At 35.5% G+C, this 115,413-nt stretch overlaps 22 protein-coding genes across 22 annotated transcripts; 9 read left to right on the top strand and 13 right to left on the bottom strand.

The window, feature by feature from the left end:
• Positions 1–15,373: 15,373 nt before the first annotated feature.
• Positions 15,374–16,635, top strand: MRS44_007050 (uncharacterized protein; the record flags this gene model as incomplete). Its single annotated transcript, XM_065621978.1, has 6 exons — positions 15,374–15,606; positions 15,651–15,743; positions 15,794–15,835; positions 15,897–15,998; positions 16,047–16,293; positions 16,357–16,635. 6 exons carry the CDS (start codon positions 15,374–15,376, stop codon positions 16,633–16,635), a joined length of 996 nt encoding a protein of 331 aa, XP_065478050.1.
• Positions 16,636–19,350: 2,715 nt separating this feature from the next.
• On the bottom strand, positions 19,351–20,037 carry MRS44_007049 (uncharacterized protein; the record flags this gene model as incomplete). Its single annotated transcript, XM_046283754.1, has 1 exon — positions 19,351–20,037. One exon carries the CDS (start codon positions 20,035–20,037, stop codon positions 19,351–19,353), a length of 687 nt encoding a protein of 228 aa, XP_046139309.1.
• Positions 20,038–20,474: 437 nt separating this feature from the next.
• On the bottom strand, positions 20,475–21,689 carry MRS44_007048 (uncharacterized protein; the record flags this gene model as incomplete). Its single annotated transcript, XM_046279250.2, has 4 exons — positions 20,475–20,779; positions 20,830–20,961; positions 21,009–21,377; positions 21,437–21,689. 4 exons carry the CDS (start codon positions 21,687–21,689, stop codon positions 20,475–20,477), a joined length of 1,059 nt encoding a protein of 352 aa, XP_046139310.1.
• A 7,731-nt stretch (positions 21,690–29,420) lies between these two features.
• On the top strand, positions 29,421–33,138 carry MRS44_007047 (uncharacterized protein; the record flags this gene model as incomplete). The annotated part of the gene is made up of 4 exons (XM_065621977.1): positions 29,421–29,615; positions 29,672–29,947; positions 31,256–32,089; positions 32,143–33,138. 4 exons carry the CDS (start codon positions 29,421–29,423, stop codon positions 33,136–33,138), a joined length of 2,301 nt encoding a protein of 766 aa, XP_065478049.1.
• An 18,370-nt stretch (positions 33,139–51,508) lies between these two features.
• On the bottom strand, positions 51,509–53,471 carry MRS44_007046 (uncharacterized protein; the record flags this gene model as incomplete). The annotated part of the gene is made up of 6 exons (XM_065621976.1): positions 51,509–51,751; positions 51,795–52,474; positions 52,513–52,704; positions 52,755–52,827; positions 52,906–53,196; positions 53,256–53,471. 6 exons carry the CDS (start codon positions 53,469–53,471, stop codon positions 51,509–51,511), a joined length of 1,695 nt encoding a protein of 564 aa, XP_065478048.1.
• A 14,558-nt stretch (positions 53,472–68,029) lies between these two features.
• On the top strand, positions 68,030–68,596 carry MRS44_007045 (uncharacterized protein; the record flags this gene model as incomplete). The annotated part of the gene is made up of 1 exon (XM_065621975.1): positions 68,030–68,596. The coding sequence occupies one exon, from the start codon at positions 68,030–68,032 to the stop codon at positions 68,594–68,596; it is 567 nt and encodes a 188-aa protein (XP_065478047.1).
• A 124-nt stretch (positions 68,597–68,720) lies between these two features.
• MRS44_007044 (uncharacterized protein) lies at positions 68,721–70,222 on the bottom strand (the record flags this gene model as incomplete). Its single annotated transcript, XM_065621974.1, has 6 exons — positions 68,721–69,041; positions 69,105–69,230; positions 69,281–69,561; positions 69,612–69,934; positions 69,983–70,023; positions 70,073–70,222. The coding sequence occupies 6 exons, from the start codon at positions 70,220–70,222 to the stop codon at positions 68,721–68,723; spliced, it is 1,242 nt and encodes a 413-aa protein (XP_065478046.1).
• A 759-nt stretch (positions 70,223–70,981) lies between these two features.
• MRS44_007043 (uncharacterized protein) lies at positions 70,982–73,448 on the bottom strand (the record flags this gene model as incomplete). Its single annotated transcript, XM_065621973.1, has 5 exons — positions 70,982–71,713; positions 72,062–72,301; positions 72,350–72,625; positions 72,721–73,018; positions 73,171–73,448. The coding sequence occupies 5 exons, from the start codon at positions 73,446–73,448 to the stop codon at positions 70,982–70,984; spliced, it is 1,824 nt and encodes a 607-aa protein (XP_065478045.1).
• A 1,791-nt stretch (positions 73,449–75,239) lies between these two features.
• MRS44_007042 (uncharacterized protein) lies at positions 75,240–76,204 on the bottom strand (the record flags this gene model as incomplete). Its single annotated transcript, XM_046273305.2, has 3 exons — positions 75,240–75,556; positions 75,608–76,070; positions 76,133–76,204. 3 exons carry the CDS (start codon positions 76,202–76,204, stop codon positions 75,240–75,242), a joined length of 852 nt encoding a protein of 283 aa, XP_046139315.2.
• A 1,773-nt stretch (positions 76,205–77,977) lies between these two features.
• MRS44_007041 (uncharacterized protein) lies at positions 77,978–78,812 on the bottom strand (the record flags this gene model as incomplete). Its single annotated transcript, XM_046273306.1, has 2 exons — positions 77,978–78,473; positions 78,526–78,812. 2 exons carry the CDS (start codon positions 78,810–78,812, stop codon positions 77,978–77,980), a joined length of 783 nt encoding a protein of 260 aa, XP_046139316.1.
• A 4,623-nt stretch (positions 78,813–83,435) lies between these two features.
• Positions 83,436–84,373, top strand: MRS44_007040 (uncharacterized protein; the record flags this gene model as incomplete). The annotated part of the gene is made up of 2 exons (XM_046284728.2): positions 83,436–84,007; positions 84,064–84,373. 2 exons carry the CDS (start codon positions 83,436–83,438, stop codon positions 84,371–84,373), a joined length of 882 nt encoding a protein of 293 aa, XP_046139317.2.
• Positions 84,374–86,065: 1,692 nt separating this feature from the next.
• On the bottom strand, positions 86,066–87,061 carry MRS44_007039 (uncharacterized protein; the record flags this gene model as incomplete). Its single annotated transcript, XM_046279251.2, has 1 exon — positions 86,066–87,061. The coding sequence occupies one exon, from the start codon at positions 87,059–87,061 to the stop codon at positions 86,066–86,068; it is 996 nt and encodes a 331-aa protein (XP_046139318.2).
• Positions 87,062–87,658: 597 nt separating this feature from the next.
• On the top strand, positions 87,659–89,308 carry MRS44_007038 (uncharacterized protein; the record flags this gene model as incomplete). Its single annotated transcript, XM_065621972.1, has 2 exons — positions 87,659–87,985; positions 88,130–89,308. 2 exons carry the CDS (start codon positions 87,659–87,661, stop codon positions 89,306–89,308), a joined length of 1,506 nt encoding a protein of 501 aa, XP_065478044.1.
• Positions 89,309–89,473: 165 nt separating this feature from the next.
• On the bottom strand, positions 89,474–89,923 carry MRS44_007037 (uncharacterized protein; the record flags this gene model as incomplete). Its single annotated transcript, XM_046280460.2, has 1 exon — positions 89,474–89,923. One exon carries the CDS (start codon positions 89,921–89,923, stop codon positions 89,474–89,476), a length of 450 nt encoding a protein of 149 aa, XP_046139320.2.
• Positions 89,924–90,758: 835 nt separating this feature from the next.
• Positions 90,759–91,833, bottom strand: MRS44_007036 (uncharacterized protein; the record flags this gene model as incomplete). Its single annotated transcript, XM_065621971.1, has 4 exons — positions 90,759–91,099; positions 91,215–91,425; positions 91,490–91,642; positions 91,699–91,833. The coding sequence occupies 4 exons, from the start codon at positions 91,831–91,833 to the stop codon at positions 90,759–90,761; spliced, it is 840 nt and encodes a 279-aa protein (XP_065478043.1).
• Positions 91,834–92,549: 716 nt separating this feature from the next.
• MRS44_007035 (uncharacterized protein) lies at positions 92,550–93,592 on the bottom strand (the record flags this gene model as incomplete). Its single annotated transcript, XM_046279252.2, has 4 exons — positions 92,550–92,854; positions 92,908–93,202; positions 93,276–93,350; positions 93,404–93,592. 4 exons carry the CDS (start codon positions 93,590–93,592, stop codon positions 92,550–92,552), a joined length of 864 nt encoding a protein of 287 aa, XP_046139322.1.
• A 306-nt stretch (positions 93,593–93,898) lies between these two features.
• Positions 93,899–95,947, top strand: MRS44_007034 (uncharacterized protein; the record flags this gene model as incomplete). Its single annotated transcript, XM_065621970.1, has 4 exons — positions 93,899–94,127; positions 94,187–94,266; positions 94,338–94,780; positions 94,825–95,947. The coding sequence occupies 4 exons, from the start codon at positions 93,899–93,901 to the stop codon at positions 95,945–95,947; spliced, it is 1,875 nt and encodes a 624-aa protein (XP_065478042.1).
• A 2,970-nt stretch (positions 95,948–98,917) lies between these two features.
• Positions 98,918–100,102, bottom strand: MRS44_007033 (uncharacterized protein; the record flags this gene model as incomplete). The annotated part of the gene is made up of 3 exons (XM_065621969.1): positions 98,918–99,400; positions 99,465–100,048; positions 100,090–100,102. The coding sequence occupies 3 exons, from the start codon at positions 100,100–100,102 to the stop codon at positions 98,918–98,920; spliced, it is 1,080 nt and encodes a 359-aa protein (XP_065478041.1).
• Positions 100,103–101,474: 1,372 nt separating this feature from the next.
• MRS44_007032 (uncharacterized protein) lies at positions 101,475–103,622 on the top strand (the record flags this gene model as incomplete). The annotated part of the gene is made up of 6 exons (XM_065621968.1): positions 101,475–101,663; positions 101,825–101,971; positions 102,119–102,387; positions 102,440–103,133; positions 103,197–103,379; positions 103,449–103,622. 6 exons carry the CDS (start codon positions 101,475–101,477, stop codon positions 103,620–103,622), a joined length of 1,656 nt encoding a protein of 551 aa, XP_065478040.1.
• A 552-nt stretch (positions 103,623–104,174) lies between these two features.
• Positions 104,175–106,822, top strand: MRS44_007031 (uncharacterized protein; the record flags this gene model as incomplete). The annotated part of the gene is made up of 4 exons (XM_065621967.1): positions 104,175–104,392; positions 104,492–105,266; positions 105,337–105,537; positions 105,584–106,822. The coding sequence occupies 4 exons, from the start codon at positions 104,175–104,177 to the stop codon at positions 106,820–106,822; spliced, it is 2,433 nt and encodes an 810-aa protein (XP_065478039.1).
• Positions 106,823–108,121: 1,299 nt separating this feature from the next.
• On the bottom strand, positions 108,122–110,242 carry MRS44_007030 (uncharacterized protein; the record flags this gene model as incomplete). The annotated part of the gene is made up of 1 exon (XM_046274440.2): positions 108,122–110,242. The coding sequence occupies one exon, from the start codon at positions 110,240–110,242 to the stop codon at positions 108,122–108,124; it is 2,121 nt and encodes a 706-aa protein (XP_046139327.1).
• Positions 110,243–111,519: 1,277 nt separating this feature from the next.
• MRS44_007029 (uncharacterized protein) lies at positions 111,520–113,319 on the top strand (the record flags this gene model as incomplete). Its single annotated transcript, XM_065621966.1, has 4 exons — positions 111,520–112,442; positions 112,495–112,597; positions 113,034–113,175; positions 113,225–113,319. The coding sequence occupies 4 exons, from the start codon at positions 111,520–111,522 to the stop codon at positions 113,317–113,319; spliced, it is 1,263 nt and encodes a 420-aa protein (XP_065478038.1).
• Between the last annotated feature and the right edge of the window lie 2,094 nt (positions 113,320–115,413).

Raw genomic sequence — 115,413 nt, 5'->3', positions numbered from 1 at the left:
ACTGTGAGCCCATTTACTCTTCTTTTAGAGCCCAGCTCAATATGACTTGGGGGATGGATAGTTGGAATATGATCCGGAATGCTCTGCAACCCAATGTCCTTCAATCGTTCGGTGGCAGAAGCTGCGAAGTCTGCAAGTCGGTCGTTTGAGATATCGTAGAAGCCGGATAGTCTGGCTGCCCTGGCTTCCGAGAGTCACCACCAGAGACGTGTTGGCATTAAAGTTGAAAACTTACCTTCCAAGGCCGCATACAACCCCCATGCATGCCCTCCTATATGCTCCTGAAGCCCATTGATGATCTTGTTCAAGATTTTGGACCTCTTTTCCTTTGACTTCGCCTTCCGCTCAAGCTCCGAATCGCCAGTTGATGAGTATGCTGGATCCAGGCATCATTCCACAATCCGAGTGTTCTCCGAAAGAATGGCATTTCTCCAAGCGTCCCTTCTCCCTTCATCCTCACTCTGGCGGCTTCGATCTACTTGTCTCTCGAAAATTGTCCTCAAGCGTCCATAATCCTTATCTCGAGACTGACGGTACTCAATAAGCTCTGCAAAGGGGTTGTGAGGTGCAATGCTTTGTATCGTTGTTGCCCCGGGTTTCTGGAGCTGTGAGATGCGCGCCTTAACCTCCGATAAGAAGAACTCGAGGCAAGTCGCTTCACTGGCTGACTCCTATAGTTTTCGGAGCCTCTCCTTGTTCGCAGGGCTGCCGATGGCCAACTTCTTGACTTTGCGATGGACTTCTCTCGCCTCTTGAAGTCTTTCACTAACACCACATCGTTTCCTTTTTTCTTTGGATCGACTGGGTTCGGGATCAAGCTACGAATTTCTTTGAGCTGACTCTCAGCCTGTTGTAAATCGCACTCATCCAAAGCTTTGAGAGCGTTGACCTCTCTCGACTGCCAAGACTGATGTCCTGATAGAGCTGGGAAGCGCTTGCGTCTATAATAATTAATAAATCTCATGTACTGCTTAAAGTGCGATGCGGGCCTTACTCAAGTTTCAACCATCCGCCCTCTCCAAAGGTTGCATGATGAAGATCATTTAGAAAATGGTTGACTTTGTCCTCCTCTAGACTATTTGGACAGCAAGGAACTGATCTAACACGACTGAGGCAGAAAGAGTCTTGGTAACTTTCGAGCTTGAATCTTGCCCACTCTTAGTGATTTGTGAATTGAATACTAAGAATGAATTCGGTTTCCCCTAATAATGAAAATGATACTGGCACATCTGCAGAGATTCTCTGGATATCCATGGCGGCTTTAGGGAAGAAACCTGAGTTGGTATTGCCACACAAAACGAGAACCAGTTACCAGTTGCGATTCGCCTCAAATTAACCAACACATGACAGGGTATCCCTGGAACCAGAACTCACATCTCTGATTCCAGGGGTGTCCGCGTTGGTTGACTGGCGAAAGTGGATCTGATCATAGAGGCGGCAACTATTACCCCGACTCTCATGGTCCCATGCCACTAACGGGACAGCTTCGTTCTCGGCTATACTACGTAGTACGGCCAAGCGTCCTTCCACTGCAAGCCACATCGGTTAACCTGACGCTGCGACTTATTCGCCTTGCAGATACCACCCATATGGATATACATCAGGTCACCCATGCCCCGGTCGCTCAGCTAACCTATGCTCCACTTTTATTCTACTTTTAAGGGTTTAGCTAACCTATGCTCCACTAAAAGTATAGCCCCTTATTAGTCTAGAAGAATAAAGCATAAGTTAACTTAACTACTTTAGATTTTATACTTATAATTTATTTTTTTTTTTTTTAATTATAAAAGGTTTATTACCTTTATAATTAATATATAAACTTATTTTATTTATTTTTATAATTATATTATAATTTATATATTAATTATTTTTGAATTTTTCTTTTATTTATTAATTATTTATATAGTAATTATTATTTATTTATATATAAATTTTTATTATATCTTATCTTAAGGCTTTAATTTTTATTAATTATTTTATTTATTAAAAGTATTTTATTAATTTTAATAATAAATATTAACTTAATAATATTTTATTTAATTATAATATAAATTTAATTTATAAATTATTTATATATAAACCTTAATATTATTATTTAAAAGATTAATAAAATTATTATCCCCTAAGGTAAAATATTTTATTATATATTTAAATTAAATAATAAAAAAAGTCTTTATAAAAATATAAATTTAGCCTTTTTTATATATTAATTATATATTAATTTATTTTTAAAATTATATTATATTTCTTTAAAACTTAAAGATTTATATTAAAAAAGCTTATAAATTTATTATTATTATTATTTAAAATAGTAATAATAATACTTTTAATTTAATTATAATTAAAAATAAATTTATATATTATTTATATATAAATATTAATATAATATTAGCTTTTTATAATAATTATTTTATTATTTATATATAAATTATATATTTATTTATCTTTAGGTTTTTAATTTTAAAAAATTAAAAAAATATTATTTATATTATAAAAAAACTTAATATTTTTATATATTTTTATAATAATATTATTTAATAAAAAAAAGATATAAATAAGATTTATATATTATTAATATATAAATTAATTTTTTCTTAGCCTTAAGGTAAAAAAATATAAAAAAAATATAGACTTAAATATAATATTAAAGAGCTATATAGTTCTTATAAGTAATATAATACTAAGAGTAAATATTTATACCTTAATTTATTTTATTTATTATTAATTTATAAATAAAATATCCTCTTATTAAATCTATTAATTAATATATAATTTAATCTTAATATATTAAGTATTATATTTAATATTTTATTATTAAAAATAATAATAAGACTAAAAATAAAAAAAATATAGAAAATAAAAAGGCTATAAAGGAATAATTTATATATAATTTATATATAAACCTTTATATTTATTATAAAACCCTAAATAATATAATAAATATTCCTTATATAAGATTTAATAGTAATAAAGCTAATAAGATTAAAAAAGATTAAATTAAGGTTTATAGTATTTATAAATAACTAAGTTATTATAAATAAAATAAATATCTTTATTATAACTCTTATAATAAGTCTTATAAGCTTAATTAATTAATTTATTATTTATATATAAATAAATATACTTATATTATTATTAATTATTATATTAAAAATAGCCTTATATTAAGTTATTAATATAGCCTAGGCTTATATTATAATATATTATTATATTTTATTATATTACTTAATTAATATTAAATTATTAGTTATTAAGAAAATAAGTATTTATAAATAATTTATATATAAATTATATTTATATAAAGATTACTTTTAGTAAGGTTATATATTTCTTACTAATTTAATATAATACCTTATAAAGTTACTTAATATAATTAATATAAAGGTAATAATTATAATAATCGTATATATATTCCCAAGGGATAAACTAATCGTACTAGGTTTATATTAATAGTAGAAAATATTACGTTATCTTAAACGGGATATAAGTCACGTCTAGTAATATACTTAAAGGTATTAAGTATAACTAAGTTATATTAATAGCTAAGGTAGCTATTATATAAGAAAGTATAATAAGTATATTCTATATACTTAGGGATTTTACTATAATTACTTATTCTAAGAGGTTAATTAGAGTAATTATATAAGTAATTATAGGTAATTATAAAGGGATTACCGTGATTATTTAGCTCCTAGGGGTAATCACGCCTTAATTAATAGGTAATAATAGGTCCCCTATTAGTCACGTAATAAGTATTTTATTAGGTTATAATATAATATCTCCCCTCTGTTAGGTCTTATCCTTAAGGCCTATAAGGTTAATCGCCTAACTTTTTCTTAGTTTATTAAAACTTCTTTCCTTAAATATTCCGGCGATACTAATAGTATACCGAAAGTAAAATCCTAATTAGCTATATGCTATTATTATCTTTTTAAACTAATTAAGGAAATAGGTTTTAAAGTTATGCCTTATTTAAGTTATGCCTAGAAGTATTTATAATATAAGATACTTAAGGGCATATCTTATTATTTAGAGTATATCTATTAAGGTCGCGCTTATAATGGCTTAGGAGTATTAATTTCCGCGGGTAAATATAATTTTTAGATTAGTATTTTTATTCTTTTCTTATTAATCTATTTAATAGCGTCCCGCCTTATAGCTAAGAAATACTATCTTAAGCTTAAGGAGAAGAAAGCCGAGGAGGAGTTAATTGCTTTATAGCAATAGGTAAATAAGCGGCTTTCTCGCCTAATATATTTATATCGCTAAAAGAAATAAATTTATAAGCGAGGCATAGTAATAATATATCGGGGTTTAAACTTATTAGATAAGTTAGACGAGGCCGAAAGGGTAGAATTAGAGGCTATAGTGGCTACGTAGCTCATCGGTGCTATAGATACTATTAACTAGAATGCTATCTTTATTCCTTCTTCTAATATTATTAATAGAATTCCTTTAGGAGGCGCTATATACTAGTGAGGTATTTTAGTAGTTCTTATATATTCTCTAAGTCTAGATAGTTTTTTTATTTAATAAAATATATTATTTTATTATTAATCTTATCTATATTAAGGATACTTTCTATAATATACTCTTCTGGTCTATTAACTTCTATCTCGGGCTTATTACTAATTTTAACTTAAATAGTATTTTCTACTAATTTAAGTAATAAAATATAGAAGATTAGGTAAAGCTTAACCTTAGGTAATAAATTTAGTTTATAATTATATTTTAAGATTTTTTATTTAATTTTATAAGGTCTAATATACTTATAGTCTAGTTTTTTATTTTAATATTTTATTTTAATATTTTTTATAGCGAGGTAAATTATATCTCCCTCTAAGAAGATTAGTCCTTTAATTCTTTTCTTATTAATATAGCTTATTATCTTATTCTTAATAAATTTGAGTTTTATTCTTATTTCCTTATATAGATTCTTTAGTTAATTATTAATAAGAATTACCTTAGGGTTAATAATAGTATCTTATATTTAGCGGTATATATCTAATATAAATCTAAAGTTAGCATAGGCTAATATAATCTTTATGCTTTTATTTATAGCTATATTATAGACTAGCTATACGGCTAATAGCTTTTTAACCTAATTAGTCTATTTATAGTTAATATAGTATTAAAGGTATTATTTTAGTATTTAATTTATGCATTTAATTTACCTATTTATCTCCTTATAGTATATAGTAGAGAGTTTATAGTTAATCCCTAAGTATCCTATAAGACTTTGCTAGAATTTAGATATAAATAATAATCCTTAATCTATAATAATCTCTAGTAATAAGCTATATATCTTAGCGACGTAAAAGTAAAAAAGGTAAGTAAATTTTTCTATTATTATTAATTCTCTATAAGGTATAAAATAAGAAAATTTTATAAGTCTATCTATAATAATAAGAATACTATTATAAAAGTTTCTAATAGCTAGTTCTTTTAATAGGGGTAATTTAATAATAAAATCTATAGTAATAGAGTCCTATAGTTATTATATAACTAAGAGTAATTATAGTTTCCCGTAAGGTTTATAGCATTATGCCTTAGTTTTTATATAGAGGTCGTATTAATTAATAATTATTGCAATAATTTTCTTTATTCTAGGAAAAATAAATATTATTTTAACTTATTCTAGGGTTTTATTAATTCCTTAGTATCTATATAGCTAATAACTATATATCTCGCGTATAAGTCTATATTATAATTCTTCTGGGACTTATTATTTATTTATTTTTTTAGTATCTAGGAGTTACTTATTATATTCTAGGATTTATTCTAAGAGTAGATTACCTTATTCTACTATATAAGTAGCTCTATTAGTCTAATATAGTATTTTAGTGACTCTAGACTATTTATAGAGTCCTAATCTCTTTTATTATTCCTAAATCTATTAGTTAATCTATTCATAGCATTTCTTATAATAAAATATATATCCTTATATTTTATATAAGAGTTTATAGTTATTATAGTATTATTATATAACTTAGGTTATTTCTTCTAAGCTCTTATAATATATAGCTTAGTAATAGTAATAATTAAAGATATTTTAAAATACCTTATTAAAGATAAAGAGTTTTCCTTTATAGGTCTATAATTTATCTTCCCTTTATTAATATCCCTATATATAATTAATAAAGTCTATAACTTATTATTTATATCTCTTAATAAGTGCGAGGTACTCTAGTAAGGGTATTAATTTTTATATTTACCTAATAAACTTCTATTTAAGGTATCTCTCTAGGGTAAAGTATAAAAGTTACTCTTTAGCTTTAATTTTCCTAGTATCTAGGTTAGGTTATTAGCTAATAGCATTAGCTCGGCTATTCTCTATTCCCTTAATATAAATAATAATATAATTAAATTCTAAGAGGTATTTAATATATTATAATTATTATCCGCTAAGTTCTTAAGTTTTAGCGAAGTAAGTAATATTCTTATAATCTATATATACCTTAATCTAGTATTTACTTCTAAGAAGATAATATTAAAATTCCTTAAAGGTATTAATAATTATAAGAAATTCTTTATTATAAATAAGGTAATTAAGTTCTACTCTATATAGCTTATAGGAGTAAAATATAATTAAATATAAAAATCCTTTATTATCTTATTAGCTAATCTAAGCTCTTAGCGCAAAGTCTAATATATCTATTTCGAGTTTTATTAATCGGGATAGGTTAAATATCTTAAGTATTAGTTTACTTAGGATAAGCTTCTTAATTATATAGAAAGCTTCTTATGCCTTATTCTTAAATATAAATATCTTATCTTTCTTTATAAGTTTAATTAATAATATTATGATTTTCTTAAATTATTTAAGGAATCTATAGTAATAGTTAGTAAAACTAAGGAAGGCTTATATTTCCTTAATATTAGTTAATTCCTTTTAGTCCTTAACTACTGCGACCTTCTTAAGGTTTATATATATCTTATTATAGAAGATAATATATCTAAGAAATTCTACCTCTAAGGCATAAAACTTACTTTTCTCGGGTTTTATTAATAAGTTAGCGTCTTATAGTATTTATAATACCTTATAGATATATTCTATATATTTTTTTTTATTTTAAAGAAGATAAAGATATTATCTAGGTAATATATAATAAATATATCTAGATATTCTTATAATATATTATTAATTATTTATTAGAATATAATAAGTATATTAATAAGTCTAAAAGGTATAATAAGGTACTTAAATAATCTATACTTAATATAAAAAGCGGTTTTCTATTTATATCTTTTTTTAATTTAAACGAGGTTATAAGCTCCTTTGAGGTTAAGCGCTATAAAATACTTTATTCTAAAAAGTTAATCCTTTAACTTACTAATAAGGGGCAGTGATATATAATCCTTAACTATAATAATATTAAGTATTTTAAAGTTAATATAAAGGTAGAGCTTTTTATTTTTTTTTAAGATAAATATAATAAGGTATCTAATAAATAACTTACTTTCCCTAATATATCCCTTCTATAATATTTCTTTAATATATTCTTTTAATACTAGTAATTATACTGCGTTAAATAAGTAGAGTTTATTAAAGCTAGGTTACTTCTTATTAATAAATTTAATTTCTAAATTATAGTATATATATAATAATAGACTTATTTTAAGTTCTTCTATAAAGAGTTTCTTATAAATATAATACTTTAATAATATATTCTTAAGTTATTCTTCCTCTAGTATTTTCTTAATTTACTTAAGGTCCTTTTCTAATTATTAGAATTATTATATAATGCATATAATTATTCGCTAATTTTATTATTTTTATTTATTATAATATTTATATTATATCCCTTTAGGTAAAGAGATATTTTATATTTACCTTTACCTAATTTCTCTAGTGTCTTTAATAGAAGTTTAAGATCTTATATTATCTTCTAAGTTATTATTTATTATAGAGAGTACTTTATCTTTAAAAGAAAGTACTTAGTTAATCCTCTAGTTAAAATATAAGTTAAATTAGCGTAACTATAGGTACCTAAGTATTAGGTTATAGCCTTCTATAGGTATAATATTAAATAAGATTCCTTAGTTTTTTCTTTTAATAAAAACTTTAAGGTAATTAATCTCGCTATTAATAACTCTATTATTATAATTAAATTATTTCCCTTTAAGGTTAATTATTATATAAGGTTCTACCTTATACCTCTATAATAGCTTAAGCTTATTTACTATCCTTAGGTTAAATAGATTCTACTTAGCTCTATTATTTACTAAAGCGCGTAGCTATTCTCCTTTGACTTATACCGGTATTTCTAGATATCTTCGCACTAATCCTCCTTTAGTAATATATAGGGCCTTTTATAGTATTATAAGCTATTCTTCTGCTTATAGCCCTTTTATAGGTAGGTTTATTAGTTTTTTAATAATATATAGCTAATATAGTTATACTTATATTTACTATTATTATATGCTTTATAGTTATATATATTATCTTAGCTATATAGCTAGTCTTAGTATTATTATTTTTATTCTTGTCTTAGGTTTTTTTTATCTTTTAACTAGGCGATTAATTTTTATTCTTCTAGTACTTCTTTCTAGCTAACTTACTTTTATTAATCTTTTACCTTATAAATAGTCTATTTACGTTTTTAAATCACTTAGTATAAGTCTTTATAGTATTATATATATATAACGCTAATAGTATTATACTAATAAAATACTTAATAGCCTTTTATTTTATATTATATATAAGGTTTATTATTTAATTAAGCTAGTAAAGTAATAAGAAAGTAATCTTATTCTTACTTTTCTCTCTTATATTCTTTATATTAGTAATATTAATAAGACACCTAGGAGATACTAGGGTATTCCTTATATATTAGGTATATCCTTATATTATCTTATAGGTTAAATAGTACTTCTTGGTATTATAGGTTTTTAGCTAATTCCTTATAGTAGGCTTAGATGTAAATTTCTTATATGTCCGCTATATCTATATACTCTCGCGCGGTCTAGATATATCTTTCTCATAGGTTATTTTAATACCTATTATTATTTTTATTATATAGCTAGGGGTAATTCTCTTCCTTTTATAGCTCTTTATTGCTCTTCCTTACTTTTCGTTATTATATATATAATTTATATAACTCCCTCTATAATTTCTTTATCTTATATTTAAACCTAGTTTAATAGATATCTTCGCTACTTACTTAAGTAAGCTAATCTATTTATTAGGGTTTTTTATTATCGCGGGCTTATTCCTATTATTTATAAGTTTTATTATATTCTTATAACGCCTTGATCTAATATTATAGGCATAAGTTATAATTATATTATATAAGGTTATCTTACTAATAATCTCTATAGTATATAATAAATAATAGCAAGGAATATTTATTATATCTTATAACCTATTTTTTATAATAAAAGCCTTTTATAGTAGCTTCCTTATAGTCTACTTACTCGGTTAATATTAGGGGTATCTATTATTTCTATCTTACTAGTATTACTTCTTTCTTTTATTTAAGCTTCTAGGTAACCGCGATAATAACCTTTCTATTATTTATTATATATAGCATAAGGTTCCCTTATTTTATTAATTCTAGAAGTAATTACTACTATATATCCTAGGTTTCTTTTAGTTACTTCCTAATGCGTCTTACCTAACTATAAGATACTCTTATATCTAGTATTTATTTATATTTATCTTAACTTCTTCTAGGCATATTATATCTACTTTGCGATATTATAATAAGCTTAGTTAATTAAGTCGCGGTTTAGGGTTCCTTATCTTCTTATTAAGCTTAATAAGCCGCATTAATATATTTCTTTCCTTCCGGGAGGGATTATTATTAGTTAGGTTAATAGCATCTTTCCTTAATATCTTATTATTTTTTATAGTAAACCTTCTTGATATAATTTATCTTATAATAGTAATAATATTTAAGGCCGCGATAGTCTTATTTACCTTTCTATATGGCTCTAAGTATTATAGGGCTAGCTTTAGTACTATAAGAGGTATTACTATTTCTCTTCTTACCTTAGTTAGCATTAAACCATAGGTTATTAGCTTTATTATTACTAAACTTAGGGTTTTAGAGTTTCTTCTAAGAGAATTATTAGTTATTAATTTTAATTACCCTATTAATATACTTAATAAGGTTATTAGGTTATTCTTCTTTATAGAGTTTTAACTATACTTTTTTCTTAAGTCTATTAAAAAAAGGGATATTAGGGGTTCCTAATTCTAATTAAGCTTTAAAGCTAATTAAAGGTATTTTATTTTATACTCCGAGGCAGATTAAGTCTATTAGAGTGCCTTAATTTCCCTTTTAGCTTATACTTTTTCATTAATAGTTCTAAAGGCTTATTAGAGTATTACCTCGAAGGCTCTATAGTCTAAGTAGAAGTAACAGGTACGAGGCGAATATTAGCTAGCTAGGGCTATAAGGTATTCCTTTATAATGGGTTTAAATTATATAGCAGCGTAATTCTTAAGTCTTCCTATAGTATACTAAACCTTACTAATAGGTAAGGTAAATTATATTAGGTAATATATTATAAATGCCCTTAGCTAAGTAAGGAATATTAGTAGCTTATAGGTGGTTTTATTAAAGGGTTCTAGGGGGTTTAATTTTAGGATTTCTCTTATATCTCTTCTATTTATAGCGGTAGCTACTATATTACTAATATTCTAGATATTATCTAAGTATTCTATGTTCTAGGCACACTAGGTTTTACCTATTCTTTTAATAAGTTTATATATAATATCTATTTCGGCGCTTATAGCGGTAATCTAAGCTTAAAGTTATTTATTTTCTTCTTTATCTAAGTTATCCCTGTCTTTTATCTCCTTATTAGTTAGAGCGGCTTAAGCGGGTACGGTAGGTAAGTAATTAATAGGTAGGACTTACTAGTAGTTATTCGCGGGAGTTACCTAAGTAACTATTGCGTTTAATATTATTTAAAGTAATATAAGTAATTTACTAAATAAGAGCTATTAATATATAATAATTATATATATATTCCTAAGGGATAAACTAGTTATACTAGGTTTATATTAGTAATAAAAAATATTATATTATCTTAAACGGGATATAAGTTATATCTAGTAATATACTTAAAGGTATTAAATATAACTAAGTTATATTAATAGCTAAAGTAGCTATTATATAAGAAAGTATAATAAATATATTTTATATACTTAGGGATTTTATTATAATTACTTATTCTAAGAGGTTAATTAAAGTAATTATATAAGTAATTATAGGTAATTATAAAGGGATTATTATAATTATTTGGCTCCTAGGGGTAATTACGCCTTAATTAGTAGGTAATAGTAGGTCCCTTATTAGTTATATAATAAGTGTTTTATTAGGTTGTGATAATAATAGCTATCTTAATTTAATATTATAAATAAATATATCTTATTTAGGCTAATAATAATAATAAGTTATTTCTTATATTTAACTTAATAAATAATTTAAAAATAAGCTATAAGGTAAGAAAGAGTTTATATATAATTTATAAATAAACTTATTTATTTTTAATATTATATAAACTTAGTAATATATACTCTATAAGCTAATATCCTTTAAGGATAATATATATTATTATATTAAGTTTTTTTTATACTCTTAGTTATTAATCTTATTATAAATTATATTTAAGGAATTAATTTATAAATAATTAATATATAAATATATTTATTAATACCTCACTAAAAATATATTAAATAAAGCTATATATACTTATTAACTTAGATTTCTTAAGGGAGATATTATAAATTAACTTTATTAAAAGGTATTAATTAAGTCCTAAAAAGTAATTATTTATATATAAATAATATATAAATAACTTATTATATATATAACCTTAATCCTAATTTATAATAATACCTTAGATCTTTTTATTATATATATATTATTATTATTATTAATAAAAAGCTTCTTATAAAGGTATTTAAAAATTATTAAAAATATAAATATATAAGTAATAATAAACTATAAGTTTATAATAACCTATAAAATAAAAATATTTAAGATAATAAATTAATATATTAATTATATATTAATAATATATATATTTATTTTATTTTAATTATTATATTAACCCTAAATAACCTTATAATTAATTTTATTTATAATATACTTAAAATTTATATTTAATTAAAAAGAATTAAAATTTAGGTCTTAGAAAATCTAAACTTATTTCTTATAAAATATAATAATTAAAAGGTTAATATTATTATTATAAAAGATATAAATATATTATAATAATTTAAGAATTAATAAATTAATTTAAATTATAATTAAGTATTTAAAGTAAGTTAATTAATATATTATTAATATATAAAGGGGATATATTAAGGGTTATTAGGGCTTAATTTAGGCTATCTAGGGTTACTTAAAGCTTTTAAAGGATATTATTAAGAGGCTATAAGAGAAATAAAGGTAAATATAAATATAAGCTATAAGATAATATAATAAAATAAGATATAATAAGATTAATTAAAATAAATACCTTAAAGATAATATTATAGCTTATTATAATAATTTAATTAATAAAGATATTATAATAAATATATCTTAATATAAAAGGTTAATATATGATTTATATATTAATTATATATTATTAATAAATAAATAAACTAATTATAGGTTTATTTTTTATAAATATTTTAATTAATAATATAATAAACTTTTAGCCTCTTAAGGGCTTTTATAAATAATAAAGCTATAAGAGGGCTTATAATTTAATAAATAACTTTTATTAAAAATAAAAATTAAAATAAAAAAATAATAAATTAATACTTATTATAAACTTAGTAATATTAATAAAAGATTAAATATTATATACCTTTTATAAATTATTAAGTATTAATAAATTATTTATATATAAATAAATATATATTATTATACTTAGATAATCTTTTTTTTATTATTAGCTTATATATTAGATATAATTAATAGGTACAGGCATAAAAGGCCTTATAATTAATAAAAATAGCCTAAGCTTAGTTATATTATATTAATTTATATATAAATAATATATAAAAAAAAATATACCTTTAAGTCTTTTTTATAATATTAAAGGTTTATTTCTTATCTCTTATTTTTATATATATATCTTAATATAATTTAATAACTTAATTATATAAATAATTATAAAGCTTAAAAACTAATAAATTATAAACCTTAACCTTAATATATTAATATTTATAAACCTATATAATAGCTAAAATAAAAAGGGCTAAAAAAGAAATATAAAGTAAATAAATTTACTTAGTATTATATTAAATCTAATTAATAAATTATTAATATATAATTAATATATAATTAATATATATATATATTTATCTCTTTAATATTTTTTTTTTTACTTTATAATTAAGCTTATTATTAAAATAATATAAGTAATACCCTTTTATATTATATAAGACTAATTTAAAATTATAAATTATTCTTAGACTTTATTTTACTTAAAATAGGGATTAAAGTATCTTAGTTAATATCTTAATAATTTTAATAATAAAGGCTCTATGCCTAAAGCCTAAGGTCTTAATAGGCTTAAATTAATAAGGTTTATTTATATAATTATTAATAGCTTTAATGACGCGCTAAAACTAGCTCTATTTATATTAAATAAGTTATATCTTAACTAGCTAAAGAGATTAAAATCTAACCCCTTCATATAATAGCTCTTCCCTCTAATATTAACCTTCTAATTATTCTTATAATTCTTAACCACTTAAAGAGGCTAAAATCACTTTTATTATCCTCGTTAGAAAAGGTTTAATTATAACTAATAATAATTAACTAGTTAATTAATCTATAACTAGCTAACTAATTAATAATATATTAATAATAAGATTATAATAACTACTTTCTATAGAGACCTTTAACTAAATAATTAAAGTAATATAGCTAATACCTATTAGTATAACTTCTAATATAACTAAGATAACCTTACTAAGGTAATCTATAAGCTTTATAAAGGCGCTAAAAGTACTTATAATAAGCTATAAAAAATAATATTAAATAAAGCCCTTTAAAGCATTAAATTAAGCATAAAGCTTAACTAATTAATATAAGTTAAACTTATAATCTTTAATTATAATATTTTTTTTTCTTAGCCTCTTTTTACTTAGTTATAATATTAATAAAAAGTTTAATTTTATTAAAAAAGAGCTTTCCTTATTAAAAGCTCTTAAAAAGAAGCTAAAAAAAAAGGAAAATCTTATTAATAGAGATATTATATTCCTTAAGGACTTATAAGATAATAACTAATATAAAGTATAGCTTATAACTCTTATTATTAATATTAATACCTTTCGCAACGCTAAATAAGAAAATTAAAAAAGTCTTATAGCTAGCTAGGATCTAACCATATAGCTATAGGCGTAATTATATTAGGAAATAGAGGTTATCAGCATTATAGGTTTACTTAGAGGGATTAGTTCCTAGAGTTAGCATTAGAGTTCTATAAACCTAAAAAGTATTAGCGTTAGACTTAGCGGTAGATAGAGGTCTATAGGTTTAATTAATTAAACCTATCTAGTTAAATATATAATATATATATCTTAGCTTATATAAATATATAAATAATAATAATTTTAATAGTAATTTTAATAATAATTAAAATTATTAATATATATATAATTATTATAATTATTATTACTTTTAATTTTACCTTATAATATCTTAATTATATTAAATTTAATAATATTAATATAAGAGGATTTTTATTAATATTAATTAGCTTAATCTATAAGGTAATTAATATATATATAATTTATATATTAATTTTTTCTTTTATTAAAATCTCTTTTTAATAATTTATATTATCTTATAAGCTTATATTTAAGACTTAATTAATCTAAGTAATATTATTATTATTTATTAAAAGAGCTAAATTATTTTAATTAATAAGAGGTCCTTTAAGGCTTATAATAATAAGATTTATTAATATATAAATTATATATAAACTAAAAGAAAATAAATAAATTAAAGTTAATTAATATTACCTTTTCACTTAAGATAATAAAGATATTTAAATTACTTATACTTTACTTTTTTAGCTACCTTAATTAATAAGAGCTCTTTAAGGTATAAATAGCCTAAATTACTTTTAGCCCTATTTTTACTTTATAAAAATAGAGCATAGGTAACCTAAGGACTAGGGGCATGGGTTAGCTCGTGTATACCTATACTACCCATAATACCCACTACCCTAGCGCCAAAATTGAGACATCGCCCAAGTGGGCTCAACGCGTTGGAAATTACCCCAACTTGCCTCACTCTTGCGGATCTCTTGCGTGGGCTTCCGCAGCAAAGTGGTATATTTGGCGAAGCCCAGATTTTCTGAAAAATATGCAATTCTCCTGCAAGCCTTCCGGCGAGTCACATCTCTACAAGCCATGCATCCTGATGGCAATCTCACGCTCGACCGAGCCCAAACTCAGAGCGCTGCTCTGCCAATAGACCCTTCGACTCCGGTAACGTGGCTCGCGGCTCGGACTGCCGCTATAAGCACACATCAGGAGGGGCAGAGAAGCAGTGATAACTCTCGCGACTTGTCAGTCTTGTCATGCAGCACCGCATTGACGTCTATATCCCCCGACGGTCGTGCATTCAGTGAAAATTTTGACGAGTGAGTGGTATAAGTCTGTGGTGGCCCAATCTAACATCCACAAGTTCCTTTTCTACGACGACCTTGGATCTAAGCGCGTATAATTATGTCGACATTTTTGGGCATGGATTCTTCAGTGGAAAATTTGGGCCTAGTTGGTACGCTTCTGAACTCAAGGTGCACCTGCGGCTGTTAACACATGGGGAAGTAATGCTATTAGTCGTGCAGCTGAGCAAGCTGAATGTACCTTGTACGCTGCTCCCAAATCAAACTCCGAAAATCCCCAAATATATTTCTGATTTCAATACCAGACATCGACTACGTCTAGGCCTTTTCAACGGTCAATACTTTACCTGCTCTCAGACCCCGCACAAAATATTTGACATCGGTACTGGATTCGGAACCTGGGCACGGTATGATGGCTCTACCTAGCTCAGCTTGGATTTGCTGACACAGCTTAGGGATGTTTGCCAGAATTACCCGTCGATTGAAGTGATCGGGACCGATATCGCACCAATTCAACCTGAATGGATCCCCCCAAATTGTAGTTTCGAAATGGAAGACGCAAATCAAGCCTGGACTCAAGATATATCGTCCTTTGATCTAGTCAACAACCAGGGGTGCATAGGAGAAATCGTCAATTGGGAGCGTTTCTGCGCCGAAGCATACGACCGCTTGAGGTTTGGTGGGCGCGCGGACATTAGCGATGTGTGTTTTCAGTAGACCGACGAGAATAAGGGGCTACTGGGAAAAGATTCTGCTTGGAATCAGGTGACCGATATGATTCGGGAATTGGGCGATACTCTGGGCCGGCCCTTCTCGGGCGACGTTCTCAGAGGGGTGATGGTAGCCACTGGCTTCGAGCATATTGAAGTGGCCCAGCACACTATCAAAGTAGAAGACTACTTCGATTTGATATGGTACCGTCTCCATTCTGCCCTACTAATTTTGCAAAACTTCAGGCATGCCAGTCCTGAGGATGTGGTCACGGAGATGAGGCATCTACGAGCTCGCCTCTACTCGGAGTCGGCCGGGGTTCGCACTGAATAGTGAGCATTGTTCTCTGAAAATGAGTCTGTTCTAATAAGATGAAGCATAAGAGTACAGGGGACGAAGCCATGCTCCTTGAGGGAATTACGCTACTGCAGCAAGATGGATGTGCTGAATGGGAGAGGAATCTCTAAAGCACGGTTCTTGCGGCACCTACTCGCGCAGAGCTGGTTTGATGATGCAATACTACAACACTGCATGCCTGTCCTGAGCGATAAGCAACTACGGGTCTGGACCAAACTGTTGAAACTCTATATTGAGGTCAGAGTACGTTATATTATTTATCTGTGGACTACTGAGCAATGAAGAGTAATGACTCGACTCAAGCGGCTCTGTCTAAGGGGGTCCTTACCAATACGAGATTTCTCGGAAGTAATTCGACTGCAACGGCTTTGGCGAGTTTGCAAGAGTATTGTTGGCCATGCATTTGCTAGTTGGGTGTTCGAAATTCTTGATAAGTCTTCCCTTAGTTCGACAAGACCTATTGAGTCTATACTAGTGTTGGGAGTTCCTTTCGCAGCTCTGATCAAGAAACTGAGGGTTGGATATCGCCGTTCATATCCATGTTCATGTTCATATTCATATTTATATCTGTGAGAATGCCTTCTTTGAACATCCTCCCCTTCGTTCACTTTCATGTGTAGGGGTCTATGTTTTCAGACGAGGACCTACTTCGTACTCGCAGCACTGGGTTACATCCAAGACCTGCTCTGGTCACCCATAAGTCGTGTCTTGTCTTAGTCGGGGCGTCATTCGTAGCATTAGAAGACGTGACTGACACCTCCGTGAAGCATTCAATCCGGAAGTCGGATTCCATCAACGAAATCCTGAGGAGTTTGATGCTCAACGTTTCTTCGACGGTCTCCACGGCCGCCTTAGTTCTAGAATCTGCAGCGCACTCTAGGCTTTCGCGACTGATCCCTTCAGTATGGCTCGTAGTTACGTATGTATTATTAGCGCCAGTGACTTTGGAGGCACAAGTTCGGAAGTCTGCCAGGGATGGCACTATGCATTATTTGATATATCTTAACACCATGCAATCAAGCTGACCAGCAGGCAGAGAGGCATCCACATTAGTGGTGGATAAAAGCGGAGTCAAAGTAATCTTGGATTGGGCTCTTCCATCTATTAACATATAAAGAGTCCATGTTAACTCATTGCTTGCCCTGTCCTTTCACTTAAATCTCCTTCATCCTGGCTTGTAAAACAAGATCACCACGCCGGCGTTGATTTGCAAATCTGGTAAGCGAAACACCTCAGCCACTGCTCCCTACATGAGAGAGACTGATTGAAATGATAGACTCGCCAACCTGGAACACCATGGCACAACTATTATGGAATCACGCAATGTCCATTCCACTGAGTCTAGATCTGCTTGGCGACAAATCCATTATTTTACTCACGCCTATAATTCCGAACCTTATACCTGATACTTCCCCCAGTGCTTCTCCCCATGTATCTCAGGACCCCTTTCGGTCTCTAGTACGTGCTGTCGCAGGCAAACATGGCGTTGTGCAGCATATCTGTGAAGACATCGAGTGTAGTAAATTCCAAATGCATTTTAACTTGTGTTGTAGTATAAAGCAAACTCAAAGTTGCGATGCAAAGAGAAGGTATTGCCATTTATTGACTCATTGATGAGGAGTCATGACGAACTTCCGACAAACGACAAGGATTATTAATCCCAACTTCATTATGTAAGCTTACAGAAGAAACAATTGCCTGGATCCTATCTTTACGGGTCAGTAACGAAGCTATAAAGGTCGCGGTGAGTGGAAGATTATTTGGTTAAAAAGAAACAGCTGGCTTTTCCCTTCTTACTCCGATATCATTGCTTATTGCGGTTGATGCAACTCAATCTAAGCTTTCCGGTGGTCTTAGCCCCGCTCGCTCGATTGTTCTCAAGTTTGCATCATACCTCAACGTTATAAAAAAAGGATACAATGCGCGGTTCGGGGTTATGCTGGCGTTCTTATTCATGTTTAACTTACGATGCTCTTGATTGAATGGTTTTTTTGAAACTTACGAGTGCCTCAAATTTTAAGCACCTTAACTTACGAGCGGAACTGTCTCTGGGGAACAGAGTGGTTTAAGCTTATTGGCTCGTGCACATAAATCCTTCGTGTTTCAGCCAGTTCCCTGAAAAATAAATACATAAGGTATCTTGAGCCTCTCATCGGTGAGCCAGCAAGCGTTGAAATAGAATACTCAAAAGTTATATCGCCATCCAGTGCCAGCAAAGATGACGAAGCGAAAGGTCTCACGCAGCGGAAATGGTTCCATGCCAAACCACTCACCGCACCATCCACCACTCGCTGACAACTTTGGTAGTACGGACGAAGGAAAAGACGCGTTGGTTTCGGTGTGGGATATGAATAGCTACTACGCGTTCAACAGAGTCGTTACCTAGTATCATATGCCATACCTTTTGCTGCTACCTGCGCGTGTATATGCGTTGGATGGCTCGCACACCAGCGAATTGTAAATTCTGCAATACTTGATGGGACGAAGGATCTGAGTCTGAGAAAGGTAGATTAGAGATAAATGGTACAGAAACCATGCATAACTATGCAACAAAAAAAAGTTCCACAGGCTATGTCCACCTTCATGCCGTATGACTCATATAACGGTACAAATATCTCCATTCAATTCGAAACTGAAGACCGTTGAAGATCCTCAAATAACATTCATCTTCTCGAGTTTTGACCGGGGCATTCAAAATGCTGGGTTGACGCCATCATGGTTAGGGTTCTCGAGATGGCCCCTTAGAAGCCCACCAGGCCAGCTTCCAAGCGGATGCTTCTGCGTATTGGGCCACGTCAGTCGGTCGACCTTTTGAGGGTCAACGGCCTGGTTTACTACTGCGTCCGCTAAACACCGTTCTACTTCAAGGCGAGGCAGATTTTCTTCCAGTTCCCTGCGATAGCCGTCTACATCTAATTGTTTGGCGAGGTCCCACGAAAAATCGGAGCTGGTTGCGACGCGTAAAAGCCGCGTAAATGGGTCGATTCGCTCAGCTATTCCAGGGCTGGTATGTAACGCGATAGCAACCCACACCTGATGGCCTCTTTCGGGCGTCCCTCCATGCGAGATCAAGTGGGCTTTGGCTGCGTCGGCTCCCTCAACCTCGAACCGTTGGCTACCGTTGTACAAATCGCTACTTCCCAGGTCGTGACATATCGCCGCGACAAATAGTGCAGATTCTTCGGTTTTTCCGGCGTATGGGGTGCCTTCTTTCTTGGAAAGGTATTTGGCGATGAGAAAGACTCTCAGACTGTGATTTAGAACCGGCTCCGAAAGAGCTTTGTGAGCGAGAGCCAGGGCGGATAAGCTGGTCTCATCCTGTGGGATCAGGTTGGTCACGAACTCTGACAACGTTGGAAGATTGAGCTCTTGAGACATGGCTCGAGCGACGTTGAAACTGAGAGCTGAATTTGGACTCTGATAATGAAAGAAATAAGAAGAGGTGGACAGTTGAGTGAGTTTAAATAAAAAGAATGAGTCAAACTGTTGATTTGTAATTGCTCCACCACCTACGTTATCACCACCTTCTCGAGTCAAATTGTTGATTTGTAATTGCTCCACCACCTAACGTTATCACCACCTTCTCCACCCACGCCTACCTTACTTGTCTAGGCTCACTGTCGTAAAAAAAATGCGCCAGCTCATCGTGAACTGCCTGGGGTTCTTTTTTGGAAGCTGGGGTGATTCTTGTCACAAGGATGGCGTTGAATTCTCTTGTACAAAATCGGTGCTGGCTCGACAAAGCCATTTCCTGATTGAAAGAATATCAATTAACTGTGGCAGCTCTTACGGTTACTGAGGACCATCGTTGGGCGCTACTCCGAAGCCCGAAGCTGCTCTACAAGCTCCAAGATAGTCTGCTCCAAGGACACCCATCCTGGCTCTCCCAACTCCCGTAGCAATTGCTCAGCCCGAGCGCGGGGCTGGATCTCATTCGGGTCGTCACCGCTAGAGAAGTTATCTGCAAACTTTCGGTTCGGCTCAGCCTTCCGGAAAATATCCAGTATGGTGTCCCAACTGAAGCGTCCGGCGAAGGCGAATATTCTCTCATCTTTAACATCCGCGAAGAGGGCGGCAGCAACATGAAGCCTTGCACTGTCTTGAACGTTGACGAAATATTCTTATGCCTGTTAGCTCTGAGTACATTGAAGATTGATGGGCGTAACTCACGTGGAGCCAGAGTGCCGAGCCCTCTTAGCTGTGCTTCATCCCCTTTCCAAAGTGCGACAGGCATGCCCGAAGTACTAGGATATCCTTGCTCAATAGGATTGAGGCTCTTGCCGAAGTTTGTGTTTGGGAGCACTTGATACTGTTAGCACCATACCTGTCTGCAAACGTGAATAGCGTACCGGTGTTAACGACAAGATCCGGGCGTTTCTGCTGATTCTCTTTGTGAAACTTCCAGACCTCTTGTTCTGCCTGTGTCTTGCTTGCGGCATAGACTGGACTCGACCGCTCAGGCCCGTACGGGGGGTCGGCCCAAGCCTGTTTAATCGAGTCCTCATTCCATGTTTCTTCAGTGACGACAATACCAGGAGTGTCGCGTTTTGAAATCACTACGGATGTTGATGAGGATGTGAAAACGAAACGCTTCACCCCAGGCTCAGTATAAGTAGCTTTCAGCGCATTGACTGCGCCGGCAATTGCGACAGGAATGACGTTGTGAGGGTTCGAATCAAATGTCATGGGTGAGGCTGTGTGAATAACGGCGGACACTCCTTTACTCGACGAGAAGATTGGTCAGCGGTAGCGACACGATGGCAGTGAGAATCCGCACCTTTTACAGCCTCGTCGAATGCTCCTTCGGCCATCATTTCAGGCACCGCGACGAGTTCGAAGTTCTCTTTGCCATACTTCTCATCAAACAGCTTTGCAAGCCAGGCGCTCTTCTTCGGGTCCCGAACCGTGCCGCGCACTTTGTAGCCGTAGTGAAGAAATTGGTCTACAATGTTGGACGCTATCAATCCGCTGGCACCAGTCACAAGCACGATTGATCCCTTGGGGATTGATGGGTTGTCCAGGGGGGCCATTTTGTTTTGTCGTGGGTTACTCAGAGGGAAAACTAAGATGCGGAGGGGAATCTGAATGGCAGTGTGCCAGGAGGGCGGCACTCTTATATACAAGTTACGTTTGATTTTGGTGTCGGGCTATGGACTCGCGCCATTTGCGCATGAGACGTTTTCAGGGTTGCAATCCACTCCACTAAATCCACGCGTGGATCCACTCAGTGGATCCACGATCCATTCCACGAGGCTGGTCGGCTAGTGGATTATTATAATTAAAAAACACCCCGAATAGGTCCCAGTTAGGGTTAAAAGTTATATATCTTTAGGCTATTTATACTATGAGCCCCTAATATTTTAGAAGCCTATTAATAAACTTATAATTTTTATATCTTAGACTTACTTAAACCTAGGTTTAAGTATTTATATGCCCCCTCCCTCCTTAAACCTCTAAGCCTTTATTTCTTTTCCTCTTTTTAATTTATTTTCCTTAACTCTTATCTATATTTCTTTAGCTACTTCTTAATAATATCTAATTATTAACTAATAGCCTAAAAGTCTCTTATCTCTATTTTCCTTTCTTTTACTTAATTATATTCCTTACCTTTTATACTATAATCCTCTTATTTAATATAATAATTTAAGCCCTTATCTCTTTTTACTTATTACTTTTTATTTTTTTTAAAAATTTTATATCTTATATTAAATAAATAATAATAAATAATAATAAATACTAAATCTTAATAATCCCGTATTAAGTAATATTATATTAATATTATTAATTATTTACCTCTTAAATCTAATCTTAATTCTTAGCCCTCTAAATAACTAAAAAATACCCTTATTTATTCTTCTTATAAACCCTATTTATTTACCTCTCTTTGTTTACTTTTTATCCTTAATAATACCTTATTATTACTATCTAAGCCTATTAAGTTATTAAAGCCTTCTTTACTATCTTTTACTAAGGTAAATTTCTTAAGGAAATAAATACAGCCTTATTGCCTAACTAGAAGGCTAGTAATGATTTAAGCTAAAATACTATCTAGGGTAATAGGCATAAACTAATAGTGGTGCAAGGGGGGCACGCAGGGGTAGGTCTAAGACACAAATAAGGAGGCTAAAGTACTAGTCTTAAATTACTACTTTATAGTATAGCTAATTAAGATAAGGGAAAGGGGACTTTAAGGTTAAGGAAAAAAGTAAAGAAAAAAAGAAATAAAATAAAATACATCTCTAGAGGCTAAATAAATCTTTCGCGACTAAGTAAATAAATAAGCTTAATTTTAATTAGTATTATTATATATATCTATAATATATACCTACTTATAATATATATATAAGTAATAATATAAATAATAATAATAAAGTAAATTCTAATAATTACTATTTATTTAAAAAAGCTTTTTTAATAAAAATAACTACTTATTATAATAATTTAAGCGCGTTTAATAAACTTACTTAATAATAATAAATTAAAGTATTACTAAGGAGATATAAAAGAGTTTATTAATTATTATAATATATAATAATTATATAAGTCCCAAGGGGGATAAACTAGTTATATTAGTTTATATAAATAAAAGAGATATTAATATTATTTTAAATAAGATATAAGTTATATTTAATAATATACTTAAAGGTATTAAGTATAATTAAGTTATATTAATAGCTAAGGTAATTAATATATAAGAAAATATAATAAATATATTTTATATACTAAGTAAGTTACTAAGGCCTAAATAAATAAATTATAATTACTTATTATTTTATATATATAAAAGTAAGTTACTTATTATTATTATTAATTAATAAGTATTATAAAGTTATATATAGTATATATAATAATTATATAAGTTCTAATAAGTTAGGACTTAGGCGAGCCTATTAGTTATATACTTAATTATATAATTACTTAATTAAAAGAGGCATCTTCTACCATAGCTCTTAGCTAGTTATCCTTTTTATCTTTATCTTTTAATTTACCTCTTTTTTAACTACTTATTAAATAGCCCTTATAGCCTTAATTAGCTATAAGTAATTTATATATTATATTATTATTCCTCTATAATTAAAATAATACCCCTATATAAGATAAATCTCTAATTAATTAAATAAGAAATAACTTAGGCTAATTAAAAATACCCTCCTTATTTTAGCTAATTAAAGAGGCACTTCTAAGCTACCTTAATAAGCTATAGAAAATCTTATAATAAAAATATAAGCTAAGTAAATATTTTAATAAATTAAAAAACTTGTTCTAAGTAAATTAATACTTAAGATATATAATTTATCTTAATTAATTAAACTTAAAATAAATACCTTAGACTTTACCCGAGGCGCTTAGATTAAATAATAAGATAATAAAGGACTTTTATATTTAATTATATTTTACTCTTATAAGCTATATAAAGTAAAATTTAATTATTTTATTTATAATATAAAATTCCTTATAATTATTAATACTTTTAAGAAATTTAAATATTACCTCCTTAAGAGTAAATATTAGGCTAAGGTATATATAAACTATAAGAATATCTTATATTTTACTAAAATATAATAACTTAGTAGATAATAATTATAATATATTAAGTACCTCTTAGAATTTAATTATATTATTATTTATATAAAAAGATTAGAGAATAATAAGGCTAATATTATTAGCTAATAACTTAACCCAGATATAAGGAAGATAAGAACTAAGGAATAATTATTATATTATATATTAAAAGGATATCTAGGATATCTAGGATATCTAGGATAAAGAATTATTATATAAATCTCTAAGGTAATATCTCTATTAAAACACTTTATATTTATTAAATGAAATAAATAACTAGTTATAGACTTTACTAAGTATATATTAGGATATTAAGAAAAAACTAATAAAATATAAACCTATTAGGAAAAAGTCTTTATCCTTAATAAAGTATTTTCACTTATTTTTAATTATTATTATTATTAGGTTATATATTATAATAACCTAGAAGAAATAATATAAGTTATAAAATAATATTATAATAATAATAATCTTAAAAGTAAGATCTAAGGAGAAATATATTAATATAAGAAATACTATAAAATAACTTAATTAGCGAGAAAAAATATTAAAGCTATCTATATAATAAAAAAGGGTAATTTACTATTATAATAAATCTAGGAATATAATAAATAACTCTTATATAAGTAAAAAATTAATAAATAATAAGTCTTAGATAAATTATAATAAGACTATATATATAAAATCTATAGTTATTAATTATATAAATATTAAGAAATTAGTAAAACCTTAATATAAGTTAAGATAATATATATACTTTTTAATATAAAAAACATTATTTTAATAATTATTTAATAATATAATTTATATATAAAAACTAAGGCATAATATTATAAACCTTATAAGAAGCTATAATTATTCCTAGTTCTATAATAATTATAAGACTTAATTATTATTTACTTTAAAATTTTAATAAAGCCTTATAAGATACTTAGGGATTAATTATAAACTCTTTATTATATATTATAAAGAGATAAATAAATAAATAAATATATAAATTAAATATTAAATAATACCTTTAATATTATATTAATTATAAATAGATTAATTAAATTAAAAAGCTATTAGCTATATAATTAGCTTATAATATAGCTATAAATAAAAATATAAAGATTATATTAATTTATATTAATTTTAGATTTATATTAGATATATATTAATAAATATATATTATTATTATTAACCTTCAAGTAATCTTTATTAGTAATTAATTAAAAAAACTATATAAAGAAATAAAAATAAAACTTAAGTTTATTAAAAATAAGATAATAAATTATATTAATAAAAAAAGAATTAAAGGATTAATCTTCGCGGAGGGAGATATAATTTTACTTATAATAAAAAATATTAAAATAAATAATAAAATAAAAATCTTAATTATAAATATATTAAATATTATAAAATTAAATAAAAAATCTTAAAATATAATTATAAATTAAATTTACCCCCTAAGGTTAAGCTTTATTTAATTTTTTATAATATATATAATAAGTAAGTATTATAGTTATGCAAGTATTATACCGCATTGTATAATATTAAATTACTAAATCTTAAGTTTCTAAAAACTGTTATAAAATAGATATAAGCTTTAAAAAAGTATTTTTATAAATCTAGCTTCTAATAAAATCTAATTATAATTTTTATAGATTTTTAAAAAAATGCCTTAATATAGTAATAGCTATTTATATAGTATAAATATACTTATTTTATACTCCTTATAAAGAGTTACCCTAGAGCTTTTAAAAAATTATATATAAGTTTATATTATATAATAAGATAAACTTATAAATTTTAGGTATTTTAAGATTAATTTAAAATCTAGAGAATTATTTTAAATACCTAATTTAATATATAAAGCCAGGTATAACACTTACCTAACTATAACACTTACTTATTATATATATTATCTTATTACTTAAATTAATAAATATTATTATTATTAAAACTAATAATATATTAAAAGCTAAAATTAATAAATTAAAGAAATATATTATAAAAGCTATTCTTAATATAAATAAAATTAATAAAAAAATAATATATTTTATTTAATAAAAAAATTACTTAGATTTAAAAAATACCTAAAAACCCTTAAAATACCTTATTAATATATAATACCTTTTAAAAGACTTATATTAATAATATTAACAAAATATATAAACTTAAGGCTAATAGCGCTTTAATTAATAATATTTATAATACTTATAAATTATATAGTAATTATAGCCTCTAACTTTACTTTCTTAGTTTCCTTTAATTTATCTAGGGAATAAAGGCTATAAATTACTATCTTAATATCCTTAGTATATAATTAGCGCTTTTAGCGATAAAGTTAAATTAAATAAGCTAAAACCTTATTTATCTTTACTTAAGCCTCTTAGGCCTCTTACTATAAATATAAAAAGTCCTCCTTAATATACTCTTCCTTAGAGTTTAAATAATTAGACTCTTAGTAAATATAATTTACTAAGGAAAAATATTAATAAATAAAAAACCCTATAAAAAAATATATAAATAAGTATTAGAAATATTTATTAATATATTATAAGAAAAGCTATAATAAATATATTCTCTATAGTAATTTAATTTCTTAAGTAAAGCTATTTAATAAAGACTATAAGAATAATAAATAAGATATAATTTTAAATCTAAAATAATTAATAATATTACTTAATTTAATAATAATTAATTATTTCTTAAGAAAAATAATTAAATATATTAATAAAAGATTTTTATAAGTTTAAGATTAATATATATATATAAAATAATTAAGGTTATAGATATAGCTTTAAAAATAAGATTAATAAAAGAGAGATATTATATTATAGCCTAGAAGACCTCTAGGCTATATAATAGGGAGGACTTATATTACTTAACTAATTATATATAAATTAAAATAAATTATACTTTATAACTTATAATCCTCTTTAAGCTAATATAAAAGATTATAATAGCTTAGACCCTATAGGTTATAATTTATTATAATTTATTATATTATATATAATATATAAAATATACTTATTATATTTTCTTATATAATAATTACCTTAGCTATTTATATAACTTAGTTATATTTAATACCTTTAAGTATATTTCTAGATATAACTTATATCTTATTTAAGATAATATTAATATCTCCTTTATTAATATAAACTAATATAATTAGTTTATTCCCCTTAGGACTTATATAATTATTATACTAGTTATATTAAAGCCTTAAGCTTTAATCTTATTATATAATAGATTACTATTTCGCCTTTATTAAGCTATTATATTATATACCTACTTTGTTATAGTTAATTAAATTACTTAGAAATATAATAGCCTTATATTATTTCTTATAATTATTTTCATAAGCTAAGAGTATATTTATTAAAAAAGAAAAAAACAATCTTTATAAAAGCCTAAGGCTAAGCTAATATATTACTTTTTAATAATAAAGCTATTAAAGTTATCTTAATTCTAATAATTACTATTACTTATAATAATAAGATAAATTATATTAATTAAAATAATTAATTAAGGTTATATTATATATATAATTACCCCTTATACTAGGCCCCTTAGTAATCTCTTTATTAAACCTTCTTTCTTAATATAATACTTATTAATAGCTATCTTAGTTATTATAATAGGCTATAGCTAAATTAAGAGAGATATATAAATCATAAGGAGTAGCTAGAATATATTTATAATAATTTATTTAATGCCTATGGCTAAGAAAGTTACGCAAAGAAGCTTTACTAGTTAGAGATAAGTATAACTTAAAAAAACCTAAATTATAGCATAAATATACTAATCGCCAGGTCAATCATATCAACCGAAAGGCAAAATCAGACTGCCTAGCTTGTAAGGGCCTTCGGCAAGGGCAGTCAAGGGCAAAAAGCTTAAAAAGAGACCCTCTCGGAGAGGTCAGCGGCAATAAGAGAAGACATTAAGGGCGAGGCGGGCAGATTGTGTACGTGTGCAAGTTATGCGATGCTGCGATTTATAACAACTAAATTGCTGTGACTTCTATTATTATATACTTTAGGCAAAGAATTATATACCCTTGATCTGGCGTATTTTAATTCGACTGAACCCCTCGTCGTGACCTGTGCGAAGGTCCTTGCGCACTGAAGAGATAGGAAATGATTTACTAGCTGTCGAGATACTGATAAACCCACAAACGGACGAATTGCGCGACTGTAAGAGGCGCAAAACCTATTCATGCTACTGAATATAAGCGCGGCGTCCCGAAGAGAGTATCTCATTCGAGTCGCTGGCGAGATTGTAACCAGAATTGATAACCGTTCAACCCTGAATACACAAGTTGGCTCAACCTGAGCCACGATGCTGCCCCTTCTGAAGCCACCATCTCAGAACGGGGATTCATTCGAACCCCTGCTAGAGCTAATCAGTCACAGATCCACCAACGATAAACTCAATTCCTTAGCCCGTCTTGTTAACGCTTATCTACGTGGGTGGCCTTGAAAGGGCGAGAAACAACGTATCCTGTGATGCTGATTGGCTGACGCAACGCCCAAACCCTGCAACTTGGCTGTACCAAGTCGACGAGAAACGATGTTGAAAGCCTCATAAGGGCGTCGTAAATTTACAATTAGTTTCGGGTGTCGGCATCACGTTACAGCGAACCAATACGATCCCAGCAGCCGCAGCGTGGCTAGCGCCATGGCGTCTCCGTGCCTCCACTGATTTCACAATGATTTCACCGATCGGACTGGCCAGAATAGAAATATCTGTCTTCTGGCTTCATTCTTGGCAAAACTTATCCATCATTTCCACAAGCAATACAGGACACTTTGTTCAGCAGCGGGACCTATTCCAGCTCGAAGCAGATACGCTGTGAACATGGGTATAATCCACCATCATTCATATGGCAAACACAAAATATGCCCCGACCCCTCTTTGAATGAAGGTACAGAAGATCCACTTATCACGACGCGAAGTTTGCTAATAACAAGCAGATGCCCCGAACGATCTCGTTGGGGGCATGACTTTCTATCACCTGAATATTATCATCTCTGGAACATGCGCTGCATTTACTATCGCCGTTATGATGGTCTTCAAACAACTTCATGCGACACATCTTTCAAACCCCTCAGAGCAGGTCAAGTAGGTAGCTTTTAAGAGGGGTTTTGGAAATCGATCGCTAATCAGAATTTGCTTCCAGGATTATGCGCATTAGTACCCTCATCACTATGTATTCTCTTATATCATTCCTTTCAGTCTGCTTCCCTACAGCGGAGGTGTACATCGATCCGTGGTTGAGCCTCGTTGAAGGTCTCGCCTTCTGTTCGTTCTTCCTGCTCCTGTGCGACTACGTCTGCCCCAACATCGATCAACGCGAAGTCTTTTTTGCGACGAAGAAGACAAGTGGAGTAAAATGGTTCAGGGTATGATGGCTGGAAGTATCTTTGCATCTCGAGGCATGCTAATACTATATAATCAGATTCGCTGGTTCATGGTCTTCCAAATGCCGATCGTTGCACTTATTGTGTCAATCGCAACTGATGTTACTGCGGCTGTCGGGATCTATTGCCGATGGAGCTTCATGCCTGAGTTTGCCAAGTTTTGGCTACGCTTGATTCAGATAATCTCCTTGGTCACCGCCGTGCTGTCTATTCTGCAGTTTTACCACTTCCTGAAAACGGACCTTACACAGCGCCGACCTCTTCTGAAGTTAATAGCCTTTAAGATCATCGTCTTCTTAAATTTTGTACAAGGAGTAAGTCTGCTTGCCCTTGCCAGCTTGTCCTAAAAAAGAGAAACCGTTGCGCTGACTGCCCTCTTTTAGATACTATTCTGGGTCCTTACGGATATTGGGGCACTGAAAGAGACAGCCACGCTGACCTTTGCAGATCTCCATATCGGGATTCCTAACTTACTTGTCTGTATAGAGATGGTTCCTCTGTCGCTATTCTTTTTATGGGTATATTCCTGGCGCGTTTATGTCAACAAGAATAGTCACGGAAGCTGTATAACTATGGACCGACCCGGCCAGCGCTCGAGACTATACCAGGGAGGTCCACTCGGTGTTCATGCCTGGCTTACTATGATCAAACCCTCCGGCATTATTGAATCTATCTTGGTTGTGCCTGGACGGAGTGGTCCACTAACGGAATCTCATGGCGAGGATGACGGAGTTGATAACCAGCCCCTCAATCCCAGCAGATAGCGGTTATCAACCGAGAGTCCAGGGCCCAGTTATGGACCCTAGCACAGGACACTCTGCTGCAGCGCTCCGAACAAAACAAAACACTACCAAACCAAATCAGTACAAAACAAAGCAAAATTGAAGCTATTCAAAATAATACTAGCCTACCGTTTTGTATTGGTAATTTTGGTATATTTTGGTAAAATCCCCCCTGTCAGTCGGCCGTATGGTAAGTGCTTCCGAAGGCCCAAAAGTCCACTTTTCCAGTCAAAATTTTGCACATGGGCCCATCGCCAACATCGTCAAGATGGCTAATCCCAAAGATCCATTTTTCGACGATTCCTCGTCGGTATCGAGCCTGGCGCCTAGCCAGTCAGTCTTCCGGGGCTCTCACAAACATTCCGCACGCCGGTGGTGGCGCCTTTTCAGTTCTTCGCCGAGCTCGCAGCGCAAAGAACCATGTCAGACAACTAGCTCCATAGGGATCATTGATGGCACAAGTCAATTGATGAGAATTATCTAAAGAACTAAGGAAATTGAATATCCATGTGTTCAGGCACAGCTATTTAAGCTCATGTCGTTAGGATTGAAATCTTTGATGCGACAAACCAACTTGATGATGTCGACGAAGCAAACCTCCCAAGTGCAGTATGCGATATGCCGAAGATCCTAATTAACAGCAAGCCCTATATTCGGGCGGAGTGGGTGGATAAAAGGTCTCCGATCGCATTGTACGGCTCACGCTTCGTGAAGCTCGATCGCGAACACTGAAACCGTGGCGAATACTGGCTCTGTGATCTCTGTGATGAGCAGGGTATCACAACGATTTTTTCCCTGCCCAGAGGTACGACTTCTGGACCGCTGGACCACTTGCGGCAGCAACACAGACTTCTTCGCTCTCGTACCTCTTCTGTAGAGGGAAGCGATTCGACTGACTCTGAAGCGAATCCGCGCCCACAGAAGAGTCAGAGGACTCTACAGGAGAGCCTGCAGAAGGCTGTTATGAGTAAATCGACGGGGCAGACTTTCCGAGATACACTGTTAGGCTGGATATCGAAGGCGAATATTCTCTTTTCTAGAATCGAAAACCCGCTTTTTCGCCAGCTTCTCTGCTTGTTAAATAAGAATCTTGTTCAGGAGCTTCTGCCTCTATGCGGAAATACTATCAAATTGTGGCTCAACGCCGAGGTCGAATCACAGAAAGGGCTCCTGAGAATAGAGCTCGCCGTCTCCCCTTTCAAGAAGCATCTCTCTTTCGATCTCTGGACCTCCCCGAATCAATACGCGCTCCTCAGTATCGCCGTTCACTTCGTCAGCGCCTCGCAACAGCTTCAATCTCGCTTCCTAGCCCTCAACCGCGTACTCGGCAGTCCCGGTAGTAAGAATCTCGGTCCAGTTTTACAGAGCATAATCGAAGATTTCGCGACCTCCGAGACTCTCGGCTACTTGACTGCTGATAACGCAGACTCGTGCGACGCCGCAGTTACGGAGCTCTTTTGCGGCCTTTCAGGTGCAGAATCTGCCACCGACGAAATCGCAGAGCTTAACGCTCAACGCAGGATTCGCTGTGTTAATCACCAAATAAACCTCGTTGCAACCGGATTCTTCGGAGGCTCGAAGAAGGAGGCGCTCAAGAAGCTTGATCCTCACTCAGAGGAGTATAAATCTTTGCTAGAAGAGATCAAATTCCTTGAAGACTGGCGTCAATCGTCAGTAATTCAAAGGTTACACAACCTGATGAGCTGGATCAGAGAAGATCTCCGTAGCGGAGAGAGCGGTTTCTCGACCTTACCTACGGAAAGCTTACGGAGGAGGAGCTCCTTGAATTCGGCCAGGTCCTCTGGAACCTTCGCGACCTTGGCGGGTTGATGATAAAGCAGGATAACGATACGAGATGGGACTCTTTCCTCGCCTCTGTAGAGAGAGCGATGAAGTTAAAAGATCCGATCAAGGTTTTCCAGAGGAGGGCGCTTCAAGAGAGGGACGCCAATCGCCGCCTCCCTGCGGAATACGCATTGCATGACAACTGGTCTTTCCTCGCGATCGTGATTGAAATACTCACGCCCTGTCAACGGCTCACGAAGCTATTCGAAAGCAGGGCGCCTCATTTCGCGGAAGTAGCAGCTTCGTTATACTATCTCCTCGACCACTTTCGCGAGAAGAAAAAGGTCTACGCCGACGGGCTGGTCAATCAAGAAATAACCGGCCCTGAATATGCCGGCCGCTCCATGTTCATCGGTGACGATGTTCCAGCTCTGCGACCGACTACACCGCTGGAATCTCAATCGCAGCGGCCGCAGCGCGAAAGACGACTCCCGGAGCGATACGGAGGTTGCGCCATGAAGTTACCTGGCACGATCCGAGCCACCATTATGTGCGAATCTGGCGAATCTGGCAAATCCGGCGATTACGAAGATCTTACTTTCTCTGACGATAAGAACCTTCACGCTTTGCGTGCCAGTCTTTCAGTAGCGTTCTTTAAAATTGAGAAATACATTGCTACTCTCGACCACTCGCCTGCCTACCGGGCAGCGATGATCCTACACCCTGGCCTCAAGAAGCGATGGATTGAGAAGAACCTTGATGAAGAACATGCTCAACACGTGTTTTCCACCTTCACGAAGTTCTTCGATGACCAATACAACAAGCTTGACCTTCAAGATAACCAGCCGGTTGATCAGGCCCAGACATGTTACCTCATCGATGACGACTTCTACGGTAAGCCTGAGGACTTAACACAGAAGGATGAGCGTACTTCCTAATTCTCGGGGCCGTTGTTACCTGTGAAAGACCCGTTAGAGTGGTGGCGGCAGCACCAGGATTCGTTGCCACGGTTCGCAAAAATGGCCTTCGATATACTGTCAATTCCGGCCACTTCGTGTGAGTGCGAGAGAACGTTCAGCCATTGCAAATTAGCGGTATCAACGCAGAGACACAGTCTGAAAGATTTGACAATCGAGAAGCTCATATGCCTCAAGTTTTAACTGGGAAATGGGGCAATTTGAAGCACGTGTGTTACTTACAGATCCAATGATTGTTGGCTGTCTCCCGACTTACTAAGCCTTTGATACCATATTGGTAACTGTTGATAAGTCAGGCTTATCCTTAAACCTATGTGTATTGCTTATATTATTATTCTTAAGGGAATCTCCTTTTGCCCTTTTAGGCTATAATATAGCCTTCCTAATTAGGCCTAATATGCTAATAATCTAGAGATTACTTAGCCTAATATTAAAGGCATATAATTACCCTTAGAGCTATTATATAGGGCCTAATTTAATATGCCTCTTTAATATAAAGGCATTGCCCTAATATTATTAATATTATCTTAAAATAGCTTTTTTTATTAAGATAACCTTTAATTAAAGCTTAGATATTTTTATATATTTTCTTAGGTCTTTATATTACTTAAGTATATATAAAATTACTTTTATTTCTTTTATATTTATAATAGCTTATTTATTTTAATTCTTATTAAAGGCTTAAAATATTTAAGCCTAAGTAATTTTAATATTATAGGTATTAATTTCTAATTAAATAGAATTTTATTTTCTTTAAATATTAATATTATTTTTTAATATATTTCTTTTTATAATATATATTATTAAGTTAATTTATTTCTTTTATAACCTTAATTATATTTTTATTAAATTATTTAAGCTTATTAAGATTTTATTTTATTATATATAATTATTAATAAATTAAAAACTTATATTTATTATAATTATAATTATAAGAAATATAATATAATAAATACTTTTAATTCTTTTTATTTTTATTAACTTTTTATAAATACCCTTAGAATTTCTAAGTATAATTTAAGCTTATTAAATTATTATAAAAGGCTTTTAATAATAATATAATAACTTAAATAATAATTAATTTTACTATTAAATTAAGTAAGTAATTATTACTTTAATTAATTATAGTTTTACTTAAAATTTAATTCTTAAGTACTTAATTAAATTAACTTTAAATACTTTTATTAAGATTACCTTAAAAAATAATACTTTAAGAGCTAATTTTTTCTTAATAATTATTTTTTTTTTTTATAATTAATATATATCTTTTTTTCTTTATTAAGTCTTTATAATTAACTTATATATCTTATAAATAAATACTAAGCTTTCTTTTTTTAAGGTTTAATCTTATATAATAATTATTATATTTTTATATATTATTAATAATTCTTTTATTTATACTTTTAAAGAGATTATTTTATAGCTTAATAATTATAAAAATACCTCTTATCTTAGGGAAATTAATATTAATAAGCTAGCTCTAAGTATTAATATTAAATTTTTATAGCTTTTATTTTCTTATTATAATAACTTAGCCTTTAATTATATTATTTTATATATTAAGAAGTTATTTATTTATAATACTTATAAGTAAATTACTTTAAGCTTAGCTCTTAGGGGCTATCTCTCTTAGTAATAATACCTTATTAATAATAATAAGAATTCCTTAAGTAATAATTTATTTAATAATAACTAAGTATATTTTTATATATTTATTTAATTTTCTTTATAATTATTATATTTTTTTTTCTCTTAGTATAAGCTTATTAATTTTATAAGCTTATAATAATTATATATATTCCTAAGGGATAAACTAGTTATACTAGTTTATATTAGTAGTAAAAAATATTATATTATCTTAAATAGGATATAAGTTATATCTAGTAATATACTTAAAGGTATTAAGTATAACTAAGTTATATTAATAGCTTAGGTAGCTATTATATAAGAAAGTATAATAAGTATATTTTATATACTTAGGGATTTTCTTATAATTACTTATTCTAAGAGGTTAATTAAAGTAATTATATAAGTAATTATAAGTAATTATAAAGTAATTACTATAATTATTTAGCTCCTAGGGGTAATCGCGCTATAATTATTAAGTAATAATAAATCTCTTATTAATTATATAATAAGTATTTTATTAAGTTATAATATAATATCTCCCCTCTATTAGGTCTTATCTTTAAGGCCTATAAAGTTAATTACTTAATTTTTTTTAGTTTATTAAGACTTTTTTTCTTAAATATTCTAATAATATTAATAATATATTAAAAATAAAATCTTAATTAACTATATATTATTATTATCTTTTTAAACTAATTAAGGAAATAGGTTTTAAAGTTATACCTTATTTAAACTATGCCTAGAAATATCTATAATATAAAATACTTAAGGGCATATCTTATTATTTAAAGTATATCTATTAAGGTCATGCTTATAATAGCTTAGGAGTATTAATTTTCGCAAGTAAGTATAATTTTAGCTTAATATCTCTTTTCTCTTATTAATCTATTTAATAATATCTCGCCTTATAGCTAAGAAATATTATCTTAAGCTTAAAGAGGAAAAGGCTAAGAAAGAATTAATTGCCTTATAGTAATAAGTAAATAAGTAGCTTTCTCGCCTAATATATTTATATTATTAAAAGAAATAGATTTATAAGTAAGGCATAGTAATAATATATTAGGGTCTAAACTTATTAAATAAGTTAAATAAGGCTAAGTAAGTAAAATTAAAGGTTATAATAGCTATATAGCTTATTAGTGCTATAGATATTATTAATTAAAATGCTATTTTTATTTCTTTTTTTAATATTATTAATAAAAATCCTTTAAGAGGTATTATATATTAATAAGGTATTTTAGTAATTCTTATATATTCTCTAAGTCTAAATAGTTTTTTTATTTAATAAAATATATTATTTTATTATTAATTTTATTTATATTAAGGATATTTTTTATAATATATTCTTTTAATTTATTAACTTTTATTTTAGGCTTATTATTAATTTTTACTTAAATAATATTTTCTATTAATTTAAGTAATAAAATATAAAAGATTAAATAAAGCTTAACTTTAAGTAATAAGTCTAATTTATAATTATATTTTAAGATTTTTTATTTAATTTTATAGGGTTTAATATACTTATAGTCTAATTTTTTATTTTAATATTTTATTTTAATATTTTTTATAGTAAGGTAAATTATATCTCTCTCTAAGAAGATTAATCTCTTAATTCTTTTTTTATTAATATAGCTTATTATTTTATTTCTAATAAACTTAAGTTTTATTTTTATTTCTTTATATAGATTCTTTAGTTAGTTACTAATAAGGATTACCTTAGGGTTAATAATAATATCTTATATTTAATAATATATATCTAATATAAATTTAAAGTTAATATAAGCTAATATAATTTTTATATTTTTATTTATAGCTATATTATAAGCTAGCTATATAACTAATAGCTTTTTAACTTAGTTAATTTATTTATAATTAATATAATATTAAAAGTATTATTTTAGTATTTAGTTTATATATTTTATTTATTTATTTATCGCCTTATAATATATAATAAAGAGCTTATAATTAATTCTTAGGTATCTTATAAGGCTTTATTAGAATTTTAAGGTAAATAATAGTCCTTAATTTATAATAATTTTAAGTAATATATTATATATCTTAATAATATAAAAGTAAAAAAGATAAATAAATTCTTTTATTATTATTAATTCTCTATAGGGTATAAAATAAGAGAATTTTATAAGTCTATTTATAATAATAAGAATATTATTATAGAAGTTTCTAGTAATTAATTCTTTTAATAGCGGTAATTTAGTAATAAAGTCTATAGTAATAGAGTCTTATAGTTATTATATAACTAAGAGTAATTATAATTTTCTATAAGGTTTATAGCATTATATCTTAGTTTTTATATAAAAGTTATATTAATTAATAATAATTAAAATAGTTTTCTTTATATTAAGAAAAGTAAATATTATTTTAATTTATTTTAAGGTTTTATTATTTCCTTAATATTTATATAGCTAATAACTATATATCTTATATATAAGTGTATATTATAGTTTATCTAGGACTTATTATTTATTTATTTTTTTAGTATTTAAGAATTACTTATTATATTTTAAGATTTATTCTAGGAATAAATTACCTTATTTTATTATATAAGTAGCTCTATTAGTTTAATATAGTATTTTAATAACTCTAGATTATTTATAAAGTCTTAATTTCTTTTATTATTCTTAAATTTATTAATTAATTTATTTATAATATTTCTTATAATAACATATATATCCTTATACTTTATATAAGAGTTTATAATTATTATAATATTATTATATAACTTAGGTTATTTCTTTTATACTTTTATAATATATAGCTTAGTAATAATAATAATTAAAAATATTTTAAAATACTTTATTAAGGATAAAAAATTTCTTTTTATAAGTTTAAAGTTTATCCTTTTATTATTAATAGCCTTATATATAATTAATAAAGTCTATAATTTATTACTTATATTTCTTAATAAGTATAAAGTATTTTAATAAGGGTATTAATTTTCTTATTTACTTAATAAACTTTTATTTAAAGTATTCTTCTAATATAAAGTATAATAATTATTTCTTAGCTTTAATCTTTTTAATATCTAGGTTAAGTTATTAACTAATAGTATTAGCTTAATTATTTTTTATTCCTTTAATATAAATAATAATATAATTAAATTCTAAAAAGTACTTAGTATATTATAATTATTATCTGCTAAGTTCTTAGGCTTTTATAAAATAAGTAATATTCTTATAATTTATATAAACCTTAATTTAATAAGTACTCCTAAGGAGGTAATATTAGAATTTTTTAAAGGTATTAATAATTATAAGGAATTTTTTATTATAAATAAGGTAATTAAGTTTTATTTTATATAGCTTATAGAAGTAAAATATAATTAAGTATAAAAGTCTTTTATTATCTTATTATTTAATCTAAGCTCTTAGCATAAAATCTAATATATTTATTTTAAGTTTTATTAATTAAGATAGGTTAAATATCTTAAGTATTAATTTACTTAAGATAAGTTTCTTAATTATATAAAAGGCTTCTTATATTTTATTCTTAAATATAAATATCTTATCTTTCTTTATAAGATTTATTAATAATATTATAATCTTCTTAAATTATTTAAGGAATTTATAATAATAATTAGTAAAACTAAGAAAGGCTTATATTTCCTTAATATTAGTTAATTCTTTTTAATTCTTAATTACTAAGACCTTCTTAGGGTTTATATATATCTTATTATAAGAGATAATATATCTAAGAAATTTTACCTCTAAGGTATAAAACTTATTTTTCTTAGGTTTTACTAATAAGTTAATATCTTATAGTATTTATAGTACCTTATAGATATATTTTATATATTTTTCTTTTATTTTAAAGAAAATAAAAATATTATTTAAGTAATATGTAATAAATATATCTAAATATTCTTATAGTATATTATTAATTATTTATTAAAATATAATAAATATATTAATAAGTCTAAAAGGTATAATAAGGTACTTAAATAGTTTATATTTAATATAAAAAGTAGTTTTTTATTTATATTCTTTTTTAATTTAAATAAAGTTATAAGCTCCTTTAAAGTTAAATATAATAAAATATTTTATTTTAAAAAATTAATCCTTTAACTTATTAATAAAAGGCAATAATATATAATCCTTAATTATAATAATATTAAGTATTTTAAAGTTAATATAAAGATAGAGTTTTTTATTTTTTTTTAAGATAAATATAATAAGGTATCTAATAAATAACTTACTTTCCCTAATATATTTTTTTTATAATATTTCTTTAATATATTCCTTTAATATTAGTAATTATATTATATTAAGTAAATAGAGTTTATTAACGCTAGGTTATTTCTTATTAATAAATTTAATTTCTAAATTATAATAAGTATATAATAATAGACTTATCTTAAGTTTTTTCGCGAAAAGTTTCTTATAAATATAGTATTTTAATAATATATTTTTAAGGCATTTTTCTTTAAGTATTTTCTTAATTTACTTAAGGTTTTTTTTTAATTACTAGAATTATTATATAATATATATAATTATTTACTAATATTATTACTTTTATTTATTATAATATTTATATTATATCTCTTTAAGTAAAGAGATATCTTATATTTACCTATACTTAATTTTTCTAGTATTTTTAATAGAAATTTAAGATCTTATATTATCTTCTAAGTTATTATTCTTTATAGAAAATACCTTATTATTAAAAGAGAGTATTTAGTTAGTCCTCTAGTTAAAATATAAGTTAAATTAATATAACTATAGGTACTTAAGTACTAGGTTATAGCCTTCTATAAATATAATATTAAATAAGATTCCTTAGTTTTTCCCTTTAATAAAAACTTTAAGGTAATTAATCTCGCTATTAATAACTCTATTATTATAATTAAATTACTTCCCTTTAAGATTAATTATAATATAGGGTTTTACTTTATACCTCTATAATAGCTTAAGCTTATTTACTATCCTTAGGTTAAATAGGTTTTACTTAGCTCTATTATCTACTAAAGCGCATAGCTATTTTCCTTCAATTTATATTAATATTTTAAAATATCTTTATATTAATCCTCTTTTAGTAATATATAAGGCCTTTTATAATATTATAAGCTATTTTTTTACTTATAGCCCTTTTATAAATAGGCCTATTAGTTTTTTAATAATATATAGCTAATATAGTTATACTTATATTTATTATTATTATATACTTTATAGTTATATATATTATCTTAGCTATATAGCTAGTCTTAGTATTATTATTTTTATTTTTGCCCTTAGTTTATTTTATCTTTTAACTAGGTTATTAGTTCTTATTCTTTTAATATTTCTTTTTAATTAATTTATTTTTATTAATCTTTTACCTTATAAATAATTTATTTATATTCTTAGATAGCTTAATATAAGTCTTTATAGTATTATATATATATAATATTAATAGTATTATATATATATAATATTAATAGTATTATATTAATAAAATACTTAGTAGCCTTTTATTTTATATTATATATAGGGTTTATTATTTAATTAAGCTAATAAAGTAATAAAAAAGTAATTTTATTTTTATTTTTTTTCTTTATATTTTTTATATTAATAGTATTAATAAGATATCTAAGAGATATTAAGATATTTCTTATATATTAGGTATATCCTTATATTATCTTATAAGTTAAATAATGCTTCTTAATATTATAGGTTTTTAGCTAGTTTCTTATAATAGGCTTAAATATAAATTTCTTATATATTTATTATATTTATATATTCTCGCGTGGTTTAAATATATCTTTTTCATAGGTTATTTTAATACTTATTATTATTATATTATATAGCTAAGGGTAATACTCTTTCTTTTATAGCTCTTTATTACTTTTTTTTACTTTTTATTATTAAGTATATAATTTATATAGCTCCTTTTATAATTTCTTTATCTTATATTTAAACTTAATTTAATTAATATTAATATTACTTATTTTAATAAGTTAATTTATTTATTAGGGCTTTTTATTATTATATATTTATTCCTTTTATTTATAGGTTTTATTATATTCTCTTAATACTTTAATTTAATATTATAGATATAAGTTATAATTATACTATATAAGGTTATCTTATTAATAATCCCTATAATATATAATACATAATAATAAGGATTATTTATTATATCTTATAACTTATTTCTTATACTTAAACTCTTTTATAATAACTTCCTTATAGTTTACTTACTTAGCTAATATTAAGGGCATTTATTATTTTTATCTTAGGGTTACTTTTTTATTTTATTTAAGCTTCTTAGTATTTATAATAATAACCTTCTTATTATTTATTATATATAGCATAGGGTCCCCTTATTTTATTAGTTTTAAGAGTAATTATTATTATATATCTTAGGTTTCTTTTAATTACTTTTTATTATATCTTACTTAATTATAAGTTATTTCTTTATTTAGTTTTTATTTATATTTATTTTAATTCCTTCTAAGTATATTATATCTATTTTATAATATTATAATAAGCTTAATTAATTAAGTCGCGGTTTAGGGTTTCTTATCTTCTTATTAGGCTTATTAGGCTATATTAATATATTTCTTACCTTCTAGGAGGGATTATTATTAATTAGGTTAATAATATCTTTCCTTAATATCTTATTATTTCTTATAGTAAACCTTCTTAATATAATTTATCTTATAGTAATAATAATATTTAAGGCTATAATAGTCTTATTTGCCCTTTTATATAGCTCTAAGTACTATAAGGCTAGCTTTAATATTATAAGAAGTATTATTATTTCTTTTTTTACCTTAGTTAATATTAAATCATAGGTTATTAATCTTATTATTACTAAACTTAAGGTTTTATAGTTTTTTCTATAAGAATTATTAATTATTAATCTTAATTACTTAGCTAATATAATTAATTAGGTTATTAAGTTAATCTTTCTTATATAATTCCACTTAGATTTTTTTTTTAAGATTATTAAAGAAAAATAATATTAAAGGTTTTTAATCTTAATTAAGCTTTAAGGCGAGTTAAAGGTATTTAGTTTTATATTTAGAGGCTAAGTAGGTTTATTAGAGTGCCTTAATCTCTCTTTTAGCTTATACTTTTTTATTAATTATTTTAAATACTTACTAAAATATAGACTTAAAGATCTTAAAGCTTAAATAAAAGTTAATAATCCTAGGTAAGAGTTTAATAAAGGGGGTAATAAGGTATTTCTTTATAATAGGTTTAAATTAGGCTATAGCATACTTAATAAATTACCCCGCGGTATATTAAACCTTACTAGACGCTAAGTTAAATTATATTAAGTAGTAAGTTATAAAAGTATATAGCTATATAAGAAATATAAGTAGCTTATAAGTAGTTTTATTAAATTTCTCCGGGGGGTTTAACTTTAGGATTTCTCTTATATCCTTACCTCTTATAATAATAATTACTATATTATTAACTTCCTAGATATTATTTATATATTAGGTATTTTATGCCCTTTATATCTTATTTATTCTTTTAATAAGGTTATAAAATCTATTTATCTTAGTGCTTATAGTAATAATCTAAGCCTAAAGCTACTTAATTTTTTTATTATTAAAGCTATTTATATTATTTATATTTTTATCTTAGTTAGCTAAGATAAGTATAAGTAAATAATTAATAAGTAAGACTTACTAGTAGTTATTAATAAGAGTTACTTAGGTAGCTATTATATTTAATATTATTTAAGGTAATATAAGTAATCTATTAAATAAGAGCTATTAATATATAATAATTATATATATTCCTAAGGGATAAACTAATTATATTAATTTATATTAATAATAGAGAATAGTATATTATCTTAAATAAGATATAAATTATATCTAGTAATATACTTAAAGGTATTAAGTATAACTAAGTTATATTAATAGCTTAGGTAGTTATTATATAAAAAAATATAATAAATATATTTTATATACTTAGGGATTTTCTTATAATTACTTATTTTAAGAGGTTAATTAGAGTAATTATATAAGTAATTATAAGTAATTATAAAGTAATTACTATAATTATTTAGCTCTTAGGGGTGATCGCGCTATAATTAGTAGGTAATAGTAGATCCCCTATTAGTTATGTGATGAGTATTTTATTAGGTCGTAATAAAGCTTTTAGTCTTATTAAGAGAAAAATTAATAACCTCTTAGCCCTTTTTAATTATATAAATTGACTTTAATTAATTAAATAAGTCTTTATTATTATTAATAAGAATTAACTTTATATTTTTTATATAATATATTTATAATATATTTTATACCTTTTATTTATTTACTTAATACTTCTTTTCTTAATAACTTAGTTCTTATAGCCTCTTTTAAGCTTTAATTTATTTATTTTTATTAAAGGTATATAATTATATATTATTCTTATTAAGGCCTTTAGGGCTAATAGCTTAATAATCTAGCTTTTTATTTCTCTATTTAGGCTTTAATTTAAGGACTTTAATAAAAGTATTATATAACTATATATATATATTTTTTTTATTAATTAAATACCTCTTAGTTTTCTTTTTATTATAACCTTATTAAGATATATTCTAGGCCTAATTAGGTATAAGATTATTTAAATTTATTTAATAAAAAACTTTTATTAAGTTAATAATAATAAGCTTATCTAAGAGAATATATTTTATTTCATTTTTTTTTTTTTTAATTTTATACCTTAGCTAGTAATTATATATATCTATATAATAAAGCTTTATATATAATTAAATTAGCTCTATCTTAATAAGATATATAATTTATTAATTATTATATTAAATAATAACCCTTATTAATATTATTACTAGGCCTTATTAAGTAATTAACCTTATAAGATTACCTCTAAGAGAGGATAATAAATAGCTTATAAAAATACCTTCTATAATAACTTATAAGAGGGCAAAGAGCTTTATCTTAGTAATAAATATAATAATTATATTTATTTATTTACCTTTTAGGTAATTATTCCTCTAAATAGCTTTATAATAAATACTTAAGAGCTCTTTTAGTCTTTTATATTATTAATAAAGCTTATATTAATAGCTATAAAGATTATATTTTTCTTAGACCCTTAGTTTATATTAAACCTAAGGGTATAATTTTTAATTTAAAGTAAATATTATAAGACTTAATTAATAGTCTTAGAATATTAAGGACCTAGGTTTTAATTAAACCTTATAAGCTTATTTATAATAAAACTAATATCTAATTAAGTTATTATTATAATATATATAATTATATTTATTTTTTTTAAAGTATAAATAAATATTTCTTAGAGATATTAATTTATTATAAAAGAGGAGTTTTTTTTATATTATTAAAATAATTATATTAAATTAAAATAAAATATTAAAAGGAAAATAATATATCTTCTTAATATAAATAGCTTAAGAGAGCTATAATTAATAGCTTTCTTAGTCTTATATAACTTTTATCCCTAGGAATTAATAAAAAGGGTTTTTTCTCTTAAGGTAATATAATTTTTATAATTTCTTTATTAATATTATTATATTCTTTTATTTATACTTTAAAAAATAAAAGATATAATTATCTATATAAAAAAATAAGATAATATTATTAATTATTTAATAATAATTCTTACTTAATATATTTTTTATATTATTATTTAAGGGCTCTTTCTTAAAGTAATATTATTATAATAAGGGGGATTTCTTTAACTTTTATATAACTTCTTAAAGCTTTAATATTTTACCTAGCTTTTAATATCTCCTTAATATCTTTATAAAAATATCTTTATTAAATAAGATATATATAAAAATCTTAATTATATTATATTATAATATCTTATAATTAAAGTAATTAAAAATAATTACTAAGGTTTTAAATAATATACCTATAAGTATAGCTATATATATATCTTAGTTATTTCTTATTTATTAATTTCTTTAAATTATAAAATATATTTTAATTTTAAGAAATATATTATATTTATTTAATTTATAAATATATACCTAGTAATACCTTAAGACTTTATAACTTTTTATTATTAGCCTTAAGATATTTATTTATAAATTTAATTACTTATAGCTTTAAAGATATACCTTTTTAGCCTTATAAATAATATCTTAATATAAATAACTTTTTATATTTATATATAAGCTAAGAAATTATTTTAATAGCTTTTAATATATATTAATATTAAGTTATTTTTTATTAATAAATATAAGGCTTTTTATATTATTCTTAGAGGCTTTTTATATATATATACTTATAAAAATATATTATATTTTTTCTTAATAATAATATATTAAGATTAACTAGGCCTTTAAGTATTTTTTAATAGATATTCTTATAATATTTTAAAAATTAAAGTATCCCTAAGAGAAATATAATATTAAAGAGAAAGTTTATATATATTTTATTAAGAATACTTTTACCTTTTTTATATATATCTTTTTTAGTATATCTCTTTATATCTAAGCTAATAGCCTAGGTATATATAAATATTATTAATAAGGAATTAAATAATATAAAAAAGACTTTAAATTTAGCTAATATATATTTTTTTAATTTAAGAAGTCTTTTTTTATATAGTTTTTTTATTAATTTTAGAGAGGTATCTTAAGGCGCTTTTCTCTTTTTATTATATTTTAATTTATTAACTTTATTTAGTTTTTTACTTAGGGCTTATATAACTTATTAGCTTAATATCTTTTATTTTATTATAAGCTCTTAGATTTATCTTTAAATTACCTTAAGGTTTTTTTTAAAGAAATTATTTCTTAAAGAGTTAATTTAATTATTAAGAAATTATTTTTTATAAAATATAATATCTTAAGTTATAATTATTTCTCTATAAAATAAGTTATTTAAGATATAATTAATAAGGAATTTTATTTATCCCTAAGGAGTATATTTTTATAAATAATTTTATTATAATTAAATATTAATTATAAAGATATATATCTTATAGCTAAATATTTATAGTTATAAGAGATTTAATTTTAATATATTCTTAAAGTATTATTAAAAATAAAGGATTTTATAAAGTAATTTCTTTTATTAAATTAAAAATATATAATTATATAAATATATTATTACTTTTATTATTTTTAGCTAGAAATACTCTAAGAACTTAGCTTTTATTTTTATTATTTTATTTTTTTAAATAATAATTATTTTAATCTTTTTAGCTTTATTATTTTATATTTAAATATTTAATATAAAAGGCTTATAATATATTATCTCTCTTAGAAATAAGTTATTACTTAAAGGTATATTTTTATAATTTTATTATTATACTTAAAGACTTTTATTACTAAGAAATATTAAACCTTTAAGAGCTTTAAGAATTCTTTTATTATTAAGAAAATAATACTTATATAATAATTAATAATATAATAATCCTATAAATAACTTAAGGCTTTATTTATAAAGATTTAAATAAAAGTATAATTATTATAACTTTAAGTTATTAAATAAAAATCTATAATAATATATTTCCTTAGTTTTATTTTTTTTATTAATTCTTTAAGGGCTTTTTAACTTATTTATTAAGCTTTAGCTATATTATATATATTATAATTAATTATAATAATTTTCTCTAGGCCCTAAAAGTTATTTAGCCTTAATTTAATACCCCTTAAGGTAATTATAAGGTATTAAAAAATATCTAGTCCTAAGTGCCCTAGGTATTAATATTATATAAAAAAGTCTCTCTTAAGTAATCTTTATATTATATAAGTTATATATTTATATCTTACCTTAAAAAAGAAAATTATTACTTTATTAGTTATAAATATAGCCTAATTACGCTAATTTTATTAAGTTATTTCTTAATACTTTAAGACTTATTATTTATCGATTTTTTTTATTTCTATAAAAAAGCTAATATTTATTTTCTTAAGTAATTCTTACTTAATCTTATATCTTATTAAAAGCTTTTTTTTTTAGCTTAATAAAAAAGATAAGGTTTATAATAAGATTAATATATAAGATAATATCTTAGAGCTTTAGCCTTTTTATTAAGCTATTAGCCCCTCTTAGGGTAATAATAATATCTTTATAGTTATTTATTAGTATTTAATTTATTTTTAATTAAAAGAAATCCCTTAATAAAGTAACTTATAAGTTCTTAAGCTATAAGGTATTTCTAAAAATATATAATATAGCCTTAGAATTAAGTAATATATTATCTCTTAAAGAGTAATATTTAATAATTAATAAGATTACCTCTTAATTATAAGAGCTAATAAGTTATAATTAAATTAACCTTTTTAATTTAATTTTTTATATTTAATTAATTAAGTTATTAATATTAAAAAATATCTTTTTTTATTATTTTTTCTTAAAATATATTTAATTTATATCTATTATATCTTTTCTTAGAGAATATATTATAATAATTAATTAAGAGATATAAGTAATTATATATTAAGTATATTAGGTATATATTTTTATTTTTAATATCTTAGGCTTTTTTTTATTTTCTTAAAATTCCCTTAAGGTAATTTTTTTTAATTCTTTTTCTTTATATTCTTATATAATTTACTAAATATTATTATTATCTAATTTAATAAGTTATTTTAATTATTAAGGCTTATTATTATAGTTTATACTTATTATTTACAAATCTTATTATATATTTATAATAATTTAAATTAATATTATAAATATAAGTTATAATTATATTATATAAGGTTATTTTACTAGTAATCCCTTTAAGATATATTAAAATATATATAAGTTAATATAATATTATATCTTATAACTTAGTTTTATAATTAAAGCCTTTTATTATAGCTTCTTTAAAGTCTATTTATATAATTAATATTAAGAGTAATTATTATTTTTATTTATATATATAGTTATTTCTTTTTATTATTATAATACTAAGATTATTATTATTATTAGTTTTATAATTTATTTATTATTATATCTAAGGATTATAATTATTATTCTTAGATTTTATTTTACTTAAAATAGGGATTAAAGTATCTTAATTAATATCTTAATTATTTTATTAATAAAGGCTTTATACCTAAAGCCTAAGGTCTTAATAGGCTTAAATTAATAAGGTTTATTTATATAATTATTAATAGCTTTAAAAATACGCTAAAATTAGCTCTATTTATAATAAATAGGTTATATTTTACTTAGCTAAAGAAATTAAAATCCCCTTTATATAATAGCTCTCCCCTTTAATATTAACCTTTTAATTATTCTTATAATTCTTAATTACTTAAAGAGGCTAAAATTACTTTTATTATCTTTATTAAAAGAGGTTTAATTATAACTAATAGTAATTAATTAACTAATTAATATTATATTAATACTAAGATTATAATAATTATTTTTTATAAAGACTTTTAATTAAATAATTAAAGTAATATAGCTAATACTTATTAATATAATTTTTAATATAATTAAAATAAGCTTACTAAGGTAATTTATAAGCTTTATAAAGGTAATAAAAATATTTATAATAAGTTATAAAAAATAATATTAAATAAAGTCTTTTAAAGTATTAAGTTAAATATAAAGCTTAGTTAATTAATATAAATTAAACTTATAATCTTTAATTATAATATTCTTTTTTTAAATTCTTTTTTATTTAATTATAATATTAATAAAAGATTTAATTTTATTAAAAAAAAGCTTTTTTTATTTATTAAAAAAAAGCTTTTTTTATTTAAAGCTTTTAAAAAAGAATTAAAAAAAAAAATCTTATTAGTAAAGATATTATATTCCTTAATGACTTATAAGATAATAATTAATATAAACTATAACTTATAATCTTTATTATTAATATTAATACTTTTTATAATATTAAATAAATAAATTAAAAAAGTCTTATAATTAGCTAAGATTTAATTATATAGCTATAAGTATAATTATATTTAGAAATAAAAGTTATTAATATTATAAGTTTACTTAAAGGGATTAATTCTTAAAGTTAATATTAGAGTTTTATAAACTTAAAAAGTATTAGCGCTAAACTTAATAGTAAATAAAGGTTTATAAGTTTAATTAATTAAATTTATTTAATTAAATATATAATATATATATATTAGCTTATATAAATATATAAATAATAATAATTTTAATAGTAATTTTAATAATAAGTATTATAATTATATATTATTATAAAATAATTATAGCTTTTTTTATTTAATTTAGCTTTAATAAGGGTTTTTATTTATATATATTAATAAGATATAAGTAATAGGCTTTTAAGAGTTAAATAAGTTTATAGAGTTATTTCTTTATTAAGTAAATAACTTAATAATATATTTTAATTTTTCTTAGTTAAATTCTTATTTTATTATATTTTTAGTATATTACCCTAAGTATCTTAATAATATAAATAGCTATCTAAGAATTATTATCTTAGTTAATTTAAGTTTTCTTATCTTTAAGAAGTTATAAAGGGTTTCTTAGCTTATAATATCTTTCTTAAATATCCTTAGTTTTTTATAATATTTATATATTTTATATCTTTTCTTATAATAATAATAATATTAAATACTATAAGGGTTTTATTAAATAGCTCTTAATTTTATAAGGCCTAGCCTTATATTATATAAGGTCTCTTTTTATAATAATTATTATTCTTTATAATTGTCTTATTATTAATAATATTAATTTAAAAAATAAAAATAAAAATATATTTATCTTAACTTATTTTATTTTAATAGCTTCTTTTTATATATTTTATATTATTATTTATTAATCTTAATAATTATAGCGATATAATTATTAAGCTTATTAAGCTTATTAGCCTTATAGAGTTTATTTTTAACTTTAGGCCTTAATCTTTTATAAATAAATTTTATAAAAAACTTATCTTTAAATTTTATCTTAAAAGGAAATTATTTAAACTAAGTTATATAAGTAATATATAATTTATTCTAAGTAAATTTAAATAATTATATAATAGCTTATTATTTTTTATTAATAAGTTTAAATATATTCTTAATTATAATTTTAAAGTTTTTTTAATTCAAAAAATTATTAATAATATCTTAATTTAAATTAGCTTTTTTATTTAATAAAATATCTCTTATAATAAATTTAGTTATATTATAAGAATACTTTTTAAATATTATCTTATAAATAAAGCTTATATCTTATTATTAAAGAATTTATATAAAAAAAAAAATATTTCTTATAATAAATAAAAAATAATATCCTTAATATATATATTAAAACATATTAATTTAAGGGGTTTAAGAGCTTTATTAATATCCCTAGTAGGTATAACTAATAAAAGTATTACTTATTATAATAGTTATTAATTAACCTAAGCTTAGAGCTAATTTATAAGAGCTTATAGTTATTAAATCTTAGTAATTATCTTAATAATACTTAATAATATATTATAAGCTAATAATTAATTAATAAAAATAGTATTTAATATATTAATAATAATATAATATTATTTAAGGTAATATAAATAATTCTCTAAATAAAACGTATTAATATATAGTAATTATATAAGTCCTAAGAGAATAAACTAATTATATTAATTTATATTTAATAAAAGGAATATAAATATTACTTTTAATATAATATAAATTATATTTAATAATATACTTAAGGTATTAAATATAACTAAGTTATATTAATAGCTAAGGTAACTTTTATATAAGAAAGTATTAATAAATAGGTTTTATATACTTAGGCTATAATACTTAATTATTATTTTTAATATATTAATTAATATAATTATATAACTAATTATAATAATTAGAGAGGTAATTATTATAATTACTCTTAATATATAAGTAATTATATCCTAGTTAGTAAGAACTTATAAGGCTTGTTTAAAATATATAATATATATTTTATTAAGTTATAATATCTAAGACCTTAAACTAAGTTATTTTAAAAATATTAATTTCTTTTTATTTAATTAATAATAAAACTATTAAGGTTAATCTTTTTTATTATATTAGTTTTATTTATATTATAATAATCTTTTATTTAATTTCCTTAATAAGTAATATTATTAAAAGTATAAAAAAGGCCTTAATTAATTTAATAAAAGCGCTATAATATTAATTAAAGTTAATTTTTTTACTTTTAAGTATTTGTATATTTAAAAAATATATTAAAAAACCTTTAAGCTAATATTCTCTAATATTATCTTTAAAGCTATTATATATAGCTACTTTATTAATAAAGTCTTTAACTTATAAATAAGAAATAAAATAGGTTAAGTTATATTAAATAAGAATTTAATCCTATGGCTTTTTCTTACTATAATATAAGCTTTTAGTAGGCCTTATTATATTTTTTTTATAGATTATTGCTATAAATTTATCCCTTAAAGGTAAAATATAGTATTTTATATATATTAGCGGCCTTATGTATTAAAATGCTATTTATATATATCTATAATATATCTTATATATTCTATTTAGTTTATTTAGGTATAGTAAAAATAATATAAAAGTTAGCTTAGTAATAGCTTTAATATTAATTAAGAAATCGTGGTTTAAAGATATAGTTTAATAGTATTATAAGGTGGAAAATAGGTGGTCAGTTATGGGGGGTTAGACGTTAGGGCAGCATTTTTAGAATCGTTATGTCTATCCTAAAACGACAAAGTGTAACACCCTAGTTTGCATTCAGCTTATAGGATAATATCAATAAATTAACTAGAATATCTTAGCCCTACTTCGTCTTACCAATGCGTCAAGCAACAAATATAGCGATCAACTCCCCTAGCTTTCGTTTCCCTGCATTTGCAGTGTTTTAGATAACCGCACGCACAATGCGCTTGGGTAGAGAAGCCCACGTCTTCTCCTCCTCAGGCTCCTCCTCTTCAAGCAAAACAATTCCGGTGTGAAGATCCATCTCACTGGCCCTGACATACAACTTCCAGTCACGAGAGTAAACCTTCCAACCAAGGTACAGGGCGAGAATGACGGGACCGGCGAGGAAGGACATGAAGAAGGCCTCAGCGGTTGGTGGGGAGCCATCAGGAGCCTTAACCTTCTTGTTAGTACAGTTTAAAATTAGTCCAATGATTGAGACTTACAAAAAGGGCAGAGTAGAAGGTGGCGATAAGAGCAAGAACGTTCAGACCAAGGCCGATGTAACTGCCCACCACACCGAACGGAGACTTATAGGGGACAAGCCCCAAGTTGATGCCCTGGGCCTTGAAACCAGCGCGCATACGGGCGTGGGCAAGGCAAATGCTGCCCCACACGAAAAGGAATGCGAGACCGGAAAGGGCGAGAAGCCAGTCAAAGATTTGACCACCTTTTGGAGACTCGCCGACGTAGGCCAAGAGACCAAAAGCAAGTTGAATGATCACGCACCAGAGAGGGCGGCCCTTGCTATCAATATAGTTCAGGAATTTAGGGGCATGACCGCGAGTCGCCATAGCCTGCATCGTTCGAGTGGACCCGAAAGTGCACGAGTTGGCAACAGACAAGACGGATATAGTGATAACGGCGTTGAAGATAGACGGAAGGACCTTGATGCTGGCATCCTGAATAGCCAAGACGAAAGGCGAAGCCTTTGTATCAGCACCAGATGCACCGAGAAGACGCTCATCATCCCTTCGGAGAATGATACCGACGATGAAGAGGTTGATAACGTAGAAGAGGGCGATACGCCAGAAGACCTGCTTAGAAGCAGTGGGAATAGACTTCCGGGGGTTAGCAGACTCAGCAGCAGCGAGACCAACCATCTCAGTACCGCCGAAGGCGAAAGCTATGTAATAAGTTAGCCAGAGAGAAAAATACGCAAACAGGATGGGAAGAACTCGCCCGCAACAACGAAGACGGCGCAGAACCCTTTGAAATTAGTAAAGGCACCAGGGTCGTACCAGTACTTGGTGCCAAGGTAACCCTGATCGCCGACACCACCGCAGTTGATGATGATACCGAGGATGATGAAACCCAGGCAAGCGCAGATCTTGATAATAGAAAGAACAAACTCGACTACGACTGATTAGTGTCAGGTTCACGAGAGGCTGAATAGCAATGCTTACCTTCGCCATAGCCACGGACACCGAAGACTTGCACAATGGTGAGAGCCACAAGGAAGACAGTGACCCACACGGCCTGTTGATTGTATGTTAGATCTCAGGTCTTGTTGCTGGGGCAGTGAAGGAGCCAAGATTGAAGCCAAGGGAGACGAACCATATGGATATCAGTGCGCCAAAACTCAATCGTTTTTGATGCCGCGATCAGCTCAAAGGGAAGAACGGTGAGCCAGGATAGAGCGTACTCCCAACCGCAGGCGAAGCCCCAAGATTGATCAACAAAGCGGACAATGTAAGTGTAGAAGGCACCATTGACGGGATACAGAACGGCCATTTCCGCCAGAGCCATATTGGTGATCAGCAACATGATGCCGATGATGAGATCTGTGATATTATGTTCGTCAATTATCGTCTTGAAATCGAGCGTAATGGGAAGAATTCTTACAGCCTATAATGGTCAGCTTTTGTTTTCTTGAATTCCAAATAATCAAATTGCTCACCAATGACCAGAGACGCAGGACCACCTTTGTGAAGAGCACTACCAGAGCCGACAAAGAGACCAGCACCGATAGCACCACCGATGGCAATCATCTGCATGTGTCGACTGCGCAGGTCACGCTTGAGGTGACCCTCCGGATGGGTGGTGCCCTCTTCCTCATCGTGAGACTGCGGTTTAACCGTGGTTTGGTTCTCGAGATCCTTTGTGGGAGACGGTAAAGACATGGTGGACGAGCTTTTGTTAGCCTGAGGGCGTCCGATTCAAGGCGGGGGAAGAGGAGAGACTGTTAAGAATGATCTCTCGATGATCTTCCAGAAAAAGGGAGGCACAGTATGGCAGGGATGCGCGATGTCTTTATACTACGTAGGATTCAAGCACACCACCGCGCTAGACAAGCTTTAGACAAGCTTTCCTGGGCGCTAACGGTGTGGTTCCTCGCCCGTCGGGGCTCCTTTTAAATGAGGATACATACCCGGTATCCCGGTCAGGGTCGAGGCTGGTCTCGACCAATGCACCGGGTAGTGGGAGCTAGCATCCCGATAGTTTGGGGTCGGCCCCTTGGGAGACGTCACTCATCGAAGGTGCATGGGATAAACAAATCAGAAAGGCTTTGCTCCGCTGCTATGTTTTTGGCACTATCGGTGAGGAGGCTAGTGTAATTCAAAGCTGCTTTCCCTCCCTCCTGTTCTTGTCGACGTCAGAAGACTTTCTGTAAGACCACCTGACGCAAGACTGGTGTGATTGAAGCTAGTTTACTTGTGCCAATCATGACGATGGAACAAGATGTTGGCTACAGCCTGACCATCACACGGAGGGCATCAGACCGTCTGCTATGAATGACCTCTTTTTGTACAGCGGCGATGCCCTATCTCGGGACAGGGATTGCTCGCTTGACCTCCCTGGCTTGCCCAAGGACATCTGATTGGCGCCGTTCCTCCGCCCCGTGCCATACCGTTCCACAACGGGGAATATCCCAGAGTATCTTGGCGCCGGATTTCAGCGACCCAAACATGTTTGGTTAAAGCAGTAAAGCCAACGGAGTGGAACAGGGGTTATCAAACACCCACTACCGGTAGATAAGCTTTCCAGTCTGAACTCCGCAGGTCGCAATGTTTACAGCTATTGAAAATGATAACCAAACCCTAGCTTTTGCCTTTATTTGCTACGCGTTGAAACGGCAAAGTATTTAATTCTAGTCGTTGGCCTTTTTTTTTTCTGCCTTGATATGGGAATGCTGGCAGCAAATTACGTCCTATCCAAACGTGAGAGAAAGGCAAAAGGCTAAAATGATCCCACAACCTCCGCAACTCGCCTACTTGATTAGGAAGGTGCGATAGCGAATGCAGATAAGCTCTGTGCCGAACTTCCGGTATCACTCCTCAAGTCCGTATCCGTATAATGGATCAAAACGGGCCCCGTTTCGGGTTTTGGACCAATCATCGCCTTTACATTTCTGCCCTAGGTATTACATGAGAGGCAAACCGGTCGCGCTTTGCGCAAAGGAGCCTTCCAACAAACCAGCTACGAGGGTACCGGGCTGCCTCGTAGAAAACCCCATATAAATCAAACTGGCGCTAAAATGACAGGGGGGTAAACCGGTGGCCACGGCAGCGGGGTAAACTCGTAGGTAGGAAAACCCATAAAAGACCTAAAATATAGATATTTAGGTAGACAACTATAAAGACATTAGAATATTATCGGTTATCAGGATGAAAGAACCAGAATTATAGTATGACAATCGGGTTGAAATTTGTATTGAGTTGGATGGGATGCAGTTAAGAGTGGGGCCACCCGTGATAGCGATATGCCAGACAATTGGTTCTGCAGGGATCATTAGTGGCACCAGTCGATTGATAAGAATTATCTAAAGAACAAAAGAACTCGAACAGCCATGTGTTCGGGCATAGCTATTTAAGTTCACGTCGTTAGGATTACCTATGCGACAGGCCAGATATGAAACCGGATAACGGCAAGACAAGGCGAAGGATACGGGATTACTTTGATCCGGGTACATAACATTCGTCGTCTAGGCATCGAAATCAGATGAGTCCTGGCATACACACGGGGATCCAAGGCAACGAAGATACAGATCGAGCAGCCAAGGAGCAGTGTGTCCATCATTTAAGTTACTTAGCTTAGCTTCGCAAGCAGACTTGGTATGGCTGCCGCTTGTGCAATGTCGTGATTTGTAATTATTAGATTAGGCCTTATAGAATAGCTCTAAGGGTAGTTACGTGCCTTTAATAGCGGGCTAAGTAATCTCTAAATAATAAGCTAACTAGGCTTAATTAAGAAGGATATATTATATCTTAAAAAGAAGAAAAGAAATTCTTATAAAAATAATAATATAAGTAATATATATATAAGTTTAAAAATAAGCTTAAATAATTAAAAATTAAGAGTTTAATATATTAATTAATTATTATTAATTAATTATTATTAATTAAAAAATTAAATTAAAAAATACTTATTAATTACTTTTTAAGTAATAATAATAAATATAAATATAAAATTAGCCTTTAATATTAATTAAGTTACTTAATTTAATATTTGTAAAATAAAAATAAAAAACTAAGATTTATAAATTTATATTAATCTTTTAATTAAAAATAAGCTTAGCTATTTATTAAATATTTTTATAAAATTAAATATATAAAATATAAATTAAAAAGACTTAAAAATTAATATAATAATTATTAAGAGTTATTATTAAAATTACTATTAAAATTACTATTATTTATATATTTTAATAATAAAGAAATAATAATATAATATATAAACCACTTATAGCTAATTAAGGCTATAAGGGCTACTTAATAAGTAATTAAAAAAAGGTAAATTAAAAGGTTAAGATAAGAAAAATACCTAGCTAAGAGCTATAGCAAAAGATACCTCTTTTAATTAAGTAGTTATATAATTAAGCATATAACTAATAGGCTCGCCTAAGCCCTAACTTATACCTCTCCCTATAGCCGCTACTTACCCTTAAGCGCTAAGGGCTATAGAAAAATAAAAAAAGCGGGCTTAGAGCCTTCTAATTAGCCTAATTAGCTTACTAAATAACCTAAAAAATAACCCCCCCACCCCACGGGGGTTAAAAAATCATAGCCCTAGAAAGCTAATTATAAATAGCCTTAAAGCTTAATCTTAAAGTTAGTCTTAAAGGCCTAAAAGGTAAGTTATAATATAACTTAATAGCTTAGCTATATATATAAAACCCTAGGCTAATTAATTAATTAGTTTATTAAGTAACCTAGCTAAATAAAGCTCTTAAAGCTTTAAAAAACCTAGCTTTTACCTCTCTTATTATTAGCCTTATAACTATCTAGCTTATAAGGTTATAGCTTAGCTTAAAAGCTTAGCTATATATATAAATTACCTAGCTAGCTAATTAATTAATTAATTAATTAATTTAACTAGCTAGAGCTCTTAAAGCTTTAAAAATATTACTTTATCTCTCTTATTATTAACCTTTAAAGCCTATTTAGCTTATAAGGTTATAGCTAAGCTTAGAAATTTAGCTATATACTTAATTTACTAGGCTAATTAATTAATTAATCTATTAAGTAATCTAACTAAGTAAAGCTCTTAAACCCCTTAAAAGTAGCTACTTTTACCTCCCTAGCTATTAGCCTTCTCATAAGGTTATAGCTTAGCTCAGAGGTTTAGTTATATACCTAATTTACTAGGCTATTTAATTAATTAATCTATTAAGTAACTTAATTAGCTAGGCTCTTAAGGCTCTTAAGGCTTTAAAAAATATAACTTTACCTCCCTTATTATTAGTCTTTAATATATACTTAGCTTATAAGGTTATAGCTTAGCTTAGAAGCTTACTAATATATATAAATCCCTTAGCTAATTAATTAATTTATCTAATTATTAACCGAGCTAACTAAGGCTCTTAAAGCTTTTAAAAAATATAATTTTACTTTTTTTATTATTAGCCTTTAAAGCCTTTAGCTTATAAGGTTATAGCTTAGCTTAAAAGCTTAATAATATATATAATTTACCTAATTAGCTAATTAATTAATTTATTAATTAATCTCTTTAAAGTTATTTTATTTCTCTTATTATTAGCCTTTAAAGTCTATTTAGCTTATAAGGTTATAGCTAGGCTTAGAAGCTTATAGCTAGGCTCTCTCTTATATATATATTAATTATAGCTCTTAAAGCTACTTAAAAGAGGCAATTTAGCTAAAAAAGAAAATTACTTATAGCTTTAGATATTTACTAAAGGTAATTAAATTAAAGAAAAAAAAAAAAAGCTTTAAAAAAATAAAAAAAAGTAAATTACTAGCTAGCTATAAAGATTAGCTATAGCAGCAATTTCCTAGCTAGCTAATTAATTAAGCTAGTAATAGCTAGAAGCTCTTTTATCTTTAATAAGTTAGTCTTTATAGCTTTTTATTATAATAAAGGAAAAAGGTCTTAGTATAGCTCTAAGGGTTAATTTTAATAATAATTTCTTAGTTAATTTATTAATTAAGTTATTAAGTAACTTTAATAACTAAGCTTCTTTATAAGCCTAATTAACTAAGGTACCTTTAGCCTTTATACTAATTAGTATTATTTACTATAGCTCTCTTTTTAAGCTACCTAGCTAGCCTTAGCTTTAAAGATAAATTATAATAATAATTTCTTAGTTATTTAATCTCTTAACCTATTAATTAATTATAAGGCAAGGGCTTTTATAGCTACCTTTAATAAAAGGTTTAAAGCTTAGCTATAAAGTTAGTTATTAAAGTTAATTATTAAAGTTAGTTATAATTAACTTACTTACTAAAGGAAAAAAAAGACTAATAAGCTAAAGTTATAGCTTAGCTATAAGGGTTAATTTTAACTATAATTCCCCTAATTAATTAATTAATTAAGCTAAAAAGTAACCTAATAGCTTTTATAGAGGCTAGCTATAAGAAAAGATAATTTATTGCGGTACTTATAGCTATAGAAAGAAGAAAGGTTAGCTATAGCTATTAAAGTTATTAAAAAGGAAGAAGCTAATTAGCTAATAAAAGCTTTAGCTAAGTTAAAAGTAGCTTTTATTTATAGCTATTATTAAGGAAGTTAGGCCTTATAGTAAAGGTAATAGCTTAAGCTTATTAATTAGCTATAATAGCTTTTTCTTAGCTAATTAATTAATTAATTTATTAATTAATTAATAATAAAAAAGGCTTTTTTAAGGTATTAGCTATAGCTAAAAGAAAAAAGTTAAAAAAAGAAGGAATTTATAACCTAATAAAAGGGGCTATTAAGTAAGAAAGAAAAAGCTATTAAAGAAGAAGCTAATTATTATAATAAGGCTCTAGATAAGAAGGTTACTTTATAGCCTTAAAGGTTAATTTTAATTATAAGTCTCTTAGCTAATTAAGTAATTAATTTATTAAGTAACTTCTTAATAAAAATACTTATAAGGCTATAATTAAAGAAGCCTAAAGATTAAAGGTTAAAGGTCTTATCGCAAGGTAAGGTCTAATAATAAAAGAAAGTTTAATATAATAAGTTTACTTATAGCTACCGCGAGAAGTTATAATATAATTACCTTAATTAATTATATAGCTAATTTAGCTAGCTAATTAAGGCATTAATTTATTAAATAATTATAAAGCTTAGGGCTTTTATACTAATTAATATAACTAATAGTAAGAGCTTTAATTAAGGGAGGGAAATTATATAGGTTTATAGCTTATTAGGGTAGCTTAGAAGTGCCTTTCTAATTAGCTAAAATAAGGAGGCTATTTTTAATTAGGCTAGGTTATTTCTTATTTAACTAATTAGAGATTTATTTTATATAAGAGTATTATTTTAATAATAGAGGAATAATAATATAATATATAGATTATTTATAGCTAATTAAGGCTATAAGGGCTACTTAATAAGTAATTAAAAAGAGGTAAATTAGAAGGTTAAGATAAAATAGATACTTAGCTAAGAGCTATAGTAAAAGATACCTCTTTTAATTAAGTAATTATATAATTAAGTATATAACTAATAGGCTCGCCTGAGCCCTAACTTAATATTTATATAAGCTAAGATATATATATTATATATATAACTAAATAGGGTTAATTAATTAAACCTATAAACCTTTATTTACTACTAAGGTTTATAAAACTCTAATATTAATACTAAGAATTAATCTTTTTAAATAAACCTATAATACTAATAACTTTTATTTCTTAATATAATTATACTTATAGCTATATAGCTAAATCCTAGTTGGCTATAAGACTTTTTAATCTTTTTATTTAATATTATAAAAGATATTAATATTAATAATAAGAGTTATAAGTTATACTTTATATTAGTTATTATCTTAAAAGTCCTTAAGGAATATAATATCTTTATTAATAAGATCTTTCTTTTTTTTTATCTTTTTTTTTAAAGCCTTTAATAAAAAAAGCTTTTCTTTAATAAAATTAAACCTTTTATTAATATTATAACTAAGTAAAAAGAGATTAAGAAAAAAATATTATAATTAAAGATTATATATTTAATTTATATTAATTAATTAAGCTTTATATTTAATTAAAAACTTTAAAGGGCTTTATTTAATATGATTTTTTATAGCTTATTATAAGTATTTTTAATACCCTTATAAAGCTTATAAATCGCCTTAATAAGATTATTTTAATTATATTAATAGTTATATTAATAGGTATTAGCTATATTATTTTAATTATTTAATTAAAGGTCTTTATAAAAAATAATTATTATAATATTATTATTAATATATTATTAATTAATTAGCTAATTATAAATTAATTAATTAATTAATTATTATTAATTATAATTAAATCTTTTTTAATAAAAATAATATAAATATAATATTTTATTATTTTAGCTTTTCTAAGTAATTAAGAATTATAAAAATAATTAAAAGATTAATATTAAAACAGAGTCTTATTATATAAAGGGCTTAGATTTTAAACTCTTTAATTAATTAAGATATAACCTCTTTATTATAAATAGAGCTAATTTTAATATATTATTAAAGCTATTAATAAGTAAATAGATAAATCTTATTATTTTAAGCCTATTAAGACCTTAGGCTTTAAATATAAAGCTTTTATTATTAAAATTATTAAGATAGTACCTAAGATATTTTAATTTTTTTTTTATATAAAATAAAGTCTAAGAATAATATTAAAATATAAAGTTAATAATATTATTTATTTACTTAAAGGGATTAATTATTATAATTAATATTAAAGTTTTATAAACTTAAAAAATATTAGTATTAGACTTATTAATAAATAAAAGTTTATAAGTTTAATTAATTAAACTTATTTAATTAAATATATATTATATATATCTAAGCTTATATAAATATATAAATAATAGTAATTTTAATAATAATTTTAATAATAATATAATATAATTATAAATTAAAGTTATTATTTAAGGTTAAGCTTTATTTATTTTTTTATATTTTATTACTTAAATTAATATATTATATAATTTAAGTAAAAATAATAAGATTAATATAAAAATAAATAAATTTAAAATATATATTATAAAAATTATTTTTAATATAAATAAAATTAGTAATAAAATAATATATTTTATTAAATAGAAAAATTACTTTAACTTAAGAAATATATAAAAATAATTAAAATATCTTATTAATATATAATACCTTTTAAAGAATTTATATTAATAATATTAAAAAAACAATTATATTATTAATAAAACTTAAATCTAAGATATTAATATATATTTTAATTTAAGTTTTTTTATAAGTAAGGACTTTTATTATTTTAATTACTTAAGCTTATATAAAGAAATTACACTCTTATATATTATTTTTATTTTTTATAATATTAATTACTACTTATACTTATAAGATAATATTAACTAAGAAAATAACCTATTTAAATATTATTATACCTTTTATAAAGCCTCTTAATAAAAAATAAATAGCTCTTTAATAATAATTTCTTATTTATTTAAATAATAAGCCTCTTTAATAATATAAAATATTAATATTATTTATAAAAGTATTAAAAAAATATAAATTATATATAAGAATTTAAAAAAATACTTATTATATTATAATTTAATTAAGTCTTAATTATATATTTTATATTATCTTATAATACTTATTAATTAATAATAATATTTAATATCTTATTTTTAAATATATAAGTTAATATATATTATTTATTATAAAAATAATAAGTAATTATAATTTATTTATTTAAGTCTAAGTAATTTACTTAATATACTTAATAAGTAAGATAATTAGATAAATAAGATAATTAAAAATCTCTTAACTTATATTATTATTATTTAATTAATTAATTCTTAATTACTTAATATATTAAAAAGAAATAAAGAGGCTAAAATTCTTCTTGCCCTTTAGGCTTATTAAAATACCTTAAACTTAAGTCTCTAGCGAGCTATAAGAATCTATAAAGTTAATTATAATACTCTCTTTAACTATAATTAAGGCATTTAAGCCTAAGCTAATATTATTCTTAAATTATATAAGCTATTTAATTTAAAAAAGAGATCTTTTTTTATTTTATTTTTAACTTAGATTTATAAGGATTTCCCCCTTAGCTTTATAATATAAAAAAAATAATTTATTAATTACTTATTAATTATAATATATTACTAATTAGTATATATTAAGCCTTAAATTTTATTAAGTAATATTTAGACCTTAAGATATATTTTTTTTAAAAATATAATTATTAAAGAGCTAAATATAAAGATTTAATTATTATTTATAATTAATTTTAACTTATAGTAAATATAATTATAAAATATAATATTTAATTAAATAATATTTATAACTTTAATAAGATTAGCTTTCTTATAGGTATAATTATAAATAAAATAATTATTATAAACTTAAAAAGGTATTTAAAGCTAAAATTAATATAGCCTAGAAACTAAGAATAAATTATAATTATTTAAGTAATTAATATAAAAGGCTAAGTAATTTAATTATTTATTATTAATATAAGTTAATATTACTTTATTAATTAATACTAAGAAACTAACCTCTTAAGTAATTAAATTATTATAATAACTTAAAATAGCTAAATTAATAATAAGATTAATCTCTAATAGCTTAAATATTTTAATTAATATATAATTAATTAATTAATTAATTTTTATTATTTTTTAATTCTTAATAGCTATAAAAGTTATTAATTAATTAACTTTAAAAGATATTATAAGAAAAATAAAATTATTTAATTTTATATATTACCTTATTTCTTTTATTTATTTTAGCCCCTTAATATTAAGTACTTTATGCTTTTAAAGAAAGCTTATAATTAAGAAATAAAGTATTTAATTAAATATTTTATAACCTATATTTTAAAAACTAAGTTTTTTTTAGCCTTTTATATAATATATAAGGCTATTATAATAAAAAGAAATATTAAGGGGGCTTTTAAAAGAATTAGCCTTATTCCCTTTAACCTAGAAGCTATAATCTTAAAGCTTAATATATAGCTATAAACTTTAATGCCTATTAAGAAGGGCATTAAATTATTTACTCCTTAGGTCTTAAGGACCTTAAAGATTATATTTAAGGCTAGATCTTAGTTTAAATACCTTAAAAGATAAATTAAAAGGTATTATAATAATTCCCTAGAGTTAATTAGAGAGGCTATAAAGTCTCTTATAAAGGTAATAAAGAGAAATATATATAAAATTATATTATTAAGGGCTAAGGTTAAAGACCTTTAAGAGGTAAATAAAATACTAAGTTAATACTAAAGGGCAAAAAGGATAAGATTATAAAAAAGAGAAGTAATAATAATAAAGAAAAGAAGGTTAATAATTAATTAAATAGATATAAATATATAGGTAATAATAGAATTATTAAGGAGTAATAATTAAGGAAGGTTAATATAACTAGGCATTTAGCGCTATAGTATTTATAATAAGCCTAGGTATAATATAAAGACTTATTAAGTAATAATTAAGATATCTAGAGAAAAATATAATAAGTAGTTTTAATTAATTAAATAATTAATAATATTTTTATTATAATTTTTATCTTAAGAGCTAGGATTTTTAATTATTTTATTTATTTAATTATTTTACTTATTAAGTATATTAATATATAAAATATATATATTATATTTTCTTATATATTAATTACCTAAGTTATTAATATAACTAAGTTATATTTAATACTTTTAAGTATATTATTAACTATAACTTATAATATATTTAAAATAATATTAATATTTCTTTTATAAATATAAATTAATATAATTTATTTATTTCCTCTTTAAACTTATATAATTATTATAATATTTAAGATAGCCTTAGTTTTAATAAAATACTATTTATATATAGCTATTATTATATTATAAATACTTTTAATTATAAGTTAAAAGATTTAAATTAATAATTAAATTACTTTATATATTTATTTTTCTTAATAAATATTAATTTAAGACCTTAAAAGCTTATTATATTTTTATTTTAAGTATTTATTATTATAATACTTATTATATATTATAATTTCTTTTATTTTAAAAATTATAAAATTCTTAATACTTTATTTTAATCTTAATATAATAAATACTTATTATAATATTTTATAAAATTATAAAAATATAAATATAAATTTCTCTAAATTATATTTATTATTTTTTAAAAATATAATTTTAATTAAGTTTTTATTTTTTTATTTTTTTTTATTTTTTATAAACTCTTAAAATTATATAATTAAGATAATAATAGCTTTATAATTATTAAAAATTTTAAATAAATATATAATTATATAATTTAAAAAAAAGAATTTATATATAAAATAAAAACTTTTATATATTTTATTTTATTAAAGTTTTTATTTTAAGAAATTAAAATATTAATAAAAACCTTAAAAGAATTATTATTTATTATTTAATATTCTTAAGTTATTTTATTAATATAAGCTTTTAATTAATTAAAATTTTAATTAAATTTAAAATTTATATTTTAAATCTTTTTTAATTTTTTTAATAATTTCTTTTATATTTAAAAATAATTTATTATAATATTAATCTTAGTTTATTTAATTTCATTTAACTTATATTATTAAAAATTCAAAAAATCTTTTTATAATTCTTTTTATATTTTTATTAACCTTTTATAAAGACTTAATATAAAATATATAATTAAATATTTTTATTTAAAAAATATATTAAATAATATAAGCTTTATAAGGTTTTAAATTATAAATTCTTTTTTTACTTAAAAATAAATTATTTATATATTAATAAGTTTTTAATTTAATTTTATTTTTATAAAGTCTTTTAATATTAATATATATTTTAACTTTTTATTTTTATAATACTTTTAGTTTTTTAAATTATTTTATATATAATTAAATTTATTTTATAAATTCTTTAATATCCTTAAAAGTATTTTTTATAATAATAATAAGGTTATTATTATTTAGCTTAATTATAAGTATTAATTTATAAAAGCGCTTTAAGAAGCCCTTTAATATAAGGTTTTTAACCTTAGAGAATATAATTAAAACTCTTTAATTTTAAGGAGCTTTTTTATTATTTTATTTCTAAGAATATATATATATAAACCCTTTAAAATTAATATAAAATATAAATATAATATAATAACTTAATAAAAAAAATAATATATTATATAATAAGATTAAAGCTTAAGGCTTTAATATAGCTAGCCTTTAATAAAAAGAAAGTAATTCCCTTATAATGCATAATAGTTATAGGACTAATCACATAGGACTAGGCTATTATATTATACTAATATAGGCTTTAAGATATAAGTTATAGCCTAGTTAGGTATTCTTTTATAGTAGATTTAGCACTAGCCCGGTATAAAACATAGTCCTATTAGTATTAAGCATTTAAAGAGAAAGAAATTAATATCTTAAAGAGGGAGAGGCGGCGGTGGCCGCTGCCGCCGAGGAGGAAAAAGAAAAAAAGCTAGGGCTAATATAGCTTTCTAGGCGCTAAATATTACCCTAGTGGCCCTCGCCTATAGACTTTATAGCTATGCTAGTATCTTTTCTAGGTATAGTATATTTTATATTTTTTAATTTAAGTTTAACTAGGCTAAGTATATATATATAATCTATAATATTATTATCTCTTAGTAAATCTTCTTTATATCTTATAAGATAAGGCCTTAAGTTAAGTTACTTAGACTACTAAGGGCTAAGATTATCTTAGTTATCTTTTATTATATTTAATCTATATAGCTTTTATTATAGCGCTAAGTCTATAATAAGACCTAGGAATTTATAAGTTAGCTTTACTAAGATCTTATCCTAGGCTATTTATAATACTTATTAAGTATATATTCGTATATAAGCCTTAGTAAAATATATTTATGAAAATTTATAAAGTAAAAAAACTAATATATAAGTTTTTACTTATTACTAAATTATTTAAAGTACTTATTATAGCTTATTATATATTTTTATAATTATATCTCTTATATTAGGATTACTTTATTATTAATAAAACCTAATAGCTATAATATTATTTACTAAGTTATAGTTTTTTATTAAGTTTATATTATAATAAATATAAAAAATTAATAAGAGTAATAAGCCTTATATAATTTCTATATATACTTTATATAACTTAGGTTTAAACCTATTAATAAAGATCTTAGTATATTAATCTTATAAGAGGCTTAATATCTACTTAGCTATCTTTTTATTAATCTTTCTCTTTTATAGGTTATATAAGAGCTACTAATATAATATATTATTAAAGGTACCTAAGATATTAAGTAAGAATAAGCTAATTCCTTACCTTTAACCTCTATTTTATACTTTATAAATCTTATTTATAATATAATATATAGTATACTTAGTAGATCTTAACTTCTTACCTCCTATATAAGTCAAAGGTAATAAGTTAATATCTCTACTATATAGCTTAGGCGGTATACTATTATAGCATCTATAATCTTACCTATAGTATTTAATAGCCTAATTAGCTAGTAAGAACCCGGGATAGTATAGTTATCTTTTCCTTACTCCCTTAGCATAACTATTATTAATTCCCTAAGATAGTAGCCGAGATTAAGGCTCTAATTAAAGATTGCCGATAAGTGAGGCTTGATCTATGTCGCTGCTAGCTGCAGCGCTCTGTTTGGGATGCCATCGGGGGTGCTTGTGACTATGCCGACAGTAACAAGACAAAGGAATTCCAGCGGTATGCAGTAGCAACGGCAGCGTCCTGCGCAAAAGCGTTTCTGGATGAGTGGGCACCTTCGGTCAGAGAATGGATATGACGACGTGGGGAGTTTGGACCCCGGAGGAGTCGCTGGCAAGTCTTTTTGGGAGGTTGCATAGATCAGAGGACTATATCCACTAGATGAACGCTCCATGAATGACACCAATTCTATTTCAGATTGTATAACACGCCGTTGCATAGATAGTCGATACAGTTCATCAAACATTGGTGAATCCTCCACTTTACATTAAACAAGGCCTAATAAAGATGCCGAGCAAGTAAGAAGTAACGTCTTAGACCAGAAACCCGAAATATCTCCTTTGCTTCACCTCTTTGTGTTTGCAAACAGAGGCTACAAATGTGCTTTTGTCAAGATCAGGTCGCTCATTCAAGAGTGTCACACGGATCGGGGTTATCTGAGCCGGATAGAGACTATCCGAAGGATGAAACACATAGAAGTCTCAGCTCTGGCAGCAGACTTTACCTAAAATATGCTGACACCCTCGCCGATAGTGGGGAGGGTGTAATGCAGTCCGAAGGATATATCTCTATGACATGATATTTCATGCTAATAACTCTGACTGTGCGCTGGCGCTCCACGGAGCAGTGCGTACATAACCGTGACCTTTTTTCGCCCTCTCTGTGTACTATGGCGACGTTATTAAGAAAAATAGGTTAGAATAGTAGCCGGTTAAGTTGCTATTGCTTGCGCCGGTCCTGGGCGCGGACTTTTATTAAAACACCTGCTAATCTGTTAGAACTTATAGAGCCTTAAGCGTAAATAATATGATGGAACGTTGCTGCCATCAGGTAGCTTCTCATAATGGAGAGATGCCCGTTTAAATAGGGTATCGATTATTAACCTGTCTAATATCTTGACCCTGGAGACCGCAATATAGCTGAGCCCTGTCGGGAAGTCCCGCTCAGATAGATCTGTCACCATCTTGTCCACTGAGATGCTCTGTGACTTATGAACCGTAATGGCATATGATGCTATAAGTGGGAACTGCTTTCGTGTATACGCGGATGTCCTAAGAAAGCAGTCTCGCTTGACGGGGAGTATGGGTATTACCTCGCGCCTATCATCCGTGGTTAAATATGATGGCCCGGTATACGTATCCATCACCATCATAATGACAGATGGGGCTTGTTCGTAATCGGCGGGAGCTGGAAGAAGTCACCAACGAGGATGATGCTTATGCCGCTAAAGAATTCGGCTGCTCTGGCAGGAAAGACTTGGCGGAGGCGTTTGTCGATCCATGAAAGCTGACGTAGACCTAGTATACTTTTCTCATTACTCACAAGATACCTAACGTCCCGTAGCTTCTTCTGAATAGTGTTAGCATCTGCTGAGGATAGGTCTGTAAAAGCCCTATCCATAGGTAGCCGGAGGAGAGAGTATAATGTTGTCCCCATTATTTGGTTGATTGTAACACCCGTGGGTGTAGCTCTCCAGATTGGACTGGGCCGGTTACTAGCGAGCCTCTGACGATGCGAAGACAGGACTTTGATCAGATAGGACTTGCCTGTCCCGCCACCACCGTCAACATGGAGTAGAATCTGCTCCTCGCTGCCGCATTGGAAGTGTCCAATGAATGTATCGTATACTATCCGCTGCTCTGACTCATAACGATCCAACTCTGGCGTTCACGTGTGAGTACGATGTGTGGATCGCAAGCAGCTATCAGGAGGAGGTTGACGTTGACGTAGCGGTCAAGTTCATTTCTATTCGCTCTGGCGAAGCTGTCAGCGAGGCCATCGCTATCAAGACGCTGGCGAAACCCAACGGCACGACAGAGGTAATTCGGGACCAGCGCGTCAAGACATCCGGAGATCTGAGCTGGGAGAAGCAGGATCCATTCATCATCCACGCGATAGTTGCTGTCGACGGACAGGTTGTGGCGACTGACACGGATTGGCCGCGGCCCTTCGGGTACCTAGACTTTTCTAATCGCAATGTCCGGGTCGAACTCTCCCCAGCCAAAGATCAGGCCACGGTGTCGGCGGATCTTCCTGTCAAAAGCTTCATGTTGGAAGAGTGGGAGGGCTTGAATCTGAGTGATAATGGAGTGGATCTAATTCCAGGGGAGAAGCATGTCATTACAATCAGTGGAGATTCTGCGAAGACTGAAGATCTGAGATGGACATACGTTGGTGCGTAAGACGGTCGAACAAGCATTATGTAGTATCATAGAACATGATTAACAGTTGGCCTATATTCGGAACGATTGTTGTCACAGGCGTGATATTAAGTCTACTATTATACAACCTCTATACAACTCGAGTCTACTGAGATCCTCGCGTAGCCTGACTTGGGTTAGCTGAAGCCCCCCCGCCATCATGTCCCTGGTCTCCCGGCTGCCTTGGAGCTCCATCGAACTGGTCCGTGTCAAGAGTCGACAATGAGTTACTCCGCACTTCGATCTGCTGCGAAGTCTTTGAATTTAAACCCGTTCTGCTATGGAACCCGTAGTTGTTGGATCCTAATTCTATCTCCTCAATCTCCTCATCTGGTTTGTGGAATATTAAATTGCGCCAGTGAGCTAGAGATGACTCGTTGACGCCGTAAATGACAGCATCGATGAAACCCTGAAGGACGATGCATGCCTATGTTGCGAATGTTAACAATCACAAGCACTTTGGATATTGTGAAGAGTCTTAGTGTCTCACCTTATCGACTGTCTGTAGAGCAAAGGGAGCAGGAACACCACGTGTCGACTGGTAAATTCGAATAGCTGTTGGCAATGACCAAACAAGCATGTACGCCAGAGGATATAGGAGCATACGCCGTGCAAGCTGGCATCAAATTAGTAACGTCTTGAAAATGGGTCACAACCATCACGTACATTTTTCATCTTGTTGCTCATCTCTTCTGACTTGGCAAGATTCGACAACGGCTGTCGATTCGCCGAAGGCCCAGGCTGTTCTTGAGGCTGTTGAATCCCTTCTGTATTGCGTTGCCTCGATACACCATCTGATGAGAAGTATCTCAACGACAGCATGCGCCTGTGTGCACGATGAAGCATGTAGTAAAGGTGGCTATACATGAACAGTATCGCAACGATGATCGCCCACCGCGGAATAAAGTTAACTAGCAGGCGAATCTCGTCGGATGTGAACCAGCACCCTACTCAATGATCAGTAAGTGTTGATGGAAATGTCGGAGTGAGTGCGTACAGGCACCAATGTTGCCATAGCCCGCTGTTCCCAGCCCTATGCCCGCCCAGGAGACAGACAAGACCCATGGCAGAGCTGCGAGTATCAGGCGGTTATCCTGTACCCAGGACGAGGGTGTCTTGTAGCCTGCGAGAATGAAGTAGGTGCAGAGGGATATTAACAATACCCAGTAGTCGGTCTGGACGACAAATACCTGGGTCATGAACCCATTGAAGGAGCACAGGGCGGCCTGCTCTGGCGCAGCAATATCTCTCCCAGCGATGTTTGAAGTGGTGGACAAGACAAAGTTGGCAGCCATCAGAAAGTCGCTAAGCGCTAATCCACTACCTATTGTTACTATCTCATCGTGCAGAGGCGGGCAGTCAACTCACAGGATAAGCTGGTGACGAAATGATCTTAGACTTTGGAAGCACTGAGGACCGGGTCAGCATGACGTGCGTAAGCATGACGGGCCATCGTACGAAGAAACTGAGTATCATCCACCCTGCGCCAAGCAAAGACAGTAACGACACGGCGAGTATCGCAACATTCTGAGTCCATGCTTGGCTCCTATCCGTCGGCACAGCCAGCGCTGTACGCCGATCAACATTGGCGAATACCGGTATGGCCATGGTCAACGAGAGGCATCAGATAGCTTTCGCCACGGCCTCTGACGCAACAGGACATTGCCTGGATATTTGAACTCTGGCAAAACGCCACATTTTCCCTGCCCATACCTCGTTATCAGTCGAGCCTCGACGCCTCCTGGCTATTGGACCAGTCGCAAAGCGGCTCAAGGGTACGCGTCCGAGTTATCGATTTACGAGCGCAGGCCCAAAACACCTGCGGCTTGGGAAAGGGCACCGCGGGTGAAAGATTACAAGGCCGCTCGTCACATAGAAAAGTGTGTGTGTAGACAGGCCCTGTTTTCTTTCACCCGCTTGACGGGGGTGATTTTCATCCAGCTTACGCCCGCTTCTTATCTCCTGGGCCTTGAGCCAGGAGAATGTTAATCTTGAAACTAGCCTCACCTAGCAAAGTCGGCCGACAGGGACATGCTGATTTCGGGACTTGGCGCCCCCACCTTCAAACTTAGACTTCCGCGGGAAAAGCTGAAAAAAGAAAAAAAAAAGGCGAGATTCAGGATAACGTGTTTTTTTGCTGCCGCAGGACCGGGGCAGGATGGCGCGGCGTGGCTCCCACGACACGAAGATAACTTTGCCATACGGCCGACCAAAAGATCAGAGTCCAGGCCCTATCCTATCACAATCGATGGCACAGTGGGTAGCAAGGCACCAAGGCTACTGGAAACCCCTGCCAAGCTAGATGAGGCGGCCGAGAAACCGGAGAAGAGAAAACGTGTTGTGGGGAAATCGGATCTAACTAACAGGCTACTCCCCGTCATCCAAGTGATAAACCTCCAGCTCCGCTATCATCGTCCCTGCCGGGATGGTGACGCTGATAGGGAAACCGCCGTAGTCCGGATCGCTGTTCGGCATCACAGCACATGCGCCACTCCTCGTCTCGTCGCCGTTGAGCGCCCTCAACGTGCGCAGCTCTCCTTTACTGCACCCCTCCGGTGTCTTTTCGAAATGCAGGATCCCAGTCAGCGTTGCATTTCTCCTCAGCGCGCGGGCCATGACCGAGAACCCGCAGCCGATCAGGAGGAATTTGCCACCCGATTGATGAATCACAATGCCTTCTGCCGGACCAGGTTTGCCAAAGACGTACACTCGTTGAATAGTAAATTCATAATCCCCAAAGTGGTGCACGATTGGCTTGGCCGTGTCGGGTCCAGAGTCGGGGACTTTATTAAAGAAAAATCCCTTCATGGAACCGGGTTGTGTTTGAGCTTGGAGAATGATATTAGACACTGAAGACAAGACGCCATATGACTTTGTGAAGGCGCTGTCGACCGGATCGACCGGATTAACTCTAAAAGGGGACGTCCCCAGGGCAGCGTAGGATCCAATGGTAACCCACGCCCTTTGAGCTCTGTAAGCATTACGTCGCTGTTTAGGGATGAAAAGGGGCTGGTTGCGGTGCTGATATTTGGAGCACGTGGTGGCGTAGTTGGTGAGATAGATGTCCGGGGAAATGAAATCGAGGCTAGTCGCAAACCGCTGCCAGATGTCGAGCACGTTGTGTCAAGCTCCGGAGACCTTCACTTGCTGTTGGAGGAAACCTGTCAAGATTAGGCAAGGATGACGATCATCGTGAACAAGGTCACGATCAATGTGAACGACCTCAACTAACATCAGGCAGCAGCCTGCTGCCTATAAGATCAACAGATTGAACACAAGTATAAGAGGCCAACCTTAGTCGCTCCTTAGATATGGGGGGTGAATAAGACAATCGACACATTGATCTTTTATTTCAATGTCTGCATTTGTGTATCGGTGCTAGGTTGACACGTTGCTTGTCGCGCCACTAGATGGATAGTCGTCTGGATGGCCTCCACCGCCAGCTACAGTGGGAAAGTCGTTGCCTGCGTCGTCGCCCACGTAGTTCATCCAGACATTTGTGAAGAGCGGCAGAGGATACTCTTTTTTTCCTGCCTTCGCGACGCGATTGATGAATCGCGCGTAGTGATACACCATAAATATCTCATCGGTTCTCGGGCCTTTCCCAAAGACCGTTTCCCAATTGCCGCGGGAGCTGTGAGCAGTGCCGTTGGGTTTGATGTGGGGTCTGAAAGAAGGGATATTCGCCTTGAGGTCGGCGTGCAAGTTTTCCTATTCTTCGGTAAGAAAGCTGACCAAGTCCTCTGGCACGGGTTCGGCGAATACCGCCTCGGCCAACGCATTTCCATCTCGAGAGTCGCCCAACAGTCCCACTTCATTCTCTACCTGGACCATAAGAACAGTAGGATGTTTCTCGTCGATTTCCTTGATGTGAGCCATCAGTGCGCCAAACGCCCTAGCATCCGCCTCCACAGCGTTGGAATGGAAGATGGACAAGACGTCGGCGGCCTGACTGACGCCACCCGCCTTTCGGAGCTTGGCTCGAGGAAATCGAGTCGGGTTAGTCTTTACCTACGACGGCGCGTAAGTGGACATGCCTGAGATGGATGAGTAGTCTTTCCACCTATACCAGACCCCGAGACCTACCGTTTTTGAAAGAACCAAACCACAAAAAAAATGAGATGAAGCCCGTGACTTCGAGCCCCCAAAATAATCTTGTCAAGTTCGCTGAAATCTAAATGGCCTTCCCTACGCTCGACCGTTTCCCAAGTGACGGCACCGAGGATTGTGTTGTAATTCCCATCCACCAGTTTCTGCCATACTGAATCCATATACTCTGCAGATGACAGCGATGAATTCTGCAGTTCGCCTCCCAGCATTAGAAATGGCCGACCATTCACAATGAGCTGCTTAGAGCATTGTGTTTCTGCCAAGTGGGCATACATGGCTATATGAATATTCACACTGATTTTCTTATATTCATATTATATTCAACTTGTCTAGCAAAATACATATTCATACAACATATTCATGCATAACTATCCAGATAATCACGCACATACATCACACTCTCAGTGTGCCAACGCGGCAACTAATCGTTTCTCATCGTTTCCTACCAGCTCTCAACAGTCTCGGCAAATAGAATATCCACAAAAGAGGATGCAGGGCCTATAGATCCCGTACGCGCCGCAATGTCAATGGATAGCTGTACTTTTGAGCCCGCGTGCCTGTTGGGTCCGATATGGCCCATTGACTGTAGTTCGATCCCTGCTGCAGGCGATGTTTTCGAGTTGGTTGGTTCGATCGTGACGGTGTCGGAGCCGTCAGATCTAGGGTCTGTCTCTCCCCTGGAATTTCCTTCCTCAACATCAATTGTGATTTCTTGAAACACCATGATGCCCCCGTATGATGGCGTCGCCTGAGCCTTATCTTCCCGTGCTGCCGGATATGTGCCCGAACTCTCTACTGAGTCCATCGACCTTGTCCGGTTGATATTATCAGACGGGCAAAGGCTAATCGCCGAGCATGGCTTATCCGGGCCACAGGTGAAGTCGTCCTGGCCCGTGGACGTAGCCTTTGTTGTGGCTAAGGTTGCTGCTCGGAGAGATTGCCTATGGAGGTGATGAAGATGGTTATGTTTGGCATGACTATGAGCATAACCTAGGATAAGCGAGGAGTAGAGAAGGAAAGAGTAGAATATAAGTAGGTTTAAGAGTGATAGGCGCTGATAGCCTAGAGAATTAGTTATAGTATGTATTATTCTCGGGCCTGAGAGGTAAAGAGCGAGCGACATAGAGAACGGCAGATAGTTTAAGAAATGCCATAAGCTATTAGTTAAGGACTTAGGGTTTCGAGAGTATTAAGAAGGGATATGCCTCGCAACTTCATAGTACCACCGGGGGACTTATTGCCGCCGACGGAAGTAAGGGCCCTATGATAGTTATTATGACCTAACTTGGCCAAGTAGAGCCCCGTCTATTAGTTATGACTCGAGCGATTACTATTGGTTTTACCCTTATCCTACTAAGTCGATATATAACTTACGCCGCTAGAATTTTTTCCTTGGCTGTATATATTACTGCCCCAGAGCGGATACTAGGAAATTACTTAGGGCTTATTTATCACGTAAGAATTAAACTATGCTAGAGGGTATACATATATGCCGCCTCCTCTGTTATTTAGCATAGCATTATTCTAAAGGCTCTATATAATAAGGCCTGCCCTTAACCGGATAATAGGGAAATAGATAGTCCTCGGTGGGAAGTATTCCGCCTCGTGTCACTTATAATAAAAATAGCCATAGTTAATTAATTTTTTTAGTCTAATAGTATCTAGATAGACTATTAACCTCTTTTAAAATATTATAGTCATATTTAAATAAGTTAATAAGTAATTGATTATTTATTTCTTTTATATTATAAAGCGAGGGGAAAAATCCTTGCGAATTTATATTAAGAATAAAATAAATAAGGATCTGTTCCTCTAGATCTAATAATTTATATAAATTAGGGATAAGATTATATTAAGATTAAATACTATTTTAGCAGCGATATAAGGTATAATAATTAACTTAGTAGAGCCTTATAGTTAGTTAGAGCTTTAAACTTAAGTTATTTTAAAGAGCCTAAAGTATAAGATGTAATTTAGCCTTATAATTACTAGATAATATATTAGATAGTTATAAATTAATTAATTAAATATAGAAGATAGAGGTTTAGGGATTTTTAGTATATTTATTTATTTAGTATACTTGCTATATATATATATTAAATTAAAATAATTATATTACTTTTATTAAATAATTTTATTTTTATTAATAGAGAAGTAACCTATTATAACTAAACTTATATAATAGATAAAATAAATAAATAAAAGCTAAGAAGCTATTATATAAAGAGAAGATAAATATATAAATATAATAAATAATAATAAATAGTATTATGTAATTTTAGAGTAGTAAAAGTAATAAATTTAATAAGAGTTAAATAATAAAAATATAATATATTTTATATTTTAAGTTTTTTAATTTTATTAGCGCTTTATAAGAAATATAATGCGTTTCTAGAGGGGGAATTTAAGGCAGAAATGCTAGATAGTAATTAGTTAGAAAGGGGAAACGCAATGCATTTCTAGCATATATTCTTAAGTAGGGTTAGCTAACCCCCGATTATAATATATGGTAGGGTTAATATAATAAGAAACTTGAGGCGACTAGTGCAATAAACAAAGCAAAGGTACCGTCAAGCCGTAGTCTCTTCGCAGCATTGGGATTCACACTTCCCTCGGTGACATTAATAGCCCGCAAACACAACAAAGAAGCAACCGGCATCTCGTCCGGAGTTCTCCACTCCGTGGGATCACGGCGACCCCAGTTGACTATAACAGTCCAGATACCACGCACTGCATTATCATAAGCCTCGTCCTCATCTACTCCCAGGCCGGTAGGGCCGGGGCGTACGGCTATCAGTGGCTTGCCATCAAGCAAGCTGAGGTTTGCGCCCACTATTACTATGCATCAGTCTCCGTGAAATTGATCAAGGGTTGGAAACTCACATGAAAAGCCGTACGTGCTGGCGTCGTCACTAAAGTAGTCCTCACATTGTTCAGGAATATCGGGTAAAAGCCCGCACCCATTATTGTCCGTACTATTCCAAAAATATATATTTCCCTCTCTGTCTAGAGCTTCGATGCAATCGTCGGAGAGAAATGAACTGCAAGAGCCGTCGTCATCCTGGCCGTCATCGATAGCGTCGTCATCCAGCGCCTTGGGTGTCCAGAAGGCGACGCACACCTGCCAGTCGGACTCGTTAGAACGGCGGCTATTGTTTATCACAGGCAGTTTCATATCTTCAGGTGCCGTGATACTGATGCTAGTTCCTGGGTAGTTGTGGTCTTCGTCTCCGGTGACGTTGGCGGCCACTGCAATAGTTGCTTTCCAGCCACCCACCGTCTCCTTGGGCGGGAAGGGCCCCGAGACATTATAGGTGTCAAAAGTGTAGGTGCCGGTAGCATTGGGCTTTTTGAAGTAAGACTCCCACTCCTCCACACTCATATCATTTGGGGCCCAGCTACACCAACATCGCCATCATAGGCGGTGGTTGGGGGCAGAAGGGTGAGCACCCAAATTGTGAGCGCTGAAGTTGTCTTCATGTTGGATGTCTGGCGGACAGTAGATCGACTAAGGGTGAAGTAAGCTTAAACTAGCTATAACTTTCTTTCTTTTTTTATGGGCTTGGTCCTTGTTTATATGCAACATTGGACGCCGTTCAGCCAAGGCGGATTGGCACAGCCAGCGACTAAGAGTGGCAGTTCCAAGAGCAAGGCAGCACTGGATCCTCCGACAATCGACTCCCTTTTTAGGTTATCAATCCTCCGAATAGCAACCCATAAAGTCCAATCAGATGTTGAGTTGGCTGCTTGACAGGGTGGCCTTGTATGGGGACGGATTTGCTGACCGCTGTGACGTCGAGGAGGTAATAGAGATGGTAGGGATTGTCGTTGTAGGATTGGCCGCGGTCCACATCTTGGGCTAGCTGATGCTGATCATGACGTTTCAAGGCTGAAATTCTCGGCGATAATCAGGGCATCGCCGCCCAAAGTGTTTCACCCCATGGCACAGCTCGGAGGTTACTCGATTCGCAACAACAAGCAAGCCGATGCAACATCCTTTGGTGCAGTCTGTCTCATGATCCGACTCCGTACGTCATTTATACTTGTCAGATAGATTGACAAGAAGCACAGTTTTGATTGATGTCAAGTAGCAGCTAGTCTTAAAGCCTAGTGAAACAGTCAAAACTCCGCTATCGTACGCAAGAGACAAGCGCCCGTCACTGTACACTTCTGAATGCCTCGCTAACCTAAGTCTCGACACAACTTTAACCAGAATTAGGCAAATCAAAGCAATGAGCCACAGCTGTGGAGATAGAAGAGAAGCAGGTCGATAGGGGCACCCAGGGTGATAAGAACATTTTGGCGAGTATTTGGGGGTGGAAATACAGCAAGAGGTGTCAACCATTTCATGCCAGGAACCAGCAACAACTTTATGTACTCCAGCCTACCCAAGAGCATCAGGCTGTGGACTGTGGACTGTGTCCGACTTGAGAACGAGCATTCATTCCATGGCCCACTGCGGCTGAATCAAGCGTAACGGACCAACAAGGGGCCCACTGACAAATGTTTGATGCGACAGGCCGTATGCCGGCAATAAGGCCCCAAGACTTGACCTGCCAAGACCGGATGGGCGACTCGAAGCGCTTCAAATGGCCTCTCCAAACAAGGAAACTCAGTCGACGTGGATATCCTTTGTCAAGGGAGATCAGAGCAACCTGCATGAGCAGTAAAGAGCGGCTGAATTCCGAGTCTGCCTCGGGCGAGTTGATGTTGTGGGTATACCTACCTCCGATAAACAGGCCGGGAATAAACACTCGTTGACATCGATGCATAAAGAAACAAGATAAAAAAAAAACTTTCTTCCACTGATTTTGATGGCATGTAACGCGCGAGAAATGGGCCACTCGTGATTCTGAGAGAAGACAACTTAGCTAAATGAGCAACAGAATCACACAATAGGTAGACCTAGTCAAGCGTCAGGTTGGTAGGAACCGGGGAAGTTTGAGGACCCTCATTACGAGAAAATACGACACATTGAACAAAGATCAACTACTTTTCTCTGGTTTAGGATCTTTTGTTCTTGGCGGGCGTCGCTGAGTGTTGAAGCGCCACCAACAGGCATTTCAATGATGACTTTAGGCAGCCTTAATGCAAGGGGTTCAGCTGCAATCTCGTGCATTGTTTATTTCCGGCTCGCCCGAAACACTTATTTTGGCATCTTTCAGCCATTCGCCCCGTACTCAATCTTTGTTAAGAAGTCTTCGTCCCGTCCTCACTGATTTCCTCTATCCCCCTCGCCGGTTTGGTCCTTATTTACAGTAACACGGCAGAACCACAAACAGCAGCCGCAAGACCAGCTGCAATGATATTCTGAACAAATCCAGCTCCAGCGGCATTATCAACGATAACGGGGTTGGTCGGTCTTACGCCCGCCGTAGGAGTAGAAACAGGGCGGTAAGTAGTGTTGGTCCTCGCCTCGGATATTGTTGGTAAATCGGTGATCACAGCGGGCTCAGAGGTAGCGCTCACTCCAAAAGAAGTCTCGGTCTCAGTCGTTCCAGCATCGGTACTCTGAGGCTGATCTGTCGTCGTAGGGGCGGGAGTTGGCTTGCCGTCGTCATCGCTGTGTTTGCCATCAAGCTTCTCGATACCCGCGGTCGCAGTTATGTTGTAAAAGTAAATATCAGGACGGGAGGTTCTTTCAGTTGTTGCATAGGTGGTTCTTTTGCCGTCGATTACGTCAATGGCGGTAGAAGTGCAAGTCGCCGTGTTTTGCTCCAGGTAGATGTCGCAGTGGAGGTCCTGAGACCTGAAGAAACGGTGTCAGTAGTACACCAATGCCTCGTCAGAGGATTGCCTACTTAGTGTAGAAGACATCATTATACAGGTGGGTACTAGGATCAACCCAAGACACAGACAAAGTAGACAGGCCTCCGACAATGGTCTGAGGGTTGGAGCCGCACATGTTCCAGTCGAGAGTGATTCCCTCGCAACTCACGGCGAGGGTGGTTGCGTCTCCGTTGACGTCGACAACGGATGCAGAGAGATTGGTGCCATCCCAATCTGGCATCATGAAGCTGACCAGCTTTGTTGACTGGGCGGTCGCCGCTGCAAATGCACCAGCGAGGAGAGGGAGTGAGCGAGCCATTGTCGGATGTACTTGATAACGAGAGTCGGAACAACAAATCGAGACAATCAAGGAAACCGGAACAGAAATTGAATCGTTTAGTAACTGGCGAGGGAGATTCAAGCTTATGTGCTCACTTCATGGACCCAGTCGGACCTCATTGCTCGGACTGTGTTAGTTCGATTCCGTGACGGGGCCACAAGGAACCTGAGACAGGCACCGCCCAACTTGTGGGTATTTGGATGTCCATCCTGAAGCTTATGCTCTGCCTTATTGGATTAAGCTTATTACCCCTGTCGCGATCTGAGCGCGGAGCGCGGAGACTGCATCCGGAAGCTGGCTTCTTGAGCTTCATTTGGTACCTGCATATCATTTTGCCTTCTTGTACTAATGAATTTGATACGGACGCCAGTCCTTCATTCTTCTGTCACGATGATCGTAGTAGAGCAGATTCAATTGCCGACCCTTGCCACAAAGCGCGTTTCGCTGACACAAGCATTGGTTGATGAGCAGAATTGTTCATCCTATCTACTGAGTCAGGGTTGCAGGACCTATTGAGCGGTTTGAGAGTTTTCGTTAAGAGAAGAAACGCATTGGGTAAAGATCGAGACATGTTCAAGGTTCAGGCCAGATTCATCTGGTTTGGTAAATCAACAACGCGCCTCGTTCGTGTCTAGTCGCGCTAGTCAGCTTCAATCTCTGCACGTATATTCTTTATTTAGTAGCCGCTAGGCAGTTCAGCTTAGCCGCGCTGTACTTCACATCGGTGGTGTAACTCAAAGCGATCAAGACCACAGCTGCATCCAAAACATTTGGCAGAGGTAGAAATTCTGCATGGGGAACCCATGAAATATCGTTGGTAACTAGGTCGGTGGCCTTGGTATCATATGGACAACTTTTAGTCAGCTGGCAGATGGCCGCAATGCTAAGGACGATTGTGCATTACGCAGGTTTGTTTCTTGCACGACAATTCTCCCTCAGCACGAATGGCGGAACTTGGCAGGTCGTAACCAATAAGTGATCACCCACGCGTGGGCTTCAAAAATCAGCCGACTCGAGTAATGCCACTTAAATTCTCAGACTAATCAATTCACGTGCATGGAATCTTTCTATAGATGATTCAATGTTAGTGGCAGGCCGTCAACCTCTTACGAAGCTATTGTAAGCGCTGTACCGCTCAAGATTGGAGATGCATTTACACCAACACCAGCCACTGCCGCGATGAAACTACACTTTCTGTGCGAGTGATATGGTCCAAGAATAGTTGAGATCATGAGGCTAGCGATACTTAAAATTTGGCTGTGGAAGTTATTAATTGGGCTGTATACTGGATCCTAGGTTCTCGCATTAGCCTGCGGAACTCCGCTAGCGTGGCCAGGGGTCTCTCCACATTGGACACAGTGGTGAGGCTCACGCAAGAGGAGCGCAAGCTTCTACTTTCTTGTTACTGAGAAGCCATTTTGATCAACTGTTGGTATTCGGAAATCCGCACGGGTTAAGAACACCCGCTTCATTGAATCTACATGGATGCAAGATTAAGCGCGGCCGCGCGTGGAGCTCGTTGTAGGCGCAGTCATGTGGCTCTACGCGAAGTTGAGGCTGCGATCTAGGAACATAAAATATAGATAATGCTGTGAGGACATTACATTGATCAACACTAACAAACTTTCGTTGCCTTCTTGCCTGCCTCGACCGAACCGTCTTGCACCAAACCTTTCTCATCTCACTACCAGTCATTCACAACATGACTCATAACAATGGTCAAAGTGGCGACGCCATTGCCAAAGCGCCATACTGCATTCATGGTTACGGAAAAGGCAACACGCACAAGGAAATTGGAGTCAACTGTATCAGTGGTGACATGTGTCTGGAAACAAGACGGAGTGTTTAATACAGAAATCACTGAAGTATGCCGATATTGAGAATGGGCCTCGTTGTTACTATGGGGTGTCATTTTTAACATTGTTATAGTGTTTTGGTAGCATCGTTAGTTTACGAGTTATGCCAAGCATTTAGGTACGAGATGATTGTACCTCTTCTGCTGTCGGCCGCCCCCATGCTTTTGTTGCGATAACCCTGCCTGTTTCCAGGGTGAATTGGAGCTTCTCATTGGCATCATCGCCAAGTCCATGGGTTCGCTGCGGAGCTCCGAAATGACCCACATCGGCGTGTGATGGTCGCCTTGGGAGTAGTTCAGCCAATGTAGGAGAAAGGGGGACCAATCGTTGACTGTTTCAGTGCCTGCTGTTAACTGGGCTGTTCAGCAACTGGCCAGAAGTATTGATATGATACAAAGAAGGCGATTGAAACAAAACCGACCCCTAAGTCATGGGTAATTATTAATGTGTTTGCTCACTTTAATTGAGACGATTAATAATAAATGAGAACAGCAAGCCAGGCGATTTTGTGCAGGAAAAAGTTCTTAACCGAACTATCTGACGATGCAAAATGCCGCCATCCTTGGTCTAGGTCTGACCTGACATCCCGAAAATAGGGCCATACCAAGAGAGCGGTCCCTGGCCCTCCTCACCGATCAGCTGAACAGCCATCATTGTTCCACTCAGTATACTATTCATTACCCCAAGCTTACTAGTTATTCCCATATCTCATTAGAGGTTAAAAGGAACCCAGGCATAATGCCTGCGCTATCTCCCTAAAGCGAGGGTAGACTGCCTTTTGTTCCCTTCTTCCGGTTTTCTCCTTTGGTCCTTCTTTTTGTCCCTTGGACAATTGTTACTGTACCTCGACTTGACTTTTTGAATCCTTGTTTGGAAATTGATCGCGTGGCCATTCATGCTCCTCCCCTCTCGTCAGATTGGCCAGGAGCTACGCATGCAGAACCGCTCCTAGGGGAATATTTTCCCATGTGATCATACCCAGGCGGCGACTGAAGAAAGTTTCAGTTACCAATTCTTGAGTGCCTCGATCTGAAGATACCAGGCGGGAAGATCCTGTGTGCAGTCAAGAGCATGTCATACACTCATTTGTCACACTTTCCATCAAGCAACGTGCAGCTGTCTCACCTTAAGTAGTCCGCAGTTGCTTGTCTCCCAAGTGGCTGGGTTCCGGAACATTTTACTAAAGTGCAGGTACGTAGCCTCGCAAGCTAGGTGATTCCAGGAGGCGACCTCAGAAAGGAAATCCGTCTAGCAACGTTTGAAGCTAGGTCAGACTTGGCGTCTGTTCCTGGAGGGCGGGATTCCTTCACACGCTCCATATCTGATCGCCAGCCGTCGAAAATTCCAGCCTCATGATTGGCTTTTCATGTTCTCCCTTCATCCAGCCCCGCTGGGCGCAGGGCTAGCTCAAACGCTGCCGAAACAGCACCTCTTTAGCCCAGAAAGTTGCCCTGCGGCATATTGCTCGCTCGATACCATCAACTCGAGGTAGATGGCCCCTATTTGACATAAAACCTATGACACTTGGTATCCATATTCCCCACACAGGATCCATGCCTTTGTGGGGTACGGGCTGAAAGATCCGGGATCGACGCCAATAGTTCAGGCGGAGCATTTTAAACCCTGAAGGCGATCAAAGCGCTGTCATGTTGTCTCTGGCAACGTTCAGCCCGGCAACGTCACCGGCGTCACCAACTAGCCTTCTAGAGCCTTCAACTCTGACCGCTAACTTGTTCCACCGGCACTTCAAACACTCATGAATCGCGGACCGTGAATACAGACTCGTTAGACCGTCCAGGTGCGTCAATGTTCGCCTCACGTTGTCGATTTGACTTTGAAGCTCGGGCAGCCACATGCAACGACTTACCTAGTTGGGTGTAGCCACCCCGCAAACCCACCGGTCGCGCTGACTCGAACCACCTCGGTCCAGATGTAACGGCAGACAGAGTGGCAAGTCCAGGCGACTCCACGGCAATCAAACGACTTGTCTGGGGTGCAGGGATGCCATCCTATTATTGGCTAGAGGGCTTGGCTACGCCCCTTCGGGCAAGGCTCAGCCGCCAATTACAGGCCGGTCGATGTCAAGATGAGGGACGTTTAACGGCTGGTCGGTACTCTTCATTAAAACTATCACCGCCGCCACATCATCACCATGTGATTTTGCCCTGTAATCCCTCAAACTCACCCGACAACCACTCATTGCAGTTCCACCAAGGCGACGTGAAACTGCATCAACTGCTGTTTTTGAACACCAAAGATGGGGTAAATATGCATCTTTATATCCTCTTCCTCGTCCTGGGACCATGCCTCGGTGAAGAGTCCCCATCAGAAATTGTCGCAAGGCTTCCGTCTTGTGCGGTGAGTCCCATCTGCTTTTCAGCTCCCCACTTGTTCTCTCGTCCTATTATCTAACGATGGATACTCTGTTTAAAGCCCCCTTGCCTCTATGGAGCCCTTGCGAACTCGACGTGCGATATCACCGATCTGTCGTGCATGTGCACCAACCAACCATTCCAAGATGATGCCAAAATCTGCATTGAGAGTGCATGTTCATTCTCGGATGCACTCTGTGCGCACTCCCTCGATCTACCTCTCCCTCTCTCCACGTTGGGAACCGAACTAATGATTTTATACTGCAGTCGTCAAGAACGTGACCGAGACAGCCTGCGGAGCCCCCGTACGAGACAAATCGGACCGATTCAGTGCCACGATTATTCCTCTAGGCGCCATCGCAATCTTCGTCACCATGTCACGACTGGTTTTCAAGCTCTTTTTCAGTCGAACACAAGCCCTCAGCCCCGATGATTGGGCAATCGCCGCGACATTGGCCATCTCAGTGTCGGGTCTGGTGATAGGCATCAAGTGTCTAACAGTCCATGGACTGGGCAGAGATATCTGGACACTGACGACTCAAGAAATATCTAAATTCGCTCTGTACTTCTATGTAATGACCATTCTGTACTTCATGGCCATGTCTTTTATCAAGCTAAGCCTGTCGCTCTTCTACCTCAACATCTTTTTCGACAACATCAGTCCGTATATCCTCTGGGGGACGGTCGCGTTCAACGCACTATACGGTATTGCATTCTTGTTTGCAGCAGTATTCCAGTGCGCACCGGTGGACTACTACTGGACACAATACCTGGGGGGATACAGTGGCACGTGTGTCGACATAAATGCTCTGGGATGGGTCAACGCCGCAACCGGCGTCGCAGTCGACATCTGGATGATCGCCATGCCCCTGAGCCAAGTCATTCACCTGAGACTACATTGGAAGAAGAAGGTTGGCGTGGTAGTCATGTTTTTCCTTGGGACGTTGTGCGTATACCATCCCACCTTTTGAGGCTCGTGACGTTGCTAACCAAGGCTTACAGTGTCACGGTGGTTTCCATCCTTCGCCTTCAATCGTTGCTTCACTTCGCCAACTCCAATAATCCGACCTGGGACCAATGGTTTGTTGCATTTTGGTCTATAATCGAAGTCAACGTCGGCATGATATGCACTTGCCTCCCTACCCTTCGCTTGATCTTGGTCCGCTTGTGTCCCAATATCTTCGGGACAGCGGACTCAGCAAAGTACGGGCAAGAGATTGTAAATCAAAGTATGAATCCGCCCTGGACGAGAAGGAGGGACCCAGAGGCGGTCGACTTGCACAGCATGGAGGCCGGCGACAAGTATCCTTGATCATCGCAATACCCCCTCCTTTAATACTGTCACTTCACAGCCAGTCCGCACATATCAAGACCCAATTACTTTTATCACCTCCACTGCTCGTAAATTCCCTCAATTCGCATCATGCTGAGTTATAAACACCAATACTCATCACTGCCATTCGGCTCGACAGGACTTGCACACATGCAAGTGAAATGAGCCGAGTTGAACACAACTCTATGAAGCCACATACATATACGAAGTTGGTGGCATCAACTGGGAATCTGCGGATATGGAGGACAGCGGGGAAAGCCGTATTGTGGGAGATGATGCCCATCCCAGACCAACATCTTGGTAGAGCGTTGACTGAAGATTTTGGGGCAATTTCGAACGAGCTACCACGAAACGAGAGCGAGGTCGCCTCTGGTCCCGGAACCGTATATGAACAGCCATCAGCCATAGTCGAGCGAGCGTGCACGACACACCGATAGGAAGTGAGCTGTACATGAGGTTCGTCCGTCCGATAAACCGAACTAGACACATAGGTAGGGAGAAGGAATAGGGTGATACTCTTAAGAAGGCACCTTAGGCTATATACATACAGCATAATTATTCAATATGATGATACCCCACCAGAGTAGACTTGCTTCGTGACGCTATGGTCGACGAGTACGTTATCAACTCAACATTGAGTGTTGAAATCCTCCATCCCAAACAGAAAGCTATCAAAGTCAATGTCCGCGTCCTGAAAGATGGTATCCAGAGAGCTGGAGGTTCGGTCATTGAGCGGTGTACCCGCACTGTTCTCTAGACGTGAATTTCTTGGGCCCAAAATCCTCGCGTAGAGCGACTCGAACTTCCTAATACACTGTTGAACGTACACACTTAGATGCTCATGTGCACGAAAAGCAGATATCAAACTGTGCCAGGACTTCGACACGAATTCGGTGTACAAATCGGACCTAAACATGGCTGCTAGAAAGATGGTACCTGCGATGTGTAAATAGTAGATCCGGTACCACCACGGTAGGAGCCCCATGGGTTCATATGGCTCGAGCGTGTCGACAATTAACGACGTGATATTTTGAGCTGCCTCGATGCACATTTTCGCACATTCTTTTACAAGCCGATCGCTGAGGCTAGGAGAGCCAGATATCGGGACTGTTGCAGTGTGTGATTTCGCTGAGTACAGACGGGCCAGCATTGGTCTGTGTAGAAAGATCCGGTGGTGGAGAAGACTACAGTCCGAGATTAGCAAGATCAAGGACCAAGATAAGACGAGGATTTATGGTTTGAAGGAAGCTGGGCCTGCCTACCGAAGATGAAGCAAATATCGTTCTGCGCGAGACGTCCGATCAGCGACCTCTCGAAGGTTTTGCAGCTTCCAGTCGCTGGGAAGACTATTTTCCCACCTGTCTAAACAGGCGTCCAGCTCCACTGCTACGGTAGGGTAATTATCGTGCTGATAATGTCGTGGCAGTCCCAGCCTCGTAGCAAGGTTATTTCGATCCTCTGTCTGTGCTAATTGTATCTGGTTTCCGATTTCATGAAGTTCCAATGCCCGTGTAAAACTACGGTCATCCACTTGATCGTTTAACGACGTAATCTCCGTTCTGTTGGGGGAAGTGATCAAGACTGGTGCGGATGATCTACCGAGTGACCAAGAGACGCATCTAATTCAGAGTTAAAACTGCTTGCCTGCCACTTTCCTCTTATCCAAATAGCTTACCGGTCGAGCCCGACGCAACTAACCCAGACCTGTTTCTTTATTCGGGCCTCGTCGGAAACTTTCCCTGCCGAGATTGACTGTGAAACATGACAACACATACTCTGGGCGATTCGCATCGCCAGACCCGCCGTCATCCACGTCTTATGTCGGTTTTCTGTACAGTGGATGTATCTGTTCAACAGCATCAGACACTGCACCAGTTCGATAGACCCAGGCTTCCAAAGAATCGTCTCGGGACGGACAAGTGCCCATGCACGTTGAAAAAAGTAATTGCCCTCTTCGTCCCGTTTCTTCACGATAATTGACTCTTGTCTTTGTGCTGCCAAGGCGAAGACAGTGTTGAGTATGCTAAACCAGATATCACGGTCTTCTCGGGGTATTGTATCAGCTCCAGAGTACGACGCTTCATAGTCACGGAAGAAGCGTGTCCGATCCAAGATGGGCTCCACAGCGTGAACGTGCTGCCAGTATATACCCACAAGTCTGTCGGCATACGCCCGAGGAGGCAGCTCCGTGGAACAACTCAGAGCATGAGAAGCAGAGTCCAGATCGATCTCTCCAAACAGGGGGGCATCAACAAACGGAACAAGGTTTGACGTAGTGGCAGGGACGAGCCCTGCTCTCACATCGATTGCCGCTTCGACTTGGCCAGAAAACCGGCCGTGAGCAATGTAGCAAGGAGATTCTTGATCTTGGCGTGAGTCTTGGTCCCGGTCCAGGTCCTGCGGCCCAGGGGACGGAGGTAGTGTCGATGATGTCTCAGTTGCTGAAGTCAAGGCTATTCCAGTCACAGGTACCGACAGTGTCTGGGATGCGTGGGCTCCCAATGCAGGAGACGTGGCCGAAGAGGGGCGGATTGGCTGAGGGTTTCTAACGGAATGCCTGCGCTTGGCCTCTTGGACAACGCTTGTGGACCCGTGGTCGTAGGCGCAAGTCTTCCCTCGTGCCCGACATCTGGTACATGCTATAGTGATGACATTTATCAGTCTCATCTCGTGAGGGGTAATGGGGTAAGAGAAGTGAACGAAGGATACCTGGAAGACCGCCATCACATTTCACCTTTCTCAGTCGACAAACTTGACAAGCGTTGGAGACCTTTAACCGCTGCCTACGAAGAGGCTTGGGTGATGCGGTTCCTTGTCCCTGCTGTTGGGGCGCTGAATCCATGGCACCAACAAAATAAGATACAGCCAGCCAGATTTCACTCCAAAGTAATGATTCTAAGCAGATTTCGGTAACGAAGGTAATGGAGTAGTCTGGACGGCACGAGCGGGAGATGAATGGCCGATGTGAGTGGCGAGCGGGGTCTCGGCGTCCGCAGCGGAAAGTGATGCAATTGGGTAGCACCACCGAATTTCAGCCGCCAGCCAGTAAGATTCACATCCGCTCCTCGATGGCTTCGGGGCAGTGACCAGTGACATGTCACTCCGCCCTCCGCTCTGGTCGCTCTTGAGATGCCATCCTCCGAGATAGCAAGATATATAGATACCAGCTTAGGATGAGGCAGCTTTCCGAGCCCATGGCAATCAAAAACTTAACCTATCTACTTTCTGCGTTGTCTCCTTCAGATTTTCATTGACCTCCTCGCTATGATTCAACAATCCACGGCCAGCGACCCAAGCCATGCTGAAATGGCTTACACATACCATGGCCAAGGTACAGAGCAAGATCCCTTCTTGGTCGAGTTCCGAAAGAATGACCCTGAGAACCCCATGAACTGGTCCCGGTTCAGGAAATGGTTCATTACCGCCATTGTGACGCTGTCTGTCTTCGCTATCACCTTCACATCATCAGCATACTCTGTATCCTCCAACGAACTCAGGCAAGACTTCAACATTAGCAGCGAAGTCTTCATTTTCGGTGTCTCCCTCTTTGTTCTCGGATTCGCAATCGGGCCAGCCGTATGGGGCCCCTTGGTAAGCACATGTCTACTCTTCGAGCATCCCTTAGGGTATACAAAGCTAACCGTTTTGGTTTAATAGTAAGTATTATTTTCACTTGGCAACTATACAAAAGTATCAATCCCTCACTGACCGCCCGTGATGACCCACAGATCCGAGCTGTATGGAAGACAAATTCTTTGGATCGTCTCCCATGTTGCCATGGTGGCCTTTGTTGGAGGCTCCGCTGGCAGCCAAAACATTACCTCTCTCCTCCTTTTGCGATTCTTTGGCGGAACCTTTGGCGGGTCGCCTCTAGTCAACTCAGGTGGCACCATTGCCGATCTATTCCCTCCAGCTCAGAGAGGTCTCGCCATGACACTTTACTGTGTCGCACCATTCCTCGGCCCCATCCTGGGTCCTGTCGTTGGTGGCCTCGTATCAGAGGCAGTTGGATGGAGATGGGTCCAAGGCGTGTGCTGCATCTTCATAGGGGTAATCGGGATTCTCGGCGTCGTCTTTGTCCCTGAGACTTATGGACCTGTGCTTCTCGCCAGAAGAGCGAGCTGTTTGTCGAAAGCCGATGGCAAGGTCTACCTCAGCGCTCTTGAAGATATTCAGAGCAAGAAGCAACCGTCTGAAGTTTTCAAGAAAGCTCTAGTACGACCTTGGGTGTTTCTGTTCCGGGAACCCATCGTGTTAGTGGCCTCACTCTACATGGCCATTATTTACGGCACTATCTACATGTTCATGGCTGGCATGCCCATTGTGTACAACCGAGAGCGAGGATGGAGCGAAGGCACCGGTGGACTTGCGTTTATAGGCATCGCTGTCGGTATCATCTTGGGCCTGGCGTATGCTATCTACGATAATGGCCGCTACATGACACTCTTTCTATCCAACAAGGCAACTGCAGAGTCTCGACTACCACCAGCCATAGTCGGTGCCATAGCCTTACCCATAGGCATGTTTGCCTTTGCGTGGACAAACTACCCCAGCATCCACTGGTCCGTCAGTATCATCCTCTCTGCGCCCTTTGGTTTTGGTTGCGTCCTTGTTATTCTACCTATGGTCAACTACCTGATTGACTCTTACACGATATTTGCTGCCTCTGTTCTCGCAGCGGCGGCCATTTTCCGCTCGATTGTCGGCGCTGTGTTTCCACTGTTCACCGCTGAGATGTACAACAACCTTGGAATACATTGGGCAAGCTCTATACCAGCTTTTCTCACACTGGCTTGTGTGCCGTTCCCGTTTATTATGTATCGCTATGGCAAGGCGCTGAGGATGAAATGCAAGTATGCCTTCGAGGCTGCTGAGATGATGGGACGCATGCAGTCACAAGGCCGAGAAAGATGAAAGTGACGGGCATTCGCCCTTAAGACGCGGTGGTACAAGTCGGTCTCGCAGTTGGGATTCACAAAATACTTGTGATGGGTAAGGTTTCAATGGATAAAGATAGCAGAAGATGAGGCATTTCGCAGCACTCTAATTAGACGACTTAGAATTCAAACATATACATTTTTACTTCCTCAAGTATGCCCCAGAGTGATGTGCAAATAACTCCGGACGCTTGTAGTGCCTGACTACATCTACAACAAACTTATTAACTAAGACGTCCTCAATACTGGCGTTGGCGTTCAGAATGCCCTCACCAGCGGACAGCGGTCCAGCTAGTAGCTTTCCATTTGGCCCAATAATGGTAGCTCGGGCGCCGCAGGCATGAACTTCGCCGTCAGACTCACGTTGGGACGGCATCCATCTGCGCGCCTCGGCCTTGTCACACGTATAAGCATCGATGGTCTCATCGCAGTTGATGCTGACCGAGTTGATGATAAAGCAGCCCAGGTTGTAGGCCATGCCCTTAGTAATCGACAATATGTCTTCCTGAGTAGAGCTGCCGGGCCCAAAGTGCGCCGGCCATGAGGCCACGTGGATGGTCGGATACTCAAGGGATAAACTATACAGCGCCATAGGGTTACAGTTCTCGCCACAAATTAAGCCGCTCAAGGTGCCAAACTTGGTTTTGGTCGATACTGCCGTGCCCGTAGCCCCAGGCTGCGTCGACCGCTTCCGCGTCTTTAGCCACCAGGCCTCCCGTCCTTTCTGTGCAGTGCCCTGGCGTCAGGACTGGAGGTTGATCGCGCCGACTATCCATGTCGCGTCATGGCCATGCCGCTGCCGGCAATAAGGACATGTATTTGCCCGATTGCTGCACGGTAAGACGCATCGCTCATGGAAAACGTGGCGTGCGAGTGTTAGCAAGCGCCCTGAGCAGGATGGTGGCGTAGCTGACCGCAAGGGGGCACTGGATCTGATCCGTAGGAAGCGCTTCGAAGCAGATGCTACATTCTTGTCGAGCCTGAATGTTTGTCGCCCGACGTAGTTCCCTTCGCGCCAATGTTGGCGGATGTTGTAGGCATAGTCTTGTCCTTCCCAACGCCGCGCCGTGTTCGCATCGCACGCTCAGCAGGACAACTGCCTGTGTCACTAAGTCCCACGCATACAAAGCCCAACCCCCACCGCCACCCAGCTCTGATATCTATGGTACTACACGGCCCTAGGTCTTGCGTTTAGACGCACGGCTCTTCATGTGATGGGTCTAACTATCTACTCTGCACGCTACGGTTGAATGAGACGGCCAAGAAGTGCCCTCTGGCTCGTTGCAAATAATTTTACTACGTGCCACGCATACAAAGCTCAACCTCCGCCGCCACCCAGCTCTCATAGCACTGCAGGTATTCTGATGTTTCACAAACACTTGAGTACAATGGAACATGACTGATCACCTCTACGCCTGAAAAACTCTTTATGCGGACTTCAGGTTGTCCACAGGCTCCTCGTGCTTAGCGATTTCCCAGAGATCGCTAATGCGTTGCACAAGATATGGCTCCAGCGGACCTTTGTCCAGTTCAGCCAGGGTTTCGTTCAATTGCTCGCAGGTGGCGGCACCGAGAATCATCGAATCGCCGAGGTTCCCATCGAGCACCGAGTGATACCGGACCCATCTGTAAGCGAGGCCACTCTGTGACTCTTGACACTCCTGCGCAATCCTGCTGAATTGGTGCAACAGCTGCATGTATGTCGGTTTGTAGAAGAGATCGCGGTTGAATCGCCCCATTGGAGTGCTCGCATCCCAACTTCCGTGTCCTTTCTCAATATCGTTTGGAGTCTTCGCTAAGAAGCCCGCGGCCAGGAGGGAAGAAAGCCTCAATGCATATTCCAAGCGCTCGAAGTGTGGGGAATAATAGCACTTCGTTCTGACGTGCCACGACACTGTAGCTGCTCTGGTACACAGTGGGAAGAATATAGCCCTTGGATTTTGCGACATTGACGAGGTCAAGGAGCTGTGATAAGGTAAAGTTCGACAAACCAAATCTTTCAAAATGCCCTTCCGAGTAGAGCTTTTGAATTTCCGCCAACTGGTCCGAAAATGGGACGGTTTCATCAGCGCCATGAAGGAAAAGTGTACGAACCTAGTATAGAATTGTGTAAGAGACTACAGAGCAGTTGACGTATAGAAAATAGTTTAGTGCCTACCCCGTTCGACTTCAGGGCCGCGAAGCTCTCTTTTGCAAGATTCTCGATGTTACCGGCCGCACCTGGCATAAAACCCGTGGGGATTTTCGTATCAATGAAAAAGTCCGAATATAGACCCAAGCTGCCCAGGACCATTTCTGACTCTCCGCGACCCTGCGAAGAGATGTTAGTAGAGCGTGGACTTGAAGGCTCATCTGGTAGAATCCTACATAGCTCCTCGCTGTGTCGAGGACAGAAATTCCATGTTGTCTAGCCACTTCAACAATACTCTTGGCTTTATCGTAATTATCAGGGGACCAAGTGTGGGTCCCTATGACAAGCGCAGCGGGAGCTGTGGTTGACATGATGGTGATATTATATTGTTTCAAGGCTGCGGGTCTTGTTTGATATCGCACATTGAGATACAGCTGGTCAAGAATAGGCGCAAGGCACCGGTTTATAATGCCAATCGTGACTGTAAAGTGGCAGATATGATGATTGATTGCGAGAAGACTGTGGCACTGATGGTACACCCGTTGGGCTACGCAGCGCGGAAGGTATTTGTCAGCGAGAGTGCTGCAAACTCCGGATTCCTGCTGGCTTACAAATATTAGTCCGGACTTAATTACCGCTCTCCGCGGGACACCCGAAGGCGAAAGCGTGGTTGGGTGGCCTGTAAAATTACCCCAGACAATCAAGCTGCGAACAGCTCGAAAGAGCGAAGAATTTTTACAAGGAGAGTTGGTTCTATGATGTGCCGTGTTCGAGGCACGGATATGAGTCAGCAAGACGCTGTGCCAGCCCCACGAGTCTCAAGGGTCCTATTAAATTGGCAGCATAGTAGGCAATAAGGGAAGCACCACTAACTAGAGTGGCGCGCCATGCTTTTTGGCCTAGTGGTTACTTCCGACAGGTATGCTTTTACTATAAACTAAATGGAGCGTCACTCAAGCGTCTAGTCGTTGTGCGTATTATTCTTTGCGTCTGGACGAGTCGACTACCTTCCATGTCATAACTATAAACTATGTATATGTATTATCCCGTAAGCATATGTAGTGTCTTACTTAGACTTTCTTGGGTTTTATATAACGTCGTATTTCACCTTGTTCACCAGCGTTCCGATTTTCTCAATCTGTATATCAATCCTGCCTCCATCCTCCAAGCTCACACGTGGCTTCTTGAAATATCCGATACCAGCCGGCGTGCCAGTCAGCAAGACTGAACCTGCCTCCAATGTCGTTCCTCGGGAAAGACAAGAGATTTGTTTCCTGACAGAGAAGATCATGTTCTTTGTGTTGCTGTCCTGCACCGTCTGACCGTTGTAAATGGCCTTGATACCAAGGGACTGTGGATCATCAATCGCGGAGGGGGAAACAAGCACCGGGCCTGCAAACTTGTTAGCAGAAGTCTATGCGGCAATGACTAGTCCAGAAACGCACCTATTGGGCAACTGTTGTCAAGACCCTTTGAGAACGACCACTGTTTCGCCGCGAGCTGGAGGGTTCTCGCCGAAACGTCGTTTGACGCAGTGTATCCAAGGATGTACTCCAGAGCCCTGTCCTCGGGAATATCTCGACCAGTTTTGCCAATTACAACACAGAGCTCGGCTTCGTAGTCGCTCGTTCCGTCTTGGGCGCATTTTGGAATGGTAACGGTTGCTGGAAATGGGCCTGTAAGTGCCGCTCGAGGCTTTGTGAAGACCTCGAGCTCGTCTGGAATCGGGAAACCGCCTTCCTAATTTAGTGTTATTACCTATCTGCACGGATACGAGTTTTGGGACACATTTGGGATATTCGTCTGCGCTTACCTCAGCGTGATCTTTGTAGTTGAGCCCGAGGCACCGAATGTAATTACACTGCTCTCGGCTAACTGGGGACAGCAGCTTTGCGAGTATTTGTTAGCCTCTCCTGAGCCTTGCAGTTCGTTGCAACTTACGTGGTCCACGGTGAGCACATTCTTGGTAACCGTTCCGTTGAATATGTCTCCATTGATCAAGAAGGCTTTGACCTTAACGCCATTCAGACAGTCGATTCCAACGTCTCGCGCAGTATCAACCAACTGCCCAAGGTGAGCTTGGCCATCTTCGACGGCCCTGAAACGAATCAAATGAGTCCAATTCTGCATCTTGGCCCTCAGTAATTGGTAAAGCCGTTGCTGGTGCTGGTGCTGGTGCTGGTGCTATGCCACCTCGGCACAAGGGATATGGTCCCTCTGTTTTATTTAGACCTTGCGGGCAAATCTCGTCCCACATTACCACCCGCAAAAGTTCCCCGCTTACCACCCGCAAAAGTTCCCCGCTTGCCCCGCAAAGTCCCACAAAGCGAACTGTGGGGATGCCAAGAACAATGATAAGAAATGATGCAAAAACTTGGGTATTTCAGGGCGCTGTTGGCGACCTAAATCGACCCTTCGGTTCACTAGCAACCAACCATGGCAGAGAAGGATCCTCTAGAGACGACTGACATCATTGTATGTGGCTGCGGGCCAACTGGCGCTATGGTGTCAGTGCTCTTAAGCCAGTACTCCATACCACATGTTGTTCTCGAAAAGGACTGTGAGGTGAATGCAGACCCGCGCGGAATCGCACTCGACGAGGACGGCATCCGCTGTCTCCAAGCATGTGGGATATACGACAAGATATTCACAGAAATTGGCCAGTGTAAGTTTGTCAGTTCCAGTCACCAGCTTCCGACTAGCCTGCTAACACGGCGTCTCCAGGCATGGGCAATTTCAGGTTTATCGGCAAGGTGCATCATGACCTCAGTAGAAAGCCCTTCATGATGATGAATTATAGCACGGTACGTGCGGTATCACCGCCATCTCCGACCACCCTGGTACCAGAAGATACTTTTCTAACAGCAGCATATAGACTGAGGGAGGGACTGGCCATCCAGGCTTCATGTGCCACAAACAGCCATGCGTTGAGAAGCACCTGAGGTCTCAAATAACGACCCTTGGTGTAGCTAAAATGCACCTAGGCGCACGCGTCACATCCATATGGGAGGACCAAGATTGGGTATATGCAGGCTACACCGACACGTCCAACCAAAGTCGTACTATTCGTGGCAAATTCCTCATCGGTGCGGATGGCAAGACAGGCTTCACGCGCAAAAAGTATTTGGAGCCTCAAGGCATCACACTGGACCAGGCCATGGAAATGCCGTACGAAGAAGAATGGGTTGCCCTCAACTGGAGGATCTCCCTTCCAACGCCTGACACACATCCCGATTTCCCCTCTGGGAGAAGGGGTATACGCCCCAGCAAGTCTACGATGAGTTCTTCCCCACTGACTTCCGATTCATGTGCAATCATGTCCGGCCTGCCGTTTGTGGTCGCTTCGGTCTTGATAGTGACAGACTTTGGCGTTTCGAGTTTGTTGTTCTGCCGGATGAAGACTCTGGAGAGATGGCGAAGCCGGATCAGATTGCCAAAGTCGTTTACCCCTATATAACTCACCCCGGGAGCCGCTACGGGCTCAAGGCGAAGCAAGTCATGTACCCGCTGGATTGTGTTGAGGTCCTTCGCTGCCGACCGTTTCGGTTCTCAGCAAGAAGCTGCAACAAATGGGCGCTTGGCCGAGTCGTGCTCTGTGGGGACGCTGCTCATGTTTTCCCTCCGTTCGGCGGCCAAGGCATCGCGTCGGCGTTTCGCGATGCCATCTCACTGGTTTGGCGCCTGCGCATAGCGGCCAACGACTCTGCTAGAGGCCGGGAGATGCCGGACTACCAGAAGCTACTCCGAGGCTGGTATTCAGAGCGAAAACAACAACTCGACAAGTCACTCCGATCCACCGTTGAAAACGGAGATTATGTCACGGAGTCGAGCATCGTCAAAGTTTTCCTGCGCGACTGGTACCTCTGGCTAATCCAGGTCGTCCCAAGCTGGAAAAACTGGCTGCAGCTGGGAAATCGCAGAGATGGGATGGTTAGGTACCAGTGGCAGGAAGGAGTGGGAATGGCCTTTTTGCACAAACTTGGCGGCGGGAGGAACTTTCCCCAGGTCTACGCCGTTCGCATTACCAATACGCCGCGAAGTGAAAAGGTCCTCTTCACCGACGACATCATCTTCAGTCCTCAAAAGAAGGGGCTCTTTCAGGTGGTTGTCATACTACAGCCTCGCAGCGATGCCGACGGCGTAGAAACCGCACTGCGCGGCCTCGAAGAAATCTCCAACGGAGTCCTAAGAGACGGCGAGGTCACAGTGTTCCTTAACAACATCAAAGCTCAACCCTTTGACTTGAAGGGTCGGCACATCTACCGGATCGCTACCGCCACAGAGTTCACTAATGATCCAATCCTAAGTGCAGGAAGACCGGAGCCTAAGGGCTATGATCCGCATCGCATCTCCAAGGAAGTGGGGAACAAAACATTTGTTATTCTACGGCCTGATCGGTTTGTTTTTGCGGCCTGCGATACGAGATCCGACCTGGTCTATGCTGCTCAGATGCTTCGCAAGCTTGTTGCAACAGGGGCATTATAGTGCGGAAGTATACTTTTCCGCGCCAGTAGTAGCTTCTATATTTTCTCAAGATGGCATTTCAGGATTTATCATGAAGTCATAAACTTTCAATCTGTTGAAATGTATGCCTGCACTGTTTTTTTTTTTTTTTTCTGCCAATGGTCAGAACCATCATACTGAATTGATGGATGGGTCATGTTGAACAGGTCCGCCACGGCCCGCAAAGACGAACCGTCATCCAATATGAACAGCATCGCAGCTCTGGCTTCGGTAGAAAACTCATATGTACACTGACGATTGCCGGTTGTTTCAACTTCAAAACCACATCCCTAGGCATCTTGATGATAAGTTGTTGTGATCTAAAGAGTGATGGTGGCTGGGATACATGTTGTTGATTGACCCTAGGAGGGAGGCGGGCTGTGTGGGATGGACGGAGACGAAGCCCCACCACCCAGAAACCGCCCACACCCAGAAACCGCCCACACCCAGAAACCGCCCACACCCAGAAACCGCCCACACCCAGAAACCGCCCACACCCAGAAACCGCCTACCTTCACGAACATCGCTCATTTGAAGCATCATAAATAATATTAATTTTAACAATAACACAATATTATAAGAATACTAAATCTAGTATCTCCGTAATCTCTAATTACTACTTATAAAATAGATCTACTTTTTTTTACTTCCTAACTGTGACGATCGTGTGTGTGTTCCCAAGGGATAAACCGGTCGTACTGGGTTTATGTTGGCAGTGGAGAATGTTGCGTTGTCTTGAACGGGATGTAAGTCACGTCTGGTAATATGCTCAAAGGTATTGAGTGTAACCAAGTTGTATTGATAGCTGAGGTAGCTACTACATAAGAAAGTGCAATGAGTGTGTTCTATATACTTGGGGATTTTGCCATGATCACTTGTTCCAAGAGGTTGATCAGAGTGATCATGTAAGTGATCATAGGTGATCACGAAGGGATCACCGTGATCGTTCGGCTCCCAGGGGTGATCGCGCCTTGATTGGTAGGTAACAGTGGGTCCCCCATTGGTCACGTGACGAGTGTTTTGTCAGGTCGTGACACTAACTTTCTCTAATATCTCTCTCGGCTTTAGAAGCTTTAATATCTCCTAATAGGCTTTATTAATATTAAGAACCTTTGCGAAGTATTAATTAAGATTAAAGGGAACCTTTTTTTTCTCTTAGGTCTTATTTCCTCTCTTTCTTACCTAAAGAATATTAATTCCCTTTCCTAACTCACTAATATAAGGTTTTTGCGGTTTATATCCTTAGTAATTTTCCCTATGAAAAGTCGCATCGCATTATTAAGCTTTAACGCTAATAAGATACTCTTAAGTAAAGCTTAAAGCTCTTATAATAATATAGGGGTTTTAAAAAGATAAAAGAATAGCAAATAGGCCTCTTTTGCGGTATTTTTAGGGTCTTTAATAATATAGTTATTATAAGGTTTATTAAGGGCTTTACTATTAATACCGGCTAAAGTCTAGAGGCTTTTTAACCTATAAGGATATTCTTAGTTATTATCCTTGCTTTCCTTGCCTCGTAATAATATCATAGGAAGGTATATTTACTAATAGGGGTATATACTTAGATTAAAGAAAGCGAGGATATAAGATAATAATAATACTACTTAATAGGGCTAAAAACTATAAGGTTAAGAAGTTAAAGAATATAAAAAGAATATAATATAAGGTAAAAGATATATATATTATTTTAGAAGTATTTAAATATAAACTTATTAGTAATATAATTATTATAGTTATTAATAATAAGTAATCTCTTATTTCCCTTCTTTACTAGCTTTATTTTTAAAATAAATATCTTCTTAAGCTATAATATCGCAATCTAGTTATTAGTTTAGCCCTTTTAATTATATATAAAGTCTTAATCCTTTAAGAAGTTAAGGAAATAAAAGTCTTTAAGAAACTAAGACTATTAAACTATCTAACCTTTATATATAACTAGCAGCATTAGGGCTTTTCTTATAGCTGAGATATACTTAATAATTATAATTTAATTTATTAAGCCAGGGTTTTAAATAATTATATAGGTCTTCTTTACCCTTCTTAATATAAGGCTATTATATCTAAGTCCCTCTATAATACCTATTTTATCTATATTATAATAATTTTCTTACTTAATTTCCTTAATAATTAAAATAGCGAGATAAGAAAAAAAACCCTTAATATTCTTAATAATTACTCTATTAAACTAAGCTAAATTAAGTCTTTAACCTTATAATATCTTTATACCTTTATTATAGCGCAAAAAACTATCTATCTAGTAAACCCTAATAGGTTCCTTATTGCTATTAAGTCAGGTAATATACCTAGCAAAGTTAATAACCTAGGCATAACTCAGTGTAAAGCCTAGGTTATCTTAGGCTATAATCTAAGTAGCGAGATACTTTTCCTACTTAGCTAAGAGCTTCTAGAAGTATTTATAACTTTTAGTGTGGCTTTAAGCGCCGGAAATACGGCCACAGAGGGTTAATACTAATATACTATATTGCCTAGCAGTAATCCACACGGGTATGCCTTCGCGGACTTCTTAGAGCGCGTTTTAGATATCAATTTTAGTATAATTCGGCATAGTAATTCTAAAAATATAAGAATTATCGCGATAGCTTTAATATTACACGAGAAATCGCGGTCTAAAGATAATTGAAGATTGACGTGTTAGTAGGGAAAAGGTAGGCGGTTTCTAGGTGTGGGCGGTTTCTAGGTGGTGGGGCTTAATGGCCCCGAAACCGTAGCAGCCGGTTGGCCGAATCCAGTCTAGCGCTCAATGGCCTTTCATACCAATCTCGAAGATACCCAGCCTCATCATCAGAATCATGTAGCAAGGATTGGCACAAGCAACAGTCATGATGACTTCAAAATGCTTAGGGTTATATGAGGCCTCATCATAGGCGCAGAAGCCATAAGAGTGCGATAGTAGTCGATATATCTATTAGTACTCTGCTCCCCAGCGCCCTCCTAATCTAAGAATGCCTTCGGCACTTTGGGCCCCCATACCGCCAAGCTCTCGTTTCCCGCAGGCAGATGTCCAATGGGTGTATCCTGGTTGACCAAATCTCCGTCTGCGTAGTGCTCGATCATGTTACCAGTCGTGTCCCACCAGTAGTCAAAGATCTGGCTTCCCAAAATATGGCGACCAACGCCCCACACGCTCTTATATCCTTTCCCGGCCAGCCATTGATGGCCTAGCTGCTGCGTATCGAAATCGTGAATCTCGAATGAGCAGTGATGAACATGGGATGTCTGGCCTTTGCTTAGGAATATGGTGTGGTGATCTACATAGTCGTTGCCTCTATCAATATGGGCGAAGACAGCGACGTCCTGGTCGATGTTGTTCTCATCTCGGACATACAGCAGGTCGGTGGGTACGAAATTGAAGTTACGAGTATACCAGTCGAGCTGCTCAGTAAAGTTATGTACGCAGAGGCCGTAGTGACCAAGCTGTTTTGTTGTCCTCGTCAGCGGGCGTGCCATCAGATGTGAGGGTATAGGTGTGTGTTCAGACCTTATGCACCGCAGCTGGCCCTTCATCAAAGCGCTGGAACCTTCTCTTGCGCGGCTTGTCGGCCTCAAAGTTGACAATGAGTCTCTCGGGCATCTTCCCTGTTTTCGCTGGCTCCTGGCCATGGATGAAATTGATCGGGAGCCCCTCGGGGTCGTAGGCGGTGACCAAAGAGCCGCCACCGGGCGCGTCGTCCAACGACTGGATTGGACCAGCGCCTTCTAGCTTTGATGCCTTGACCAGGTCATCGTATGTCTCCACCTCGAATGTCCCGCCGAGGAACTTCTTGGGTCCCTGCTGCGCGTAGTAGACGTACTGGTCGACTCCATATCCCTGGAACCACACGCGGTCTTCGGTCTCCTTGACAGCACGCATGCCAAAATCGTGGAGAAACGTCCGGATGCTCTTTAGGTCGGGATGCTGGTATCGCATGTGTACCAGCCTGACGGCGTGGATCTGTTGTGCCGGATCAATGCCACGCTCCTGTCTCCACTCCGCAATACTCTGCCCATTAGGCCCGATGGCTTCTGTGTCCGGCACGGAGGCTCCGGCGTTGAAATTGGTGGGATTTGGATGCTTGGATGTGGCTGTTAGCCCTTGTAGTAGCCCAATAGGAGATAGGATATACGTACGCTGCTCATTGTGAGTCGTTGAGTGGCCTTATAATAACCCTCGAATGTCGTTCTCTTTACCGAATGATTGGCGGCAGTGTTTTAAAAATTGCATGGTAGTGCTTCTCTAGAAGCCTTCACCTTATATTATAACCGACGCCAAGGTCATTTCAGTGCAAAAGCAGCTGCTCAATCAATGCCTTCTGCACCACCGCAGCGGGGCCCATGGCTGTGTTTCTCCCACAGCCTGCGGGGCGCGGGGCACATAGCTGCGTAACCCCATTTCTTGCGGGCCACCTTCATACTGCAGGCTGCTCTTCTTCATTTGCGGGGCAACATGAAGTAATTACTCGCCACCAGCGATACCAGAAGTAATTCTGCTTCATTCTCCCATGTGGCGTAGTCGATATCATCCACACACATGCAGCCGATCTCATTTCCCCGGTCGTCCCAAATCGATTGAAGTCGACCACAAGTCTAGTACGGAGCGTATCGCCCCTGGCCTTGGATCAAGAGCGTGCTGGACAGCGTTCTGAAGAAAAAGGTGTTCTCGCTCATTAATTGTAGTCCTGTCTCTGGCTTATTATTGCCTCCAGCCAGAAACACAAATGGTGGCTTCGTAGATTTGCCGCGCAATGTCAATGTGCCGATTCCGTGTCTCGCGGCAGCCTAGTCGCCGGAAATTTCCCTTTATATCCGCAAGACACAGTCCATCCAGACGTAGGCCGAGGCCGTTCGAGAAGGAGCTTTGAACAACTAGTAATCTTTTTCTCAACTAGTGCTGTCCTCTATTTTCATTCTGTGGTTCAAATCGCCCGGCCGTGATAATGCTCGACGCTACTCTCCAACCGAGTCCTCGAGCTCTCAATTTCATAAGTCTGCGTCACCATGATTCCATTCGTATCTTGCCTCTTTGATCCAGAACTCGCGTTGCCCTGTTTGACCATCTCCTCTTGACTCTCCAACTGGTCAATCATCGTGACACCTATCTGCGTGATTGAGTATCGGTCCTTCGGCTTCTTGGTGGACCACGCGGTCAACTGGTGGTTTTCGTATTTTTGTCCTACGTTGTTTCCTGTGCTTGACTCGTTCCCAGTACCATAAACGCCTTGCCAGAACTTGCGCCGAATGATAGGGTACACCATGGAGCGACAACGTTCCGTGGCGCGACCGCGGAGTTTCTTCGACGGAATCGTGGGGTGCAAGTTGGGGCCCCGCAACTACACCACACCCCCGAGCATTTCCCCACAAACTCCCGCTTCCAGTTTTGTGGGGTTGTGGGATCCTTGCAGGGCATTGAGAGGAAGAACAAAGTGAATATGATAGAGCTGGCCAGCCCTGACTCCCGTAAGACGATCGAAGCTTCCAACAATCCTCAGAAACTACATTGCCATCACTGAAAATGGAGCATGCCGAACACTTTCCTTCCAACCCCACGCCCCAGGCTTCCCGAATTGAGAGGGAGGCTGAGGTCGACCTTGTGCCAGGCACAGAGGTCATGACTGATATGGGTGGAGCGAGGTTCGACTCCGACAATCAAGATTCAATCGTCCTTATTCCGCAGCCGACGGACGATCCACAAGATCCACTTGTTAGCATCACCCAGTCTTCGTGTTTTTCTTACAACCCTTTACCCCCACCCCTGCCCTTGAGCTTCCTTGACAGAGGACCATCCACGCTCCCTAACTGTTTGGCCTTTGAAGCAAAGAAATGTAAATCAATCAGTGGATATAAGCTAACTTGGTTTTCAAGAACTGGAGTACCTTGTGGAAAACCATGGTTATTGCCAACCAAGGCATCTTCGTGATCGCCAGTGTCATTCCAACCATGTCCATCGCGCCATTGACACCGATCTTCATGCAGCAATGGGAAAAGTCATTGGCTGATGTTGCTTTGTTGGTGAGTCGGCAATATTCTCGTACTTCTTCGGTCTTATTGTCATAATCTTGTGTCCTTGCGATGGGACGGCAGAGTCTCAGCCAGTGTTGATGGCTTATCCCTTCGCCACGGACAACTGTGCTGGAATAGTGATGCTAATTTATCAAGACTGGGGTTACTGTGATCCTTCTAGGATACTGCAATTTTATCATCGTCCCTAGCTGCGAGATTTTCGGACGACGGGTAACCCTCCTTATCTGCGCATTACTGAACTTTGGTGCTTGTATTTGGCAAGCAACGGCGACATCATATGGTTCATTCCTAGCCGCCCGGATTCTCGCGGGGACTGGGGCTTCTGCGAATGAGAGCATCATGAGTGTTGTCGTGACTGACATCTATTTCCTCCACGAGCGTGGTAAATATGTCGGAGCGTACTTGTAAGTTACAACGTCATCTAAATTCAAGCACTCTGCTCACGCATGATCCAAGTTGGTGTTATTTTGTTGGTCTCTTCCTTGGCCCCATTATATCAGGAGCTATCGCCGAGGCTGCTTCCTTTCGAATTTTCTTCTGGGCTTGTACCGGCGCTCAGGGGCTTAACATCATTAGCCTTTTGTTTTTCTTCCCGGAGACACGTCGTTTGAGAAAAGGCAATTCTACCCCGACTGTCCAGGTATCGGAGCAAGCCAACGAGGACAACGCCAAGTTAGAGTCCAGCTCAGGACATGCCGAGTTTGTTTCGCCGAGACTGACGCGGAACCTTCAAGCCGGGATTCGGGGAAGCGGAAGGCCTAGCCGAGCCCAGTTCGGTATCTTTCAAGAGATCGACCGAACAGCTTGGCGATCGGTCGTCCGGCACTTCTTCACGCCAGCGTATATATTCTTCTTTCCCATCGTCTTTTGGGCATCCATGGCGATGGGTTCAGCAGCGAATGCCCTCTTGGCAGTCAACATCTTGCAGTCTCCAGGCCTCGCTGCGCCGCCTTACAACTTCACGCCGGCGCAGGTTGGATACGCCAACTTCGCACTCGTGGTCGGGGGCGTGGTCGGGCTTGCCGTAGCCGGACCATGGTCAGACTATGTCTCTCAGAAAGCAACGGAGAGGAATAAGGGTATCCGAGAACCTGAGATGCGACTCTTGTCTTTGAGCCCATTTATTGCTGTCGCTATTGTTGGGCTAATTGTGAGTACACCTGACTAGACTTGCCCGTCTGGGAAAACTCAACTAACCATGTCGTGTGCAAAGGCTTTCGGCGTTGGCTTGCAGGACAAATGGCCATGGCCTGCCATCATCGTCATTGGTTTCGGCTTCGTTGGGGTTCAGGTTGTCGCCATTCCTACCATCTCTATCACCTACGCCATTGATTGCTACAGGCCAATTGCGGGAGAGATCATGGCAATTGCCACTGTCTGCAAGAACACCTTTGGAGTAAGCTGAATTTTCCCTTCGCCCATTCTGCTGGCCATTGTTATAATATGCTTATGAGGCTCCTCGCAGTTTGGGATGACGTACTTTGTGAACGACTGGGCAACCGCAGACGGCTTTGTACCGCCAGTCATGCTTCTAATGGCGATGACGGCTGGCATCACCTTGGTGGGAATGATCGCATTGATCTTCTATGGAAAGACCTGCAGGCGCCTGACCCGCAATTCGAAGGTGCATTCGTTTTAGTCTATTTTCTTCGCATTCTTGTGTGCAGCCTGTGTGTGCGCTGAAGATGGGGTTGTGGGATTCATGGGATCTAATCCCGCACATTGCAGAAGTGGACAAGGAGAAATTCAATAGCTATGTTGAAGCCTTAATGGTCATAAATTGCCTTGTTCTGATTAGACTTCTTAATTATTACTTCTGTATCCCGTTAAAGCATGTGCCATCCGGTATGTGCTAGGACCACGGTGTGTAAACGCGATGTAATAATTTTTGCATCTGCAGGCTTGGGCGAATGACGCGATACGTACCGTAAGCTTCGCCAAACAGTGGCCATCGGCAGCGCTCGGGTCAAAGCAAGGACGGGCACCTGAACCATCGATAAGAGCATGCAATGTCTAGAATTTGTCAAGGTGCAGATTCTGAGCCGCTCTTTCAGGAAGAAGAACAAAAAAAAAGGGGGGGGGGGGGCGTAATCCACGTGCAAGCCTGCGAATGCGGGGATACAAAACCCATACCTGTTCTCCGCCCCAGCTTCCCAGCCTCCGTTCCCCGCAACCCCGGATTTCCACGACGATGGTCGACGACGCGACTGCAGAAGCTGAAGACCACAGGGCAAGAGACTCTGACGCTGAACTCCAGCGCAAGCTACGAAGCCGGCAACGCAGGGAATGGCAATGCCCGCAATGCGACCATGCCTTTAAGAAAAGGGAACACCTGATGCGGCACATTCGGTCCCATACAAAGGAGAAGCCATTTGCCTGTGACGTTTGTCTAAAGAGCTATGGGCGCCGGTAGGTTCCTCGTTCGTCCGCTGCTATCTGGTTTGGCCCTCACAACTGACATATGCAGAGACTCTTTAATCCGGCACGCGCGAACACATGGTCGTGTAGGAGGCAGCCTCGCTTCGATGGCAGGCCTTCCAATACCTTCACCTCCAGGTATGCCAAGAAGAGATTCGCGCCGCTATTTCTCTCAAGTGGCAGCTCTCTGATAGAAAACGCAGATGCAGATGCCGCAGTCGGCCGACCGCGACTTGTCCAGCAGTCCAATATGCATGATGACGTGTTGTCTGCAAATAATCCTCCTGATGAACCCGCATACTTTGCCGACCCAATGGGCTCCACGGCTGATAATGCCCACCCGCACAATCACTGGGTTGCCCCTGGAATGAATATTGAACCTACAAGTCAACTCTCCCCTTCCATCCACTCCTCTACAAACGTGCAAGCCGGCTCTCTCAGCGTCGATCAGGCGTCCAATGCCTGGGGAAGTTGGACAGATTTGGATTTATTCGATTTTGGAGGCAATGCCCATGAGCCATCCTGGCTGGTTGGGGGAACTTTCGATATCGATGCACTGAATTCCTCCATCTCGGCAATTGGTTCGCCATGGGGATATAGTGATGCTCCTGCAAATCTTACCCAAAGCCAGGCAAACGAAACTTCGAATGGAGCTCATAGCACCGGCGACTCGACATCTAGCAACAACATCCGGAACATAGTCCGAAGCCGATGGCACACGCGGCCAGCCGTCGAAGCGGCATATCCATACGCACCTACGAGACAGGAAAACCAAGATCGGGTAGACGAGGCATATCGAGCTGGTCTTTCACACCGGCTTCGGCCGTCTCTTCATGATGACGTTCTGCCATCAGCTGACTTCCTGGTATGCTCCGGCGAGATCCGACTGGCATATCCGAACCAAATCATGATCGTTCAAGCTGACAGCGCCATAGAATATATGCATCAAGTTATACTTTGCCAAATTTCAGCCCATCTTTCCCATCGTCCACGCGTCTTCGTTTCGACCCTCATCGGAGAATGCCCTTCTACTCTTGTCTATTTGCTCGCTGGGGGCTCTTTTCGTGGGATCTGCCGGCGCTGCTGCTCGCGGTAGGGGAATCTTCATGAAGCTGAACAAGGCAATTCTCGCATCGGTCTGTATCCAAAGCCCTTTTGCCTTACTAGTGCTAACTGGACAAGTGGGAAGTCTATCTCTACCGAGGCGGTCACGAAGCATTGGCTGTGGCGCAAGCCGTTGCTCTGGGTCAGACATTCGGGATGCTCTCCGGCAATCCGAACGATCTGCTGATGACCGAAAGCTTCCACGGTACCATCATTGCATGGGCCCGCCATGCTGGGATGTTTCAGATCAAAGACTCTCTGCAGGAAGCTAACTTTGTCGACACAGACGATTTGGGAACGGCATGGAGATCATGGTGCCAAGCAGAGGAAACTATCCGAGTTCTGCTGGCGTTGTACATTCATGACTCTGAGTTCGCAGCCATTTTTCACCACGAACCATTACTACGACATGAACCCGAGAGACTACCACGCTGCTGCCCAGATGAACTATTCGTCGCCTCCACAGCTGCTCAATGGCATACGATGATTAAGTCGCTACACTCTTCTCCGTCTACGAGCAAGCCGCAAGATCATGCTTTTGTGGGTACGACTGCAATGTCGAATTCCTACGCATTCATGAACGCTTATGCACTTCTCGCCGGCCACAGCGCGGCAATATGCGAAGCACGGTGTGCAACTCTGAATGACGCAAAGATTGGACACTTTCGGTACCATCTAACAGCTTGGCATGAAGCGTATTCTCCAAGTATCCGCTACCCGAGTCGCGACCCCCATTGCCTCATGGTGCTCTGGCACGAGGCATTCATGTCACTATACGTATGCTTCGACCTGTTAGAGCGCGTGATAGGGCGCGAAGGGCCGTCGATAAGGGACGGAGATCTTGCACGTATCCGCAGTTGGGTGGCTGAGCTGGAGGGGCAGCGTTGTGTTATCCACGCCATGCTTATCTACAAGCGCCTACAGACGCTGCCCATCAGCGCGGAGCCGGCTATTCACGTCCCAAGGGCACTATTCTATGCAGGACTGGTTATATACTGCCATGCCAAGTTTCGGTCAACCGAGGCGCCCCTTGGCGATATAGATATTCCCGAGCTGCGATCGAGCAATCTTGGACGCGAGTCGGCGGAAAACGCAGCAGAGCCGCCCACAGCCAGCCTTCGCCAATTCGATTCGAGCATATTGTACAACGTTGCTGACCTTCTTCGTCGCCAAGGGCACTGGGAACTATCCCGCAGATTTGCCTCAATCCTAGAGGCGCTGATAGACGACCTCGCAGACTATACAATCGGGAATTACCAAGACCCACGCTCGTTGGCCATGTCTCAATACACCGCTACCGGCAGCTTAAGCGGCTAGCTGGCTCACGTGCGCGTGACGCAGGACACAACCCGCCAAGCAAGGGCTTTGAAGGGGGACCTTGGCGGGCATGTAAATTACCATCGACAAATCGCCCAATGTCACCATTATTCTATCCCATGCCGGCGGTGCGGTCACTCCGCTTGTGGCCCGCTTCACGCAATTCGCCACATCGATCCTCGGTCTTCCTGTCCAGATAAGCACCGAGTCTGTCAAAAAGGCATTCCAGACCCAATTCTTCTTCGACCTGGCCGGCTTTGTATTTCCGGACCAGATTCAGGGTTTGCTGCCATACGTTGATGCGAGCCGTATTCTTTACGGCAGCGATTACCCATACACACCTGAAGCTGGTGTTCTCGGGCTAGCTGAGGTAATGAACCAAGAGCTTCCTCGAGTTTTCAAGGGCTATCGTTCCCAGAAGGCTATATACAAGGGAAATGCTATGAATATTCTGAGAACCTAACGTAAGAGATAGCATATAGGGACTAGCGTGATGTCAAAGAAAGAGGAGACGCGTTGGCCACAAAATTATGTGACAGCCACAAAATGTGAGATATCAGCGGGGCCCTCTTTTCCCCTTGAAAAGCCGTCTTTTTTATCCTGAGTTTTGGCGACCATTGAAAGTGATTTTTGAAGCTGAGAAAGAGTGGGTTGAAGCTATTAGCGATGCCTGATGTGATGATATTGATGATGTTGATAATATCTATGATAGAAGCCGCCGCCTAAGCCTCTAAGGCTACCGCCTTGCTGAATGGGTTCCCATATAAATTTGGCTGTGATAGCGTCTCTTTAGCCCTTTGGCCTAGCTTCTCGTGCGGCCCTTCCTTGCGTGATAATGGTCTGAATCCTCTGTATCTCTGATATGTGGTGTTGAGGCCGTATCGGGCATGGCGTTGAGGGGGCTTCGGGCGGCAGAGAGGGCAACCGCGGGGATGAAGGCATCGCTGCCGGCGAGGGTATCTGCTGTGGAGGCTCAAAGAGAGGGAGTTCATCGTCATCTTTATCGTCTTCTTCTTTTTTTCTTTGGCAGGAGCCCATTCAAGCTGGAAAGTGATGCTATTATTACTTCCTGCGAGAGCGATCTAGTCTTGTTGAATAGTGTATATACTGGATTGAAGCCGCTGTACCTAACTAGAGGTGCGGCACCTATTTTTTGGTGCAGTGGTTACTTTCCAACAAGTTAGGTTTTCCCTAATAGTTATAAACAGTAGATTCCTGGGGCCTCCTTTTCAGATCAACAGCTTCCTCTATCGCTATCTCGAGATGGGGACTGTGGCGGGCGAATTCGAGGAAATCCATTTATACAATAATTAGTTCACTCTTCGCAGTGAACCACAACGGAGCCGCCTGGAACAGACCATTTCCCCCGCCATTGTTTCGTTCCGAATGTATCAAGCCGAGACGCTCAAATGCCCCATTGACACGTTCTGAAAATCGAAAGACAAGGGCTGCCGCTTGATACGTATCGACAGGTTGATACCACCTTCCACTCGAGGCTTTCCCGCACTCAAGAAGCAGACACGTAACCTCGTCCCCGACTGATATCCGTGCAAGCCCGGACTTGGGGAGCTGATCATCCAGCATGAATGTCTGGCATTGGCCGCTAGCCTGGATTTCGCAGACAGATTTGTAGCCCTCTGTAAAGACTCGAGTCACCCTTGCGACACCATTGTAACCGGAAATCTTCATGTAACCGTCTGTAACTCTCCCATACGCGTCCGACCCTTCGGGTGTGCTTGACCAATCAAGCAACTCAGCAACGACTCGGCGAGAGCCTTCCTGAAGTTGGTATCGTGGGGCAGAACTGTAGTTAATTGGGCCTTCGAAAGAAGCCCACGAGAAGCTCGGTGCTCGGTATCCCGAGGGCCGCCGAGCGGCATCAGGTGAAGCCGCAATGTCAGGAACCCAATAGAGACATTCTGGAAACTTCTCTGGTAGGATCCCGGCAAGATATGAGTTCTGGCTTCTTGCAATGCCTGATAATGCTGGCAGGCGATCCATTTCGTACGTGAGTTTCAAGCGGCTGTACTCTTCAACCAACTGGTGCCATAACACCTCGTCACCGTACCTTCCTGAAATCCCGGCATTGAGGCTGGAGTAGCAACGTTTGGCACCAAGATGGCTGCTCCTTTGCAAGAACGATCGTCTGTCTTCCTCGGAATCTTCCTCAAGACATTCGCACCGCAGACCATCGAAGCACTCCCAGTACAGCTCAGTTGGGCCAAAGTGCAGGACGCGTGGGCTCAGCACCCTCTCCTGGAGAAACCAGGCTCTTGAAAACAATGGCAATCCGAGGTCAATGATGTCCTCTGCTGGTCTCCTTGCGTTGATGTTTAGGACCTCATGGCTCAATTCCAACTTGGCAATGTAGTTCCCTAAATGGTATGGCTCCCATAAGCTGGACCCTTTGATCCTCTTCGTTTTCGGGTTTGACGTAGAGTTTTGCGTCGTATGCATGTCAGTTTGATCTGCGGTCCAGATGTATTGTTTCTCACCCGAGTCGAGAATACAGCCCCCTTGACCATCCGGAGATCGCGACGCCGCGATTGTAAGAAACGAGTTCTTATAAATGGAAGCCATTTGAGCCGATTCCCTTTCCCAGTCCTCTTGGTCGTCTTGGACGATGCAAAGGCTGTCAATCCAAAGATATCGACAACCCAGTTCACGAGTGACCATGATAGCATCGCGGAATGTCCTAGAAAGATACGACCAAGGGATTTCTTGCTGGTGCGCAGCGAGGTTTTGCGTTGTAGTTGTGATATGCCCATGACTCCCCCAGCAGTGACTGAGAGTCATGTACTGCTCTTTTTCGCCGCGCGTCAAATGAATCCGAACTTTGCCAGTACTGAGATCGAGAACACGAGTTGGGAGAATAGCGTCCGCAGCCCCAGGACAATGCCTATGGCTTCTGCAAGCATCTAGCCACCCCCTGGCCATTGAGACGGCATGGTGGACGGCGTTTGCGTTAACTTCTGATCTATGGTCTTGATTCCTTGGGATATCTTTTATCCATGGACGGAAAAGCATCAGCCACTTTGCTGATCGTTGGCGGGCAACTGATAGTCGAGATGGACGTGGCGGCATGCCGATGTCGGCAGGTGATCTGCTGTTCACAATCTTGACCTCAATTGGGGCCATGAGGGCCTTGACATTTCGCAAGACCAGTCGAGCTTCAGTAAGCTCAGTAACATACTGAACCACAACATTTTCTAGGTTCGCATCCGAGTTGAAGAACGTGGCAAAATGACGGCCACCGCCATATAGAGCGAAACATAGGGTGCAGCCCTTGTTCGCATTCTGCTCCAGCTCTGTCAATGTTGAATCAACGAGGGCTGTAATTGCTGTGCCTGGGGCCATAGGTGGGTCGTCGTAAGAAGAGTGCTTCTTTGACCGACAGTTGTCAGAGTGCTGAAAAGACATATTGATTGAATCTCGACATAATGCTGTCCTCGACGGTTGTTGTAAAATTGCGTTCCTCTATGTGATAATAAAGAGGTGCTCAAGGAGTCAAGGGCAGCGGGGTAAAGTTGCAGTTAGGAGGAATTAGCCAACTACCCTTGCAGCGACTATGCGGAGTCATAGAGCGACTGTGTGGCCCACAACACTAGCCATAAATAGAAGCTACCCTAACCAAAAAGGTTATCCGACATGAGGTACATCAATTAAATGGTTTTTCCGACTGTAATTAGCGCATTTCGAGGTATCTTCAGTCTTTCCCTTTTCATGATTCTGCCAACCTTCTTCTTGATCTTGCTTCCTGCAACGCATAACCACCGCACAACCAACGCACAATAAAGCCGCTACATGACGAGATAATCGTCATGCCCTCGTCGCCGGCATCGCCGGCGCCCTCTGATTCCTCTTTACCCTCCCTATTAGCTTTTATGGAGCGCGATATCGTTACTAGGCCTCGTCGACGTGGTCTCCCTCCATTGCGCGCCCAGTGACCTTATCCACTACGTCAACCCCGCCCCGTTCGCCTAAATAGAGCTTTGCAACGTAGGAAGAGGCATTCGAATATGTTCAGAGTCATGCCAAGCGGCATCACTATGCTACTGTCAAGAAACAGTCGGCAAACTATAAGAATGGTGTGCCTCGTCGCCATGACTATGGGCTTGCCCCTTCACCGAGTTGTGGTTTTTGCTCGGTTTTATACAGCTCAATCCAAAGCATGGCTAATTTAAAACCACTCATTTATCAAATGACAAACTTGGAGCTGTCACAAGTAGACCATACACAGCGGTTGGAAAAACTTTGAAGATGTGCTTTAACCATTCATAAATAAGCATGTCTTGTCTAATAATATCATATTAATACCCGTGATGCATGATGATAATGCTGTAGCTCCCCCGGCGTCCCATATAAACATTTCCATAATCTTCAACGCCTGAAAGCCCACCTAAAAGTACGCGTCAAATCCCGGATCAACTCCGTCGCGCGTATAAAGATAAGAGAGAAAGAGTGAGGAAAAGAAAGAACAAGGGAAAAGACGGCAAGTTTAGAACACGTAATTGTTAACAACACGCGCAACACTAGATGCCCAAAGCGACTTGGAGCAGTGCATCCGTTGCGGCATGGTTCCTTTGAGCTTTGGAGGCCGGGATGAGAGTCGGATGGTCTTGACCTTTGTGCGTTGTCACCTTTGTGAGATACGATGTAGGGTGTATCCGAGGCTGACAAGTGGAGGGGTTGCCTGGATGACCCCAAGAACCCCCCTTCAGGTCATCAGCAACTGGCCCGGTGACGGTGGGCAAAACGAGCGCAAAGTGCCAACAGCCCTCATCTACAACCCCGACGGCATTACAGTCTCTTCGTGGGGATTTCTCTGTGCAGAGGACGAAGACGTGCCGGGCAAGGTGCGTCGCGAATGCTTCAAGGTCTTCCTCGATGACCCAACGTTGGCCGCTGTGCGGCAGAAGGGGTTGGTGAATGCCCCAAGAAGCACGGCCGAAGCTCGGCGCTTTGTAACCGACTATCTTGGCAAGATATACATGCATGTGAAAGAGACGGTGGAATCAGAAATGGGGCGGCAACCCTGGAAAGACAAGACGGTCGCCTTCCTCTTCAGCGTGCCAACGACGTGGGAAAATCTGGACGTTGTCAATATCTTCAAGGGCTGCATACGGGACGCCGGGTTTGAATCCGGTGGTTCTAATCACTCTGCACTGGTTGACCTGATGGAAGCCGAGGCTGCCGCCGTTGCGACCCTCAAGACCAGCCCCATCCCCTTTGATATTGGTAACCTGTTTCTGACCGTGGACGCAGGCGGCGGCACGACAGACCTGGCCCTGATGCGAATCACGTCAATGAATGACATGTTCCCGCAAATGTCAGATGTTACTGCAGTCAATGGTTTGTGCGTAGGAGGTTCTCTAATCGACTTGTCATTTATGAGATTGGTGCAGCAGCGACTGGCAGCATATCCCGATGCCCATTTCCAGCTCCCACGCGACCTTGCGGCTCGAATGTCGAGAAGTCCCTATTTTCTAAACCTAAAGCACAAATTTGGCCAGCGTGTATGGATGCAGTCCCCCGTAATTAGGATCCAGATGGAGGGTGTATCGCACGATTTTAGCCATGCCGACCTCGGTATACACAACGGGTGCATGCTATTTGCAAGGTGAGCTGGATTATCGTAGCAACCATAGATAATCAGGCTGACGGGGAGGCAGAGAGGAAATACAGTTGCTATTTGACGTCCAAGTTCAAAGTATCATTTTGCGCATCGACGAGCAGCTAGGCTGGGTGACGCAGAATGCTCCGAGTGAACAAGTGGTAAGAGTCGCACCTCGCTAGCTAGCATGAACTAAGCCAGCACATCAGAAGTACATGATCCTATCCGGGGGGTTAGGTAGCTCTGTCTATGTGAGGGAGACAATGCAGCGGAGGTATACGAACCACCCACATCCCAACGCCACCGAAGTCGTCATAGTACCGTGTAGGGATCCCCAGCTTGCTGTTGCTCGCGGACTTCTTTTGATCACCAGCAGAAGTGGGAGACTGGTAGTATGTCAGTGCTAGCGTCACGTATCGCTCGAGCGAGCTACGGCGTCGTCGTGCAGCAGATATACTCGCCAGCTTACCATTTCGGCGAAGATATCATACATGACCCATATGAGCGCGCAAAAGAAGTGGGCGATAAATCAGATCCAATGGCTTATCAAAAAGGTACGAAATAACCAGTCATGCAAGTGGTTGCTGATCTTGGCAGGGCGATGTCGTCTACCCGGATACGCCGCTGGTGAAGGGGTTTGAGATTCGACTCTCCGAGGGAGAGACGACGAGGTCGTGGAATGCTGAGATTGTTACATCTCAGAACGAGGTGTCGTTCCTCCCGCGCAGTTTAAAGCAAGGTGCGTCAAACAAATGATGGAGATGTTGGCAATAAGAGAACCTATATAGCTGATAAGGTGCTCGGCAGCTGGGGCAGTGAAGCTGTGCGATGTGAAGAGCAACCTCGACGGGGTGCAGCAGACGCAGCTGGTGTTCAAGCATAAGAGAGGTACCTGCTTGTCACGGGGCTATACGTTTTATCTCTGCGAGTTTGAGATTCGGGTCATTGTAGCGCCGGCAGACTTGCGGTTTGAGCTGTGGTTTGGAGGGCAGAGGTTTTCTGGAAACCATGAGCCGATTAAAGTTACATAGGGCTCGGCTTAGAATACTAAGTTAATAAACACGTTAACATAACGTAAGGAATAAGCAAATGTTGCGGATAGACAAATATAGCACCTAACCACTAGCTAGAGATAACACTCCTTCTACAATCCACCCTACTGCACAATAACTCTATCAACTTCAGTAGAGATGATTTAAGTGACTGCGGTAAAGTTGATGCCTGGTCCGCTAATGATAGTTCACGTCACTAGACAGGGTTGCGGAACCAGAGGAGGGTTCAAGGAACGGCCACCTACTCACACAGGGTGTGTCTACATTCTTCCATCCTGTCACAATCCGCTTTACGAAATGGCTAATGTACTCCGTGTATTGATGCAGTATCGGTTAATACTGGGCCGGGTCACTAATTTGCTTAGATTCTGCTTAAATATTTATGGCGGGAACGGGGCCTGCTCCTGCTTTTGTGCCAAACCTGGCTCCAAGAATTCTACCCTCGTTCCGTGGCTTGGCACGGGCCCAGTCCCCAAACTGGATTATGTTTACTAAAGCCACGGTGAAATTGATGTGATTTCCTATATGGTTCCTTCTTTCATCTTAATAGGCATGGTTGAGACATGAGCAAAAAGAACGAGCGATGAAACTCATCCTCGAGAGGTTCCTGTAAGCATCTATATCCCGCGAATGACTTTTCCATAAGGACAACTACGAAGGCTTGAACGTCTCGTTTTGTGCTAAAATGGTGTTATCTGCGCTAGCTGGGAATTCCCGTTGAAAGTGGCTGGCGAACCGTGTTGTAGGCCATTTGGGAGAAACACGACGTTCGCAAGTTAACTCGCCGAGGTCCTAGTTCTTCACCTTGTGCCTCCCATATCTCGCCAACCTAGATCTCCTCTTTGGTGGTAATGGGGCAATCTCAAGTAGGCTATGTTTCTACTGGATGTAGACGGGGATAATGTGTTTCCTGATGTACTCGATAATGGAAGGGAAGCTACGAGAGATGGGGCTGGTACTGGGGAGAGAGAAAAAGCCGAGGTTAAAGAATATGGCCGCATTATTATCCGCAGGATTATTTGGGAGAGTCAGACTGCGGGAAGCTTTACTGTATTCGCTTGATACCTATATATAATACAGTAATATCGTATAAATATAGCAGAAGTATATCGGTCCTTTGAAAGGGAAAAGAGACCTTTGTAAAACAAATATTATTACCTCAAAGAGATTACTACCTATTACAAGTCGAGCTAAACAAGACATAAGAAAGCAGTTTGGCAAACTAGTTATCAATAGGGAGATCGACACGGCGGGCATCCATTGATTACACTTGCGACTGAGGCTGTGTAGGATTGACACCTTCTTGGCCGGCTTCCACAGCGGTAGAATCCCTATTACGGCCACTCGGAGGATAGCTGCTGCTGGACAGTTGGAAAACGCAAAGGTTTAGTATATATTACAATATTTCTAGGTCTTGAATTCACTTACTACGACATTTTTCTCATCTGCTGCCTGGCAGATGCCACCGTGTCCTTGACTCGGATATAGTTATGGAAGACGTATATACCCTGTTCACTAATTAGCTTCCGGTCATTGATTCACAAGGGATATCGGTGTCTTACAAGAATACCACTGGTTAAGTGAAGAAACCAAGCGATGAATGAAAAGGCGAGAACCGTCCGCCACTGCGCACATCCAGCCCCGTTGATAGTGACTCTACCAACCGGTCCCACGGTCCAATAGCGGCCCCAGTAGTAACCCCAGTAGTCATAATACCAGTTTGCTGAGCAGGTGTGGGTTTTTGTTTGCTATCGTTCCACGCATTTAGTTCTTATCCAGAAGATAGCAGAAGGGGTTCTCACCGTCTGAAGCAAGCCAGCTGCCACTATCCACATAATAAAGAGAACGAAGTCGAATGGAAAGCTTAAAAAAAGAGAATCAAAAGGTGGGCAGAAGACAATAGAATAGATAATACCTATGCCTGC

This window comes from Fusarium solani (assembly GCF_023522795.1).
Source record: "Fusarium solani strain SB1 chromosome Unknown bctg00000003_1, whole genome shotgun sequence".
In the NCBI taxonomy this organism is placed as follows: domain Eukaryota; kingdom Fungi; phylum Ascomycota; class Sordariomycetes; order Hypocreales; family Nectriaceae; genus Fusarium; species Fusarium solani.
This window is presented reverse-complemented; position numbering and strand designations above follow the sequence as displayed.